The following is a 125773-nucleotide window of genomic DNA, read 5'->3' on the forward strand; positions in this document are numbered from 1 at the left end:
CGACATCTTTCATCTTTTGTTTTACATTTGTATTTCTTCAGATATATTTCACATGAGTGAATTTTTACCTTTACGTGTTCAAACTTGAAAGACATTAATAAATTGTATATTATTTTGATATCTACAAAACGTGAACACAATTGTACTCAAAGTTACGCTTTTTCGGGTCGTTGTTTAAAAAAAGTCTCTACATAATGTGTTTGGTTGATTGATGGTTATTCAAGTCACTTTCAGCACTATCTTTTTTATTTTGTGGCTGTCAACCATTGACATTCGGTTGAGAAACTGATAATCCTAGTCAATTAAAATCAGAGACGAGTGCAGATGTCACGTGAGGGATTAAACTTCACAACGTTATGGTCAGTGTTGAAAGGTCAGCGATGCAGTAGTTGCAACACCTAGATCATTTAGCAAACAGTGACTCAACCATTGTTAGATAAAATTAGTTTATACATGTATGTAGGTCTAACCTAGTTCTGACACCTTATACACCAATGCAATGGTACATTATTTCAGTGGAGTCAATTGTAAAAAAATATGAACATTTTATGGTGCATCGCAGTGTTGGTTTTTTGGTATTTTTGTTGAACTTCAGTATTATATTGTTTCGTTGTTTTTCCCTCATAGTTAACGTTTTCCCCTAGTTTTTTTATTTTGTAACCTGGACTTTTTTTCTCAATCAATTTATGACTTTTTTTTTAACAGCGGAATACTACTGTTGCCTTCACTTGTGTATGATACACTGGTATTTCTTTAAACTCACATTCATAAGGATATGGTTTGAGGAAGGTGATGATAACAATATGTGTAATGAAAGCAAGTGTTTAATTAGTTAAAAATCAGGATTATTTCAAGTCTAATTTGATGCATAACGCACAAAAAAAAACCCAATTCCTGTTTACCAATTCATACCTTGATCATCAATTATGAGATGACAAAAAGATGTGTTAGTGACTTAAATTAATGACTTGGGAATTAAAATTTAATGAATAAAATTTTTCCATAGCAGTGAACATAATTCAGTTATGTTCAGTTGCACCTGAATCATGCAGCTTGGTCAATTAATTCCTAAACAAAAGATTTGCATATTTTTTCTAGTTCTATAAAAAACAAGGCTTCACTTGTATGTTTTGTTGTTCCTAGAATACTTTAAGTATTTACAAATTCAACTGATGCAGTTATAACGTAAAACGTGCCCTTTTGTAAATTTCATGCCATAAATTGAAAAATAAAAACACATTTAGACTGGTCTTGTTTATGTAAGAGGTGAAAGCAGGGAATTCAAGTATCCAACATTTTCTGACTTGTGCCCAACCGGTTCGAAGTCGAAGACAAAATAGATTGATTTCAAAGCACGATTCAGACCATTTTTACTCAAAGATTTTATCCTTTAAACAGGAACAGAGGTAAAAGACAAAGCCAATCAAGGTGCACTCAGTGGGTTGAAAGATGCTTCAGATTTTTTTGTTTTCAAATATCACCCTTGCACACAACACAAATCGTGTAGCAAGGTAGTTTGTTTTCCTTGATTCCGAATCATATACTAGACGCTTCAATGCAAAAATGTCTTGATTTAAAACGCTTGTTGATTACAGCATCGGAAAGGTATTACAAAAAACCAACACACGTTTACTACAGCATCGGAAAGATATCACCAAAAACCAACATAGCAAAAAAAAAATTTTTTGGCAAGAATGGCCAATAAAATTTTTCGAGTCGCGGCGATTCTACCGGGTCGGTGGTGGGAGGGGAAACAAACAATATTTTATTTTTGGCCCAAGATAGTCGAAGAGATTTACAACAGACATTCGCAGCTGTGTGTCATCATACTGCATTGACAGTTACATATGTATAAAAGGCCCTGACATGAGAAAGTGTAAAACATGCAAACGATAAATCTATGGACCTTATTAATGTACAAACTAACAAACACAAAACACATATATCTTATACATGTACCTGTAATTTATGAGCGGCTGCCCTGAATTTAGGGAATTTCAAATATAAAATCAAACATTTCTGAGAGTACTGCATGGCAACTATGCAAATACATTGTCCCCTACGTATACTAGTTAAGAATTCATTGTTCTGAAACAAAATTCTGACTTGACCTATAACTTGTCATGGTGTAAACTATATATCAAATATAAAGTTCATATACTCCAGCATGGCGAAGATAAATGTGGAAAAATGATTATTTAATTTTATAAGTCCAAGGACTATAACTCTGCTCACAACCATCAGACTGGAATATATATCAAACTGATTCTTTTACTTGCCATGATTAAATTATATACCAAATATTAAATCAATATTTTCAAGCATGAAGAAAAAAGTGTAGAAAACTGATTTGCCTGACTGACGGAAGGACAGACAGACAGACAGGCTGAGTGCAAACCTAAGTCCCCTTCAATTTCCTTGGAAGGGAACTAATTATTCTACTCTATACAGCAACAAAAAAAAACTCAGTAAGTTCTATGATACTCTTGACTTAATCATACACACAGATAATAAAGTAGGGTGGTTGATTTGATATGCTGTACTGGCATGTTTTTGTGGCCATTTCTGTTACAAATGTATTAAACGTACTCAGCTTACAACTTTGATGACTGAATACTGAATGTGTTCATCTTATAATGTTGCAAGAGTTGCCTGTACTTGACATATTGTCCTTTGTTGTTGGGATGTACAAGTTCTCGACCATGTCCACTAGTATTTTTGTCCATCTGGTGAGTTGGGCCTTTTTCAACTGATTTTTATATTTTGTTCTATGTTGTACTGGTATACCACTAACTGTCCTAGGTTAGGGAGGATCCCGCTTACAAGTTTAACCCCGCCACATTATGTATGTATGTGCCTGTCCCAAGTCAGGAGTAGTTCAGTGGTTGTCGTTTGTTTATGTGTTACATATTTTTTTCTTTTCGTTTTTGTAATTTGTACTAATTAGGCCGTTAGCTTTCTCTTTGAAATGTTTAACATTGTCATTTCGGGGCCTTTTATGGCCGACCATGCTGTATGGGCTTTGCTCATTGTTAAAGGCTGTGCAGTGACCTACTGTTGTTAATTTCTGTGTCATGTTGGTCTCTTGTGAAGAATTGTCTCATTGGGAATCATACCACGTCTTCTTTTTATATATATTGTTACGCCATCTATCTATTTTTATATTGTTAAAGACTGAATGTTGACTTTTTAATGCAGCCTTGAGAGTAAAGCTAAAACCAATCAATTTTTGATAATCTTTATGCTGAGTTTCTGTTTCATTCATATACATATCACATCAACTTTTTCATGTTTAAACATAACAAATTATAATACCAGCTTAAAAAATGAGACAATGTTTAAGTGTGAAATAGATTTTCCATTGTGAAAATTTTGAACATTGACAGCTTTCTATGCACTTCTAATACGTTCTATTATGTTTTTTTTTCATTTTCAGATTAAGTCCCTTAATGCATCAATGATCATAAATTATAAGTTAAAACTGATCCCCATCTTAACCCTTCTTTTCTTTTAACTTACAAAATTCTTATTTATAGTTAAACTTCTACATATTTTTCTAGCTATACATGCATCTCATAATCTATAGCCATATAGATGTACATGTACATTAAAAAGCGCATTTTCAATAAAACAATACAACAGTGTATTTAAACAAAAATTATGATTTAATTACTTAAGATACATGATATAATGTGCATGTGCTTTTTCATATATATATAAACTATATATATTGGCGTAACAACATGAACAACAAGTTAAAATTAAAAACTTAACCAACATTAAACATTAAAATTCAATAACATTTTATAAACACAGTTAAAAATAGATATCTTTAACATAAACATGATAAATGAACTGCATGTATTTACAAAATGTACAATCAGAATAAATATATATCACAGTTGTTGGAACTAAATATCACAGTTGTTGGAATTAACGGTATATCACAGTTGTTGAAAATAAGGTATACCACATGTTGAAACTTTATCACAGATGTTGATTTAATGTATACAGGATGGATTAATAGCAATCACTCAACTAACTGTCCAGAAACTGTTATCAAAGAATCAGTAACTGAAGATTAAACAAAGGTATGTTAATAAAGGCATCCTAATCTGTAAAGAAATGTAGACAGTTCCCATGTATAAAGCTGTATCATTTCTGAAACTGCCGTAAAATAGTTGCATGTACATGTACCAACACTTTCTTTAAAATAAATGCTTGGAAATAACTTTTTGACATTAAATAAGTTTTAAAGTGCAAGTGTAGGGAGGAAACATTTTTTTGTGGTAATTCAAATTGAAAATATTCTATTTTCCCACTGTCCACCACTAATTACAGATCAACTAAGCCAGTTATAGCAATCCATTTTTAACTTTTTTTAATTTAAATAGATGGCATTTTTAAAAAGTTTCCAGTATTATAGATAGGAAATCACTTTTATAGAAAAGATGGGAGTTTTTCTGTTTATCATATTTCTTACGATACTTTGAATATTTTTTTATTATTTTTACATTGCTAAAAGAACAATGTATGTTTGATTAACCTACATTTAAAAATATCTTTAATAAATAAAAATTATGGTGTTCATGTTACTATTTTACTGGCATGAAAGAAAGACATCACTGTTCCATTTCTTCCAGTGGAGAATTTAGTCGTTCACTGAGGTTCCGGTGGTTAAAAATGGAGAAGCAGCGAAGGCAGACATTCTTCGCAAGAGGAGGTTTTGTGCAACACCTGTTGTGTACCTACTGATCACAAGCATCACACTGAAACCAGGATATATACTTGTCCTTTTGAATAGGCTTGGGTGGTTCAATGTTACCACAGGTATTGCACAAAATCTCATCAGCATCATTGATGGTATCAGAGACGGTGTCCTCAAAGTCATTGTCATTTTCAACGTCATTCCCCTCCTCCTCCCTCTCTGAAAACATGTAAGAAATTGTCCTTTGGCTGTCTTGGCTGTCATCGTCCGTCATGTCAATCACCACTGGATCGACGTCTTCGTCTCTGATGCCATCAAGTTTCCTGAGCTTTTCCTCAAACTCCATTTCCACGTGAGTCTCAAATGTAGCCCACCACTCCGCATCGATATGGGACTTGGCCTCCTCAAAAAGCTTGATAATGTCTTTTTTCTTGCAACTAGAATTAAATCTAGCTAGTAAGACCAAACCATTTCGATTGGATTGAGCTCACAATGATAAGGAGGTGTGCGTAAAATCTCATGGCCATTAGCTGATGCAAGGTCATTTATTATATACCTATGTTTTGGTTTGTTTGCTTCACTAAATCAAGCAGCTCGGCCTTTTTCATTTTCTTATCATACTGTACAATGCTCTTCTCCAGCCATGCCGAGATCTCTGACTTGTTGCTGCTAGTGTTTGGTACCCTTGAGTCAGGATCTAAGTGGCTGTGATACGGAGAATTATCCATTATGATTACAGACCGAGGAGGCAGTTTAGGGAGAAGTGATTCTCTAAACCACTCTGTAAAGTGCTCCTTATTCATCTCGTCATGATAATCAGAGCTGTTGGTTTTCGACTCAAATATAAGACGACATCCGGGGATTAGGCCTTGTTGAAAGGAGCCAACATCTAAGATTATCAATCTAGTACCCTTGTCAGAAGGTACTTTCCGATGGGTACCTTTACAGTGGGGCTCAAAGACAGACATGGACGTGCTGGACACATCCAGCCAGTCACCCTTTACTACATGATTAGTGTTCAACCAAGTCTCATCTATATATACAATATGACGACCCTGTTGCCTAAACTTACGTATCTTAAGAAGATATGCCATCCTCAAGAGAACGATGTCCTCCCTCTCCGACACAAATCTTCGGCTTGACGTATTCTTGTAGAACCTGAAAAAAAATAATCATATAAATATAAACATTCACAATTCCATAACACTTAAGGGTTACACTAAAACATACATGTAAGATGGGGCGCAGAGAACATACTTTTAAATCTCAAGTACAGATGGGTGTCAATAACATTCTATATTTGTCAGTTTCAGAGGTTACCACATTTTGATAGAGACTTCTGCAGGTTTATATTTAAATGGAACATATTACAAAGTGGATAGAAAGGTTATCCAACTCATCGGAGAAATATTTTGATATGATTGCATATAAACATCGTTGTTGACGTTGCTTCGTTCCCCGTTTTTAACAGTCTCTTCCTAAAAATAACTGCATTTAATTCGTAATTTACTTGTTTGCCTTGGATTTACATTCATGATTTAAGATTCTGTTTTGACAAATGTTCAAACGAAAATTGTACAATGGATGAATTATTGGATATTAATGAAAAAAGTGTGGTTTAACGTAAAAAAAACTATGTACATTTGCACGGCCATCTTATCAATAAGTTATTAAGGATTATAAATGATATCTGGGAGTCTGGAACCGTTACGTCAGAAAAATATACTCGATCTGAATATGAATGAAACATTTGCCCCTGGACGTTAGGCTACAGACAAAATCAATCAATTTTCTTTGCCTTCTTCAAATGATATTAACATTGGTATACATTTACTATTCCAAGAAGAAAACTTATCATACATGTACATGATGTACTTTTCAAATAAAGTATATGAATCAGTCATGTGAGTGTTGGATGATGCTGTTGAATAGTTTTGTTTAAAAAAAAAAAACCGTCACGAACTACTGACTTAAAAAGTCATTTTAGTGACGGTTCATTATTATTGATACAGAGAGGAAATAATGGCACGCTAAATTGATGTGGACAAAACTTTTAGATATGGTATACATTGTGTCCAAAGTTGGTGTCATCTTTATCATACGATCCGTCCTGACCATTGGCGGATCCAGGGGGAGGGTTCCGGGGGTTGGAACCCCCACTTTTTGGACGATCAATGCATTTGAATGGGAGCATATAGTTGGAACCCCCACTTTATTCTAGCTGGGTTGGGAACCCCCCTTTTTTAAATGGCTGTATCCGCCCCTAATGACATAGAAATATGGCGCCTAGAAATATTATTGGTTTACAATGAGGCTATATATATTTACATGATAAAGTGTAATGTTCAGTTTTGCATGGTTGATGCGTAAAATCAGTTACAATTGTGTCCAGATTTTATAGATATTGAATATATAATTTATAATTGCTTTTTTTTCTGGTTTGAAAGACTACACGTCAAGGCAATAATTAGCTGAATGTGAAATATATTTTAGAAGCACAAATGTTTAACTTAAGATGAAAGATGTTGCACGCCTTAACAATGTTTGCATCATTAGTAAAATCGAACAAAGCAAAACAACATATGTCGCTAATGATTTGTTCACACCTACAGCATGTACAGCACTCCTCGATTGAATACATTATTTTCCCGTGTTATTTAAGTAGCCACTTCGTTTAAAAAGTTATCTTATTATCATTAGGTCTGCTATCACAGAGTGTGGTAAGTGTATTTATTTTCTTAATAATAAAAATCCGGCTGACCTGAAAATGTCAGCTTTTGTTGTTTGTCAATGAAATTAAGTTGTTTGACACAATTGATACTTTTTGATGGTATACATCTGTATCTTTGTTTTTATCTCAATCTATTTATGCATTTCCAAAAGCGGTATACTACTGTTGCCTTTATTTACACCCTTTCGACATTTAACACAGAGGAAATCCTGGATAATCATAGGTTTGTTCTATGTTCTTTTGGAATTTCAACCAAAGACGAAGAACTGGATCTTCCATCACTGTATTGAAACCTTAACAACTTAAATGTCCTTACAAACAATGGAATATTTCTGGTCTTCCAAGTCCTCCACGAAACCTTTTTCTAAATTGATAACATCTGTTTTATCAGTAATCAAAACCGGGCTTCAAAGTTATTGTGAAACTGCCTATTCTAGAGGTGGCGTTAAGCAGATACTTAAAGATCTGGTACATACAATCTACGACCCTTTCATTTTGCAGTAGTAATAAACGATTTGACTTTTGTTCTTACCAATTCCAAACTAAAGGACAAGCTGAAAGAGTTGGTTTTGCTTGTGTGACCAATGTAGATACAAGTATCTATTCTTAAGGAAGGATACATCCTACTTAGTACAGGATCACTCTGATTCAACAAAACATTTACTTAAACTGAAATTATCAAGACGCTTGATTTCTTGATAAACAACATATTTGTTACGTTTGGTGGACATGTTTTTGATCAGACTGTCAGCATTCCCATTGGAACAAATTGTTCTCCTCTTCCATTTGTCTTCTTGACGACTTGTTTCTTTACTAATATACATAGGGAGAAAGATAAGAAGTAAGCAATATCCCTTGACTTTACTTTCCACAGTAAAGATAATGATCTCTCACTAATTGATTTTAAAATTTGTGACTATGTTGAACGCATCTATCCCATCGAACTAGAGATAAAGGATACAACAGATACAGTTAAATCGACCTCATATCTTGACTTACAAAATGTTACGACAAACGAGAGGATTTCAGTTCCCCAATTGTGAATTATTCATTTCTAGATAGCAACATTCCTGCAGTCGCTGCATACGGAGTATATATCTCCCAATTGATATAATATACCCGTGTTTGTATTTGCTATCATGATTTCATTAATAGAGGGTTGATGCTCACAAGAAAGCTATTAACCCAAGAGTTCAAAATGGTGAAGATGAATTTATCCCTTCGTAAACTTTACGGACGCCATCATGAATAGGTTGACCATTATGGAATAACCGTTTCCCAGATAAGATCGGAAATGTTTCTCACGTCGGAACTACAATCCCCTTCCCTTTTCATAAATGTGACCTACCGAAGTAGATTATTTACCGGTATTGTAATAACATAAGCAACACGACATGTGCCACATGAAAAGCAGGATCTGCTTACCCTCCCGGAGCACCTGAAAACACCCTGAGTTTATGGTGGAGTTCGTGTTGCTTAGTCTATCGTTTTCTTTGTTTTTTTGTCATGTGTACTATTATTTGTGTTTGTCTGTTTCAATTTTGGCAATGGCAATTTTCGATCTATGTGTTTCGCCTCTCTTTTACTTCACCGTATTATTCACTGTTGTTGTCAAATCTAAAGTTTCTTTATTTTATTTGATTTCATTGTATTTTGGTTTATGTACTGATGTTATCTGGTTTCATTGGATTGTATAGAAAGCTGATTTGGTATTTTTTCTCTTTCCTTTTTACACCTTGGTAGACGATGCATTGTTTTCTGAACGTTCCATGATTTATTTGATTGTTTACAAGTATTTATATTGAAATAAGAAGATATGGTGCGATTGTCAATGATTCTATCCACCAACATTATCCACCACAAAAAAAATCCATACCGTATAGTCAGCTATTAAAGAATCCGAAATGAACATAAGTCAAATTTGATGTCATTTGATTTTCCCATGTGATTATGGACTTTTCGATTAGATATTCCTCTGAGTTGAGTAATTTTGTGATTATACTTTTTACATTAGAATTCTTAAACGTATATCAAACATATAAATAAGAATAAAATACTCTATGACTGACATACATGAACAAAAGTAGGTACATTGAAGAGAACGCAGGAAAAAGTGATTTTGAAATACTCCTAAAAAATTACATCAGAACTTTTTTTTTTAATAATAAAGCGGACAGAAAAAAAAATTTCAATGCATTTGTTTTAAGTATTGAGTAATATTTAGTTGAACGAAAAGTCAAATTCAAATTTCAGCAACAACATATAGAACTGTTCTTGAGATCCCTGTAAACAGTTCAAAATCTAAATCAACTCCATCTTCAAGCATAAGCTGTCTTTTTGAAAAACTAAACATGTCTGTTTGGCTCTTTATGGTTACTTCGAACTTATATATTAGCATATTTTAGAAACCTGAAGCTAACAGTCAATATTTATCTTTTAGTGCATTCAAGTAAAAAAGCACATGTTACTGAGTGACAATTCCCCTCTTAATAACCTTGAAAATATCATCAATGTTTACAAATTTCCGTTTTAGTATTACAGTATCATGATGAAATTTTGTTGCTTGATGGTAATAATCCTCTGCACAATTCATGTTTCTACTGGCGCAAGTAAGTATTCTTAATGTTTCATGTATGAAAATCCTTGTATCAAGTGGAATATGACAGTTGTTGTCCTTCATTTGATGCGTTTTTTTCATTGATTTTGCCATTAATTTTGAAATTCGAATTTTCCGTTTTGAATTTACCTCAGATTTCAGTATTTTTATGATTTTACTTTATACTACTGTTGCCTTTATTTAGTTACCGGTATCTCGATATGGGTCAGACTGAATCTAGGACAATGAATGCTTCCTTAATTTAAATTCGAGTAAAAAATATAAATAACTTTATTTAATGTTTCTTTGAATTAAATCTATTATATGAAACATTCACCTCACGTTTAAAAATAAAATTATGTTATTATAAGAGGTTTGGTTTCCAATTGATATGAACCTATTTTACTTTCCATAAACTCATTACTGCAATGAAGAATTTAACTTTAAGAGTATGAATAAATCAGGTTATTTTCCTAATAAATGCTTTTTTTCTTATTGTATAATGCACAGATTGGAGTTCATAATGTCACATTGTATTTAAGAACTTTACTCTTTAGGACTTACTCGAAATTGTCTTGCTTCAAATGGGAGATGTGGACGGAAAGGTGTGACTTGCGATAATGCGTTTGGTAAAGAGTGGATCAAAAAAGGAAGATGTTGCAATGGAGGACCATGTTGTAAATGTAAGAAAACAAATAAAGCATGATCGATAGTGCTTGTCCCTTCTATTCAAAAATGAAACATAGGCACAAGAGCATGTTGTTAAATAAAATTAAAAAATATAAAAAGTAGCATATTAATCTGGTATAATAAAAAATCATAATATCTAATAAAATTTGTAGATTTAGCTAACAAAGTCCTTATATTTGTATAAAGTAACATTCGTTTATAGTGGAAAACTGTTTAACCGTTAAATAAGCCACAACTACAATTTGCTTGCTAGTCCATCTTTGGGATTAATATTAGATAACTCTGGCTAATTTCCCACTCAATCTATCATGAAGGGAAGATAGATAATTCGACTTTCATCTACATGTATAGTATTTTCAAAAATGATAAACTGTTCTTTTTATTGGTATGTTATCATTTTAAACGTTTCAAATTTATGAAATTATATTCGTACATCAATGTTTTTGATACACCAATACCAAAAACTGAAATATACTGAATTTATACATTTTGTAATTATTCAAAATCATATCAGAAACCTATACTTAATTATAAAATAATGAACTTGTTAAAGGGAGACAATACTCGCATAACGTTTTTTTAATTGGCACATGATACTAAGGAATGTCACTTTTGCATACGAATGACACATCAGTATTATTAATTAACTGTGCATTCGTGCTCTACCTTTAATGAAGATTCTAAATTATAAATATAACCGAAAGTTGTTAAGCTAAAGGATAGTAAAGACTAATGAAAGCTAACCCACTGTAAAAAATATTTCTTTGAAATTTTTTGAAACTTCTGCAGAAAAATGCTCGAGTCATTTGACCCTCAAACCTATTAATTAACGTTTTTACATAATATTTTAATAAAGTAGTTACAGATTATTTTCTTCTCAAAGTGTAAGACGCAATAAAAATCGTATGCTAACCCAAAAACAGATTTAAAAGTCCTGAACATTTCGACATGTGTTTGTTTATTTTTATCAATACCGGTTTGTAAACAAATCACAAGTACATGTTGAAATCCGACTAAATACCCATATCCCGATATCGTCAGGTAAATATGCTATCAAAAGCAATATATTATTGTCTTTGAATTAAACGTATATATTTGACACCATTTATCAAATTATGTTAACAACAGACTATAATAAAATTATTAAGGTGCTCAAACAATGGCGATATTATACACTAGGTTTTACTTTTTTTATGGAAAAACATGGCCGATAATGTATACACTTGCTTGAAAATTAAATTTGAGTCATCATGAAGGATACACCAAAAGAATATAATTAAATTGTAGAACGTTAATTTCTAATTTCTGCAGTTTTGCCTGCATGACAGATTTTTTATGTGATTCTTATGACCAATCTCATGGTTCGAGACCACAGCTGACCTTCTCTTTCTCAATAATATGTTTACAGTATGTTGTACAAGTTATGGGATAAATTATATCAAAATGATTGAAAATTTCATCTGCTCTAATTCAAAATATGGACAATTTTAACAGTTATGTTAAGGGGATCTAGAAAACTTTTGACAGCTTCTGAAATGTTAATTTTTGACCATTTTCAGCTGGACCAAATCACTACTCTTGAACAAATAATGAGATAAATAAACTTACGTCACTTCATTTTTATTAATTAAGTCTAAAAAAATATATATATTACTTAATACACATATCGATAACGCTGATATAAATACATTTAGTATCAAAGCATGTCCAATTGACATAGTTATTTTGTTTTGAACATATGTATTCGCAATCTGACATTTAAATGCCCAATTAATTAGGGATGAGAACTTTTTTCTTAATACCAATATGAGGCAAAGTGATATATAGGGTAGAAAAATCTAAAGTTTGAACAGATACAAAATCACCAATATATGCATGCAATTTCTCAAGTACTTTCAACGATTTTTTTATACTCCCAAAGTAATTAATTCCACTATTTACAAAGGCCTTATTTGAACTATTTATTATCAGGTTTTTGATTGTACTAAGTGTACTAATAAGGAGAATAGACAATTTAGTACTGAAACAATGGCTTGTGAAGATGAAATAAATTTATATTTGTAAGGTGTTTTGTGAAGCGCCAGAAGCCAGTCCATAGTTTGGACTTTCATTGAACTGGGTTCTGCTTGTAAAGAAGTAGCTAGAAGTTTGTGTTTGTTACAGATATCTGTTTCTGAAAATAAAGTCATTTGGAATGTTTACTTACATATATTCTGAATGGAAAGGCTACGTTCTGCAATAACAAAACCATAGATACAAGAGGTAAAACTCAAAGTTGCAACACCTGCGGCATTCTCTAAATTAGCCAATCCCGTTGCTGCATTTGAAATTGCACGAAATATGATGACGTTTGTGGATAAAAAATTTCACCGCGGTCCAATAGTCCGACGCTTAAAATTTAAAACAAATAATTAAAATGTTGTGTACTTATTTTATATATACTAATACCATGTGTTCCAACTAATCATCAACTTATATTGTGTCATATTTTAATAGTTTCATGTGTTCCAACTAATCATCAACTTATATTGTGTCCTATTAAAAGTTTCATGTGTTCCAGCTAATAATGAACTCATATTGTGTCATATTGATAGTGTCATGTGTTCCAACTAATAGTGTCGTATTAATAGTACCATGTGTTCCAATTAATGATTAACTCATATTGTGTCATAGCACCAGTACCACCATGTGTATCAAATAATAATCAACTCACATTGTGTCGTATTAATAGTACCACCATGTGTTCCAACTAGTTGCCCTGAAGGATACATCATGTCAAATGACTTAACAGCTAGTACTAACTGTTACTTCTTCGGTGGAGACGATAAGCAGAACTGGATTAATGCTTTGGTGAGTATATTTTATCTGACATCAAATTAGATAAAAATGAAATCACCAAAAAACTGAACTTCAAGGAAAATTCAACCCAGAATGTCTGTCGTAAAACACAACAAAAGAAAAGACATCAACACCTTATCAGAGTAGGTTCAATCTAAGATTATTCAAGATGGTTCAAAAAAAATTTACAATCTATTGCAAAACAGTGAATACTAATTGAAGCATATTTGCATTCGTTTCAACGACTTTCATTTGTTATTGCGTTGTGTTTGTACCATCGTTAAAACATGTATATATTATAGATAGCAAAAATGATGAATCCAAAGTAAAACAAAACAAGATAGAGGAGATAACCTTTACACTAGTATTAGCCTTGTTATATTTAAAAAATCATAAAATCTAATCCCACACTTATTTACACGACGAGAATTGATGGATGTACTAACAAATTCTAAAACACTTCCATGTCTAAGGGACAAAATTTTTTAAATAATTTGAAAATACAATGGCTAAAATAGAAAAAAAAATACAAGCAGACGAATAGCAAACAAAAGCTTATAAAACTTAATATATGAAAAATAAAAACAATGCTACCTAAACCCCATAAAATACTGGAGGTAATCTCATATACTCCGAAAGGGTTGACAAAAACTGCTCGATATGTTGCACCCGTCGTGCTGCATTATTATTGATTGTGTTTTCTATTTTGAAGGCATCAAGTAAATGAAATCAAAAGTTATTAACGGTTGCCATTAGTGCTATATTGATTAAGAGAAAACAAAACACAACAACTATAAGAGGGATACACCGGAACAACAGAAATACTGAACTGCTACAAAAAACATAATGTTTAATGGTGTGTTAACTATAATAATGATATCCATGTAGATATTGAAACTGTGTCTTGTTTTGCAATTTTAGAATATATGTAAGACGAAAGGTGCCTACCTATGGGCGCCAAATACCGAAGCAGAAGCTATTGCAGTTAAGAGTACGACGGGTTTCGGTAAGTAATGAGTTATTAAGTAGTTTGTTATTGTGCAATGTTAAGTGCTTCGTTGTAATTAAACAGAAAACGAATATCCATTGACAAACACATTCATTATTTCTTGTTATAAGTAAGCGTGTAGATGGTTCTGTATCCGTTTTAAATGGTTATCTTTTAAATAACATGTATCGAGACAATTATTGTTTTATTGGCAGTGGGCAATAGTTCTTTAATATAGCAGATGGATATTTAGATAACCTTTTCTTTAAAATAGTAGGACAACTGTAAGAACTTCAAAGGAGCTTAAATAATTAATGGAAGATGCAATTATACTACTATAAATGTTTCAGTTCATATCGTCGAATGTATGGTATCCTACTTCCAACTCAGAGCAACAAGGCATTTCAAAAATCTTGATTTGAAACTGGAAGTTGAATCTCTAGGCTAATGACAATGTTAATGTTGCAGTATGATGAAAAAACTCAAGAATCTGGAAAAAACAGTATTGGACGCGCAATTACTTAATATGTTTGAAATTAAATTAATCTTCGCGGAAAAGGGTGGGTTTTTTTTTTTGTAACAATTGGATCTACCATAACAACGTCCGACCAACTTTCCACCCTCTAAGTTCAGACAACTTATACACTTATTTCAATCTGTATAATAATTCACCGAAGGATCTTTTATCCATTTACATTTCTAACTGTTTTGTCTGTTTGTTTTGATCACGCATCGTTGTTAATATAAAGGAATTTGATGCGACTGTGATACAAGTGAGAGGTTAAGCTAGCTATCAAACCAGATGCAATCCACCTTTTTCACATAAGAACATGCCTGTACCAAGTCAGAAATATGACAATTGTTGTCCATTCGTCTGATGTGTTTGAGCTTTTGATTTCAGCATTTTATAATGGACTTTCCTTTTGAATTTTCCAAGCAGTTCAGTTTTTTTGGTGATTTTACTTTTTACTGTTGTATTAAAATAAATTACCTCGAGCAGTTTAAAATTATCACTCATAATCAAACATTTAAAGACACAAACAAAATGACAGTGTTAACAATCCGATTCTTTTTTTAGAAAACCATAAGGATATATGGACAGGTCTTTATAGTCGTACAAGTGACGAGAATTTTGAATTTGTTGATGCTGGTGGTGCTTTTACATTGGATACTCTCCCATTTGGAAACCGTAAGTGTTTCCTTTTTAGATAGTTATTAGGTAGTAAATTATGACTGTAATGGTCTCTTTTGTGGGGTTGTTGTCTCTTTGAAACATTCCCCATTTGGATTCACAATTTTATGATTATTTATGAATATCTACCGAGTTTGTAATAACATGAGCAACACGAAATATATAGGAATCAAACAAACACTGAGAGAATCGAAAAGTCAACAAGGAACAGGCCGGTTGCGTGTACTACCATACATGCATCATCCATCGTGCAAATTCACACTCAGTTCAAAATTCCCAGCGGGAAAATGACATAACAGCTATAAAACAGATTGGACGAATATTTTGTTATTTAAAGATCAAAGATTACAAAAAGAAGAGGTCCTCTACTGAAACACTGATGCAGATAATATGTAAGTAGAACACTCCTGCTCGTGCCTATACTGATACACTGGTTCAGTTTATGTGTAAGTAGAATACTCCTGCACGTCCCTCTACTGAAACAATGGTTCACTTTATATGCAAGTAGAACACTCCTGCTCGTCCCTCTACTGAAACACTGGTGAAGTTTATATGCAATAAGAACACTCCTGCTAGTCATTCTACTGAAACACTGGTGCTGTTGATATGCAAGTAGAACACTCCTGCTCCTCCCTCTACTGAAACACTGGTGCAGTTTGTATGCAATTAGAACACTCCTGCTCGTCCCTCTACTGAAACACTGGTGCAGTTTGTATGTAATTAAAACACTTCTGCTCGTCCCTCTACTGAAACACTGGTGCTGTTTATATGTAATTAGAACACTCCTGCTCGTCCCTCTACTGATACACTGGTTCAGTATATATACACTGGTGCAGTTTATATGCAATTAGAACACTCCTGCTAGTCCTTCTACTGAAACACTGGTGCTGTTTATATATGGTCCAGACCATATGAGTATTTGGACTGTACGCGTACGGTCCGACCATACGCGTACGGTCGGACCGTATGAGTATACGCGTACGGTCCAGCTGATGTTTTGGGATCATATTTGTTAAATTTAAACAAATTTTTATCAAAATCATTATTTTTAGTTATACAAATTGATTTTATTACATGTATATGGATGAAATGATTAAGCGAACAATTGAAATTAAATATGTGTTTATTTTTATATCCGTGATTCCTATTTTGGTACTCAAGGTGACACTGACTTCCACAAAGAACGTCATATTTTTTTTACAGTAACATAATTTGTTCATGCACGTTGCTTTGCATTTTTTTTTTTTGTAAAGTTCCTTAATATTCTAAAACGATTGTCCTCCCACTCTAAGTTTACTTCCGATAACTTCAATTTTAATTAGCATACTTGGCTTCAATATATGAATTACTGACATGCTAAATACAGGAGATTAACAGATTAAATAAACGTGATTTTTTAAAATAGTTATAACATTATTTTGTATTATTTCAATTACTATTGAACTTTCTACATTAATTTGAGATGTAAGCTATGTTGATCTGTTATATACATTTGTATCTGATAAACGTGACCAACTTCTTAATATTAGTCAGACCGTACGCGTACGGTTCGACCGTATGCGTATTTTGAAAATATACGCATACGGTCCAGACCGTACGCGTACGGTCCAAATACTCATACGGTCTGGAACATATACAAGTAGAACACTCCTGCTCCTCCCTCTACTGAAACACTGGTGCAGTATATATGCAATTAGAACACTCCTGCTCGTCCCTCTACTGAAACACTGGTGCAGTTTGTATGTAATTAGAACACTCTTGCTCGTTCCTCTACTGAAAAACTGGTGCAGTTTGTATGTAATTAAAACACTTCTGCTCGTCCCTCTACTGAAACACTGGTGCAGTTTATATGTAATTAGAACACTCCTGCTCGTCACTCTACTGAAACACTGGTGCAGTTTGTATGTAATTAAAACACTTCTGCTCGTCCCTCTACTGAATCACTGGTGCAGTTTGTGTGTAATTAGAACACTCCGGTTCGTACCTCTACTGAAATAGTGGTGCAGTTTGTATGTAGTTAGAACACTCCCGCACGTGAACTATGTAAAATGAGTCGAGTTTTTAGAAAGAGGCTTAAGATACCAAAAGGAGGCTTCAAACTCATAACTAATATAAACTGACAATACCATGAAAACGAAGACAAAAAACTATTTTCAAAACAAACACAACATAATAGACTAAGACGAAAAAACACGAACTCTACCAAAAATCCTTAGGTGCCCTCGCCACATTCTGTATGTAGGTAACTGTTCAATGGCAGGAGCCTGTAATTCAGTTGTCGTTTGCTTATGTGTTATATATTTGTTTGTCGTTCATTTTTGTACTTAAATCAACCGTTAGTTTTCTAGTTTGAACTATTTTACATTGTCATTTCGGAGCCTTTTATATCTGACTATGCGGTAATGGCTTTGCTCATTGTTGATGGCCGTACGTCGACCTATAATTTCTGTGTCATTTGGTCTCATGTGGAGCGTTGTCTCATTGACAATCATACCACATCTTTTTTTTTATATTGATACTTTTTATGAGTTTCCATGCAGTCGTTATTTATCAAATATTTGTTTCTGTTAAGTTGTTTTTATCTTGACTTTCTATTCAGTCTTTATTTATCATTATTTTCTATTATGCCTGAACCAGACAGGAATAATACAAATTGTCTCTCATTCGTTTGATGTGTTTGAACTTTTTATTTTGTTATTTGACAAAATGCCTTCTGTATTTTTGTTTGTTTGTGTTATTATGTTATTTCGCATTGATTTTCACATTGTTTCAGGTGATCAAATAGATAACGAGGACTGTGTGGAAATTGAATCATACAGTCTTAAGTGGAACTGGGATGACGATTCGTGTTATGACGATCATCAATATATGTGCGAATTTCCAATGGTTAGTATGAACAACCTTTTAGGAATGTTGTTTTTAGAAAACTGTAAACCTTTTGTAAATATCACACCGAATCAATCAGAATCAAGTACGCGCATTAAAATTTATTTCAATTTAATTTTAATTTCAAGATGGCCGCCGTGAAGAAATACTGAATGTGATGTCTAGTCTCTGATCTGCTTTATGACACCATAACATGCATAAAGAACGGTTGTGCCTAATCCTATGCGTGTATCTCCATTTGCGCGATAATATCAAACCCCGGTACCAAGCATCCACACTACATAACGAAAAGCATAAGCAAAAATACATTAATTTCTGAAGAGTCTTTGCTCACTCATAAAAATTTTTAAAAAAAGAGGTATTAGAAACATCACGGTACTTCATTTATAATAAAAGACTTGTTTTGAATATAGGTGTTATACAACCACTCATTATTCCTATAAGTCCTTGTTAAATTTGCACTTTTCTAAACCATGTGCACATTTTATCTTTGTTTCAAATAATGAAATACTTGACATTATCAAAGTGTTATCCTGTCTAGTACTTAAGACAAAATTTTATATAAAACATCATTGCATAATTGAAAATAACCTTCACTGGAAGTTTTCTAATCAAACATTCGCCTTTATTTTCCCTTGTGTACTAGCTTGATTAATCATGTAACCTCAACTTTCATAAATATTCTACAGAAACACCATATAAAAAAATGATGATGCTTTTAGCAAATTTTCCTGCAATGAAATGGGTCAACATTTACAATTAATTCTCCATAGGCGGTAATGGTAACATTTTCATTCGTTGCTCAGTCCATATCGTTTACTTGAACATGTATGATGGCTCATATCGAAGCTAATACATTTATACATGTCTGGTTAAAATTTCGGGGTGGCAAGTGAGATTACTTTTTTCGCAAATTGCTGGATCCCGGGAGATGGTTAAAAATGTCACTCTCCCCTGATCATAAAGTTCAATAAAAAAATTGTCCTTTCTTATCATTTATTTTAGGTCAAATCTACGTATTTTGTTTTCTCATCACATCAGCTCTATAAAACAGTTCTTATTGTTCATGTATGTCCATTTTTAAAACCACAGCATCCACAATTGTATGGCGGGCTAATATTTTTTTCAATTACGTCATCTGAGTTCCTCATCTCAAGGTCCATTAGGGATCCTGACCCAAATGTAAGATTTTTTCTACAACTGTCAAATTCAAGGGAACATTGTTTTCAACCCTTTTTCATTTGTAACCAGATGTGACGTTCTGTGATTTGTTGGTATGTTATCTATGACATTTATTATATAACTTATTTTAAGGATAACTGACAATTACAAAAACGAATCCTTTCATGTAATATTTTTGTGAGCAGTTGCATTTTGCGTCTGTAAAAAAAGAAACTGTGTCGAAAGGCAATTTTACGAATTTCAAACATATTGATACCACTGCTGGTGGACGTTTCGTCCCGGAGGTAATCACCAGCCCAGGAGTCAGCACTTCGGTGTTGACAGAAATATCAATTATTTGGTCATTTTTTATAAATTTCCTGTTACAAAACTTTTCAAAAGACTAAGGATGTTCTTATTCCAGTAATATATTACCTTAGTCGTATTTGGCACCACTTTTGAAATTTTGGGTCCTCAATGCTCTTCAACTTTATACTTGCTTGGCTTTATGACTATTTTGATCTGGCGTCACTGATGAGTCTTATGTAGACGAAACACGAGGATGTCATATCAAATTATAATCCTGGTACCTTTGATAACTATTTTGGTTATAAGATTCGGGGGGAGAAACTCCATAACAGCAAAAGACAAGGAACAGTATACAACACGTAAAAGAAAATTAATTTCGATACAATATACAATATGCTATATTTTAAAAACACTCCGTCACATTGATATCTGAAACAAAAGGTAAAAAGAGGTAATTAACATAAAAAGGAACGATGTATGATGTCTCTTAAGAGTAAGCAGATCCTGCTCAACGTGTGCCATCCATCATTTTAACTATATTTGATTGATTCAGATGTAGCGGCGGTATATGCCATTAATTGGAATAAGTTTTCTAGTAAATTTTAGATTGATTTAGTTGACCAAGCATTTAATTTCAATTTAATCATATGATCTTATGATATGTATGTTACTATATATAGACTTATCTTTATTATGTCATTTTTTTTTTTAGAAAACTTGTCCGTAGAAAGATATGTGGTATATATGGTTGCCATTATGTTCTAATGGATGGAGATTTCTTCTTCTTGGCGCCAAAAAAAAAATTATAATCGTTTTTTTTTGTATTGTTTATTATTTATTTATTTTGGCCTTGATGGATCAAAAGCAGATATTCCTAGGCTCTCTTAAAAATAAGGAGATGTTGTATGATTGTCAATGCGACAACTGTCTACCAAAGTTCAAACAAAAGTGGATTTTAGCCATTATAGACAACTGTAGCGCTTTCAACGATGTGACAATATCCGTACCGTATATTTAGATATTATAGGTCTCGATGTTGAATATAAAACAATTCAGATGAGAAAACCAATGGCTATTTTGAGCATATTTTAAAAATGTGATAAGATTGTAAACACCATCGATAATAAATTACTAGTAGTTTTATGGTTTCGTGAGGCGGATTTACTGCACACATGGCACGCTAAATGTGGTTTCTAATCGATAACAAGCAGTGAAATAACACAAAAACCTAACACCAAAAAAGAAACACAACGGAATTAGGTGGCAAAATCAAAAAGCTTGAACACATGAAATGAATAGAAAATAAATGTCATATTCCTGACTTGTAACAGACATTTCATGATGTAGAAATGGTGGATTAAATCTGGTTTAATAGCTGACTAAACTGCTCACTTGAAAGACAGTCCCATTGAACGCCATTTTATTGACGACATTGAGTGGGTGCTTTACTTAAGTCATACGCATACACACATTTATGTTTTTATATCTATCTGCATTTGTATGCCCTGCAATCAGAGCATAGGGACATTTTATTTTCGTCGATCTATTAGCCTTTCTGTCCTTCTCAGTTCTTGCTACATTTGTTTGGTTAGGATGGGTCACCAGAAGGTTACAATAAAATCAACTTAAATATGATAGTAAGCATATGTCTATCGTCATGATAATTCAAACGAAAGCAAATTGAGTAAATATTTTTGATATTTAAACAATATTTATATTCAATATCACATTGGGTGTTTCTTTACGTAAGCATGGCCATTTCATTTCATCTTTCATTTATATAAAGATATTTGACATGGAATAATGTTGCCAAACTTTGGTAAATTAAGCTGGCCAAAAAAAAATACCAATTCACTATGCTGAGTGACAAACTCGTACGGTTCTAGGACATGCGTGTAATATGACATTTTATACGCCGGAATCGATGCTTCGTGGAGAATCTCTTAGTTTGGCAATTGTAAAGTTGGACTAGGTGAAATATCAGGTACCCTACTGTATGCTTATAACTCGTACAGGTCCAGGGCATTAGTGAAAATGGCCATTTAAGAAATTTGTTATAATTTTCTATAAATTGAGAAAAGAAATTTAATTTAATGAAATTAGCTTGTTTTTTATTCAAATCATTCACAAATATTTTATAGATTCATGTGTAACACAGTTTGACCTGCAAAATATTGTCTCATATTTTTCCTATTGTTACAGTATTTCATTTTCTTATAAACGTTCAATGACGTTTGCAACCTCAATTCATAAGAGATCACTAAATGTAATTGGGTATGATATTTGTTCAATTGATAATTTGGGATATCTGAGACACCCTTTGGAAGATAACTGGTCAAGGAACAACATGTGTGATATCAGGCATATAGGGGCACCCATATTGGAGCTAAATTCATTTAAAACTTCATTATCATGACAAAAATGAATGTGACAGAGTTCATCAATAAATTTCTAAAAGACAAAAAGAAAACACCTTGCGAAATTCTTTAATTTTTTTCTTTTATATATTTTGATGATGTCCTTGTACTGAATAATCAATATTCCAGCCAATAATTGCATCTCATATATCCCAGTAAACTTTAAATTAATAAGGAATAAAACTAATACTAGAATGACTGTTTCATCTTGTTCATACCTTCATCTTTTCTTCAATATTGACACAGGTGGACGACTTCACAGTCAAATTTATGACAAACAGGACGATTTCAACTTCCCAATTATCACGTTCCCATTTGTCAGTAGTAGCATAACCGTCATGTGGTGTTAACATATCTGAGTTGATAAGTTATGCTCGAAAATGTTCGCACTATACGGACCACATATACAGGAATATACTCCTTTAGCAGAAACTGCTCCAACAAAGTTATAAAGAGAAAAGATTATAAATGATACACCGTAACTTTTATGGACGCTGCACGCATTAGTTGATCCATACTATGTGGCTTTCTCTAAATTAACTAAGGACATTTTACAACGTCTCATATAAAGGTATGTTACCGAACATGATCTATTCTCGAAATATAAGTGTTTTCCTGAGTGTGAATTCGCATTGATATAAGACGTGTCACGGTTTTTGATATCCAGCATGCATGTAATTGGTTATGATGTTGTATTTGTAATTCTGATCTAATATTGTTAAATGTTTCATTGTTTGAAGTTGTAGCTCCAATCTTTTTTATTCGTATGTTGAATGTATTTTATTTCGTTTGAAATAGGGTTTTTCCCGTTTGCTATTTGTAGTATTATTTATAGATGGGAACTAGTATAACTAGTTCGGATACTGGTTTTGTAACAGCATGTATTATTTATAAGTTTGATGTAAGGTGCAGGAGGCACGAGGAAAGTTTTGGCGGTTTTTATGGGTGGGGTTTAAAGGTACTATACAAAGTTTGGGATTTAAATGTATTAGTATCGAAGGTGCTCGCAGTTACGTCGAATTGAAGTTGGTCACATAGGTATATGTGCAGTTGCTGCTATGTTTATTGTACGTACAGGCATTGGAGGTATTAGCTGGGGAAAAAAGAAACGATGCGAAAGAGGAACAATGTTATATTTCATATGTTTTTATATTGTTTCAATCGAAGAAATATGTACAATAAAGTAAAATAAAATATTGTATCGCAAGAGAAAATAATATGTTACTGCGAGCAACTAATCCTATATCTGTGTTTGTCTTGTTTATAGCCTATTGAATTTAGAGATTAAATGCTTTAAATTCGGACGAGCAGGGCGAGGGAGAATTTAAAGTAAATTATTCAATCTATAATTAATCACCAAGTTCAATTGTAGGATTTTAGTTTAAAGCAATAAAACGTACAGGATTTTTTGTTTGTTTCACAGTTAAATTCAGAAGCATACCTAGATAGCTAGATAATACAATTAATCATAAAATTACATTGTAATTGTTATAAGATACATCACATACTTTATCTTGATATACATTTTATATATAAATTATTTGGAAATTTGCATGTGACGGCACTTTTGTTGCGTCGATCTAGTGGTGTGATAGACAATGAGTGGTTCTGTTTTGCTGTTTTATGTGCTGCCCTAGGTTGTTTAACGTGTTATTTTTTTATTCTGTGGTTATACTTCGCTGTTGATATGAATATCAATGGTCTGGTCATTTTTTTTTTATAAATTTGCTGTTTGCAAGGTTATGAATTGTTCTAAATACCAGGGATGTTCTTAACCCAGGCATATTTAACCTAAGCCGTGTTTTGCACAAAAGAGGGACGAAAGATACCAAAGGGACAGTCAAACTCATAAATCGAAAACAAACTGACAACGCCATGGCTAAAATTGAAAAAAGACAAACAGACAAACAAAAGCACACATGACACAACATAGAAAACTAAAGAATAAACAACACGAACTCCACCAAAAACTAGGAGTATCCGTGTTTAGCACAACCTTTTTGAATTTTGGGTTATTAATGATATTTAACTTTTTATTAGTTTGGCTTTCTGACTGTTTTGATCTGGGTGTAACTGTTGGGTCTTAAAATGTAGATGAAATGCGCGTTTAGTGTATTAAATAATTATTCCTGGTACGTTTGATCACTACTATAATGTTGAAATGTATTCTTGTATTGATTATTTGTGTCTTTCTCTGTCCTGTATGTTCTTGTATTTATTTGCACTGTAGTTCTGTCATGTAATGTTGTCGTTTTAGGGTTATATAAAACATTGCTATAAAAGATAGAGAATTGACTAGCCACAAAACCAGGTTCAATCCCCATGTTTTCGCAAAATGTCCGGTACCAAATTAGTTACAGTAAATTACAGTCAGGAAAATGGCAGTTATATTTTAGTTCAATTCTATGTGTTTAACATTGTCGTTTGTTAATGACTTATAACTTAAAATGTCTAGTTTGGATAATTCTAAATTAATACACACAACGTGAAAAATATTATAATTCAGTTACACGTCAGATCAGATATTCAGGGTTTTACCTGTTTAATGAGCACAACTAGAGCACAATATGATCAAATAGTAGGGAATTTCAGTACAGACTCGATCGCTTCAGAAATTTACAATATATACTCAAGGGCGGTCGAATATGCATTGGTCCCACATTCATATATTGACGCCGGATAAGCCACGGATACTATCTTGCATAATTAAAGTTCATCTGTATTGGTCTACGGATTTCTGTATTGTAGCTGTAGTCATACGTAGTAGTACGTACTTGTACATCGATCCGTGACATTTGACTTACGTAACGGATTAAACAACTGTAGTATATTCTACTAAACTGTTTAACGTACTGATACGTTTAATCCCTAATGACCCCTGTCCTACATTATCCTTCATTTTGAATATACGATTGTGTTTATGTTGTGTCATTAATCAAATTCATTTGTTCAGTGTATGTTTACTTGTTTTTCTTGATATTTCTTTTTGATCGAGTTAAGCCATTGCAATTGATAGTTAGTTTATAATATAATGTATATTTCTATGTTGAAATGTTATGATATTATTTCAAGAAAAGGTGACACCGATTGGATTGGTGTTTATAGTTTCTCGTTTTTATATTAGATTACACCATTGGTATACCTGTTTGCATTGTTTAACACTAGTCATTTTGAGGCTTTCTATAGCTGCTGTTTGCTGTGAACAAAAGCAACGTGTTGAAGGCTGTACGACCTATAATGGTATATTTTGCACACATTATGACTTGGATGGAGAGTTGTCTCGTTGTCACTCATACCAAAAACCACTCACCTTTAAAATGACATGCTATGTAAGAAAGGAGACTACTCCGACAAATCAGCAGATTAAAGACAAATGACAAATGGATGAATTGCCCTAGTTCAAAGACATGTTGGCTAAAAATTGATATGAATAAACAGTTCTACTGTTTACACAAAACAACATAACGCAAGATGTCTATAAATCATGTGCACATGGAAACAAGTGGTTAAAACTATCTTGTCTTCTAAAAACAATAAGCAAAGGATTGGGAATGAAAACGGGTGATGTTTCAAAGAGACAACAACCCTTCCAAAGTCCAGAGTCACCAAGAGATCTATAACTCATGAAAATTCAGCACTTAAGGGCGGGCTAAAAGTAGACGAAACGCGGGCTTAAAGTAGACGAAACGCGCGTCTGACGTACTAAATTATAATCCTGGTACCTTTGATAACTAATTAAACTGCCTCCTAAAAAATAATGATCACTGACCGACTTTAGAAACTCAACGTTAGATTATTCTTTTAAATTCCCATTTTCAATACTGCATTTTTCCTGAAAAAAATCATGATTAACATAATTCATTCATCACTTCATTGTCTAAAAAAATATTACAGTTCGAAAATTGAATTAAATACTTAATTTTTCATGTTCAAATCATGTGCATGTGGTATGCACTGAAACCCTGTTCTCCCCCTTATAAAAAAATGTGTCACCGTCGAATGTAATGACTGTCTGTAACTAACGCGAATTGTTGAAATGTCAACCAATACTTTTGAGTTCTGTTAGTACCTTCTGATTTTGCCTTTATCCCACCAATTTCAATAACTGTTTGCAATTATGCAATTTAAACTTTAAGGCATTAAATGATTTTTCTGAAGTCAATTCTTTGGCATTTTAGTTAGAATAGAAAAGCATTGGTTGTCAACCAAAAAAGAGGGTTCCAACCACTGGGCCCCCTTTTTTCGCAATCTCAACTGTGACATAACTTTGTTTTGATTTTTGTAGATGTGCTTTATCCTTTTGAGGTTTGGTGTATGGATTCACATATGATAATACCATATATATCCGCTTTAATTAAACATATTGAATTATCAATTACAATTATGCAGGAATGTTTCAGAAGAGCTTTTTGAAAACATAAATGTAAAGTAAATGTACTTGTGTAGCTATGCAACCAGTGACAGAAAAAGACACAAGAAATTATGATAATAAAAAAAGATCTAAAGCTTTTTGAAATTGTGCACATGCTGCTTACTGCTGGACACGAGAATATAAACATACTTTCAAAAGAAATGTAATTTTTTTATAAGGGAGGATACTTGTAGCTGGTTTTATGTAGACTTTTAATTAAGTGATATAAAATTAAAAGACTTATAGATAAATGGTCAGCTAATTTTTGAAATGTGGATAGATGATACATGTACATATAATAAAATATTAGTATTCATATCGTTTTGGATTCTTATACAAACACAGATAAAATAATTACATGTATGTATATAATTAGGTATCAGTTGTTTTGGACCCCTTGACAGTAGAATCACTCGTTGTCGTTAAGCTTCCCAATTGGTGTCACTGCGGACTTCAGAAATGTAATATTGACAGCTTGCTTAGATGGAGTTTGAGACTTTCGGTTGAATCTTGTGTGCTCTGGTCATTACCTGACATAAATGAGTTACTAGCTTTTGAGTTTGACTTGGATCACTATTTTATTTTACTGTTGTTTTTTTTTTCGTTCTTGTGGATACGCTACGGGATTAATAATAGATTGCGACTGTCCGTTGTCATCTTCACATCCAATAGTTGATACACCTTCACGCTCAGCATCTGATGAACCTTCGCGTCCGGTAGGTGATGCACTTGCACATGTTGTAGCATTGTTTGTTTGAACGGATATTTGTGTTGTGTCGGTGCCAGTTTCAGATTCGGAAGTTTCATCATCTGCATCACATGTTTCATTGCTTTGTTTATTGTTTTTATTATCTGATTGTTCAGGTACGTTTGAGAAAGTATCTTTGTTACATGCATTTTGTTTGTGTCCTTTTTTTCCGAATGACCTACATACCCAATAATTTGTACAATCTTTTGTTAGATGATCTTCCTGCAGACATTTCGAACATTCCTTATTTCGAGAGTTGTTCATATGCTGATCACGATAGATGATGATAGCTCTATATTTGCCAATGTGAATGAATCGTAGGATGTGATCTGTTAGCGGTCAATCAAAAATGATGATCCTGTCCCCTGTTAGGCAGTTTGCACTAGTAACCCGAATTTAGCTTGAACGGACAAAAACGTGTTATTGATATTTAAATGAGATTAATCGTCATTTGATAAAGCTTGACAAAAATTAAAAATTATTTTTAATTCATTTCAATTCATTTCAATTCATTTTAACGTCAGTCAAATAGATTTCTTTGCAGTCAATCAATTGAAATCAAGTTGATGGTAATGTACGTCAAACTAATAGGCCACGCCCCCGTTAAACTATTTCAAACTGGCATTAATTCGTTTTAAACATTGTTGAGACCCGAGCTTTGTACAGGTAAATCACTCAAGCAAAACAACCTTGATTTATGTATCGTTTATTTTTTTTCAAATTTTATCGAATTTAGTTAAATGCGTGTATTCTTAGTAAAGTCGCACGCTTAACAATTTTTAACAAATGAATGAACAATACACGTGACATTTAAAAAATTTAAATATTGATGCACGGTTTTAAAAATGTGAATCTGTTGAAAAAAATATAGTAAGATGTATAACATAATTTGAATTTGCCAAAATGCAGTAGATCTTTATCTCACATATTCGTTTCAAAAATTGCTAAGTGCTATGAAAACTCGTGAAAAATAAGTAACGTGTGGTCCCTTGCAATTACTTACGAAACTTTAGGTATTCCTGTATATTTACCGTTTCTGTTTTTCTGTTTTACTATATTGTACTCGTAAATTAAATATGTCACGGAAATAAAAGTAACTTCACAGAAATTATTCATTGCGTATATAATTCAAATCTTATATTTTCGGTAAACAACAAATATTCACTAGCTGTATATTAATATATGAAATATCTTGTAATGAAAAACAATGTTTTATTAAATAATAAAATTGATGAAGATAATGTTGACATTTTTTGAATTTAATAAACAGTCAGTCTTGCTCAAAAATGTAAATGAAGTAACAGATTAATGAACTTTTAAAACAGTGTTAAATTGTAATACTGGTCGCTGGAGCAAAACAGGCGTAAATTTTGGAAGAGCAGCAAAATCAAACGAGCATATTGAAGCGTTGTTGCGATTCTGGAAAGGTATATTATCGTGCTATCATGCACCGTGACGTTTGATTGGCTATTAGTCGGCACTTTCTTACGCCTTTTAATACATTAAAAAAAATGGATATTAAGTTCGTTTGGGGCATCTAATTCTACCTTATAAATTGAAATGACCATACACATTGTAAAAAAACAAGAACGGAAAAGAAACAATTCTGCAATGTTGCTCTCATATTATTTTATTAGCTATATTTTAGCGGAAATTTCTAAAAACTAATATTTCATCTAGGTGCTCTGGTTGAAGTTCGCGTTACATATTAAAATGAATTTCATTGGTCGGAAAGTTTGTAAACTTTCAATCGGGCCAGGTGTTGTCATCGAAAGTCCAATATGGTACAAATGTTTAGACTCTACGATGTCCGAGTTAACAAATAGAATTTAGAAAAATACACTTCATTCCTCGAGAAAATAAATTCTATCTATTCACTAAATTAAATATCAATAATTGATTAACTTGAACTTTGAAACAGTTACATTAATATATCTTTTCGCACCCTTTAAGCTAAGGTCATTAAATCTAAATAACTTAATAAAATTAGTTGCTTCAATATTTTTTCAATCAATAAATTGCAGGACTAAATTGAATAAAGCATAAATAAAAAACATTTTTTTAACACCAGGAGACTGTCCAGTGGTTGTTCCGTAGATAAGAACTCCGATTTGTTTGACGAGACATGCTTTTTAATTGGGACATATGGTTTGAATCCCCCTTTTGCTGTAATCAGTGGTTGTCGTTGTTGTATATTATCTTTTAAGTATTGTACATCAATCAGGCCGTTAGTTGTTTGAATTTATATTTGTAATTTTGGGAACTTTTATAAATGATTATGCGGTTTGGGTTTTGCTCTTTGTTAAACGCTGCAGGGTGATCTAATTATATAAATGTCTGAGAATACACGCTAAATAATAGATTATAACTGTGGTTAAAGAGTTTTAAACTTTAATAACTCTTTTAAACTATCCTGGATTTCTACCAAACAAGGAGAGAAGCTTGTTTTTGATCATAAGACATTCTCGTTATTGAAGGTCGTATTGTTTCATATAATTGCCTACGCCCACTTCATTTTTGGAGGTTGAGCGTACACACACATGTTTATCACGTCACCTTTTTTATGTGCCTGTCCCAAGTCAGTGGCTTGTCGTTCAGTAGTTGCCGTTGGTTCATGTCTGTCATATTGTTTTTTCTTTCTTTATAAGTTAGGCCGTTAGTTTTCGAATTCAATTGTTCCCTATTTGTTCATGTCGTCACCTTTTAAATATAGCCTTCTATAAGATATGGTCGCCTAACATAGCTTACATCCATTTAATTTGATGGATAGTTGTCCAATTGCAAATCTTATCACATCTCCTTATTTTTCTGTTGAAAATGAACTTTGATAAGTTGGCCAAGCGGTTGTACAGGAAAGGCCCAAGTGATTGTACAGTAAAATCGCAAGCGATTGTACAATCAATTAATTTATGCGATATTGAAATAATGACTATTTTTTAATCTCTACTGGGGCAATGGCTTTTTAACTTTCGGAAAGGAAATAACAGAAATGGTACTTTGAAATTTTGAGATGCAACGATTTGTATTTCAATGGTTATTGACATTTTATCGCTGTTGTGTGACAGTTCTGATCGATTTATTAATCATAATACATAGTTTTGTATTTTATATAACTTCCCAGATACGTTGTATTCGTTCCCTCACGCTCACATCAATAAGCTGTGATTTCTGTTTGAATTCAATTTTATGAATAGAATGAAATTCATAACAGTGTAGCTATGGCCATTCATTGACTGGGGAAAATTAGGTGAACGTTCGTCTGTAATGCCCACTGCTCACGACGTACTCACTGGTATTAAAGAGATAATAGTAACTGCAATTACGATTATCCCAATATGGCGACGGTAGATATAGGTAAAATCTTTACACTCATTTTTCTTAAATGTAGCATGCTTTTGTCAATAGTTACTCAGCTGCAAGGTTTATCTATACCAGTACATCATATTTGAATCGTAAAGGTGCACTGGATTAGTCTAAGCGCTTTGAAAATTGCCGTCGAAAAATTCGGGATGATAATCGTAACTCGGAAAAAAAGATAATCGTAATTATGGTATTTAAAAATGGAAAGATAATCGTAACTGGAAAGTGTTTTATTGATATTGACACTTAAAACATATATCTAATAGCATATAATGAAGTTATGTCGATGAATTATTTACGAAACGTTCCAACATCTTATGACATTTCTTTTATGCATATATTATTAACAGTTCTTAGGAAAACAGCTACATATGTGTATTAATTTATGTTTTTTGATTGAGTTAAGTCTGCCAATTGATATTTTAACGTGTGTTTTTTGTATGTTGTGATGTTATGCTATTGTTTTTTTACACTAGTAATTTTGGGGCCCTTTATAGCTTGTTGTTCGGTGTGAGCCAAGGCTCCGTGTTGAAGGCCGTACATTGATCTATAATGGTTTACCTTTTTATAAATTGTTATTTGGATAGAGAGTTGCATGTCTCATTGGCACTCACACCACATCTTCCTATATCTACATACTAGTATATCATAAAATATAGTTTTTTTAATAAATAATGCCGTTAGTTTTCTCGTCTAAGATGTTTTACATTGTCATTTCGGAGCCTTTTATAGCTGTCTATGCCGTATGGTCTTTGCTCATTGTTGAAGGCCGTACGGTGACCTATTTTGTTAATATCTGAGTCATGTTGGTCTCTTGTGGAAAGTTGTCTCGTTGTTAATCATACCATATTTTTTTGGCATTTTAGCTACTTCATGACTGTCACTGAAATTTCGATATCTCAGAAAATAACTATAAACAACACAAATTTAATTTTGAATTATAACAATATGACATCCTTTAAACAGTTAATGCTATATAAGAATAGAGAAAGGTTGGGATTTTTTGTGTATTATGAAATTAAGTAACGTGGAGTTCTTTGACAAACATGGATTTGTGTTCTCTTATAGTTTGGCCAAAAGCCCGAAAATGAAGAATTGAAGTTGATGTGGCTTTAAATTGTTTTACAAGGAATACTTATTCAAAGAATGACTGCAAAGTGGAGAATAAAATAACGCATATTCCGCAATATTAGAAACAAACTAATTCAAAAATTCATAAATACTCGGTATATGAAAAGTATGATGCATACATATGCATGGAAGATATTGTAGAGACAAATATTGAAGGTACTAAACAAGGAACATTTTTGTATTTGCATACTTGCCATACAATAAGTTATTTTCTATTAAATGAAAACAAAAATTAGCCTAACCTAATTGTCATGTGTATTTTTCTGAAGCACAAAATATTTGTTGTAAAATCTATAAAAATCTTTGTAATTAAACAAGTTCCGACTGTGATGATGTACATGTTATGCCTTCTGATGTAATTTATCAATATACATATGTGTGTGTGTTTTTTTTTCAGTCCGTCAAGTGCTCCGTATTAAGACTATAGGTAAGGCTAAAAAAACCAAAAAACAAAAGTAACTATAAACAAAAGTAACAATAAACAAAAGTAACAATAAACAATAGTAACAATAAACTGTAACTATTTTAGATCCTTTACCATACACACTGTTTAAAGAAACGTCCTAAAATACATGGGTATTTGATCAAAACATTTGAAGCAAATTTTTAAAATCATATATTATATCAGTATAAAATAGAAAAAAGGGAATCAAAGGGGAAAAAATGGACGGCTATATTTATTGAATTATAAGGGAAAGGGAAATATGAACACTCATATCTACCGATAAAGGTATCAACTGTTAAATCCGATAATGCAGTTATAAAGTTATTGACGGAAACTTTTGTTCATTTCGCGCAGAGTTTTAATATAAATGTGATATTGGAGGCAAAACATATATATGACATATGAAAATGTGGTATACGTGACTTTCATTTTGAGCAATGAATTGAAAGGATTGCACTTTTGGGATATGGGATATAGCTAATCCCCCCTCCCCCTCCCCCCTAAAAAATACCAAACAAAAACGGACTTAAACGCGCACACAACATTGAAACTTTGAAAAAAATCAAAATATCTACTTACCACAATAGCTGTCTCGACAGCTGCTTCATTTGCCGTATCTTTAACAGGTACATGTATATATCAAAAGGTTCACCAGCTAATAGAAATTTATTATAGGATATGCATGTCACTTGATGATCGCTGTATAACATCTCTTATATTATGTGATACCTCGAAAGCTTTTGATAGGGTATGGCATAGTGGCCTCTTAATAAAACTAAAAGCGTTTGGTATTGATGGAAATCTGTATAAATGGTTTGAAAGTTATATTTCAAATAGAAAACAAAGCGTTTTCGTTTCAAATGCCTATTCGCCTTTTGATAATACTAATGCAGGAGTTCCGCAAGGCTCTGTATTAGGTCCCCTACTATTTCTTATTTATGTAAATGACATAGCTGATAATTTGACAAGTCTAACTCGATTGTTTGCTGATGATACATCTCTTTCTTATTCCAGCAATAACCCTTACACTATAGAGGATGTCTTAAACAGCGATTTAGAACAAATTTCAGTATGGTCTAAAGATTGGCTTATTAACTTAAACCCTAATAAGACAAAGGCTATGATATTCTCCTGCCATACTTCCCCAGATGATATTGAAATAGAATTTCAAAACCAATTAGTAGAATTTGTCTCCTGTCATAAACACTTAGGGATTACTTTTGATTCCAATGATAAATTCCATACACATATATAGAAAATATTTTAAAGTGTGCAAGCACGAGATTAAATGTTCTTAAAAAATTGAAATATGTATTGAATAGAAATTATCTTGCTCGTATATATTTAACTTTTATAAGACCCGTTATGGAATATGCATGTGAGTTATGGGATGGTTGTACTCAACAAGAAGCCGACAATTTAGAACATGTTCAGTTAGAAGCAGGGAGGTTAGTAACTGGGTTGCCCGTGTTTGCTAGTCGGGAAGCTATATATTTTGAAACTGGCTGGCAATTGCTTGTGAACAGAAGAAAATCCAGAATGCTCAATATGTTCTATTCTATACATAATGAGACTGCCCCTGATTATCTCTGTGATTTAATGCCCCCGCTTGTTGGTCAAGTATCTAACTACGATTTGCGAAACAGTAATAATTATGTAGTACCCGGTTATCATAGACTAGACATAACTAGAAAATCCTTTTTCCCATCCACTACTTTTGAATGGAATAGCCTTTCCCCCGACATACGTACGTCCAAAACATAAATATTTTTAAACGAAAGATGAAGTCCAAATTGATACAGCCACCTTCCTATTTTAGTTGTGGGGATAGAAAAAATTAATATCATTCATACACGTTTGAGAAATATGTGCAGTTCTTTAAATTCAGATTTACATCATGTTAATATTAAACCCAGTCCCGCATGCAGCTGTGGCCACCCTGTTGAGGATAGTATACACTATTTTTTACAGTGCGCTCTTCACAACGAAGCCAGAGAAATACTGTTTTCAAAATTAGAAAGTTATGCTATATCCATTGAGCTTCTTTTAGCTGGTGACGGTGACCTTTCTTTTCAGCAAAACAAAGACATTTTGAGTCCGTACAATCTTATATCAGAATAACACAAAGATTTAAAGCAGTCAATTAACATTCTAAATTTCTACTTTACAACCTTTCACTTCAGTCTAGTTGTTTCATTATTATTCCTTATTATATTGTATTTTATTTTCTTTTTTCTTTTTATTTCTAATTTTTGTTTGAAGTATGTATTACATGCATTACTACTATGTTGTGTTTTTTTTCGCCATTATCTAATGTACTTTGTGTTTATATTTATATTGGGAGAGGACGTCTCTAATGTTGTTATAACTTGTGTCAAATCCCTTTTGCTACTTTTGCAAGTAAAATATGTTTAAACTAAAAAGTTATGCGTATTGTTGTCAGTTATAAATAGATATACAAGTTGAAATGATAGGACTTTTTTTTACTGGGAACTCACTTTAGTCCCATGACTGTATATATATATATATATATATATATATATATGAAGAAACTTACAGGTTAATATCTAGGACAAATTTACTTATATATATATATATATATATAAGTAAATTTGTCCTAGATATTAAACTTACAGGTTAATATATATATATATATATATAAGTAAATTTGTCCTATATATTAACCTGTAAGTTTCTTCATTTATTTTTATATGCGTTTATGACATCGTTAAACTTGACATTTGCATTTTTAACACACAAAATACCATTGAAATGCTGAAAGACACATTTATTATGTTTCAGTTACTATTATCCGATAAAGAAAATTACGATTATCAAAGAAGAAAAATACCATAGAGTTACGATTATCATACCGAATTTTTCAACGGCAATTTACAAAGCGCTCAGACGATTCCAGTGCACCGTTACGATTCAAATATGATGTAATGGTATAGATAAACCTTGCAGCTGAGTAACTATTGACAAAAGCATGCTACATTTAAGAAAAATGAGTGTAAAGATTTTACCTATATCTACCGTCGCCATATTGGGATAATCGTAATTGCAGTTACTATTATCTCTTTAATACCAGTGAATGATATCAGTAAGTAAACTGATGCATTTTTATATTAGATATTTATTTAACAACCAATTTGAAGTAGGCAAGAGAGCTCATCCAGTATATCAGCAAATAAGACTTGGAGCTAGCAGGGTTCAGGTCATAAGTTGGAAACGAGCTGTTTCGGTTAAAAAAAGCAATTTCACAGTCTTGTAATTGGGGACCAGTTGATTTAGATTTATGGCTATTACTCATGTACCATGATCACAACAAATCATTCATACCCTGTCCGTATTATGTATAAATAATGTGATCAAACTAAGGTCTTGCACTAGGATAAACCGTCATTACTCACACAGCTTTTTTGCGCACGTTTTAATCGTGCCCAGAAAAATAAAATGCTACATGTAATGGACAAGTTAATCAAATGTTGATTTTCTAGATTGCCATAACTATCAAATATTTACATAAGCTGAAAATATTATTGCCATCCATTTGCCGTTCAAGTAACGAATCTTTGTTGTTTTTATTGGATTTTTCATATGAGTGGAACTAGTAGCTATCAATCCACTTGCGCATTATCAACTTTAAAGTTCAAATGATATTAGTTTTACAGAAAACAATGTTTCCATTAGTCCCTAATTTAGAAAATTGACCAGCAAGGCAAGATTGTTTTACTACTATACATGGAAAAAGGCATCGTTGGTTTATGTCTGTCATATTTGTTTTTCGTAAACTGTTTTGTTATAAATTAGGCCGTTAGTTTTCTCAATTGAATTGTTTTATATTTTTCATGTCGGGGCCTCTAATAGCAGACTATACGGTATGGGTTTTTCTCATTGTTGAAAGCCGTACGGTTGCATATATTTGCTTACATTTACTTCATTTGTACTTTAGTGGATAGTTGTCTCACTGGCAATTATAATCTTTTAATTACCATTATTAACGAATAGAGAAGAAATAGTATACACTTCTGCAAGTTACGTTTACAAACTTTATTGCCAGATGTGTAGATCTTTGATAAAATTATCGTCTGAAAATTGCTGATATAAATTTACAACTTAAGCGAGTTATTGTCTGTGTTAATGGTTTTCTTAAATCTTATTTATATCATTACAGAGGTCAAGAAAAGTTCAAATAAGTTAGGTGATGAATTGATTTTATTGCTTTTGTGGTTTAGATTTAAAAGTAGCGTATATCTCAGACTATAAAACTGCTAATTCACTGGTATTAAAGAGATAATAGTAACTGCAATTACGATTATTCCAATATGGCGACGGTAGATATAGGTAAAATCTTTACACTCATTTTTCTTAAATGTAGCATGCTTTTGTCAATAGTTACTCAGCTGCAAGGTTTATCTATACCATTACATCATATTTGAATCGTAACGGTGCACTGGAATCGTCTGAGCGCTTTGGAAATTGCCAGGGGCGGATGCAGGAATTTTCGAAAGGGGGGTGCTAACCCAGGGCAAAAGGGGGGGGGTGCAGGGGGGGGTGCAAAACATATGTCCCGATACAAATGCATTGATCGGCAAAAATAAAGGGGGGTGCGCACCCCCGGAACCCCCCCCCCCCCCCTGGATCCGCCACTGATTGCCGTTGAAAAATTCGGTATGATAATCGTAACTCTATGGTATTTTTCTTCTTTGATAATTGTAATTTTCTTTATCGGATAATAGTAACTGAAACATGTGTCTTTCAGCATTTCAATGGTATTTTGTGTGTTAAAAATGCAAATGTCAAGTTTAACGATGACATAAACGCATATAAAAATAAATGAAGAAACTTACAGGTTAATATCTAGGACAAATTTACCTATATATATATATATATATATATATATATATACAACTCGTCTAAACATCAACCCAACAATGTTAGATCTGTAAATTTGCTTTCGCAAATGAATATATATATATATATACAGTCATGGGACTAAAGTGAGTTCCCAGTAAAAAAAAGTCCTATCATTTCAACTTGTATATCTATTTATAACTGACAACAATATGCATAACCTTTTAGTTTAAACATATTTTACTTGCAAAAGTAGCAAAAGGAATTGGACACAAGTTATAACAACATTAGAGACGTCCTCTCCCAATATAAAAATAAACACAAAGTACATTAGATAATGGCGAAAAAAAAACACAACATAGTAGTAATGCATGTAATACATACTTCAAACAAAAATTAGAAATAAAAAGAAAAAAGAAAAAAAAAATACAATATAATAAGGAATAATAATGAAACAACTAGACTGAAGTGAAAGGTTGTAAAGTAGAAATTTAGAATGTTAATTGACTGCTTTAAATCTTTGTGTTATTCTGATATAAGATTGTACGGACTCAAAATGTCTTTGTTTTGCTGAAAAGAAAGGTCACCGTCACCAGCTAAAAGAAGCTCAATGGATATAGCATAACTTTCTAATTTTGAAAACAGTATTTCTCTGGCTTCGTTGTGAAGAGCGCACTGTAAAAAATAGTGTATACTATCCTCAACAGGGTGGCCACAGCTGCATGCGGGACTGGGTTTAATATTAACATGATGTAAATCTGAATTTAAAGAACTGCACATATTTCTCAAACGTGTATGAATGATATTAATTTTCTATCCCCACAACTAAAATAGGAAGGTGGCTGTATCAATTTGGACTTCATCTTTCGTTTAAAAATATTTATGTTTTGGACGTACGTATGTCGGGGGGAAGGCTATTCCATTCAAAAGTAGTGGATGGGAAAAAGGATTTTCTAGTTATGTCTAGTCTATAACCGGGTACTACATAATTATTACTGTTTCGCAAATCGTAGTTAGATACTTGACCAACAAGCGGGGGCATTAAATCACAGAGATAATCAGGGGCAGTCTCATTATGTATAGAATAGAACATATTGAGCATTCTGGATTTTCTTCTGTTCACAAGCAATTGCCAGCCAGTTTCAAAATATATAGCTTCCCGACTAGCAAACACGGGCAACCCAGTTACTAACCTCCCTGCTTCTAACTGAACATGTTCTAAATTGTCGGCTTCTTGTTGAGTACAACCATCCCATAACTCACATGCATATTCCATAACGGGTCTTATAAAAGTTAAATATATACGAGCAAGATAATTTCTATTCAATACATATTTCAATTTTTTAAGAACATTTAATCTCGTGCTTGCACACTTTAAAATATTTTCTATATGTGTATGGAATTTATCATTGGAATCAAAAGTAATCCCTAAGTGTTTATGACAGGAGACAAATTCTACTAATTGGTTTTGAAATTCTATTTCAATATCATCTGGGGAAGTATGGCAGGAGAATATCATAGCCTTTGTCTTATTAGGGTTAAAGTTATTAGCCAATCTTTAGACCATACTGAAATTTGTTCTAAATCGCTGTTTAAGACATCCTCTATAGTGTAAGGGTTATTGCTGGAATAAGAAAGAGATGTATCATCAGCAAACAATCGAGTTAGACTTGTCAAATTATCAGCTATGTCATTTACATAAATAAGAAATAGTAGGGGACCTAATACAGAGCCTTGCGGAACTCCTGCATTAGTATTATCAAAAGGCGAATAGGCATTTGAAACGAAAACGCTTTGTTTTCTATTTGAAATATAACTTTCAAACCATTTATACAGATTTCCATCAATATCATACGCTTTTAGTTTTATTAAGAGGCCACTATGCCATACCCTATCAAAAGCTTTCGAGGTATCACATAATATAAGAGATGTTATACAGCGATCATCAAGTGACATGCATATCCTATAATAAATTTCTATTAGCTGGTGAACCTTTTGATATATACATGTACCTGTTAAAGATACGGAAAATGAAGCAGCTGTCGAGACAGCTATTGTGGTAAGTAGATATTTTGATTTTTTTCAAAGTTTCAATGTTGTGTGCGCGTTTAAGTCCGTTTTTGTTTGTTTTTTTTTAGGGGGGAGGGGGAGGGGGGATTAGCTATATCCCATATCCCAAAAGTGCAATCCTTTCAATTCATTGCTCAAAATGAAAGTCACGTATATCACATTCTCATATGTCATATATATGTTTTGCCTCCAATATCACGTTTATATTAAAATTCTGCGCGAAATGAACAAAAGTTTCCGTCAATAACTTTATAACTGCATTATCGGATTTAACAGTTGATACCTTTATCGGTAGATATGAGTGTTCATATTTCCCTTTTCCTTATAATTCAATAAATATAGCCGTCCATTTTTTCCCCTTTGATTCCCTTTTTTTCTATTTTATACTGATATAATATATGATTTTAAAAATTTACTTCAAATGTTTTGATCAAATACCCATGTATTTTAGGACGTTTCTTTAAACAGTGTGTATGGTAAAGGATCTAAAATAGTTACAGTTTATTGTTACTATTGTTTATTGTTACTTTTGTTTATTGTTACTTTTGTTTATAGTTACTTTTGTTTTTTGGTTTTTTTAGCCTTACCTATAGTCTTAATACGAAGCACTTGACGGACTGAAAAAAACACACACAAATATGTATATTGATAAATTACATCAAAAGGCATAACATGTACATCATCCCAGTCGGAACTTGTTTAATTACAAAGATTTTTATAGATTTTACAACAAATATTTTGTGCTTCAGAAAAATACATGACAATTAGGTTAGGCTAATTTTTGTTTTCATTTAATAGAAAATAACTTATTGTATGGCAAGTATGCAAATACAAAAATGTTCCTTGTTTAGTACCTTCAATATTTGTCTCTACAATATCTTCCATGCATATGTATGCATCATACTTTTCATATACCGAGTATTTATGAATTTTTGAATTAGTTTGTTTCTAATATTGCGGAATATGCGTTATTTTATTCTCCACTTTGCAGTCATTCTTTGAATAAGTATTCCTTGTAAGACAATTTAAAGCCACATCAACTTCAATTCTTCATTTTCGGGCTTTTGGCCAAACTATAAGAGAACACAAATCCATGTTTGTCAAAGAACTCCACGTTACTTAATTTCATAATACACAAAAAATCCCAACCTTTCTCTATTCTTATATAGCATTAACTGTTTAAAGGATGTCATATTGTTACAATTCAAAATTAAATTTGTGTTGTTTATAGTTATTTTCTGAGATATCGAAATTTCAGTGACAGTCATGAAGTAGCTAAAATGCCAAAAAAATATGGTATGATTAACAACGAGACAACTTTCCACAAGAGACCAACATGACTCAGATATTAACAAAAATAGGTCACCGTACGGCCTTCAACAATGAGCAAAGACCATACGGCATAGACAGCTATAAAAGGCTCCGAAATGACAATGTAAAACACTTTAGACGAGAAAACTAACGGCATTATTTATTAAAAAAAACTAAATTTTATGATATACTAGTATGTAGATATAGGAAGATGTGGTGTGAGTGCCAATGAGACATGCAACTCTCTATCCAAATAACAATTTATAAAAAGGTAAACCATTATAGGTCAATGTACGGCCTTCAACACGGAGCCTTGGCTCACACCGAACAACAAGCTATAAAGGGCCCCAAAATTACTAGTGTAAAAAAACAATAGCATAACATCACAACATAGAAAAACACACGTTAAAATATCAATTGGCAGACTTAACTCAATCAAAAAACATAAATTAATACACATATGTAGCTGTTTTCCTAAGAACTGTTAATAATATATGCATAAAAAGAAATGTCATAAGATGTTGGAACGTTTCGTAAATTTTTCATCGACATAACTTCATTATATGCTATTAGATATATGTTTTAAGTGTCAATATCAATAAAACACTTTCCAGTTACGATTATCTTTCCATTTTTAAATACCATAATTACGATTATCTTTTTTTCCGAGTTACGATTATCATCCCGAATTTTTCGACGGCAATTTTCAAAGCGCTTAGACTAATCCAGTGCACCTTTACGATTCAAATGTGATGTACTGGTATAGATAAACCTTGCAGCTGAGTAACTATTGACAAAAGCATGCTACATTTAAGAAAAATGAGTGTAAAGATTTTACCTATATCTACCGTCGCCATATTGGGATAATCGTAATTGCAGTTACTATTATCTCTTTAATACCAGTGTCATTACCGTTGATGAATTTTTATATAGCTGCGAAATACCATTTATTTTTTTATATTATATATATACTTCGCACAAATAGTGCAGAACTAGTTTCTGAAATTACTGAAATGGTTCTCTCTTTTATAGAGATGACATATGAAAATAAATCAAATTTAGGTAATCTTGTGGTTAGAATGATATAATTAGAATAATTGTAAAAATTCCTTCGTGATATGTACACATACTAAAAATGCTCTGAATATAAAATTACTTGTGGGACTATACCTTCTCAGTGTAATTGTAAAATAAATCAGTGTTGAAATGTTTTCTAATCGGGATGAGATAAATAGATAAGAAACCAATTATAAATAAATCAATCTTATTCTTATTCTTGATCGTGGTATAGTCTTTCATAGTAAAAGCAATCCGGATCAATATAGACGAAGTATTCGCCATTTAAAATCGTTTTCCTTATTACGCTCGAAATGCTACTACTGAAATCATTGTTAAAACTGAAAATGTCATGTACTGAATTAGCTACATTAAAATTAAAGAATAAAAGATGTACCTGTTTTATTACTGTATTTAGATAAGGCATAGCTGCCACTTCTCTGACTAACATACATATAGATGATCCTGCTGATGAATGAAATAATCCTGCATAACAAATTTTTAGTTTCTATTTCAGATGCGTAGCTATTTTGGCATCATAGGTGGCTAAAGCAGTTTTCTTTACACCAATTATAACACCTCTTTCAACGCCTTTTCGACTCAGGCATCATAAACCTTCCAATAAATGTCATTATGAACAAATATAATTAAAATAATATATATGTTATACACTAAATAAATATCAAAATGTGTGTAATGCAATTTGGATAACCGAAAAAACAATCGGTTATAAAGACATTACTTCAAAATATGAATGAATATTATTTGAAATAAATATTATAATATATATCAGAGACATATTGTATTATATGTCTCTGTATATATGCAACGAAATTTGGTTGACCGAAAAACAATCGGTTATAAAGACATCACTGTAGCTGCCATATCAAAAATTTTATCAACTAATTTCTTTTAACGGAGGCTCAACTTTGAAATATAATTTACGATTTACTGCTGTCCTAAACACGCTAAAGAACAATAAATGGTACCATAAATTAATTAATTGCATTTGATGGTGTTAATGTCTCACAAGGCAACCCCATTATTAAATAATAGTTAACATACCTGATAATGGAACAATACCATTTTAATCTGCCTTACGAAATGTAAATTGAATAGGAATACCTGGAATCTAGTTTTCAATTTTAATAAATAAAAAGATACAAAAATATTAATGTAACTGGAATTAAAAACTATGTGAATCAAACATTTATTATACAATCCAACATAAATAAAATAAATTCGCTCGTATTATAATAACTTTAGTCAAAGATTTGTATACTATATATAAATCCTTGCTTTAGTAAATTGTCCACTAATGTATAAATTACTCGATAAATTATCTAGTTGAATGTGACCGATTTTAAATTAATTAATCAATAATCTGTTGAAATTGAAAAATTAATAAGATAAGTATTTACATTAATTATGCGTACAATAAACTCAACAATCTGACCTTAGATAAATTCAGTTACTTCCTAGCAGACCGTGCATTCAAAATATTGTGAGGAGTGCTTTAGCTGTTAAAATTGATATGCCGTGTAATCGAACTAAGACATGCGCGGTACATTGACCTGTGCATGAACTGTCGCAAGTCTTGCCTTCCTCTGATAACGCGATTTAACGGTCAAGCCCTTTAAATCGAATTATATTAGAAAAGTATCGCATTCATAAATTTTTGATATTAAAAAATCATCACTATGATATAAGACAAATATCGCATTGATATAATAAAATATAGCAGTATCTTTGACTTATAGGTGATTTTGGCTTAGCAAACAACTGAATTCATCTCAATTGCATTTATTCAACAATTCAATTTTCTCGTTTAAATACACCTTGCTTGTTATTACATAAAATAATTCATGGAAATTATACACGTATGTCGTGTTAAATGTCACCCTTTTTTAAGAAAGAGTCATTACTTTATACCGAGAAATCTGCCTTTCTTCGTACAAATGCTAACATTCGTCTGAAATTTCCCGCAATGCAACTCGTTGATATAAGACAATATCGCACGTTGATATAAGAAAAGTTTTTATCGAATCGCTTCTTTCATAGACTGAGTTATATCTCACCTGTCGTAGTCGTTCTCAACTGTAGGTATAGACAATTGCTGAAAAGGTCTATTAAGGAGATCTTGTAATGTTTTGTTGATCATCATTGCTTTTTTAGGTTTCTATATATCTATATATTGAATTTTGAAGATATAAGGTAAAACGCAAAAAAATAAAATTGGTAAGACTCGGCATTAAAAGACAACAACTCGAATAAAGAGTTGTATGACGATTTCAGCAGTTTCACTTGAAGGTACATATTGTCTTGCCGATCGATCCTTTTTTCGGTTTAAATATTTTCTCTATCTATTGCGTTTTCAAGGAAAAAATCGTCATTTAAGGGCGATAACTTCTATGTGAAGTCGTCTGACATTTTTCATGAAAATAGACATTAGGTAGATCTCATGGCGGCGATGTTGATTTGCAAGTGGAGTCAATGGACAAATTAAAAAAAATATATATACTCAAATTATGATTGTGACCAAGTTTGATTTAATTTAATTTTACCTAGTACTTTCAGAGGAGGAAATGTTTCTAAAGGTTAACGGATGACGACGACGATTGACGTAAGGACTCACTTTGTCCTTTGGGTCTGATGAGCAAAAAATATAGTTTTTTTTTCTGAGAACATTGTTTTGAAAACGAGCACTGCAATGACCTGGAAAATGGCAACACAAATGTATTACTTATTTTTAGTCACTTCATGTAAATGAACTCTTGATTCCTTGATTCTAAAAAAGATGATTTGACATAAACTTGAAATTATACAAACTATTTCTATATTTAAGAAATAACTACAGCAGGAAGCCTTCCAGATCAAATATCATAAATAAATTTTGAACTATTTAAAAAATATTCATTGTGATCGTTTGCACATTTAACAATTGATCAAATGATTTTGACCTTTTTTAAACGGATCAATTTGTCGATATTACAAATATTCAGTAATATGATCGTTTATTTTTATTTTTGTATAACATTGATTTCAATTATAGTATTGGGTTTATCAAGCAAGCTAGAGAACTTCTGAAAAATATTATATTGTTTCAAATCATATCCAAAAATTAAATAGTTGGTTTAATTTAAGATTTAAATTATTTAATTAGCAAAACAGTGAAATTTATATTTTACACCTCAGTTATCACACTGGTTCAAACTAGATTTTCGTTAGTATAAACTCTTGCATTAAATTTACTCACTATATTATTTTTCGCTCTTTTTATTGGATATAAACTTTTCCTTTGTTGTTAATTGTTTATTTATACTATTGCAAAGTGTTTTCTTTACATTTTTGAATTTGATATTACGTTGAAATTCAATTGTACGGAGATTGGAAAAGCGATGCTTACAAGAGATATTTAAAATTTTCATTAGATGATAAGATTTCAGTAGCAGAAAAGATGACGGCACATATTTTAGATGTTTTATTATAAATTTTTACAGGGAATTTCTTTGAAAAAAGGGCGACCATTGTGTCATTTGTATAGGAGTTTCTTACTCGACAATATTCCAGGGGCCGTGTCAACGAAGCTGTCCTAGGACTAAGACATGTCTTAGGATGGTCTTAGGACACGTCTTAGTCCTAAGTCGGGTTAACGAAAGTCTCCTAAAATAAGATGTGTCCTAAATTTGGTCCTAAAGTTAGGATATACAATTAGGTGTCTTAGGATAGTCCTAAAACGTAATATGGCATATTAAAACTCAATACTAAAAATACCCATACAATATTAAATTAGCATTAGATAAAATTAATAAAAAAAAATAAAAATTGTTTAATGTTTGTTAAAAATTAATTGTATTATATGAAATTATTTCGTGCTGTCTTTTTTGAAGCCTAAATAATACTATCCTAAGCAACACATTTTAAATAATTCAAATATGGGAAAAAGTTTACATCTTTTTTACCTAATCCTGATACATGTAATGAAATCGAGTGGACCTAAGGACAAAACTAGTTTATGTACTAAAATTGCAGCACAAATATCACAAAGTTTTGTGACCATTTACTTTTGTTTCGTATTAAATTCATTTATATCTTTTATCATATTTAATAACGTATTTATTAGTATTCCGTGAAAACTTTAACTTTTATTTTGCGTTAATTGTTTTCTATATAAGAGTCATCTTCCCTCTCTTTACATATAGGTTCTAAAATACAATTCAATCTATGTCATACAAATCTCTACATATATTTTCAATTAGATAAATGTGTTAGGATGGTCCTAGGACCATCGTAGTTATATAGGACTGTCCTAAGACAGCTTTGTTTTACATCCTAAGACATGTCTCAGACACGTCCTAAGACCATCCTAAATAATATCCTAAGACCTATCTTAGGACATATCCTAGGATACCTTCATTGACACGGCCCCAGATTCTTCCTTATTTGCTCCGAGAGATGGGCTTCATTTAAATTTTGCTGGTACAGAACTTTTCAGAAAAAAGATAATCAATATTATTAAGCATCAGAGTATATAAATTGTAATGTGCTACAATTGTGTTTTTTATTTACTTTATAAATGTATATTGTTTACTATAATTATTCTTTTTTCTCTTTTCAGAGAACTTGCATCCTGAATATGATGCTGGTTTTCCTTTAACTACTCAAGATCTACATATATTTTGAGTTGGTTTGCTGTTTTGTCCTTTCGTTATCTATACACATTTTGAAAGGATGGAGCTTATTTGAAGTGAGAAAAAAGAGTGATGATAGTATATCTTTAATTTTTTTTAGCGGCCTTGCAGGCTTGGCGGATGTTTGCCAAAAAATTTGGTTATATATCTGTGTTTATGTATTTTCATTTGTGTATTTAATTATTTATGATATATTGAATTTTGTAATATATTGAAAAAATATTTATATCAGGCAATACAAATTATACCTATTAACTTCCTTTTATTTCACCCACTTGATAATTGGTTTAATTTAAGATTTAAATTATTTAATTAGCAAAACAGTGAAAATTATATTTTACACCACAGTTATCACACTGGTTCAAACTAGATTTTCGTTAGTATAAACTCTTGCATTAAATTTACTCACTATATTAATTTTCGCTCTTTTTATTGGATATAAACTTTTCCTTTGTTGTTAATTGTTTATTTATACTATTGCAAAGTGTTCTCTTTACATTTTTGAATTTGATATTACGCTGAAATTACCCACCCTCCCTCCCTCTTAGATTTTTTTTCCTTTTATAAATTTATAGCGGCGGATGTTTGCCAAAAAATTTGGTTATATATCTATGTTTATGTATTTTCATTTGTGTATTAAATTATTTATGATATATTGTATTTTGTAATATATTGAAAAAATATTTATATCAGGCAATACAAATTATACCTATTGACTTCCTTTTATTTCACCCACTTGATAATTGATTTAGTATTTTGACAAAAATGTACCTGTACCAGAACTGTCAATTCCAAAACACAGTTTGATTTTAACATATTTTTGTTTTCATCCTGAATTCCGCATGTTTATTTCAGTGGTAAACTTAATTTAACAGACACTTTTAATTACTGTTTTTAAGCATTAAATATACACCCAAGGGCGTTAGTCCGATGATGAATGTTCAACATGCATCATAATACTACGGTCACGCCAAAAAAAAATGATAAAGCTTTTCAATAATCAATAGGAGAGGGGTCTTTCGGAAATTGAACTGGGATGTATGGTAAAGCCTACTGAATTCAGGATTCAATATTATCCAAGGGCATCATGGTCCAAATGTGGTTGAACAATTGTCTTCGCAATGTGCCGTATGGTTTTAATAATACTTTACATGTTTAGCTATTCCCGATTGTGACATTTTGACTGTGTTTGTATTCGCATGGCGGGTGCTGCATGCATACATTATAGCGCGAGACGCTAACGCTGTCGATACATCTAGTCTCGGTCGAAGTCCCCTATTACAGTAGAAAATTCAATAAAATTTTTTTTTAAAAAAATCGGGAAAATTTCCCGAATTTTTCATTGTACTAATGAACTTAGTCTGTTTCCCGGCCGTTATTGAAATCGGACACATTTTTTTAACTAGATACCCCAATGATGATTATGGCTAAGTTTGGTTAAATTTGGCCCAGTAGTTTCAGAGGAGAAGATTTTTCTAAAAGATTACTAAGATTTACGAAAAATGGTTAAACATTGACTACAAAGGGCAATAACTCCTAAAGTGGTCAACTGACTATTTTGGTCATGTTGACTTATTTGTAGATCTTACTTTGCTGAACATTATTGCTGAATACAGTTTATCTCTATCTATAATAATATTCAAGATAATAACCAAAAACAGCAAAATTTCCTTAAAATTACCATTTCAGGGGCAGCAACCCAACAACCGATTATCCGATTCATCTGAAAATTCCAGGGCAGATAGAATGTGACCTGATGAACAATATTACCCCTATGTCAGATTTGCTCTAAGTGCTTTGGTTTTTGAGTTATAAGCCAAAAACTGCATTTTACCCCTATATTCTATTTTTAGCCATGTCGGCCATCTTGGTTGGTTGGGCGGGTCACCGGACACATTTTTTAAACTAGATACCCCAATGATGATTGTGGCCAAGTTTGGTTAAATTTGGCCCAGTAGTTTTAGAGGAGAAGATTTTTGTAAAAGTTAATGCAGGACGACGACGACGGACGCCGGACGCCAAGTGATGAGAAAAGCTCACTTGGCCTTTCGGCCAGGTGAGCTAAAAAATGAAAATGGAAAAGGGGGGGGGGCTTGGAATGTGTCGTTGCTTAAAGGGAGAGAGTTTTAAAATAACAGCGATTTAGCCCCCCACTCATGTATACATATCAAACAACAGCCTGATGGTGTACCACCAATAAAGTTTTTATTCATCATTTATGAGATTTATGAGGAAGGGATAGGAGGCCTTATTGATCGTATTTTTTAAGCTCAGGATTTCGGGATCCCCGGGAATTTCTTTCTCCGAAGTTCTGGATGTCGGCATTTTAATTTATTTAAATTCGGGACCTCGGGATTTCGTGTTTTTAAGCCCGGGTTTCGGGATCAGGACCCTTCTAAGTTAAGGTAGCAATACACAGTTAGGAGTTTAGTTTCGCATTTTGGCCCCTGTGGATTTTTCAAATAGGAAAGTTATTGTGTAATAAAATTAATTTTTAAACAGCTGAGTGCTTATTTAGCCTTCAAAGATGGTTTATAAGAGCATCAAGATTATTTTTTACATGTTTTATGGGCTGTTTTCTGTTTGACAATCCGTATTTTCATAGCTAGACCGGCCATCGGTCCAGAAATTAATGTAATGTTTACAAACACTTTTTTTCTACACGAAGTTTTTGACGCAATTTTACAAAAAAATGAGATGAAAGACATATGATTTTCATTGGATTTGCTGAATGATATATGTACACAGTTTCAGAAAAGGTATTACTTCAAGCGATTGAAATTCTACTTTTAGCCAAATTTTGGGGAATTATGTGACATCTTTTCCCCCCTTTTTGCAATATTTTATAACAAATAAATGCAGATTGTTGCCATAGATACACCCAAAAGAAATTATATTTTACAATTTTATATACTGGATATAAAATCTATGGAAGATTCTGATTACATACATATGCCCATATATGACACAAATAGTAAGCTTGATATTGCCAGAAAGCAATGAAAAGGGGATGGTAAAATTTATAAGGGCAAATTTTAATATTTTTTCCTAACTGTTTATTGCTACCTAACCCCCCTCATTTGTTGACCTATAAATTATATCATCGCTCTATCGGCTATCTATGATAAGCTCGTACATTTCACGAGAATTGTTGAATGAGGAAAGCAGTCGACATGTAATCTATATTTCTTTGTTGTAAAATAAAAGGCAGTTACTATATTGCCGGCACTGTGTCATTGTGGGAAATATCTTAATTCAAACTGGCAAAATAGCCTATTTCTATAGAAATGGATATTTTACCGGCGCTGGAAAAATAGAATATAAGTTAGCAGATGAACATTTTATGTATACATGATAATAATAATATTAATTAAAAATAATAGAGACAAGTCCCGTTAGAATAGCAAGTCTCTGGTAAGCGGAAGCCAAGTTGAAACCTATTTTATTTAAAGATATGGTATGCAATTCAAATAACTAGCTATTATTTCAAAAGTAATCAGGGTTTTTTTTTTAGCTATGCGATCGTCTATGTCATATTGTGTATATCTTTTTTATCAAATTTATGATGATGCAATAGATTTCTATAGAAATAGCTGAATTATATTAATCAGAGCTGATCAAATATCATATTTGCTATTTTGCCGATGCCCGATTAAAAGCCTTTGCTTTAATGATCTTGAATATAATTACGTTTCCCCCTATTATAAAATCAAGAATTAATGAGTTTGGGATGTTTCCACGAAATGGATCAAGAAATTACTTCAGTCTGACGTTTAACGCCATTTCAACTGGTACTGTATGTGGACGTCGTCAAACCGGGAACCGAAACGTTCAAGTTCAAGGCCATCATTAGCTCATACCGACTGTTAATATTTGTATATTCCGAAGGCATACTGAATGTTTTACGGAGGGGACCAACCTATAATAAACTCAAAATCGTTCAACTTTTTTTGTCGTGTTTTTTAATTTCCGGATCTGCGCAGAACACATAACTCTACTTCCTTCTTCCGGTCTTGTTGTCGTGAGACTTTGATTAGTCTAGTAAAATATAGGAACTCAAGGAACACAATACCAATATTTCATTTTTAATCATTCTTTGTCTTTGGTATGAATAAACGTTAGGCCTACCTGATGCATTGCGTTTCTTTGTTAACATTGAACATGACGTCATAACTTAAATAACGTCACAAGTAAAATCCCTAACAACAGAACCAAAATCGGAAACGTTACGGTATTTCCGTATCTTTCTTTTAACAAATATTTAAAATACAAAAAAAATAATTTAAACAAACTTCGTCCCCATTCACAGGTAATGCCTGCCTCATATTATGGGGACGAAGTCCCCTATTACAGTAGAAAATTCAATAAAAAATAAAAAAAAAAAAATCGGGAAAATTTCCCGAATTTTTCATTGTACTAATGAACAAAAAATCGTTCAATTTTTTTTGTCGCGTTTTTTAATTGCCGGATCTGCGCAGAACACATAACTCTACTTCCTTCTTCAGGTCTTGTTGTCGTGAGACTTTGATTATTGTAGTAAAATATAGGAACTCAAGGAACACAATACCAATATTTCATTTTTAATCATTCTTTGTCTTTGGTATGAATAAACGTTACCTGATGCATTGCGTTTCTTTGTTTACATTGAACATGACGTCATAACTTGAATAGCGTCACAAGTAAAATCCCTAACAACAGAACCAAAATCGGAAACGTTACGGTATTTCCGTTTCTTTTTTTTAACAAATATTTAAGTTACAAAAATATAATTTAAACAAACTTCGTCCCCATTCACAGGTAATGCCTGCCTCATATACTTGTATCAACACATGGAACGTAAGCGGCCCGGTCAAAGCATTCGTCTCAACTCGGCCGATTCCGTACCCTCATCTTAATGTAGGTTTTCTCTGACAAAGGTCCTTCACAATATGTTGCTTCATAGTTTCTGGATAGTCAGAGTGATATTGAGCAAACAGTCTATTTTCAGGAATATTTTCTCCATTGTACCCATTTTCCTTAAGATCATACTCTAAATAACGAAAATAGTATCCAAGACTCTCCAAATTTTCAACATATACAACAGTAAGAGGAAAATCACTTTGCTGCTCATATAGTTGTTCAGCTATTGGTTTTATCAGTTCATCCAATTTGTCCATTTTCCTGATATTTGGGAGTCTTCTTCTTACCTCTAGAAATATGTTGGGACGATCTGGGTTGCTGATGATAAAAGTTGTTTCCCTATAGTTCAATATTCCTTCTAATTCCTTGAGTGCCTTTGGTGTAGCGGTTGCTGTAAGAGCAAGATGTCCTGCTGTTTCAAAAAGGCAGGTTAATTCACCCAACTTCATAAATTCTGGTCTAAAGCTTTCACCCCTACAAAGAAATAAGGAAAAATTTACAGGGCAATGAATTCACTACCAGGGATTGACATGTTCTCTTATGGAATGATATATATGTGTAAATTGAAGATGAAGATTTACATGGACAAAGCTGTATCAATAAATATGTATTTCAACCTAATATTCATGCATTTGTTAATTTTTCTTTGTGTGGAAAGAAATTGTTTGTTATTGATTATTTATCAATTGATATGATTGCTTACTTTCATTTTCTTTTTCAATTGAAATTAAAAGAATTGACTTTTTTATTTTTTATACATGTACAATATGGTTTCCTTATGGTTCAGGTGTGCTATGTCATGTAAGTGAAGATTCAGTTTTTTCTTCTTGTTTTTGTATATTGCCACTATTTGTTAAATTGTATATTAATTCAAAGACAAAAAAAATGCCAACAGCCTCATTGATAAAAATGTTAACATTGTAGCTGAGAATTTCCATGAAGTATCTGGAAATAAAACTCATATCTTTGTTATGAATGATTTTGATTTTTTTTTACTTATATACATGTACTTTAGAGCCGAATTGTTAACAAAACAGAGCAGAAAACTCAACACATATGTAACTAACTACAATAATTACAGAATTTAGAAAATGTCAAATATCATCATGATCATACATGTTATGTCTTTGGTTTCAATTATTTGTTATTATAAATTCAGATATTATATTGCCAACAAACTGATCAAGACTCAACGCGGGGCCACTAGGCTTACTACCCACTTTGCAACCAGCTGAAATGTTTATGTACATGTATGTACATATGTTACCTAGGGAGGGAATCGAACCCTCATACGTTGAATAACCCTGATCAGTTTTGTTAACAATATTATTCATGAATATAATAATGCAACTGTATTTTAAAAGAAATAAGACTGGGCCAGTCTGGGGCTGTTAAGTACAATTTCAGTGGTTTTCTACAAATTGTCTTCAATATAAAATATAACTGATGTAAGCATAGGAGATCAATAATTGAAATTGACAAAGTTTGTTTTTCTAAATTATTCATACCACTCTGAAATCATGTGTACTTCATCAATTACTATGCAGCAAACATCTGTCTGATAGACTTCTGATCTCATTAACTTCCCAAATTTCTTATTAGAAAAAGTTTCTGGATGCACATATAGGATTTGGTACTCTCCTTTTTGTAGTTGTTCAAATGGCACATCTGTTTCCAAATCATTTTCAGTGTCATCATCTTCCTCAAAGGTTATTCCTTTGGTGCCTATTTTGTAGGATAAAAAATGTGGATTTTATTTTTGTATCAGATGAATTTCACGAAGGCATTAAACACTTTTGAAATCTAAAAATTGTAAGTTAAATTGAAACTGCAAATCAAACATCATACCTGTGTATATTTGATACATGTACAAATATGTACCTGTCCAAATTTCAAAGTCACAAAGTTATTACCTGTTTTTATTTGTTGCTGTATTGGATATTTGTTAGGGTTTATAGTCTAGTATTTTGAATATACATGTAAAGTGGTCAAATATAGAGGTTTATGTGTTATTCAAGTGCTCACTACAGGTGAATTTACACTGTAGACATTGTTAAACATCATTTGAACATGTACTGCTCTTTATTTTAATATTTGTAAAATAAACACAATTGCACAAATATTTTTTTTTTATCTATAAGATGTGGTGTGAGTGCCCATGAGACATCTCTTCATCCAAATAACAATTTAAAAGATTAAACCATTATAAGTCAATGTACGGCCTTCAACATGGAGCCTTGGCTCACACCGACCAGCAAGCTATAAAGGGCCCCATAAATACTAGTGTACATAAAACCATTGATACGGGAAAACCAGCGGCAGGGATGGGGTCGATTACTTTAAAATGTAATCGATTAAATTACAATTACTTTGCTAATAAAATGTAATCGATTACATTACAATTACACCCTATTTCATATGTAATCGATTACATTAGATTACCTTTCTTTATTGTAATCATGATTACTTTAGATTACTTATGATTACATTGTATATTGCTATATCAAAGTTTTTTTTATAACTTTTTATCCTCACAATAAAGCTTATTTTGGCGATTTTTTTAAAAGCCTTAATTTATTCATCTTTTTAAAAGAATGTAAAGACAAGTACAATGTAACATGTGTAATTTGATAAAATAGCTATAGGCAAGTGTCCTTTCTCTATGTAAAAGATATAACTTCATTTTATACTACAAATTTTAACCCAACTGCCTAATTAACAAAAACTGAAAATAAGGAAAAATTAATTAATTATAGTTTTATTGTCTGTTGGGACATAATTGACACATCCATTAATGTTTTTACAGGTGTTAATAACTACTTCCATTTTTTTAACAAACAATAGGTGAGCTTGGGTATTATAATTTTATTGTCTTTATAACAATATCAATAAAGTTGAAAGTGGTTGATTGTCATTATTTGTTTGAAAATTTTTAATACTGGATCTAATTAGTAATTAATAGAATTATTGTCAGGTGAAAACACAAAACAGTTTTGTAACTTAGGAAAGGTTATACATTTCTCTTTAAATTAAGAAACAGTTTATTGTAATAAAAGATATTTTGTATTGATGAAACTTCTGACGTCACCTATTGTTTACTATGCATATTGTTTATAATATTATGCCATATGTATACACTGTACATGTACTTGTTTATACTGATGAGCCGTAAGGCTCAAAGTTAATAAAGAATAACAATTAGGAAGCACATAGTATACACGAATTTGTGGAAAATAAAATTTATTCAATTTGTCAATAAATGAAATCTGGGTCTAACTTCAATTTTGAATTAAGTCATTAAGTGGGCTTATATATTTATGCCGACCATCAAAGTCAAATAGGAACTAAATGTTTTCTGCATTTGAATTGCAATGTATAGTTATGTAAAAATTATTGGGTAAACTTATATGAAATTGGAGTTAATATCAGAAGTTTTTAATCAAGGAAAAAAAATGCTTTCAAGGCATATTCTTGTATCATAAGAGCTCAACCTCACAACGAAATATTGGAGAGTAAATTTCCTTTTGTAAACTGTTAACAAAATAATACACTTGGTTATACAGATTTGTTATATAGATGATCACATTAAACAAGGTCCCATCATTGGGAATACTAGTTTCATGATTTTTCATTCAAGCTTTACATTTTCTTATTTTCATCTTGTCTATCAAAAACTATTTTCGTATATATACAAGATTTGTAATCAGCAAGTAATCATATGAATGTAATCTTAAAGTAATCTAAAAGTAATCATGATTACACCTGTTTTTTGCCATGTAATCAATTACATTACGATTACTTGTAATCAGAAATGGCATGATTACTGATTACATAGGATTACACTGCAAAATGTAATCGATTACAGCTGATTACGATTACTGATTACGATTACCCCATGCCTGACCAGCGGTCTTATCTTTATAAAAAAAAAAGAGAAAATATATCCATCCATTATCATGACAATGTAACACAATACAGCTAATAAATCATTCATCTAGAATTTTAATTATGAAATCTTAAAAAAAGAAAGAATTACGAACGTAGTGAATCTGTGAGCAGCAATGTATTGTCATCTACACACCTGACCTTGATCATACATGTAAAATGTTAATCATTGAACGAATGTTATTTTAATTTTCAGAACACTTAATTATACTTCAAGTATTCATATTCATATTCTTGCGGCGTTTAAGACCTATTGGTGGCCTTTGGTTGTTATTTGGTCAGATTGACTTCAATTGTCAATGGTTCTTTAATATATGTTATATTCATTTTGGCTTTTCTCTAGACTATATTTTTTAAAAACACATGAATTGGTATCCTAAGAAATTGTATATGAGGGTAGTAATGAGAGTATGTGACCTTTAACAGTAAAACTTCTTACCAAATGACGTTAAAGGTACACAAATGTATTTGTTGGTGCATGATGATGAATCGTCCACTTTCTATGAGACATTAAAAAAATCTACTGATTTTGATGTGCCACTTTAACTTTTTACAAAAAATGACAGCAAAAATGACTATTTCAGACCTCTGAAAAATCATGATGAGGATATACATGTAGATCTAAGTAAAATTTCAACCAATTTAACGCTAACAGTAGCTGAAAATGACCGTTTGACGTCAGACAGTAAAGGGTATTACTACCCTCATATATGTATCCATAAGTCAGTTAGGGTACTACATATTCATGTAATTTTTATTTACTTGAAGAATTAAAAAAAAATATACACATATAAGTAAATTTGTAGGATACTTATACAAGTGAATTTTTTTACTTATATCTATGTAAAAAAATATATTGCCTGAGTTATGTCCCTTAGACATTCAGATTTTTTTAATTGTAGAAGTAATAAAGTCATCCTATCTTCTCTTATTGAATTCTTGGGATTTCTTTGCTCTAATAGAATTTTTAATTATCTGCTCTTTGCAGATGTCTTTACAAATCATTTCAGTGCAATTTCATGGACAATGAAAATCCCATTAGTCTGTTATCTTCAGAACACTGCTCATTTACAAGCCCCCAATGAGCAATTTTTGAAGGCCTTGTGCAAATACTTAAGATCTTTGTGCAATCAGTTGGAAGCAGGACAATTTGCCCCACTGGCAAGTCGCCCCACACCTAATCGCCCCACTTTAAAAAAAAAACCCGCCCAAACCTGGATTACCAAATCGCCCCACTTTTTAAAAAATCGCCTGATTTTGCATCTCAAAACTTGAGGATTTTTGTGGGATTGTAAGAAAAAATTATACAAGTAAATTTTTAAGGAAATTAAGGGCAGCTTATTTATTCACTTATATATGTATATTTTTTTACTCTATCAAGTAAATAAAGTACACTTGTCAGTGTTCCAGCTAGGATTTCAGATTGGCAGGGTGCCAATCCTGAAAAAGGGCATTTAACACGTGATATGATAATATGAAAAGGGCATGATTTAATAAAAAAAATTATCAAAAATTGTGTTTATTCGTTGAATCACAGGTTATACAAGAACAACATCATTAGCCCATCTAGAACTCTATCTTTCTTATTATGGTTTTCAACTTTCTGTCATTACGTTTCCTCCATGAAACTACGGTTAACATTGCAAATTGTGCCCAAGTTGTTGTATGCACATTTTTTCAAAGATAATTGCCTTCTGACCGATTCTATTTGAATGAATTAATGTTGATGATCATATATGACCAATCCGATAAACGGATTACCTATAACAACAGATTATGACACCAGTTGTAACCGTTGATTAGCTTGGGGTCGTAAACAAAGTCATAAACTTTTCCCCAGGTAAAATTCAGTAATTAGCGTATCATTTCAATACGAACATGTTAATATACAATCGATCTTCAAAAAAGACTGGAATTTGGAAACTGTAAAAAGGGCACAGGGCGACACTTGGGAAAGGGCGGGCGCTGCGCCCTCTGAAAACGGCCTAGCTGGAACACTGCAGTTTTACAAGTAGTACCCCTGACTGTAAGTGGGTTGGTAGTAGTTCTATTGATAAACATTACAAAAATACAAATTTAAAATTTATGTTTTATTCTACATTTCATGTACATGCTTAATACGGCTATTTTTCTGTCGAAAATGTGGAACAAAAGGCACATAAAGCAATTAGCCTACTTAGAATGATCAAAGGAGTTGCAAAAGTTTCTACAAAAATTCTACTTCAAATTTACCAAAGTATTGTCCTTTCCACCTTAGAATATGCAAGTAGTGTTTGGCAGACCTGTGAAACCAATATAACAGACAAACTGAACAAAATTCAACGAAAGGGATTAGCTATATGTCTTAATGTTACTCCAACATCAAGTGTAGAGACTTTGGAAGTAGTTTCTGGAATCCTACCAATACATCTGCGTAGAGAAGAAATTGCAACTCGTACACTTGCAAAAATTAATTCGTATGATATCTCCATTCCAATAAAACAAATCCTGGATGAGTGGAAAACAATTGACATCCCTGAAAAATATGTATCTCCAGTGGGAAAAATGATTCTTCAGGCAGAAGACATGAAGGTATGTACAGGTGTTGATGTAAATGGTATAGAAGCAGAATTTGAGTTTAATGGGATACGAAGATATAAATCTCCTCCAGATTATTGGAAAAACCTTGGAAATTCCAAATCAAGATCAACAGACCAAAAAAATGTTGGAAAACTCATTATAATGGAAAAACTAAGTCATCTTCCTGCAAATTCATGTATAGCATTTACTGATGGGTCCTGTCTTGGTAGTCCTGGCCCTGTTAGGAGCAGGTGCTGTCATCTTTCCATCAAATAATCAACCACAAATTGAAATTAGTAAAGCTGTATCCAAGAAAGGATCAATACTACTCGGAGAACTGATCGCCATTAAACTTGTTGTTGAACACTTTTTAATATCAGAAAACAGACAAAACACAGACTCAATTACACTTTTTTCAGATAGTCAGACCTCAATTGGAATTTTAACTTTAAACTGGAAATCAGAGAATTACATCAAAGTCATAAGAGAAATTAAGAAAAACATGAAAGTATTAAAGATGAATGGAATTCCATTAAATTTTGAATGGACACCTGGTCATGCTGATATCCAAGGAAATGACATTGCTGATTCATTGGCCAAAAAGGAGCTAAAGAAGCTGAAAAAATAGAAGAACCATCAGAAGTAACCAGGCAGGATATAAAACGTGCAGCAAGAGAAAGTGTTTTAAGAAAATGGCAGAACCAATGGGAATCAAGTCAACGTGGCAGAAATTATTACAATTATCATCAAAATGTCTGTCAGAAAATACCAAAAGATTTACCATCCAAATGGTCGTTTTCAATTACTACTAGTTTGAGAACAGGTTATTGTGATCTAAATGATTATAAATCCAAAATTATACCATCATCAGACAAAAACTGTTCCTGTGGAGAGCCAGAAACTGTAGAACACTATCTTTTACATTGTTCTAACTATGAGGAGGCTAGAGAGAGAATGTGAACATCTATTTACTTTATTACAGGAAATATACACATGGATTTAGACACCTTATTAGGAATCGATGAAGAAGACATTAATAGAGACAATCGAAATGAGATATTGTGCCATCTGGAAAATTATTTAACGGAGTCTGGTAGATTCAAAAACACTATACAGCAAAAAACACTATAAATCTATATCAAAATTAAGTCAAAATTTTTTAAGCAGCAGCCACAATTTCAATTAAGTACATGAGTGAACATTACATATGTGAAGAAACTACAAAAGAGGAAACGTACACAAGTGTTTACAGTGTCATTTGGGACACTTACTAAAGACTAAAGACTCATTACTGGATATCACACAAGTTCCTGTAAAATTTTGACCTCATTATACACAATATCTGACACTACAATGGAATAGTGATTGTTGTTACCGTAAAAAATTTAAGCGGATAGAGTTAGCCATGTAAAAGCTATACATTGTACATATAGAGACTAATATTATTTGTATGTGCGCTGTACTACACAAACTACACTATACCTGAAATGTTTAAGCTACATGCTTTTATTCCTTTTTTTCGAAGACTGAGTACTTGATCTTGCATTAAAGAATTCAGAGGAGAAGCAACCAGAACGGTCATTGGTTGTTTTCTATCAAGTTTCTTTTGAAAAAACCAAGGTAAAATCTGGAAGATCAGGCTTTTACCATAGCCAGTCGGCAACACTGAAATGCAGTCTTTGTTGAAATACAACGCCTTTAATGTTTCCAATTGCTTCTCTTTTAAAATTATATCTGACGATGAGCATGATGAGAATAATCCACTTTCAAGTTTACAAAATTCGATACAATCTTCAAAGGAAGCCATTTTGAAAATATAACCTTCCACTAGAGGTAAACCGTCCATCTTCCGGCGAAGAAATGTAAGGCGTAGACACATATCACTTACCGTATTACAGCCGAGGGATAGAAGGAGAGTAGCGGATTCTACCGAGGATTGCCGAATGCCGGTCAAAGGTCGTAGGGGAAAAACCGCTTACATCATCGAGAACATAATAATAAACAATGGTCGTCGATATCACTACTTGAGTTGAAAATTATGTCTTAAATGATTAATCAAGCAAATTATACCATTTTCATTAGTTATATATTCCATTAGGTTAGTAAAAATACAAAACCTTTGTCAGTATTTATTTTTTGAGAGGTGGAAAACCATATTCTTGTCGTACACAAGCCGTGACAAGGTACTTGGAGGTCACGGTCTCCATGATTTACTTTGTTTACCGAAAATATTTTAACTTTTGTGACTTATTTCCGTATTTATAACACTAGCACTAGGAGTGATGTTCTTATGCATTATTCAATTTTAAAGCATACAAATATATAGGGATCGCTATAATGGTTTAGAGGGTCCACCAGCAGAGTATTTTCGGGTAAAAATTACTGTTCCAAATGGTCCAGATCAGTCAAAATTAAACTTTCAAAAAACATAAAGAAAGGCCGGATTTTTAAAAACTTACAAATATACTTGATATTTCTTTTTTTTCTATAAAATAACTTTCTGCTGTGACTACAATGTACATCCATGACATCAGACACAAGTGAGGTAGACCCCCTTTTATTATTTTTCTGTGTGTGTGTTTTTTTTGTTTTTTTTTAATTATTGCTTTTATAAAATGTTTAATTTTCAACGTTGATACTGTGCTTATTTGAGGCTATTTTGCATGTCTCATCTTGTTTCAAGTCAATATACTAACTCTGATACACCCCTTATTTTAGCATCCACCTTTAACAATATTGTCAGTAATAATAAAATATCAATAAGGGTCTACCTTACAAGCACCTGTGAATACTACAAGAGACTGTACCCAAGCATATAAAACCTTGATCATGTGAACTTGATATTTTTGCATGGTTATTGGTTGTTCTTTGTCAAGTTTAAACATGTTAAATGATCAAAGTTTTTATTGTAACAAATGTACATGTACTTGTGGGGCAACAACAAGGTTGCTACATTTTTTGTTATAAGATCAGATATCTTATTCCAATTAAAATGTCCATGAACATGATGAAGAGCTAAAAAAAAATATAACAAACTTTTGATAATTGACACAATACTTTAATAATCATACATGTATACAATAATGAACAATATTAAATCAACAAATTTTAAGATAAAACCACACTCAAGCCATGGTCAACGCCCTAGCATTTAAATAAAACTCTGCACGTGTAAGCCAACAACATGCAGAGTTGCATTATTTCATCTTTTATCGTCAGTGTATTTTGATTCATATTCTGGTATTTCAATTGCAGATTTCTCGTGAAATAAATGGTATAGTAATCTTTTTTGGTTATCTGTTTACAATGTTTGGTTAAATTATTGAAAGTGTTTAAAGTTTCAAGGAGAAGTTGTTCAGTTATATCCTGCTCTAACAGTTGGTACAAAATAGAAAAATGGATGCAAGAACAATGTGAAATACATAATTGTAACAAGGGAACTAGATCATGTGACTGTTCGCCTCCATTTCTACTTATACCTTTTCCTACTGAGAGAAAAGATCCTGCTGGTCGCAAAAAATGGACAGCAATTGTAAATCGGAAACAGGGAAACAATAATTGGCAACCTAATTCTGAATCTCGAATTTGCTCCAAACACTTTGTAGATGGTGAACCTACTCCAAGTAACCCATTTCCAACAATTGACTTGGTTTACACACCTATACAACTATCAAAATTTAGGCCCCCTCCACGTGAAAGACATGACAGTCCTCCTCCAAAAAAAAACAAAGCGAAAACTTGAAAATGACCTTTCAGTTCATGATATGAACCAACATATAACTTCTGATCATGACTACATGTATATACAAGACACAGACTGTAATAACAACCGTGAAGTAACTTTATTGAGAGAACAAGTAAAGAAACTGCAAAAAGAGGTCAACATGTATAAATCTGCTTATATAAGATCCATCAATTCTAAACGCAAAACAACATTTGACATAAATGTTATATTACAAAACGACAAAAAATGCAAATTCTATACAGGCATCCTAAAGGTTGATACATTCAATGACCTTTTCGTTGAATTGGAACAAAAAGTGAGGCAAATTAGACATTGGAAAGGTCCAAAAAGGACATGCAACCCACTTAAAAACAGGAAATATACACAATCAAAAACAAAAAGAAAATTATCTCTTAAATTTGAGTTTGCATTGACCCTTATGAAATTAAGGTTAGGCCTGTTGTTCGAAGATTTAGCTGACCGATTTGGAATTTCTACCACCCATGCTACAAACATTTTCACCACATGGATTAAAGTTTTGTCCAGTACTATCGGAGCTTTGGTGTTTAACCCATCTAAAGAGGCTGTAAAAACAAATTTACCACCCTCTTTCAAAGGAACAAAATATATTGATGTCCGTCACATCATTGACTGTACTGAAGTATTTTTGGAGAGACCTAATAACTTAGAGGTTGCAGCATGGAGTGATTATAAACACCATAACACAGCAAAATACTTAGGGAGCATAAATCCTTCTGGCTTAATTAATTATGTATCAGAGGGTTTTGGTGGTAGATGTAGTGATAAATATATTACTAACAATTGAAGTATGAAGTGCCGCTTACTCTTGTTCATCATTTGGATAGTATTTTTAAAACAATCGCAGGAATATGTAACATGTACCCCCCTCTTCCAAAGTATGAGACATAATCTTGGTCGTGATCCAGAAATTGTGAAAAATTATCACAAAATTTAGGTTTTGTTGTTTTAGTTTTCATCATATGTTTCACATTTTTTATGTCATTGCTTTTTATCACTGACTAAATGGTAAGAGGTTTTCTCATTGTTGAAGGCCATACAGTTGTCTTTTGCTGCTTAAATATTCATTTTATTTGAACTATGGTGGAAAATTGCCTCGTTTGCAATATATTGGAGCTAAACAATACCACATCTCCTTTCTTATATTATGTATATCATGATAATTTGAAATTTAATCTTGCTATTGTGATTTACATATTAAAGTATAATTATTTAAAAATGTATATATATGGTAGTTGGATTATGAAACAACATATTTTTGTCCATCATGGAATTTATTAAAAATTTAAAGCACAAGAAATTGAGCAAATTCCATTTTTAAAAAATAATTCAAAGTTAAAAAAATAACATATTACATGTACATTCTGTATCACAAATTATATTTAATTACTTTGGGTGCATTTTTTGCAAACCCATTGCTTTAACTTTGATGCTACCTTTTTTGTTATATTTACACATCTAAAATGGTACCACAAGTCACAAATATCACAGCAAATACTGTGATCAATAAAATTTTCAACATTTTCTGAGTTTTTCACAATGTGATTACATGATGGACAAAAATATGTTGTTTCAAACTCCATTTGGTCATCAATAGTAATGGTGTTGTTACTTGTACACAACTCCTGTACATTTGAAGTAGTTAGCATTTTAAGTTCACCAGAAAATAGTTCAGGAACAAAATGTTTTTCAAAAAATAATTTTAAACTATCAACAATTTCATCATAATAAGGTTTGTCAAATACAATTCTCTGACAAAATGTTCCATTACATGTATATATAAAAAAGTCACAATATTTCCTTCCAGTTATTGCTAACTGGCCTTGAATTTGGCCATAATATTTGTGTTTTTTTTTTTAAACTGTACCTAGTTTCATCAACATACAAATAGTCGGGAACACAACAACTGCAAATTGTTGTACGTTTTCCACATTTCTGAACAAGAGGACATTTAATTTCTACAACACCTGAGCCACAACAAGCACAATCAACAAGTACATCAGGGCTTGCCCCAAGATAAGTAATGTCCTTATCAAGAAATATTCCACATTCTGTGATATTAACATTTGTGTGGCCTGCTTTCTTCATACCAGCAAGGTAACACAATTTGGCTTCTGGTTCCATTTCTCGCCCATGCTTAAGAGACCTTATGTTAGGATTTAACTTTTTGTATCCCATGAGACGTGAAATTAATAGATCAAAAGTAACACCCTCTTTTTTCTTATAACTCTGCACTTTTGTATGTATTTCATAGAAATTTGATGATGTCAGACGACCTGATCTTATTTCATGCCATTTTTCTTTGCTTGACTGACCAATCGTAGAAAGCATTACTTTTTGAATTTCACTCTCATTATACTTTGGCATGTTGCTTAAAAAGTTTGTTTGCTCGTTACATTTTGTTTTAATGTCCTGTATTGTGTAGGCTGTGATGTCTTCACTAACTGGTTTTGTTACTGTTTGTTCTACATTTTCTGTGACAAAACCTGAAAAAATATTTTCAATTACATATTTTAGTGCATTGATCTTGACTTTGGGATGGTACTTTTTGTGGGGAGAGTTTTTAAATTTCCTTATGTTTAGAATTATAAGCAATGTCTGCCACAAAAATAAAAACAGAAAAAGCCCCAAACTAAACATATCACACCATCTGTGTTTAGAATTAAGTTATAGTTATTGACCAAGCAAGTCAGTATATATGCCATTTAATCTGCACAGCACGAGATGACCCAATAACCCGAACGACGTACACCTTTGCTGTGCATTATCCAGATTATAACACAGTAAGAACAAAGAGATTTTACTCTTGCCATGTGTTAAAGGTATATTCATCATTTAAGATCTTCAAGAAAAAACAATGAAAAAAGTTTTTAAACTAGATAGGACATGTATATTGTGACTTTATTTTCAACTGTTCTTGTTAAAAAAAAAAATGTGGTCTAAGTTATTTATCACAAATGACTTATTCTTGTAAATTTAGATTTATTGAAACCTGCATGCATACAACAAAAGAACAAACAAATTAAAAAAAATCAAACAGAAAGACTTGAAAGAAAATTAATACTTAAAACAGTATTAAGATTCTTCAGGAAGTTTATTTTATTATTACATTGTAAATGTACCTTTAAAAATACAAGCATTTGGAATAGACTTCTTGAGTACTGCAGAAAAAATGTCCAAGTTGTCTTTACTTTCAGGTATGGGCTGGTACTGTGACTTGGACTGGGAAACTAAAGGTCTTTTACTATCTGAAATAAAACCAAAACAATTAATTACTTATCTCCCTTTGATCAATAGACATGAATTAAGAATATTTTCAATCATATGCTGATGTTGTTTTCAATACTGAAATATGGATAAAAGAGTGTATATCAAAACACAAAGTAAAACGCATGACATATATTGGCTTATACATGTTGCAGTTATCAATTATGTGATTGACTTATTAATTTACATGTTAATGTTTGTGTCATTTGGTTTCTTGTTGAGTTGTCTGATTGCCAATCTTACCTTATCTTATTTTTATAATAAATCTCGTTACATGCCTTATTAGTTTGAAGATAGTTTCCATGGTAAAATCAATGACATAAGAAAAGGATTGGTATAGCAGTATGGAAATAAAAACATAGTGTGGCTAATAAAATATTAAAAATTATAAATGATATTTAATGACTTTTTTATACTAAATTCTATTTAAAGTCATATAAAATGTACACAACCTTTAAAATACTTGATCAGATGTACATGTATAGTAGTTATTACAGAAACTGTAGCCAAATTATATAGCACTTTTCTCATGCTTGGTAATAAAAAAACATACCTGATTGTCCATGTCTTGACTTGATAATTCTTAAGTCTTTAATTTTGGTTGGCTTCACTCCCTTTATTTCTATGCCCCACCTACGATAGTAGAGCATTATGTTTTCTGGTCTGTGCGTCCGTTCGTCCGTCCGTCTGTTCGTTCGTCCGTCCGTTCGTTCGTCCGTCTGTCCCGCTTCAGGTTAAAGGTTTTGGTTAAGGTAGTTTTTGATGAAGTTGAAGTCCAATCAACTTGAAACTTAGTATACATGTTCCCTATGATATGATTTTTTTAATTTAAATGCCAAATTAGAGTTTTGACCCCAATTTTACTGTTCACTGAACCAGGGACGTATATTATATGTTAGTTATACGTCCTTGACTGAACATAGAAAATGATAGTGCAAATTTCAGGTTAAAGTTTTTGGTCAAGGTAGTTTTTGATAAAGTAGAAGTCCAATCAACTTGAAACTTAGTATACATGTTCCCTTTGATAAGATCATTCTAATTTTAATGCCAAATTAGAGAATTTATTCCAATTTCACGGTCCACTAAACATAGAAAATAATAGTGCGAGTGGGGCATCCGTGTACTGTGGACACATTCTTGTTGATGGTACTTTCCATGTGCAGGGAAGGGAAGTACATGCAGATGCGCCTAGTTTGTTTGCAGCCTCAACTCGGAAAAGGAGTCCAGCCACATGATTACATGTTCCACCCAAACTGAAAAAAACCACTAATAAATGATCTTGTTCAATACCCAGTATACTATAGCAAATTATGCAAGTCAATCATGTCAATCAACAAGATAACTGTTATTGACAAAACAGTAATTAGTTTTAAATTTATAAAAAAAAATGAAAGATACAGGTTGAATTTAGTAATATTTTTTTAAATATTTTCCCAACCCTTTTGTCTTCATCTTTAATTTATAAATAATGGTTATTCTGTATTATTACATTTATTACATGTGTTACTTGATAACTGTTTTTTGGACTTAATTTTTTTGTAAGCGTTATATTTTTTTTTTGTAATGAATAAATCATTATTTTCTCCTTTATATTTTGTACTAATATGTTAAACCCTTCCACACCGTTTTCTATGCATTTAATTCAAGGAACTTGACTGTGCATTATATATAGTGATTAACATGAGTATGCCAAGTCTTACCCTGCTGTGCATGTGCAGTATGAGGATCCAATTTCTCCTGTTGCTTTCTCAACACACACCCAGACATCATGTTCTTCATCTTTTATTTTTTGTGAAGGCACACATTTGGCTCTAAGAAAACAGTACTTGGATCTTGCATCAATGTCATGGTAGAATATTTCTTGCAAGAATCCATTCTTAAAATATTCATAAGCCTTGCCAATTTTATAGTCTTGGAGAATCTCTTTCATTTTACCAGATGTATTTTTTTCACTCAAGTACTTGATAATGTCAGATATATAGACTGGTGGGAATTTCTTCATGCCATTTTTCTCATCTAACCAGTTATCATGGATCTGAAGTGGATCTGATAAAATTTGACCGTTTATTTTTAGCAAGTTCTGATAATCTAGTTTGTTGTTTTTTATAATTTCAAAAGAAGATGGAACGACTTCAATTTTTAAAACGGAGGCCGAATAGCAAAGAGCTGCCAATTCACTTTTTGTACCGTCTTTCGTCATACCTCTCTTGGTCAGGTATTCGCGCAAAGCACTCACTTTCCAGGTTAAAAAATCATCTAAAGAAGTGTTTTGATCAGTAGTATCCATTATAAAAGGTAAAATTGTATCAAAGGTCAAATATATAAAAGGTAAAGTATAATAAAATCGTGTAAAACTGTATCAAAATAAGTTCAGAACTTCACATCTTTCTTCGACGTTATGACGGCGGCCATATTGTTTACACTGGATACGGAACTCGGACGTTTTCCCCTACGACCTTTTGACCTGCACCGCCATTTTGAAAATGACGTTACGTGTTGATACAAGTATTATTTTCAAAGGTACACCAAAGCGTCGTGATTGGTTAAAAACATCATTAACAATTGAAATTCAACCAAGGACTTGATGTTATTTTCGATTTTGGGTACGAAATATAAAATTACCCATAGTCCTTTAGATTCTGAAACGGCATATTTCAACTATGATATTGAACGTTTGTCGTTAAGGCGAAGTGTACGTAATTGTACGCCTCTAGCGGAATACAGGATTACAAACGTTTAGCGTTAGTTACGCAAGTTATCTCCCTTACTCCAAGAAAGGACACATGAAAGAGAAACTACTTTCTGCGGTCTATAATGAATCCAACAAGCACACCTTTGCTGTCTTAAACCTCATAGAAATTATCTAAATAACTCCAATTAGAAATCACAGCATTATGTACGTTGTTCTGTGTGCAGCCTGACTTAAAAACATTGTTTTTTTGTTTTTTTTTTGTTTTAGACGCGTAGGAGAAGGCATTTCGTGTTTATGATATCATCAGAAAGAAAAAACGCCTCACAACAAAATTATAAACAAATAAACATGTAACAATTTTTTTTTCTATTGATATGAAATTAATTAAAATGAAACCTGAATTGACTCAACAATATCGTTTTAAAAAGCCGTAGTCTTGAACGAAAAACACAGTATTCAACGTAAAGTTTTATAATAGGTTACAAATAATTGATGAAATACGTGTGAATTTAATTGTTTAATTAAAAAGACGTTGAAATGTTCGTATTTTGTGCAATTGAAAAATTTAAGGACATGATTTATATTAATATAAGAAATCAGACGATACCGAGAGAATAATTTGACACACACTGACTAGTGCAAAACTTACAGGTTAGAAGAACAAAGACGGAAAACAAACAAAAAATAAACAAATTATGCCCCACAAATTACTCAGTAACTTAAAAATTGTCTCACTCTAACATTTATCTTAAAATAAGTAAAAACTATGTCATTCAACTCCCAGTTTTCAACTTTTTCTACATGTGCAGAAAATAAACATGTGTCTTCTATTCCGTCCGCAATTTATGGGAAAACTAAATCTAAATTTAGAACCATATTGAAATTGAAAGTACACATGTAAGATAAAATATAACATGTCATTTCTTCTTTCACAAATTTCAATTTCGAAGAGATATATAGCGAAATCTGTTTTCTTTTATTGTGCCTGTCTGCATCATTCAAAATTAGAGAATGTAATTTTGAAGTATCAAGTCTCAATTCAAGATTATGAATGAATAGAATATAGAATTACGGGGGAGGGGGGTAGGACCTTTATCGGAACTCCGTGATCGGGTGTTTTTAAATTCGGGATTTCGGGATTGACCCTTTCGGGATCCGGGAATTCTATTTCCGAATTTCGGGTAGTCGGGATTTAATTTTTTTTTTAATTCGGGACCTCGCCGGATTTCGTTGTTTTTAAGCCCGGGATTTCGGGATCTGGATCCCTCCTTCCCTCCTCCCTCTATTATGGTTAAAGAAAAGAGGTCAGGGAAGTTTTGTGATACTTGTAACTGCAATTTAATATTTAGTGGAATGAGAGGTGAAATGTGTTCAGACTATTTCATTTCGATTTTTTTTTAAATTTAACCAAAGTTTACTGCAAGGGGTGTTTAACGTCCTCGATGATTATCCATGAGGATCTCTCGCTCGGTCAGCTCTAGGTTTTGACCTAGTTCATGATCATACAAGAATTGAGAAGCCTGTGGTTTACTAGGAATATAATATGAGACTTTGGAGTTCATATAATTTACATTCATCGTTTTTTTATCGAATATTTCAAGGCTTTTTGACTATCAATGTTGGCCCCCCTTCCAATTGATTGGATAAAATGAATGGACTGCCGCCTCTATTTCAAACTGAAGTCCTATAAACTGACTGGTATTCGAATTTGTTAAAAGAAATAATTGGTATCTCTATTGATTCAATACCGTAATGCCGAAAAACAATCATTTGTTTCCGCGAATTCCGAACAGCTAGAAATATATTCCCGAGTTTCAATTTGAATAACTCGAATAATTTTAGCCCTTTCCATGTCCGATTTTCTCCCACACGAGAAATGTAGCATTCGTACATCAGCTGAATAATACGACTGAATTATTCGGGTTACAATTAGTGTAAATCTCGAATGCACATAAAAGTAAAGGTCCAGCCCGACTTTCGGAAATGGACTGTGGTAGATTTCAGATTGATTTCCAGAAATAAAATCATACAAAAAATTTTTCACGCAAATATTCGTCTTCAGACGTGTAAAGTTATACAACGGTTACTAGCCGGTCTGGGGTCTGTTGTTCAACTTGTCGTTAAATTAAACGAGTCGTTAAATTTTACTAATCACTGCGTTAAGCAAGGTCATTTAAAATTTTTTGATTCATGTATCACTTATTATTTTTTGAATGATGGAGGTGCAATATGTGGCTTAATTGTAATTACTGGTCTATTTTCTTTTACATAGGAGTGTGCACACGAAATTAAATGAATGTGTTGGCCTCATAGTAATTTCTGAAATACAAATCAACAATATAACAATGAATTTAATACATTTAATACATAGAGGCAAGTGCCTGAGAGAGTGTAACCGGTTCAGAATTGCCACCCACTAACTTCTGCAACAGCTCAATTTGTAGTTCCAGTTTGTTCCTCTCCAAGTCCATATGCACTTTCTGCTTCTCTTGGATTTCTAGTTTACCTTGCAGTGCACGATACTGCATGTCGTGAATATCCTGAACTGTTACCTTTTTCAAAGGTGTTCTCACTGTCCTACAAATAATAAAAACATAATGAATTCTGTAAAAGATCGATTAATTTTACATCTCTTTTTATTGATCGATTCAACGTCATAGTTCCATCAAATAACCAGTCAGAATATGTCACGTTTTCCGGCTTGAAATATGTGAATAGGTGGGGGGAAACTGTCAGAAAAATATATGAAAATGTAAAAAAAGAAAACTTGAAGTATTGACCAAATAATCTAGCGGAACCTGTTTCCACAACACATTTTCAAAGAGCTCTTGTATACATCCCCATAGTACGGTAGAAAAATAATTTTTTTTAAATCTAAAATTTCGGGAAAATATTCATTCTACTTATGAACTAAAAATCGTTTTTGTTGAAGGTGGCTTACGGTGACCTTCAGTTGTTAATTTCTGGTCTCTTGTGGGGAGCTGTCTCATTGGCAATTATACCACATCTTCTTTTTTTACATTTACAACTTACTTCTGCTTATCTGTCCTATCTGTTTGTTCTTGAATATGTGGAACGACTGTTTGTGTCAGGATGGGGTCATATCCTGAAAGCAGAGACGGACTTGGTGGACTGGAGGGGGGTGGACTGTCCCTTATCAGAGATGCTGCAGATTCATACAAATCCTGGCTGGCATCTTCTTCCGGCAAAGTGGCATTGATAGATGGTTGATCTGTAATAAATGAGAACAAAATTATTCGTTGATACTGTGTTTGGGTATATTTTATTAATTCTAAAAGGGGGGGGGGGGCAATTGAAAAGGCATACTATCATCATTCAATTAAATTCAGATACAATTACTTTAAATTTCAAGATAAAAATATTGCACAAGACTAATTAAGACCCTATTTCAACCCTTTTCAGATTATCAAGTGTCTCAGCTATAAACTAATATGTGTTCCTGTCTAGGTTCAGTCTGCAACAACAAATTGATCAACTTTATTCCGGATTTATGACAACCAGTCCGTATCTGTTTTAATATTATAAATCATGACTGGTTTTCGGTCGAAATTAGCTATTGCGGTTCCCTTTAACCAATCAACAGATACCAGTTTAAAGACGACTTGGCGGGCACCAGTCCTGCAGCCACTTGTGAACTAATGTTGAAAATAATACTTTAAAACTGTTATCAGTTTAAGCAAATGCAATCTTTCAATAGTATATCAAGTGGAAAACCTTCAAACCAACAAGAAACACGTTGGCAATCATTTAATGATCGAAAATATTGGTTAAAATAAATTGTTATCAGTCAGGTGATATCAGTTGGTAGGGAGGTCGCCAATGCGATTATCGTAACGTAATAATTTCCTTGCGACGGCAAAAATGTCGGATTTTACCCAACTTCAGTTGCTTTGAAAAAGGTGAAATATATATTGTATGGGTAAACAATTGATATGGAAATAAAGTTCAGACATTTATCTTTCTAAATATATAAGTTTTAAAGGTATTGCAGTGAGTTCGTTCGATAAAAAAAAAGTTTGAAGTGGAGAGGTTTTGAAAAAAATGGCCGCCGTGAAAACTATGTGTCAAAAGTACTACTGATTTTGAAATTAATTCCGCAAGCTGTTACTAGTCCGATTTTTTTCATTAATGGCTTAAAATTTTGGAAATATATTCAAGTTTTATGATCCGGTTGTCAGTCATACCTAGGTATTGATTTTCAGAATAGAAAAAAAAAATCTTTAAAAAAGATGTAAAAAAAAAAATGTTTTCGCCTTTGTAAACACCACTGACACTCGGATTCGTAAATTCCAGAACTTTCTCCTTCCACACGTATCCATGGTTTGACATGAAAAACAATAGCGGCTTGCGGAATTGATTGGATATTTCTATGATCAGGGCGTGGTTTTGACAAAAAATTTAGCGCCAAGAGTTATCTGTTCTTGCCTACCGGAAATTACAAATCCGCCACATTGGTTGTACGTAGTTTTTTACCTTGAGAAAAAATGCCTTTTACCGACTCGTTTTTGGACGGACTGCTGACAGAGGGTGTAGACAACGATGGACATAAGCCACGGAGGCCAATCACGTATGGTAAGTACATTTATTATATCATAAATAATTAAATTGAACCGATTTCATCGAGGGGAATTTCTTATTTCATAAAATTCCAAAGAAAAATCTTTAAACTGTTTCCAAATTGGTTTTTTTTGTTTGCGTAATTGTTAATCTATAAAATGAAAGGGACTTTCTACCAGCAATTTTTTTTAAATGCTCCCAATTGTCCATTATAAAAAATATGAATATGTAATGAGGTAAATTCTCCTAACGTTTTAATTTCATCCGTTCGGAATATCTCGGGTTTTATACATTCATAATTTTCGGAATTTTCGGTGCTCTTCATCGCACAGTCCACAGTAAATTACTATTTTTTATTTAAGACAAAAATATGTTGTTCCACCCACAGAATAATAAGTAACTGAGTATATATTTGTTCCTTACTTGTGGACCAGGCATAATGAACAATATTTTTATTTTTTCAAAGCAGTTTGCAGTCAAAACTGGCTATGATAGTTTTGGAGAATTTGCACACTTTACATTTATTGTTTTGATCAAACTACAGTAGCCTGAGTAGGGTAAAATTGTTATTAAAACTATATCATAATATCATACAAATGTTTTATTTTTATAACTTGTGTACAATTCATAATACACACAGTTATTTTCTTTAAATATGATCACGGTTTGAAATGTGTGACACATTTCAGTGGCGGATCCAGAATATTTTATAAGTGGGGGCCCACTGACTGACCTAAGAGGGGGCCCGCTCCAGTCACGCTTCAGTGACTCCCTATACAAGCAACCATGTTTTTTCCCAAAAAGGGGGGGGGGGGGGGGGGTGCTGGCCCCTCCTAAATCTGCCTCTGCATTTTAGACAAGCACTGAATCTTGTTTAATTTCAAATTGTGACTTATACATTGGCAAACATATTGTTATCTCATTTTCATTTCAGTTTATTTTGTTGTGATTTTTTTGTTTTATCTTTATTTCATTTATTGTTTATTTACTTAAAACTTTTAGTTGATGTTTACAGGTTTTATTTTTTGCTTTCAGCTTGGGGTTTTATATGTCACTTTGATTTTTTAATTTATATTGTAATTTGATATTTTTGCCTTTTCACTGATACATTAATGTTTAAACAGGATAACAGATGCTGTTTTTGCTCATAACTTATGTACTATTACTACTTAAAGTTAAATATATGATTATGATTAAATATCATATTTTTCCTTACACAAATTCTGTAATAAAAAATCAGATCATTGGGGGTGGTCCTGATCCTGAAATCCCAAGCTTAAAAAATTTAATACCAAATCTTACAAAAAGTTATAAACACTAACATCCCGGAAGTATCATTGCTAAAGATCCCCCCTCATATCATTGGAATAACCATAAAGGTTTAAAGTTTATCCATATGATCACCCATATCTATCTTTCTGTAGTATGTACATTTCTCATGAAACCCTATTTGCATTTTAATTTCAGAACTGTTTTCTATCATTGTAAGATTTATTTCAGAATAAAGTAAATTAATATGCAGACTGACAAGAACCAGAAATTTATTTAAAGTACTAATGTGCATGCATTTTGTAATCTTTAGTTTTATTAAACTTACTTTATTTTTGCATTTATTTTGTTTTGTTTTTCATCATTTTAGTTTGATTTTATTGAGTTCTGGAGATACATGGTATGTAATTTTTGTTTTTTGTATGCTTTTATAAAATTTATAAAAATGAAGAAAAAAATGCTGTATGATTGTCAATGAGTCAACTCTCACAAGAGACCCAATAGCACAGAAATTAAGAACTATAAGATACATAATATGTACTGAAAAGGATATGGTTAATATGAAAAAGAAGATGTGGTATGAACGCAAATAAGACAACTCTCCACACGAGACCAACTGACACAGAAATTATCAACTACAGGTCACTATGCTGCCTTCATAGTACATGTATTTGAGTAACAAAATAAAAGAATAAATTCCGACTCTTCTAATAATTAACGAGCCAACACCGGTACCATTTAGCAGTTTATGGTAAAATTTTTGTATGTCTTTGTGAATGGTTTGTACATTATTTTTTTTTTTTCAGATGACATGAGAAGCATAGCTGACTATGCCAGTAGACGTTTTGGGACTGAGTATGAGGTAGGGCCATCTGGGGATGGTATGGTGAGTGGTACTCAGTCCACAGTAAGTATGGCGGATATTGTCTGGAGTGATATTGGTAAGATACAGCCCAGGATGAGTAAGTTGGTAGGTATGATAGATGGGGAAGCCTGCTTTCCCATCTATCATTTTCTGAGAAATCACCTGGATAGAGTAGATCCAACTACAACAACACAGGTATGTATGCCACTCTATCCAGATGCCAGGACCAGAGATGAATTGGAGTACTTACCAGAGTGCAGACGAAATGGACTGACGGAAGCAGACTTACTGAACACAGGTGCCTCTAGGAAGCTTTCTTCTGGACAGATGTCTCTAGGACTATTGATGGAGGTCCACAGGTATTTAGATAAGTATGGCAGTATTAATAAAGTAGAGAGATTTCATGGTATTGTTTGCTCTTTATTTGAAGTTACCAAGATGACGGACACTGAGAAGAACACCATGCATGTCAGGGTAAAGAGGGAAGTTGATAGAATGAAAAAGATGAAGAAAGCAAAGCAGACTAGCCAGATAGAGGTGCTGAAAAGAGAGTTGTTTGACATGCCTGGTAGCAGTGATGTCTTGGTTGACAGAATTCCCCTACTTATTGTGACGGCGGAGCAGACGAAACTTTTACCAAAATTTAAGAAAGGAAACTATGTATCCCGGTATTAAAAAGGATACAAATATTTGTGTTAATTTCATTGAAAATTAACAATAACAATAAAAAGAAGGGTACTTATAAAGTGAGAAACGGAATCGAAACGAAACGAAACGAAATACAACGAAACGCAACGAAATGAAAAAAATGAAGAAACGAAACGAAACGAAATGGAAAATGAAGAAACGAAATACAACGAAATGAATCTGACCCTTATGTTATGCAATTGTGTGGTGCTGTTGATGTAGTTAATGTAGTTATCATTGTTACAACCACGTTAAAACAGTATCTATACTATTAAACGAGAAGACCTCATTTTGGGTGTCGCTTCTCTTCTTTCCACAATTATAATAAATTAATCATCATGCCTCTCTGTGATAAATTCAGAACCTCGGGATTTCATGTTTTTAAGCCCGGGATATTGGGATCAGGGCCCCTCCGAAGTGGCGGATCCAGAAATGTTCATACGCAGGGGCCTGTTGACTGCCTAAGAAGGGGTCCGCTCCGGTCATGCTTCAGTGATTCCCTATATAAGCAACCAATTATTTTTCAGAAAAGGGGGGGGGGGGGGGGGCGGGCTCCCTAAATCCGCCTCTGCCCCGATCCCCCCTTTAATGAATGTTCATAATATACAGATAAGCGCTAAAATTATTCATGTGTCATTAAAATTAATAGAGAACAAAAAAAAACATTTGTGGAAGAAGGAGGAGCCGGGCTACAATTATCCTGTCCCAAATTACCTATGACTTTTGATACCTTTTCTGAAATTCTCAAGTCGCTAAATGTTTTACAAAAAAAGAAGAAGTGGTATTATGAATGCCAATAAGACAGCTCTCCACAAGAGACCAAAATGACACAAATTAACATTTAAAGGTCACCTTACGGCCTTCAACAATAAGCAAAAGCCGATACTGCATAGTCTGATATAAAAGGCCCCGAAATGACAATGTAAATAAAGGCAACAGTAGTATACCGCTGTTCAAAACTCATAAATCCATGGACAAAAAACAAAATCGGGATAACAAACTAAAACCGAGGGAAACGCATTAAATATAAGAGGAGAACAACGACATAACACTAAAATGTAACACACATAGACAAAATCCCACGAGAATAACAAATATAACATATATATATAACATCAAAACCAAATACATGAATTTGGGATAGACAAGTACCGTGACACGTCTTATCTTAATGTGAATTTACACTCAAAAATAAGAGAAAACAAACGACACAACGTTATAATGTAATACACACAGAAACGAACTATAATATAACAATGACCATATTCCTGACTTGGTACAGGGCATTTTTAAAGGAAAAAATGGTGGGTTGAACCTGGTTTTGTGGCATGCCAAACCTCGCACTTTTATGGCCATGTGAAATATAACATCAAAATGACAACACAGGACTACAATATAAATAAATTGGAGAACACAATTGACAAAGAATCACATGAACGACAGCCAACAAGTTCAAAATTTTAATACGCCAGAAGTGTATTTTGTCCACACAAGACCTATGTGTGACGCACAGATACAAAAGTTTGAAAGCCGAAACGAGTACAAAGTTGAACAGCATCGAGGACCAAAAGATCAAAAAGGTTGTGCCAAAAACGGCAAGGGTTTTCTGTTAAGTTACCAGAAAATCCCTATAATTTAGAGTAATTTATACTTTTGCAAACAGTAAATTTAATAAAATGAATATACAAAAGATGTACATGATAAAGCTGAAGTATTAACTAATTACAGGAAACAACTGAAATACATTTACATAACCAGACATTTGAAACACAAAAGTAGACACATCCGAATACGTTTAAACCTCTACGCCAAGTGACGTCCTATTTGAAACTGAAAAATGACGAAAAATTGACGTCATTTGAATTAGTAAAACAGAGCATCAAAAAATGAAAAATGACGTCACATAAGAATGAATAAGATAGAATTAGGATTAATTTAAGATTATATATTTGAACCAAATACTGATATTGCATTTAATAACAAAGCACATTTTAATTCTTATTAATATAAAACTGAGGTAGCAATTAACTATATTATAAAACTATGTCAGGTTTGTTATGAATCCAACCTCAACCTACAACCTAAAACAGTTCAAATGAGAAAATTAACAGCCTTATTTATGTACAAAAAATGAACGAAAAACAAATATCACTGAACCACTGAATTACAGGCTCCTGACTGGAATTTTCATAATACATGTACACTAAATGTATGTTAATAATTACATTAATAGAAAACAAAAAATAGGAATTTTGGAAATAAAGGAGGACGGTTAATAAAAAAAAAATTTCCTGTCCCCAAGTACCTATGACTTTTGATACTTTTCCTGAAATTCTGAAGTCATTATAAATCTTTTACAAAATTCTGCCTACAACACTTTACATCCTCTCAAATACGCTCTGAACACTGAAAAAAATACCTAGTAAATATTACTAGTTTGGCTAGTACTTCATTAAAAGTCCCTAGTAGATTATCAAACAACTAATTAGACTAGTATGTTTACTATCGTGGATGCATCGTTTTACCAGGAACCAGCTGTGCAACTGATAACAGGATTTCCCGCCGGACAAGTATCATATTCGCGTGGCCAAGTTCTGTTGTACATGAAGTGATGGCCGCAATCAAACGAATAAAGAACCTGAGTAATGTTTGGCCTGATTCATTGAAAAGCTGTAAGTATTTTAAATAGTTTGTGTTTTATTTTATCGTCTTTACTTGTTTACACAAAAAAAAACCACATCATCTCGCCTTTCACGTAAAATAAAATGTACAGAAGATGGTCAAGATAACCTTGTGACACGTGGAACAAACTTTATCTATTTAAGTTAAGATTTACAAGATGCAGATTTCGTTATTCTAATATTAACATCTTTTCTTCTTTTTTAATACGAAAACTAAATTAATTAATAGGGTATCCTTCTAGGTGTCAAATTTTAATTTAGTATTATTCTCAACCATTGTTTGTACAACTTGGGTTCCAGCTTGGAACGCAGTGACATCACTATTATATATTGGGTTATTGTATCGCCCATCCGTTTCAACATTTACTAAGACAGGGTTAGCATAACCGACCATTTCATTTTCAGCGACAAGACTTTCCCTTATATCTTTCATGTCTTGTCGGTTAAAATTTACAATAACTGATCCAACTTTATTGGCCAGCTTTTGCATACCTGATAAATTTGCGGGAATAACATTACATGTGAGAGTGATATCTCGAAAACTCTTGTTCGAAATAGTTGTAGTCATTAAGCCTGCCTGTATGCCCATATTAATGGTTGCAGCCTTTCTACCAGGTGCAGGGGAATTTACTTCATAAAAAAGTTTGTGAAATTGACCAACAAAACCACATTTTACACATTTTAATCTCTCTTTCCATGCAAATCCCCATTTTTGGGCTGCATGGGAGTCAAAATCTAGGTCACCATCACAACCATTATACTCAAATGCATGTTTTTTAATTGCAGAATTCCACATAACACTCACTAGAGATGGAACATAGTGTTTATATGTATGATTATCAGGATCAGGGACTGTTGGATCCAAATATTCATCAATCTGTTCAGGAAATTTGGGACGCGGCCGCAGCAGCATAGGAGGACAGGCAGATTGTTCAACATCAGGAACTTCAAAGACTTTAGAATTTTTATGTGAAACTCTAGACTGAAAAACAGTATATGGGAGCCGAATAAAAGGTTCAGGTTCAATTTTAGGTTCAAACTTTAATTTCTTACCCTTGGCAGGTGGGATGTGTCCTTTCTGAAAGCCAAATTTTTTAGATAGAGCCTTCCTCTTTCGAGCCATTTTCTTGCAATAGATTTGCCTAAACTACACTTAAAGCTTATATTTTTAGCTATGAAAGCTATAAAAATACATGATTATAATTTGATATGCATTTGGAAACAGGAAATTGGATACATTTTACTATTTATAGCTATTTTTGACACCCCCTGTGAAAGTTGTAAATCCAAAGATATTATACCTGCTGATAAAAATGTGACCTGGGGACATAGATTAATCAGATTTTTACAATATGTTTGAATAAAATTACTGCTAAGATGTTGAATTTTGTTTTTTGTTGCCTTTTACCAAAGTTTAAAGTCTGAAAACCTATTTATTTCTTTAAAAAAAGACAAATTTCAATTTTTTTTCTCCAAAAATTCAAATTTAAATTGAAATAAAATTTAATTGATATTTTTTTTGGCTTAAGTAATTAGAGATTTAAGTACTCCAACAAATACTAAGAGACTTTGTGTGAAGACATTTTAGATTTAAAGTGTTTCATTACTTCAAAAAAGGGTTTTCCTTAGCACTACACAAGCCAAGAATTAGATGAAAATTTACTGTTGTGGCTAAGGGAGGATACTATGACTATTTTTCAAAAATTTCAAAAACCGCTCATCGAAATTAAAAAAAATCTTGGAATTTTTCTCATAACTCCTATATAAAGATAAAAACAGAGTTTAATCAATTTTGAAGGGAAAAAAATGTCTCTTTAGGTGTCATACCACCAATTACTCCCTCAAATTTAGAACGTATGTGAAAGTAGGCCTACTCGGACAAAAAATAGTGCATTTGATGTCATTGTTCACCTTAACTAACGAACAAATTTGCAGAAATGAAACTTTTGTTGAAAGAGAAATATATTAAGACCATTTTGAGCCAAAATTTACCTGTCTATGAGTTTGCATTAAAAATTGAGGATTAATGCGCTCCATAGTATACTAATTTAAGATTTCCAGAAAACCAGGGGTTATTTTTAGGGGTACCTCCTTTCGGAAGCTCTCTGCTTTCTTATATGATTTTGAATGTATGTTGAAAATTGGCATGCAGAAAGGTGACACCTGTACGATTCAGGATATACCTAGTTTCTATGAAGTTAAACTTAAGGTAAAATATTTAGAAAGCTGTGAAAATTGCAAAATTTGGTTGAACAGATAGGGACTTTTAATTGGTGGTATGACACCTTTAAGCGAAATCGCACGTGCAGCCTTGACATTGAAAAGTATATTTTCCTGCCTTTACTTTGAATTTAAATCAAATATGAATACCAATGAATGGATTGAAAAGCAAAAACAAAGACTATCCTTGAATTCTGAGGCCTATGGGGCACTCGGCTGTTTTTTGTGCAAATTGGGGGGAGGGAAGGCACCATATTCTAAACTGACCGTGACTTTTCCTTGGAATAAACAGAAAAAGACTATGTACAGCCATAGATTTGCTTTAATGCTTCACACAAACAATTTTGAAATGCCTTCAAACATGCAGGTGTCACACATTTGTCATAATAATCGGTGTGTCAATGCTGAACATCTATCGCTTGAACCCGAGCATGTCAACAAAGACCGACAAATATGCCGTGGACTTTATCCTGTCCACTGTAAAACACATCTGCCATACCCTGATTGCATGCTTTAAAAAGGTACAACAGTTAAAATAAACAATCCTTATGCACACACTTTATATATACACAATATTTACACTTTAGAAAGTACATCAACAATCAAAGGGAGATAATCACTATGAAAACCACACAGATGTAAATTATGTTTTTTTACTATTTTCATTATATCTTCTCAGATTGAACCTTTGGATCTGCAATACCACTGCGATAATGAATTTTGTAATGTTTTGCAGCATGCAGGTCAAATTTTCTCTGACGTGTTAAAGTCCTGAGACATTTTGTTTCTTTTAACATTTTTCTTTTGCTGCAATAAACATCAATATGTTGGTTTTGTTTTAGGTGCTTTATGACAGATGAGCCAGGAGTAAGCTCTGCACCCAGTACCTTTGTACGGAGTATGGTAGAGTTACCAAATTTGTGATTTCTCATGTGGACCGCTGTGTGAACACGACCTGAGAAATTTCTACTGTGAGTAACCATTTTGGGATTGCACCTTTGCAATGTACGATTAAATGCTTCACATTTTTGAGTCGAAGTTAAAAAGCGTACAAGATCCAAACTTTTTGGACCTAACAGCACATTGATACAGTTCTCAACAAGAACCTCATCATCACTTGTCATTTTTAGAGGCTCTTTATTTGGAAGAAAACCCTTTTGCCATTGATCAGATGACATACCGGCACAAACATATGAATTGATTTGGCACGACATACCACAACTACCTCTGTAGCACAACACAATTGCCTTTATTACTGCTGGCATATGACTTTTCACAGCAAATAATTCACCTTTATGTGCTTTAAATGCGTAGGTTAGTTCTGCAGTACACCGTGCCTTAAGGTCCAACCCAAATCGGTGTTTCAGATTTCTTTTATTTTTACCAGAGAACATAGACAAACTAAAAGTACTGTTTTGTACGGCCCTTTTCATGCTATTTCCAAGATGTCTTATATCTCGAAGGACTTTAACATTTGAACATTGGGCATTTGTAATACCATTCACAGCTTTGCTGTCCCCATCAGTAGTAACATGAGCAATTTTAAGGTTATCATTTAGTTCAATTGTGCATACTTTTTATTCACGCCGCGGCCATTAAAAATCTAAAACGAGGCTAGGGATACAAACAATGGCGGCCTCCGATGGTTCGTCAGGAGTGTGGACACTAAGTTTACGCCATGTTCCTCCCTTCACCCAAGCAGAGGTCGACAAATGGGCTAACGATAGCGCCAAAGTCCCCCGGGCCAAAATGCAAAAGGCATATAGTAATTTCATCGAAGGATATGTTCATGATATTGAAGGTTAGGGTCGAAAATCAAAATGCTTGTCAACTTGTCAGACAACGGTCACCCCTGTTCGGTTTCACACTCGTCGGCTTCGCCATACCATAGGACACGTGTCCAGACACGAACTCCCTTCTAAACGATTATTGAATACTATGATTTAACAACATTTCCTGCAAAATTTCTTTAAGATTCGTCCAGTTTGAAGTGCACCCCCCTTTTCAACGAATGTCATTTCTGGTCCAGAGTTGCAGGGGTCTTCACTGACAGAACTCTGAAAAGCCCATAGTAAATTCATTCAGTAACAACATTTTTAAGAATGACTGAATGTAACTTGTAAGCTTTCTTATCTGGGGGTGTAACCCCCACCTTCCCCCTGAATCCGGGTCCGTTCGCCCTGATTCATGTTCGCCCTAGTACCTGTTTGCCCTGATACCTGTTCGCTCAGGGTCCATTCGCCCTGATATTATTTTTTTGTTGTCTAGTCGCATTTTTTTTAAGTATTTGAACAAAATATGTTAAAGTTTGTTGAAAAATTGACAGCATATTTATATTGCAGCAATCAATTTATCATTTTCCCTTTGATTAGCAGAGTAGAATACTGGAATACAATAATATTTATCTTTATTGATATTTGTTAACAAAATAAGTGTATTCAGTCAATCACGAATGTATGCAGTATGACTAGTCTTAGAGTATATTAAATGAACTTGTAAGTCCGTTTCATGATTTACAATTTGTACGTCATTGTTTTTATTGATTTCAAGCTGAATATTTTATCTAAACAAAACGTGTTGTTTTTTTTTTATTATTAATCCATCAAAAGACAAGTATCACAATAATCAGTGATCCGAATTATTTTGTCATTGAACAATTATTGATCCTAAACAAGCCATAAACTTTTAAATATTTCAATGTTTCCATAAATTTCAAGAATATACATGATATATATACCATAGAAATATCTGAATAAGTTTATTCAACTTCAATGCCCTGAATATTAATATTTTTATAGTAGGGCGAACGAACTCAGAGCGAACGGACCTAGGGCGAACATGTTATTAGGGCGAACAGTCCCGATACCCTTCCCCCTAAATACTGTGTACCATTTAAAAATTACTTGAATAGGTTGGGATCAAACCCTCTATATGGTGATTATACCTGTATAGAGGGATAATCCTTCTATAGAGGGGTAAAATTATCCCTCTATAGAGGGGTATTTTTGCTTAGACTGGATTTAAATCAAAATAGGGCAGAATGGCATTCTCTACTTATTATGGCAGTAACGTGGAATAGTTGATGCACCAATTGATGTACTTAATTTAATATGCACATGCCCAGTTTGATGCTTATCTGACTAAATATAAAAGCTATTGTTCACCATGATTGAAAGCTGTGATGATCAGGTAAATTCTACTCACTTATGCCTCACTGAACAGAATTTCTATTGTTAGATTTAACATGAAATTTAAAGGTCAACTATTCCTTTTGTTGTTGATCAGGTGTTCAGATAGGTTTACAATAGATTGCAAGTTTTGTCACTTTAGCAGAAAACTGGTTATCCAAATTTTTAGTAAAGTGCATATGTTGATGCATATAATGCTAGAGATTATAGCCAATATAACTAGAAAATGCCATTCTGCCCTAATTTGCTTTAAATCCAGTGCAAAGAAAAATACCCCTCTATAGAGGGATAATTTTATCCCTCTAAAGAAGGATTATTCCTCTATAGAGGTAAAATCACCATACAGGGGGTTTGTTCCCAACCTGTTGAATACTGCCTACCAGGCCTGAATACCGAATACTTTTTAACACATGCAGTATGAATACAATTTTTCATTGTCTTTTTAAGTCCTGAATACTGCGTACTAAGGTCTGAATACCCTTTAAAATTGCCCCGAATACTGTGTACCTAAAGGGTGGTTACACCCTGTTATCTGTTATCTGTACATGTTATGAACTTTTGACACTTGGTTTTCTCTCATGTAATGTTATCCTCGACTGTATAGTTATTTATCTCTAGGTATTTTCTCTCATGTATACTGATGGGGTGTAACCCCCCTCCCCCCTGAATGCCTTTTGAAAATTACTTGAAAACCATAATACTATTTAACACAGAAAGTTTTAATACGATTTGCCGTTGTCTTTCCAGGTCCTGAATACTCTTATATTAAAAACTGCACCTGATTACTGCATACCAAAAGGTGGTTAAATTTAAAACTGTTAGTTTTGGTAATGTAATGTAATCAACATTACAGATAAACGGGCCTTTTCTCACAGCATATCTTGATACCTTTCAGTAGTATTTGTTGACATTGGCTGTTACTGGTGTAGCAATTTTGTCATTTATGTGCCTAAACGATTGGTATTGTATATTCCACAGCTACATGTGCATGTAGTCAAATGATGTTTTCTAATTTCTATTCAGTCCAGGCAAGTGAAAGTGCAGTTTTTGTTAGAGCATATGCTTATCCATCAATGAGGAAGAATAACCCTCCATATAGATTAACGGTTAGACTATGTTGATGTTCTTGTGTTCTTTTTATTGTTACCTGTTCATGAATTGTTTGAATGCCTAATGATGATTACATAAACAATACACAAAGGTGTAACCCCATCCACTCCCCCTGAGTACAAAAAGGGGGGTTACACCCTCATGCTGATGCATATGTAGCACAGTACTGCACCTACAGTCCATGTGCAATAAGTGTTAACTCTATGGTTCCCTATATCATGTAAAGAACTTGGAAGCGTTCACTTTGGATCTAAAATGATTGAGAAATAGAGAAAATCAGATCTGTTCATTGTGTTTTTTGTGTCGGGAAGTATAAGTACCCGGCCACGTCCACTTGTATTTTTTGTTTATCTGATGAGTTAAGCCTTTTTCAACTGATTATTTATAGTAGTTCTTATGTTGTACTGTTATACCAATGTCCCAGGTTAGGGGGAGGGTTGGGATCCTGCTAACATGTTTAACCCCGCCACATTATTTATGTATGTGCCTGTCCCAAGTCAGGAGCCTGTAATTCAGTGGTTGTCGTTTGTTTATGTGTTACATATTTGTGTTTCGTTCATTTTTTTACATAAATAAGGCCGTTAGTTTTCTCGTTTGAATTGTTTTACATTGTCTTATTGGGGCCTTTTATAGCTGACTATGCAGTATGGGCTTTGCTCATTGTTGAAGGCCGTACGGTGACCTATAGTTGTTAATGTTTGTGTCATTTTGGTCTTTTGTGGATAGTTGTCTCATTGGCAATCATACCACATCTTCTTTTTTATAGCTCCCAGATGCCCGATTCACTAATGACGATAAACACTTGTGTGGTACATACATGTATGCATGTTGACGTCAAATCAGGGACTGCAAGAATTTAGAATTATTGTTTCAGAGATTTAAAAAAATTCTAAACAGAATAAAACAAAAAGTTTGTCCACAATGTTTTCCATCAGACTGGAACAAAATAAGTATCCTTTAATAAAACCTTGCTCTGACCATTCCTGCAAAGGTTCGATGAAATCTGCCAAGAACTTTCAGAGAAGATTAGTATAATATAACAGACAGAAGCAAAGTGATAGCAAACGCTCACAAGTGGGCTAGCAGTGATACATTCAGTTCATTGTTAAAATTATTTAATAAATAGATCAATTTTCATATGTATACAAATAGTTTCAACACAAATATAAATTAGCTTTCTCATCATCATGGAACAATATTTTGGTTCGTTTTAAAAATTTCATGGTTGCTTTTTTCGAGGACGTAGGTTCGACTCCTACCCAGGGCTTATCAAAAGCAGAAAGTACTTGTACCAAATGAGCATACTGCATGTTGTTCTTTTCAGTTTCGAATATGTTTGCATGTAAACTTACATTATTTTTTTTTGCAATTTTAACTTTAAAATTCAATTTGAATCATTGTTTTAATAAAAATAAAGAATGTGCATAAATATTCTTTAACGTTTTTGTATTGATCTAATGAAAAGAACAAAATTATATGATTTGATAAACGATTAATTATCTGAAATAAATTTTGATCTTCTACCATTTCATATGGTATAAATAAAATATTATGTGTAAATTTGGTATATTAGTACTTTATGTTATGCCGGTGCAAAGAGAGGAAACTTGTCCTGTGCCTCCCCCCGATCAAAGCAACCATATGAAAAGAACATTCAATTAAAAAAAAAGATACAAAATTTCTGTGTAATTATGTTTTTAGAATATTCCTGTTTTGAAGATGATGACGTTTTTTTTTAATTATCTAAAAAAAAATCCCATATATATAACTTGTTAATACATCATGTTCATATATACATGTAGTTAAATGACAAGAAATCTAATCTACACACCCGTGAGAACAGACTGGTATTTTTTTTTTTATTAAAACCTATACTTTATATATACAAACTAATATTAATACAGGCATCAATTTAATGCAGGGGTGGCAAAAAACTACATATTGGATTTTGCTGAAAATAGACTTTTGACACATACTGCCTATTTAACGGTTTTACACAATTTCAGAAAAAAAAGAGTTATCAAGTTTTACACAATACCATGAATACATGGCTAACGGGTGTGGCACTGTATAAAAAATAATTATTGCAATTAATAGGTAAAGCTGTCAAAAAGTTCACCAGTGGAGTTTAAGTCAACCCAATGTGAATGCAAAGCAGGAAATGGAAATTGTAGCCACTGCATTGGTCTTCTGTATGTTCTAAGCCATTTCCAGAAGCTTGGTTTGAAAGCTGTGCCACCATTTCAAAGCAAAACATCTATGCCGCAGGTGTGGCATCTTCCATCCCGTACTGAAGGATTGACACCAAAGACAGTTGACAGTCTAGAGATTTCTAAGGTTGATTAAACAGTTGAGATCTAATCAAACCATTTTTATATAAAGGTCAAAATAAAAAATGTGTGTGTTAATGTACCCCTACCTACATTGTACCATAAAGTTTTGACCACTATTCAAGTCATTATGTTGTTCGTTAAATATTATTTATTTCATAAATTAAAGAAAAAAATCTCTATCCACCTTTTTCAGCTTGGTACAGTAAACACACATACTTTTTTGGTTGTCCTAAGGCCATCCAAAATTAAAGATTTGTTTAAGTTGCTAGCTCTCCTGAAGTTTCCTTACACTTTTCCTGGTTTTCCAAGATAATTAAACAGACTGCATAAGACACACAACTTAAAATATACTAAGACACACAGCAATAAAAGAACACCATGCACCTTTAAACTGTCAGAAAATAATGTTACAATTCATTTTAGGCAGACCATTTTATTTTTGGAGGGGGAGGCTGGGATATTTGAATCCAGGTATATTCGCCCTAAAACTTGTTCGCCCTAATGTACATTTTAGAAAGAATATTCTGAACAGCACCTGGGTTGAAAAAAATAATCTGGCCCCTGTCTGGCTATTTGAAAATGAAATTTCGCCAACATTTTTTTTTAGCTTTAAATGTATAATAAATATTCTGGCTCGCAAGTGAATCCCAGGCCCCCCTCAGAAAATTAAATGGTCTGTGCCTTAGTTGATACATTTTCTACATATACTAAATGCTTCACCATTGTCATCAAGGGCAAACTTATGATATCAAAATCTTAAGAAGTCTCATTGAACCTAACACATCTTAACGCAAAGATAAGATTTTAAGCCAAACACTGATTTAGTGACATACATTGTATATAAAACGTGACATCCAAAACATCTCTATATAAATGGGGTTTCTTATAATTTTTCCTAGGTTAAAGCAGAAGCACAAAAACCAAAGAAAAGAAAAAGAGTTGTAGAAGGTATTTTACCTAATGTATACTGCCCAGTGAAACAGCCTATCCCTAGTGTGGAGTTTACTTCTACACTAGTTCAACACTTGGCCTCATTTCAGAGTGATGCACAAATTCTAAAGTCTGTAAGAAATCCGACTGATATAACTATGATAGATTCCAGTTTTGGGCCAGTTCCTTTTGGGTCTGTCTTGTCATATCAACAGAGGCCATCGACAATAGAGACAAACATAATTAACCATCAAAATATGCCAAGTTTTCCAGAATTTATATTGCCCCATCATGATAATGACTTCACCACAGTTCTTAATCAGTCAGAGAATGAAGTATACCTTGGTCTTCAATTTAACCATGCCTCAGCTTTGGAACTAGAGCGGGAAACAATTCATCAAGGCCAAACCAAACTATGGCATAAAGTTCGACAACACCGCTTAACCTCTTCTATTTTCAAAGACGTCTGTGGTAGGAAAGCAGATTTTGAAAAATTGGCTGAGCGTTTCCTTAACAAGAAAAACATCCAAACAGCTGCAATGAAGTTTGGTATTGAGCATGAATCAGCTGCTGCAAAGTTATACTCGGATATAACTGGTAACAACGTTTACTTGTGTGGGTTTGTTATGAATCCCTCAGTTCCCCATCTTGGATCTTCCCCAGATAGGAAAGTGTACGACCCAAATACCGTCCCAATGTATGGGTTATTGGAAATCAAGTGTCCTGACAAAGACTCTTTTCAAGATTGTCCGTATCTGAAAAAAAATAATGATAACACTTACAAATTGAAACATGTTCACAAGTACTACTACCAAATAATTGGTCAATTAGCCTTAACTGGGATGCAGTGGTGTGACTTTCTTGTCAAATGCAGAGAGGACTATCACAAAGAGCGAATTTACATGGATGAGGACAAGTGGGTAGATATTAAATCCTCGCTCAACAAGTTTTATTTTGAAATCCTACTGCCAGAGATTGTGAAGCAGTCATCAAAATAAATAAAATCATTGTTCAACAAAGAACTACTTTCTTCTGATCACAAAAACATTCTAAAAATCAGAGTTCGGCCGTTATAAAAAAATCCTAGATCTTGTCAAACCTTGTTCAAATTTTGTTATAGTCAGGAATTATTTAATTTTTTTTTATCAATTTTAGTGAAAAAAGTTTGTAAACCTTAAAGAAATTGACATTCGGCAAAAAAACAAATTAATTTTTGGCAAGGGTGCCAAATCTGGTTGGGATGGGATTAGAATCTAGGTTTTTTTTATTTTGGCCTTAAGTTAAAAAGTTTTATACATTAAAATTTTGACTCCTGATAAGAATACATACAAGTTAAACAGAGTAAAATGAGTTTTGTTTTTTTCTCCCTATGAATTCTACGATTTGACTTAAAATAATGGGCCTCTGAAATTTGTCAGTATAGCACAAACTGTCCATATCTGATTGATTGAAGAGGCCATATTCAAGGGTATAACCTTATCAAATAGATGGTATTCTTTGATTCTCCGTATTGCTCTTTCAACATGTATCCTCAATCGTGCAATTTCATGAGTCTTCTCAACTTCATCTTTTGAGAATTTACCCTTTTGCCCTAAAAAAGGGGGTATTACCAAACTTGCTTGTTTGGTCTTAAGCAGGTCATTTATCAAAAAACCCTTGTCAGCCATAACTTCGTCACCTGGCTCTAACAAGTATAATATCCCTGACTTTTCAGTAATGGCCTTATCAGAAATTGAACCTGTGTACAGAGAGCTTACAAAAGATATGGCTCCATTGGGAGTTATTCCAACCAAAGATTTAAAAGTCGTATGACTTTTGTAACTTGAGTACGTTTCAGAGTTCAAAACCTTGGAACTTGGAGTCTGTACCCTTATCTCTGTACAGTCCAGAATAACTCTAGTTTTCGGATATGTGTCTTTAAATGACTGTGGCATGCTTTCATCTATGGCAGCTCTGGAGGACCACAATGGTAAACTACCAAGCATGCAATACAGATAGTTTGCCCAAGTTATTAAAATCCTGCTAACAGAACTTTGTGAAATGTTAAATCTTACTGCAAGGTCTTGTTCTGATAAACCTTGTCTCACTCTACACAAGAACAAGAAAAACTGATCAATTAAAAGCAGTGTTTCACAGTGGAATGCATTTTCATTGACATTTTCCTTATTCACATGTCTCTGCATTTGAGACCATCTAACCATTGTTGTTGCAGTGGGCTGTAAGGCAGTAAAGACACTCTTTAGTGTTTCATAGTTAATAAAGCCAGTGTAAAAGTTGATCAGTGAATTGTCAGTTGAAAATCTGTTCAAGCAGAATGTATTTGAAGATAAAGTAGTGACCTGGTTTTGTAAAAGTTCCACTTCCTTCAGAGCTGCCTGTAATTTTTCCTCTGTAGACAGAGTCTGAACAACATAGTCATGATCATTCGAGACGAATGGGGTAACAATCTTTTCTCCAAGAATCTGATTTTCAGCATCGGGACTGGTGCTTGTACATGACAGCTTCGGTGCTTTAGCAATACTGAAAATATAAACAAGAAATCAAAATTGAAAACCAGATACAGGCAAATGAATATTATGATATTCTTATATGACATATGTAAAAAAGAAGATGTGGTATGATTGCCAATGAGACAACTATCCACAAAAGACCAAAATAACACAAACATTAACAACTAAAGGTCACCGTACGGCCTTCAACAATGAGCGAAGCGTATGTGACTCAAAATTATTCCACATCTACATGTTTATTGTTGAATTGCAGTGTATATATATTTTAAACTCGCAGTTTTGTTGCTCTCTACTAACACCTTTGAGTTTTATTCTTGTTCGGACATCACTTCAAACCATTGACAGGCATATTGCAAAGTACATGTATCATCAAGATCCAACAAGGATTTGGAATTGCACCTATTTAGTCTGTTGTTTCTCAGGCCACACCTTCAAACAAGGAAAACAATATTGCAAAATATCCGACATTATTAAAGAGCAATCAAAGTATTCAAAAGTGATACATCCTGTTTTCTGCAATTAATAGAGAATAAGGAGTCTAAAATGACTTTAAGACTAACAGCTTGTCAAACATGGACATAAAATATTGTTTACATTGCTAATAAAAATTTTTAATAAACAGCTACTTACCTGTACACCCATTCATCACTGATCCAAAAAACAGAAATTTTGGAGGAAGACCAAAAATTAATTTAACTTTGTACACAAATAAAATTGCACTTTTTTTGTTGGAGGCCAGAACAATCTCCTCCATTCCGATATATACTGTTTCATAATCAAAATGCATGTAATATTTCAAATCATATGCTTTTATTTACATTTTTTAGTGCCATAAAGTTTATTGGAAAATTAATGATGGATTTAAATGGAATGAATAACATGCACAACAGGAAAGTTAAACATTTTAACAAAAACATTGGTGAAGAAATCTAAATTTGAACTTTACATGCATACAAAGATCACGACACAGTACATTGATATGAACGTCCTGGGTGGGAGTCGAACCCACTGGCCAAAAAAAATGCAATTAAACCTTTGTGTTTAAAAAATGTCAATTCTAAGGGGCATTGAATGGAATCAGCAATGTTAAATCTTTCTTCTTCCACTTTAATAGGTGATCTGAAGATGTGCTGTGGTGTCTATGTACATGTATACAATTCAAAACAAAAGAATGCTGAAAAAAATTACATTTATGAAAATTAGTTAGTAGATTAATTAGAAGTCTGTATTCAATCAATACATTTAAATATTCTTATCAATAATAAAATAGACAAAAAAAGTGTGATCCGACATATATCATATTTATTTATAAACATTTTAAACAAAAAAGATTTTGATCATTATATTTTTATGATGAGTTACATTTTATCATGTCACATACCTGAGTTTTCTCATTATAAATCTGTCAATCAAAAGAACAAAAGTTGAAAAGTCTTTTATTTTATTGTTATTCATTCTTTATATGTAAACATGTGTAAATATAATTATGAAACAACATGAACAACTTACTTGTCATCAAAATTCTCTACTAATCTCCGTCTTGGCCCCGGTCTTTTGGGTGTGGCACTTATAGACCATGCAAATAAGGAAGGAACTGCACCTTGGGTCAATTTTCTCTTTCCAGTCAATGTTTTCTGTATTTCTGTAGTAAGAAAATGTGAAGAACACACTCTTGTAGCATCTGAGATCTAAAATGTATTACATATATATATATAACATATATACGGGAGATATTCTTACAAATTTCAACGTTTTTCATTACCATTCCCTGATTATGACAAATAACACAGAATTTAAAACCACTTTTCATCATGTCACACAATGACAATTTATAATAAAATAGGGCAACCAATGTTGTATTATACACTACAACATGGAAGTACAGCTGCGGTAGTATCAATGCTATACCATGTCTTGTTTATATATTTGTACCTGTCCCAACCTGACTAAACATTTTGATGGTCAAAGGGACATAGCTCCCCCAAAAAATAATTGGACTGTCCTGATATTCAAAATTGTCTATGGTCTTCACAGTACTGAGTAGTACACTACATTAGTAATACCCTTTGGTAAAATTTCATTGGAATCCATTGAGAATTGCAAACACACGCTGGGAATCTGTCGAATGAGGGATTGATTTGGAGTGGCCTAATATTGAAAATGTATGTCTAAAATTACTGCATGCTGGACTGTTTATGGCTTCAAAAATGTCACACTGATCTAATTACTAGCTTCTCTGTTATGTCTGTTGTACTACTACATGTATAACCAATATCAGGTGTTTTGACTGACTTTTTTTGGTAAATCTATGTGCCCCTTTTATAGTATGTTTAGTGATCAGGTCATAAAAATATTTAAGAAAAAAAATTGAAATCGACCCAGCAACTTATGATCTGTTAATTTCAATAGCCAAATTATTTTCTTCACGGTTCATTACAATTTTCTGAATTTTAAACAATGGACAAATAGAAATGTGATGTGAAAATTTGCTTGTTTGTCCAGGGAATTTAATATTCAAATTTCTCTGAATAACCTGCTAGCGACACAAACAATATTGTCACTCGCATGTAATTAGTAATTAGGCCTTTATTTAGTTTCCTTATTCTGATTAAACTTTTACAAGTATTTATATAAATCTTTTAAAGCAAAAAGTGTTTTAAATTGTGCTTTAAACTTGATTTCAAACCACCATGATCATGATGATTGGCATATTAAAATAAGAAATTTTCAACATAAATTCTTTTCAACTGAGAGACAGAAAAATATGGTAGGTAGGAGACTATGAGCCGAGGAGTATGAGAATTTAAGTGTTTTCATTAGGCCTAAAACAGTCTGACATGATAGAAAAAGAATGAATATGGTTAAACGTAACAAACACACCCAGTTACATGTTGTATTACCACAAGTGATTTCAAAAACTTTCGGAGATTACCACAAGATCTTCAATAAGTGGGACTCCACACCAAGTAGGGAACTATGAAAGGTCCTAAGTTGACAAGTAATGAATCAATGAGAAAAGAAAAGTGGCAATTCAACAAAGACACCTTATTTAGGGGTATGAATCTTTGTTCAACTCTTTACCGTTGAACCCCCTCCCCCCACAGGAATAAAAGCCGTTAATTCTAGGAGGAACCCCATTTCTAACTTTTTAACTATTAATTTCCTTTGGGTCAGTGGGCATGAATCCTTCCGTACACACTCCTCTGTTTAAATTGAGATCGTTCTTAATATAATACGACGTTTATCGACATCTAACGAGTTAATTTTTTCTTGACAGGAAATACTTCTGAAAGGGAGACAAGGCAATTAAATTTTGTAAAGGGCCACTTTTTTAAATTTGTATCTTAGTACTACATGTACTAGGTGGCCTGTCTGGCAAGTAATTCGTGCAATATACTAATTCTAATTTGGGTTACACGTAGTCCAAATAATTATAACCTCTTGGAAGGCTATTTTATTTTTCAGATACGCCTTCCTGCGAGTCTCAAGGGAAAAAGTCCAAATAATAAAAAACCTAAGAGATACCAGTATAAATAGATCCAAATGCAGGCCTATCAAGTTTTGGAAATGGCGTCGTGCGAGATTTCTAAAAAGCTTTAACAAATCAACAGAAATTAGCAAAAAATCAGACCTAACAGGGACTGTCGTTACCCTTTAAAAGAGCCTTGTCATATTGGGCAGGTACATGCATGTAGAAGAAAATTTTGCTTGCCCAAAGTAAAAATACAGTTGAAAATTCAGAGAGAATTAGCTGTCCTTTGGGCAGGTATTATTAAATTTTTACCTGTCTAAATGTCAATTTTACTTGTCCAAGGCAATAGGACAGCCCTAAATGGCATTCCCTGCGAAACAGGCATGAGGTTCATGAAGTATGCAAATGGATATTCATTTCATGTCACACTGGTTGGTAGTGCCCATATCATGTATATATTGCATAACTGCTAGACTATTTTGTGAGTTTATGTGCTATCATTGTTTCTTATTATAATTTCATTTTATATTTATTGTTGGAGCTTCAAATTGTCTTTGAATATCAAGGGCAGAGCTGAAAGCAAAGCAAAAAGGGGGGCACAGGGTTATGTAAGGCGTCAAAGAAAAAAAATATAATAGCCTTTCAAGACGTCATAATTATTTGGACTAGGCACAGGGTTGATCAAACTGCTGACAGCTTGGACATGTTCAAAATATCCCATTTGTGAGACATTCAGGTCTGGAAAGCCTCAAAGGCCCCTCATGTAACACTTGGCCATACATTATTTTAAGAAACTGTATTGTGCCAAAACTGGGTGATTTAATGTTGATCTGATGCATTTTGACCTAGGTGTGGGTCCGTGAAGACTGAAGCCAGTGAAAGTTTGCAAGGTCACTGTTATAATCACCCTGAAATTTGCTCCTAGGTCGCGTTTGATCTTAACGATCCAAGTCTTCCTCACAGAGGCATCTTTAGGGAACTTATGAAACGAAATTTTCCTCTCGGGATCGTATCGGGAGTCGTTGGTGCACTTTGGTACGCAGCAATGATACGTTCCGCCTATGGAGGTATCCATTTTGTTTGTATCCCTAGCCTCGTTTTCGATTTTGATTACGTAATGGCGATCGATCCGTGACTAAGGAGTATTGTCTAGCATGTTCAGTTTCATTTCCAATTACTGAATCTTCTGCTAAATTTGCCGAACAATGTCCCGCATGATTTGGACACAATACCTCAATGCCTTTATTTCTTAACTTTGATGCAACTTGGCAAAGCTTATTACCAGTATATACACTAACAATTTGTTTTAATTTAGTATTATTCTCAACCATTGTTTGTACAACTTGGGTTCCAGCTTGGAACGCAGTGACATCACTATTATATATTGGGTTATTGTATCGCCCATCCGTTTCAACATTTACTAAGACAGGGTTAGCATAACCGACCATTTCATTTTCAGCGACAAGACTTTCCCTTATATCTTTCATGTCTTGTCGGTTAAAATTTACAATAACTGATCCAACTTTATTGGCCAGCTTTTGCATACCTGATAAATTTGCGGGAATAACATTACATGTGAGAGTGATATCTCGAAAACTCTTGTTCGAAATAGTTGTAGTCATTAAGCCTGCCTGTATGCCCATATTAATGGTTGCAGCCTTTCTACCAGGTGCAGGGGAATTTACTTCATAAAAAAGTTTGTGAAATTGACCAACAAAACCACATTTTACACATTTTAATCTCTCTTTCCATGCAAATCCCCATTTTTGGGCTGCATGGGAGTCAAAATCTAGGTCACCATCACAACCATTATACTCAAATGCATGTTTTTTAATTGCAGAATTCCACATAACACTCACTAGAGATGGAACATAGTGTTTATATGTATGATTATCAGGATCAGGGACTGTTGGATCCAAATATTCATCAATCTGTTCAGGAAATTTGGGACGCGGCCGCAGCAGCATAGGAGGACAGGCAGATTGTTCAACATCAGGAACTTCAAAGACTTTAGAATTTTTATGTGAAACTCTAGACTGAAAAACAGTATATGGGAGCCGAATAAAAGGTTCAGGTTCAATTTTAGGTTCAAACTTTAATTTCTTACCCTTGGCAGGTGGGATGTGTCCTTTCTGAAAGCCAAATTTTTTAGATAGAGCCTTCCTCTTTCGAGCCATTTTCTTGCAATAGATTTGCCTAAACTACACTTAAAGCTTATATTTTTAGCTATGAAAGCTATAAAAATACATGATTATAATTTGATATGCATTTGGAAACAGGAAATTGGATACATTTTACTATTTATAGCTATTTTTGACACCCCCTGTGAAAGTTGTAAATCCAAAGATATTATACCTGCTGATAAAAATGTGACCTGGGGACATAGATTAATCAGATTTTTACAATATGTTTGAATAAAATTACTGCTAAGATGTTGAATTTTGTTTTTTGTTGCCTTTTACCAAAGTTTAAAGTCTGAAAACCTATTTATTTCTTTAAAAAAAGACAAATTTCAATTTTTTTTCTCCAAAAATTCAAATTTAAATTGAAATAAAATTTAATTGATATTTTTTTTGGCTTAAGTAATTAGAGATTTAAGTACTCCAACAAATACTAAGAGACTTTGTGTGAAGACATTTTAGATTTAAAGTGTTTCATTACTTCAAAAAAGGGTTTTCCTTAGCACTACACAAGCCAAGAATTAGATGAAAATTTACTGTTGTGGCTAAGGGAGGATACTATGACTATTTTTCAAAAATTTCAAAAACCGCTCATCGAAATTAAAAAAAATCTTGGAATTTTTCTCATAACTCCTATATAAAGATAAAAACAGAGTTTAATCAATTTTGAAGGGAAAAAAATGTCTCTTTAGGTGTCATACCACCAATTACTCCCTCAAATTTAGAACGTATGTGAAAGTAGGCCTACTCGGACAAAAAATAGTGCATTTGATGTCATTGTTCACCTTAACTAACGAACAAATTTGCAGAAATGAAACTTTTGTTGAAAGAGAAATATATTAAGACCATTTTGAGCCAAAATTTACCTGTCTATGAGTTTGCATTAAAAATTGAGGATTAATGCGCTCCATAGTATACTAATTTAAGATTTCCAGAAAACCAGGGGTTATTTTTAGGGGTACCTCCTTTCGGAAGCTCTCTGCTTTCTTATATGATTTTGAATGTATGTTGAAAATTGGCATGCAGAAAGGTGACACCTGTACGATTCAGGATATACCTAGTTTCTATGAAGTTAAACTTAAGGTAAAATATTTAGAAAGCTGTGAAAATTGCAAAATTTGGTTGAACAGATAGGGACTTTTAATTGGTGGTATGACACCTTTAAGCGAAATCGCACGTGCAGCCTTGACATTGAAAAGTATATTTTCCTGCCTTTACTTTGAATTTAAATCAAATATGAATACCAATGAATGGATTGAAAAGCAAAAACAAAGACTATCCTTGAATTCTGAGGCCTATGGGGCACTCGGCTGTTTTTTGTGCAAATTGGGGGGAGGGAAGGCACCATATTCTAAACTGACCGTGACTTTTCCTTGGAATAAACAGAAAAAGACTATGTACAGCCATAGATTTGCTTTAATGCTTCACACAAACAATTTTGAAATGCCTTCAAACATGCAGGTGTCACACATTTGTCATAATAATCGGTGTGTCAATGCTGAACATCTATCGCTTGAACCCGAGCATGTCAACAAAGACCGACAAATATGCCGTGGACTTTATCCTGTCCACTGTAAAACACATCTGCCATACCCTGATTGCATGCTTTAAAAAGGTACAACAGTTAAAATAAACAATCCTTATGCACACACTTTATATATACACAATATTTACACTTTAGAAAGTACATCAACAATCAAAGGGAGATAATCACTATGAAAACCACACAGATGTAAATTATGTTTTTTTACTATTTTCATTATATCTTCTCAGATTGAACCTTTGGATCTGCAATACCACTGCGATAATGAATTTTGTAATGTTTTGCAGCATGCAGGTCAAATTTTCTCTGACGTGTTAAAGTCCTGAGACATTTTGTTTCTTTTAACATTTTTCTTTTGCTGCAATAAACATCAATATGTTGGTTTTGTTTTAGGTGCTTTATGACAGATGAGCCAGGAGTAAGCTCTGCACCCAGTACCTTTGTACGGAGTATGGTAGAGTTACCAAATTTGTGATTTCTCATGTGGACCGCTGTGTGAACACGACCTGAGAAATTTCTACTGTGAGTAACCATTTTGGGATTGCACCTTTGCAATGTACGATTAAATGCTTCACATTTTTGAGTCGAAGTTAAAAAGCGTACAAGATCCAAACTTTTTGGACCTAACAGCACATTGATACAGTTCTCAACAAGAACCTCATCATCACTTGTCATTTTTAGAGGCTCTTTATTTGGAAGAAAACCCTTTTGCCATTGATCAGATGACATACCGGCACAAACATATGAATTGATTTGGCACGACATACCACAACTACCTCTGTAGCACAACACAATTGCCTTTATTACTGCTGGCATATGACTTTTCACAGCAAATAATTCACCTTTATGTGCTTTAAATGCGTAGGTTAGTTCTGCAGTACACCGTGCCTTAAGGTCCAACCCAAATCGGTGTTTCAGATTTCTTTTATTTTTACCAGAGAACATAGACAAACTAAAAGTACTGTTTTGTACGGCCCTTTTCATGCTATTTCCAAGATGTCTTATATCTCGAAGGACTTTAACATTTGAACATTGGGCATTTGTAATACCATTCACAGCTTTGCTGTCCCCATCAGTAGTAACATGAGCAATTTTAAGGTTATCATTTAGTTCAATTGTGCATTGTCTAGCATATTCAGTTTCATTTCCAATTACTGAATCTTCTGCTAAATTTGCCGAACAATGTCCCGCATGATTTGGACACAATACCTCAATGCCTTTATTTCTTAACTTTGATGCAACTTGGCAAAGCTTATTACCAGTATATACACTAACAATTTGTTTTAATTTAGTATTATTCTCAACCATTGTTTGTACAACTTGGGTTCCAGCTTGGAACGCAGTGACATCACTATTATATATTGGGTTATTGTATCGCCCATCCGTTTCAACATTTACTAAGACAGGGTTAGCATAACCGACCATTTCATTTTCAGCGACAAGACTTTCCCTTATATCTTTCATGTCTTGTCGGTTAAAATTTACAATAACTGATCCAACTTTATTGGCCAGCTTTTGCATACCTGATAAATTTGCGGGAATAACATTACATGTGAGAGTGATATCTCGAAAACTCTTGTTCGAAATAGTTGTAGTCATTAAGCCTGCCTGTATGCCCATATTAATGGTTGCAGCCTTTCTACCAGGTGCAGGGGAATTTACTTCATAAAAAAGTTTGTGAAATTGACCAACAAAACCACATTTTACACATTTTAATCTCTCTTTCCATGCAAATCCCCATTTTTGGGCTGCATGGGAGTCAAAATCTAGGTCACCATCACAACCATTATACTCAAATGCATGTTTTTTAATTGCAGAATTCCACATAACACTCACTAGAGATGGAACATAGTGTTTATATGTATGATTATCAGGATCAGGGACTGTTGGATCCAAATATTCATCAATCTGTTCAGGAAATTTGGGACGCGGCCGCAGCAGCATAGGAGGACAGGCAGATTGTTCAACATCAGGAACTTCAAAGACTTTAGAATTTTTATGTGGAACTCTAGACTGAAAAACAGTATATGGGAGCCGAATAAAAGGTTCAGGTTCAATTTTAGGTTCAAACTTTAATTTCTTACCCTTGGCAGGTGGGATGTGTCCTTTCTGAAAGCCAAATTTTTTAGATAGAGCCTTCCTCTTTCGAGCCATTTTCTTGCAATAGATTTGCCTAAACTACACTTAAAGCTTATATTTTTAGCTATGAAAGCTATAAAAATACATGATTATAATTTGATATGCATTTGGAAACAGGAAATTGGATACATTTTACTATTTATAGCTATTTTTGACACCCCCTGTGAAAGTTGTAAATCCAAAGATATTATACCTGCTGATAAAAATGTGACCTGGGGACATAGATTAATCAGATTTTTACAATATGTTTGAATAAAATTACTGCTAAGATGTTGAATTTTGTTTTTTGTTGCCTTTTACCAAAGTTTAAAGTCTGAAAACCTATTTATTTCTTTAAAAAAAGACAAATTTCAATTTTTTTTCTCCAAAAATTCAAATTTAAATTGAAATAAAATTTAATTGATATTTTTTTTGGCTTAAGTAATTAGAGATTTAAGTACTCCAACAAATACTAAGAGACTTTGTGTGAAGACATTTTAGATTTAAAGTGTTTCATTACTTCAAAAAAGGGTTTTCCTTAGCACTACACAAGCCAAGAATTAGATGAAAATTTACTGTTGTGGCTAAGGGAGGATACTATGACTATTTTTCAAAAATTTCAAAAACCGCTCATCGAAATTAAAAAAAATCTTGGAATTTTTCTCATAACTCCTATATAAAGATAAAAACAGAGTTTAATCAATTTTGAAGGGAAAAAAATGTCTCTTTAAGCGAAATCGCACGTGCAGCCTTGACATTGAAAAGTATATTTTCCTGCCTTTACTTTGAATTTAAATCAAATATGAATACCAATGAATGGATTGAAAAGCAAAAACAAAGACTATCCTTGAATTCTGAGGCCTATGGGGCACTCGGCTGTTTTTTGTGCAAATTGGGGGGAGGGAAGGCACCATATTCTAAACTGACCGTGACTTTTCCTTGGAATAAACAGAAAAAGACTATGTACAGCCATAGATTTGCTTTAATGCTTCACACAAACAATTTTGAAATGCCTTCAAACATGCAGGTGTCACACATTTGTCATAATAATCGGTGTGTCAATGCTGAACATCTATCGCTTGAACCCGAGCATGTCAACAAAGACCGACAAATATGCCGTGGACTTTATCCTGTCCACTGTAAAACACATCTGCCATACCCTGATTGCATGCTTTAAAAAGGTACAACAGTTAAAATAAACAATCCTTATGCACACACTTTATATATACACAATATTTACACTTTAGAAAGTACATCAACAATCAAAGGGAGATAATCACTATAAAAACCACACAGATGTAAATTATGTTTTTTTACTATTTTCATTATATCTTCTCAGATTGAACCTTTGGATCTGCAATACCACTGCGATAATGAATTTTGTAATGTTTTGCAGCATGCAGGTCAAATTTTCTCTGACGTGTTAAAGTCCTGAGACATTTTGTTTCTTTTAACATTTTTCTTTTGCTGCAATAAACATCAATATGTTGGTTTTGTTTTAGGTGCTTTATGACAGATGAGCCAGGAGTAAGCTCTGCACCCAGTACCTTTGTACGGAGTATGGTAGAGTTACCAAATTTGTGATTTCTCATGTGGACCGCTGTGTGAACACGACCTGAGAAATTTCTACTGTGAGTAACCATTTTGGGATTGCACCTTTGCAATGTACGATTAAATGCTTCACATTTTTGAGTCGAAGTTAAAAAGCGTACAAGATCCAAACTTTTTGGACCTAACAGCACATTGATACAGTTCTCAACAAGAACCTCATCATCACTTGTCATTTTTAGAGGCTCTTTATTTGGAAGAAAACCCTTTTGCCATTGATCAGATGACATACCGGCACAAACATATGAATTGATTTGGCACGACATACCACAACTACCTCTGTAGCACAACACAATTGCCTTTATTACTGCTGGCATATGACTTTTCACAGCAAATAATTCACCTTTATGTGCTTTAAATGCGTAGGTTAGTTCTGCAGTACACCGTGCCTTAAGGTCCAACCCAAATCGGTGTTTCAGATTTCTTTTATTCTTACCAGAGAACATAGACAAACTAAAAGTACTGTTTTGTACGGCCCTTTTCATGCTATTTCCAAGATTTTTTATATCTCGAAGGACTTTAACATTTGAACATTGGGCATTTGTAATACCATTCACAGCTTTGCTGTCCCCATCAGTAGTAACATGAGCAATTTTAAGGTTATCATTTAGTTCAATTGTGCATTGTCTAGCATATTCAGTTTCATTTCCAATTACTGAATCTTCTGCTAAATTTGCCGAACAATGTCCCGCATGATTTGGACACAATACCTCAATGCCTTTATTTCTTAACTTTGATGCAACTTGGCAAAGCTTATTACCAGTATATACACTAACAATTTGTTTTAATTTAGTATTATTCTCAACCATTGTTTGTACAACTTGGGTTCCAGCTTGGAACGCAGTGACATCACTATTATATATTGGGTTATTGTATCGCCCATCCGTTTCAACATTTACTAAGACAGGGTTAGCATAACCGACCATTTCATTTTCAGCGACAAGACTTTCCCTTATATCTTTCATGTCTTGTCGGTTAAAATTTACAATAACTGATCCAACTTTATTGGCCAGCTTTTGCATACCTGATAAATTTGCGGGAATAACATTACATGTGAGAGTGATATCTCGAAAACTCTTGTTCGAAATAGTTGTATTTCTAAGTAGCAACATTCCAGCAGCACCTACATACGGGGTATATATCTCCCAATTGATACGATATTCCCGTGCTTGCATTTCCTATCATAATTTTCTTGATAGAGGTTTGCTGCTAACAAGGAAGCTATTAAACCAAGAGTTCCAAATGGTGAAGTTGAAATCATCCCTTCGTAAATTTTACGGACGCCATCACGAGTTGGTTGACCGTTATGGAATAACCGTTTCACAAATGATATCGGATATGTTCCTTACGTCGTAACTACAATCCCCTTCCCTTTCATGAATATGACCTACCGAATTAGACAATTTACCGGATTTGTAATCACATAAGCAACACGACGGGTGCCACATGTGGAGCAGGATCTGCTTACCCTTCCGGAGCACCTGAGATCACCCCTAGTTTTTGGTGGGGTTCGTGTTGTTTATTCTTTAGTTTTCTATGTTGTGTCGTGTGTACTATTGTTTTTCTGTTTGTCTTTTTCATTTTTAGCCATGGCGTTGTCAGTTTGTTTTGGATTTATGAGTTTGACTGTCCCTTTGGTATCTTTCGTCCCTCTTTTGTAGTCATTAAGCCTGCCTGTATGCCCATATTAATGGTTGCAGCCTTTCTACCAGGTGCAGGGGAATTTACTTCATAAAAAAGTTTGTGAAATTGACCAACAAAACCACATTTTACACATTTTAATCTCTCTTTCCATGCAAATCCCCATTTTTGGGCTGCATGGGAGTCAAAATCTAGGTCACCATCACAACCATTATACTCAAATGCATGTTTTTTAATTGCAGAATTCCACATAACACTCACTAGAGATGGAACATAGTGTTTATATGTATGATTATCAGGATCAGGGACTGTTGGATCCAAATATTCATCAATCTGTTCAGGAAATTTGGGACGCGGCCGCAGCAGCATAGGAGGACAGGCAGATTGTTCAACATCAGGAACTTCAAAGACTTTAGAATTTTTATGTGAAACTCTAGACTGAAAAACAGTATATGGGAGCCGAATAAAAGGTTCAGGTTCAATTTTAGGTTCAAACTTTAATTTCTTACCCTTGGCAGGTGGGATGTGTCCTTTCTGAAAGCCAAATTTTTTAGATAGAGCCTTCCTCTTTCGAGCCATTTTCTTGCAATAGATTTGCCTAAACTACACTTAAAGCTTATATTTTTAGCTATGAAAGCTATAAAAATACATGATTATAATTTGATATGCATTTGGAAACAGGAAATTGGATACATTTTACTATTTATAGCTATTTTTGACACCCCCTGTGAAAGTTGTAAATCCAAAGATATTATACCTGCTGATAAAAATGTGACCTGGGGACATAGATTAATCAGATTTTTACAATATGTTTGAATAAAATTACTGCTAAGATGTTGAATTTTGTTTTTTGTTGCCTTTTACCAAAGTTTAAAGTCTGAAAACCTATTTATTTCTTTAAAAAAAGACAAATTTCAATTTTTTTTCTCCAAAAATTCAAATTTAAATTGAAATAAAATTTAATTGATATTTTTTTTGGCTTAAGTAATTAGAGATTTAAGTACTCCAACAAATACTAAGAGACTTTGTGTGAAGACATTTTAGATTTAAAGTGTTTCATTACTTCAAAAAAGGGTTTTCCTTAGCACTACACAAGCCAAGAATTAGATGAAAATTTACTGTTGTGGCTAAGGGAGGATACTATGACTATTTTTCAAAAATTTCAAAAACCGCTCATCGAAATTAAAAAAAATCTTGGAATTTTTCTCATAACTCCTATATAAAGATAAAAACAGAGTTTAATCAATTTTGAAGGGAAAAAAATGTCTCTTTAAGCGAAATCGCACGTGCAGCCTTGACATTGAAAAGTATATTTTCCTGCCTTTACTTTGAATTTAAATCAAATATGAATACCAATGAATGGATTGAAAAGCAAAAACAAAGACTATCCTTGAATTCTGAGGCCTATGGGGCACTCGGCTGTTTTTTGTGCAAATTGGGGGGAGGGAAGGCACCATATTCTAAACTGACCGTGACTTTTCCTTGGAATAAACAGAAAAAGACTATGTACAGCCATAGATTTGCTTTAATGCTTCACACAAACAATTTTGAAATGCCTTCAAACATGCAGGTGTCACACATTTGTCATAATAATCGGTGTGTCAATGCTGAACATCTATCGCTTGAACCCGAGCATGTCAACAAAGACCGACAAATATGCCGTGGACTTTATCCTGTCCACTGTAAAACACATCTGCCATACCCTGATTGCATGCTTTAAAAAGGTACAACAGTTAAAATAAACAATCCTTATGCACACACTTTATATATACACAATATTTACACTTTAGAAAGTACATCAACAATCAAAGGGAGATAATCACTATGAAAACCACACAGATGTAAATTATGTTTTTTTACTATTTTCATTATATCTTCTCAGATTGAACCTTTGGATCTGCAATACCACTGCGATAATGAATTTTGTAATGTTTTGCAGCATGCAGGTCAAATTTTCTCTGACGTGTTAAAGTCCTGAGACATTTTGTTTCTTTTAACATTTTTCTTTTGCTGCAATAAACATCAATATGTTGGTTTTGTTTTAGGTGCTTTATGACAGATGAGCCAGGAGTAAGCTCTGCACCCAGTACCTTTGTACGGAGTATGGTAGAGTTACCAAATTTGTGATTTCTCATGTGGACCGCTGTGTGAACACGACCTGAGAAATTTCTACTGTGAGTAACCATTTTGGGATTGCACCTTTGCAATGTACGATTAAATGCTTCACATTTTTGAGTCGAAGTTAAAAAGCGTACAAGATCCAAACTTTTTGGACCTAACAGCACATTGATACAGTTCTCAACAAGAACCTCATCATCACTTGTCATTTTTAGAGGCTCTTTATTTGGAAGAAAACCCTTTTGCCATTGATCAGATGACATACCGGCACAAACATATGAATTGATTTGGCACGACATACCACAACTACCTCTGTAGCACAACACAATTGCCTTTATTACTGCTGGCATATGACTTTTCACAGCAAATAATTCACCTTTATGTGCTTTAAATGCGTAGGTTAGTTCTGCAGTACACCGTGCCTTAAGATCCAACCCAAATCGGTGTTTCAGATTTCTTTTATTTTTACCAGAGAACATAGACAAACTAAAAGTACTGTTTTGTACGGCCCTTTTCATGCTATTTCCAAGATGTCTTATATCTCGAAGGACTTTAACATTTGAACATTGGGCATTTGTAATACCATTCACAGCTTTGCTGTCCCCATCAGTAGTAACATGAGCAATTTTAAGGTTATCATTTAGTTCAATTGTGCATTGTCTAGCATATTCAGTTTCATTTCCAATTACTGAATCTTCTGCTAAATTTGCCGAACAATGTCCCGCATGATTTGGACACAATACCTCAATGCCTTTATTTCTTAACTTTGATGCAACTTGGCAAAGCTTATTACCAGTATATACACTAACAATTTGTTTTAATTTAGTATTATTCTCAACCATTGTTTGTACAACTTGGGTTCCAGCTTGGAACGCAGTGACATCACTATTATATATTGGGTTATTGTATCGCCCATCCGTTTCAACATTTACTAAGACAGGGTTAGCATAACCGACCATTTCATTTTCAGCGACAAGACTTTCCCTTATATCTTTCATGTCTTGTCGGTTAAAATTTACAATAACTGATCCAACTTTATTGGCCAGCTTTTGCATACCTGATAAATTTGCGGGAATAACATTACATGTGAGAGTGATATCTCGAAAACTCTTGTTCGAAATAGTTGTATTTCTAAGTAGCAACATTCCAGCAGCACCTACATACGGGGTATATATCTCCCAATTGATACGATATTCCCGTGCTTGCATTTCCTATCATGATTTTCTTGATAGAGGTTTGCTGCTAACAAGGAAGCTATTAAACCAAGAGTTCCAAATGGTGAAGTTGAAATCATCCCTTCGTAAATTTTACGGACGCCATCACGAGTTGGTTGACCGTTATGGAATAACCGTTTCACAAATGATATCGGATATGTTCCTTACGTCGTAACTACAATCCCCTTCCCTTTCATGAATATGACCTACCGAATTAGACAATTTACCGGATTTGTAATCACATAAGCAACACGACGGGTGCCACATGTGGAGCAGGATCTGCTTACCCTTCCGGAGCACCTGAGATCACCCCTAGTTTTTGGTGGGGTTCGTGTTGTTTATTCTTTAGTTTTCTATGTTGTGTCGTGTGTACTATTGTTTTTCTGTTTGTCTTTTTCATTTTTAGCCATGGCGTTGTCAGTTTGTTTTGGATTTATGAGTTTGACTGTCCCTTTGGTATCTTTCGTCCCTCTTTTGTAGTCATTAAGCCTGCCTGTATGCCCATATTAATGGTTGCAGCCTTTCTACCAGGTGCAGGGGAATTTACTTCATAAAAAAGTTTGTGAAATTGACCAACAAAACCACATTTTACACATTTTAATCTCTCTTTCCATGCAAATCCCCATTTTTGGGCTGCATGGGAGTCAAAATCTAGGTCACCATCACAACCATTATACTCAAATGCATGTTTTTTAATTGCAGAATTCCACATAACACTCACTAGAGATGGAACATAGTGTTTATATGTATGATTATCAGGATCAGGGACTGTTGGATCCAAATATTCATCAATCTGTTCAGGAAATTTGGGACGCGGCCGCAGCAGCATAGGAGGACAGGCAGATTGTTCAACATCAGGAACTTCAAAGACTTTAGAATTTTTATGTGAAACTCTAGACTGAAAAACAGTATATGGGAGCCGAATAAAAGGTTCAGGTTCAATTTTAGGTTCAAACTTTAATTTCTTACCCTTGGCAGGTGGGATGTGTCCTTTCTGAAAGCCAAATTTTTTAGATAGAGCCTTCCTCTTTCGAGCCATTTTCTTGCAATAGATTTGCCTAAACTACACTTAAAGCTTATATTTTTAGCTATGAAAGCTATAAAAATACATGATTATAATTTGATATGCATTTGGAAACAGGAAATTGGATACATTTTACTATTTATAGCTATTTTTGACACCCCCTGTGAAAGTTGTAAATCCAAAGATATTATACCTGCTGATAAAAATGTGACCTGGGGACATAGATTAATCAGATTTTTACAATATGTTTGAATAAAATTACTGCTAAGATGTTGAATTTTGTTTTTTGTTGCCTTTTACCAAAGTTTAAAGTCTGAAAACCTATTTATTTCTTTAAAAAAAGACAAATTTCAATTTTTTTTCTCCAAAAATTCAAATTTAAATTGAAATAAAATTTAATTGATATTTTTTTTGGCTTATGGTGACTTGAATAAGACCGGTATCACTCAGATTACAATTCTACATTGACAGGTAAGTTTGTATTTAGCCTATGAAATACTTATTTAGCCTTGAGAATTGAAAGGTCAGTTTCCCTTTCATACAATAGAAGTTGATTAATTTGGCTTCATGCCATTTACCTTGTCCAAAATTAAAGTCACTTTATTGTTATTGTGATATTGTTAAAGTACAAAAGAACCCTATATTCTGACCAATACTTAAAACGTTGTGCATCTTGATTTAATTGTTAAAAGTCTGTTAATGTTGATTTTTAGGGGTTATTTAAGGCCTTTAAATTGCATATTTCTTTACATGGTAGTTTTTTTTTCAGATATAAAAAAAACTATCTGCTTGACTGTTATAGAAATAGACTATGCGTTTACACCAAATCTGACAAATTATTATTTAGTTGCAAAATATTTTAAATGAGACCTGAAATTTTTCTATCTTTAAATGTGCATTGAACAATGTTGAAGGTTAGAATAATCATATAAACTAGAATGAAGAAAACATCTTGGTCCCAAAAAAAACATCATCAACCAGGATATAAAATTCCAAATATAAATTTATCATTGTTTATTATACTAATATCAGTTGAAATCTCAAGCCAATGTTTTTTATGTTAACAAAATGTAGGTCATGTCCCAACAGAAAATCAATAAATATGACATTACAATGTACTCTTAGCACAAACACATAAGGTCACTGTGAAATATACAACTAGGGCAAGAAACTATCAGTTATATCAAACCAGTTTGACCAGATGTTTAGTTTAAAACCAGTTTGACTAGATGTGTCCTATATTTTGACAATGTAAATGACATGAGGACCTGCATGGGTTTTTAAATATCTGTATTCTTTAAATTTTTATGGCATTTTCCTTTTAACATGTTTAATAGCCTTAAAAATAACTCATTCTGTAAAATGTTTTTATATATAAAATATATATAGTCTTTCTGTTACAAGATTATTTATCAATTATGTACATTGATCATTATATTATCAGTATTGCATTACAGTTACTAAAGTTACCTTTTCAAGTTATTTTGCACATTTATTCTTTATACTGTTTACCGCAGTATTCTCTATATTTTATTTTATTGTTCATTTTCTCTTTTCTCTATTTTTTTGTTGCTATTACATGTATTCTCTATTCTGTAAACCCCATTCTGACCCTCATAGGTAAACTTCTATTGTATGAATGGGATAAACTGACCTTTCAATTCTCAAGGCTAAATAAGTATTTTATAGGTTAAATACAAACTTACCTGTCAAGGTAGAAATGTAATCTGAGTGGTACCGGTCTTATTCAAGTCACCATAAGTAATTAGAGATTTAAGTACTCCAACAAATACTAAGAGACTTTGTGTGAAGACATTTTAGATTTAAAGTGTTTCATTACTTCAAAAAAGGGTTTTCCTTAGCACTACACAAGCCAAGAATTAGATGAAAATTTACTGTTGTGGCTAAGGGAGGATACTATGACTATTTTTCAAAAATTTCAAAAACCGCTCATCGAAATTAAAAAAAATCTTGGAATTTTTCTCATAACTCCTATATAAAGATAAAAACAGAGTTTAATCAATTTTGAAGGGAAAAAAATGTCTCTTTAGGTGTCATACCACCAATTACTCCCTCAAATTTAGAACGTATGTGAAAGTAGGCCTACTCGGACAAAAAATAGTGCATTTGATGTCATTGTTCACCTTAACTAACGAACAAATTTGCAGAAATGAAACTTTTGTTGAAAGAGAAATATATTAAGACCATTTTGAGCCAAAATTTACCTGTCTATGAGTTTGCATTAAAAATTGAGGATTAATGCGCTCCATAGTATACTAATTTAAGATTTCCAGAAAACCAGGGGTTATTTTTAGGGGTACCTCCTTTCGGAAGCTCTCTGCTTTCTTATATGATTTTGAATGTATGTTGAAAATTGGCATGCAGAAAGGTGACACCTGTACGATTCAGGATATACCTAGTTTCTATGAAGTTAAACTTAAGGTAAAATATTTAGAAAGCTGTGAAAATTGCAAAATTTGGTTGAACAGATAGGGACTTTTAATTGGTGGTATGACACCTTTAAGCGAAATCGCACGTGCAGCCTTGACATTGAAAAGTATATTTTCCTGCCTTTACTTTGAATTTAAATCAAATATGAATACCAATGAATGGATTGAAAAGCAAAAACAAAGACTATCCTTGAATTCTGAGGCCTATGGGGCACTCGGCTGTTTTTTGTGCAAATTGGGGGGAGGGAAGGCACCATATTCTAAACTGACCGTGACTTTTCCTTGGAATAAACAGAAAAAGACTATGTACAGCCATAGATTTGCTTTAATGCTTCACACAAACAATTTTGAAATGCCTTCAAACATGCAGGTGTCACACATTTGTCATAATAATCGGTGTGTCAATGCTGAACATCTATCGCTTGAACCCGAGCATGTCAACAAAGACCGACAAATATGCCGTGGACTTTATCCTGTCCACTGTAAAACACATCTGCCATACCCTGATTGCATGCTTTAAAAAGGTACAACAGTTAAAATAAACAATCCTTATGCACACACTTTATATATACACAATATTTACACTTTAGAAAGTACATCAACAATCAAAGGGAGATAATCACTATGAAAACCACACAGATGTAAATTATGTTTTTTTACTATTTTCATTATATCTTCTCAGATTGAACCTTTGGATCTGCAATACCACTGCGATAATGAATTTTGTAATGTTTTGCAGCATGCAGGTCAAATTTTCTCTGACGTGTTAAAGTCCTGAGACATTTTGTTTCTTTTAACATTTTTCTTTTGCTGCAATAAACATCAATATGTTGGTTTTGTTTTAGGTGCTTTATGACAGATGAGCCAGGAGTAAGCTCTGCACCCAGTACCTTTGTACGGAGTATGGTAGAGTTACCAAATTTGTGATTTCTCATGTGGACCGCTGTGTGAACACGACCTGAGAAATTTCTACTGTGAGTAACCATTTTGGGATTGCACCTTTGCAATGTACGATTAAATGCTTCACATTTTTGAGTCGAAGTTAAAAAGCGTACAAGATCCAAACTTTTTGGACCTAACAGCACATTGATACAGTTCTCAACAAGAACCTCATCATCACTTGTCATTTTTAGAGGCTCTTTATTTGGAAGAAAACCCTTTTGCCATTGATCAGATGACATACCGGCACAAACATATGAATTGATTTGGCACGACATACCACAACTACCTCTGTAGCACAACACAATTGCCTTTATTACTGCTGGCATATGACTTTTCACAGCAAATAATTCACCTTTATGTGCTTTAAATGCGTAGGTTAGTTCTGCAGTACACCGTGCCTTAAGGTCCAACCCAAATCGGTGTTTCAGATTTCTTTTATTTTTACCAGAGAACATAGACAAACTAAAAGTACTGTTTTGTACGGCCCTTTTCATGCTATTTCCAAGATGTCTTATATCTCGAAGGACTTTAACATTTGAACATTGGGCATTTGTAATACCATTCACAGCTTTGCTGTCCCCATCAGTAGTAACATGAGCAATTTTAAGGTTATCATTTAGTTCAATTGTGCATTGTCTAGCATATTCAGTTTCATTTCCAATTACTGAATCTTCTGCTAAATTTGCCGAACAATGTCCCGCATGATTTGGACACAATACCTCAATGCCTTTATTTCTTAACTTTGATGCAACTTGGCAAAGCTTATTACCAGTATATACACTAACAATTTGTTTTAATTTAGTATTATTCTCAACCATTGTTTGTACAACTTGGGTTCCAGCTTGGAACGCAGTGACATCACTATTATATATTGGGTTATTGTATCGCCCATCCGTTTCAACATTTACTAAGACAGGGTTAGCATAACCGACCATTTCATTTTCAGCGACAAGACTTTCCCTTATATCTTTCATGTCTTGTCGGTTAAAATTTACAATAACTGATCCAACTTTATTGGCCAGCTTTTGCATACCTGATAAATTTGCGGGAATAACATTACATGTGAGAGTGATATCTCGAAAACTCTTGTTCGAAATAGTTGTAGTCATTCAGCCTGCCTGTATGCCCATATTAATGGTTGCAGCCTTTCTACCAGGTGCAGGGGAATTTACTTCATAAAAAAGTTTGTGAAATTGACCAACAAAACCACATTTTACACATTTTAATCTCTCTTTCCATGCAAATCCCCATTTTTGGGCTGCATGGGAGTCAAAATCTAGGTCACCATCACAACCATTATACTCAAATGCATGTTTTTTAATTGCAGAATTCCACATAACACTCACTAGAGATGGAACATAGTGTTTATATGTATGATTATCAGGATCAGGGACTGTTGGATCCAAATATTCATCAATCTGTTCAGGAAATTTGGGACGCGGCCGCAGCAGCATAGGAGGACAGGCAGATTGTTCAACATCAGGAACTTCAAAGACTTTAGAATTTTTATGTGAAACTCTAGACTGAAAAACAGTATATGGGAGCCGAATAAAAGGTTCAGGTTCAATTTTAGGTTCAAACTTTAATTTCTTACCCTTGGCAGGTGGGATGTGTCCTTTCTGAAAGCCAAATTTTTTAGATAGAGCCTTCCTCTTTCGAGCCATTTTCTTGCAATAGATTTGCCTAAACTACACTTAAAGCTTATATTTTTAGCTATGAAAGCTATAAAAATACATGATTATAATTTGATATGCATTTGGAAACAGGAAATTGGATACATTTTACTATTTATAGCTATTTTTGACACCCCCTGTGAAAGTTGTAAATCCAAAGATATTATACCTGCTGATAAAAATGTGACCTGGGGACATAGATTAATCAGATTTTTACAATATGTTTGAATAAAATTACTGCTAAGATGTTGAATTTTGTTTTTTGTTGCCTTTTACCAAAGTTTAAAGTCTGAAAACCTATTTATTTCTTTAAAAAAAGACAAATTTCAATTTTTTTTCTCCAAAAATTCAAATTTAAATTGAAATAAAATTTAATTGATATTTTTTTTGGCTTAAGTAATTAGAGATTTAAGTACTCCAACAAATACTAAGAGACTTTGTGTGAAGACATTTTAGATTTAAAGTGTTTCATTACTTCAAAAAAGGGTTTTCCTTAGCACTACACAAGCCAAGAATTAGATGAAAATTTACTGTTGTGGCTAAGGGAGGATACTATGACTATTTTTCAAAAATTTCAAAAACCGCTCATCGAAATTAAAAAAAATCTTGGAATTTTTCTCATAACTCCTATATAAAGATAAAAACAGAGTTTAATCAATTTTGAAGGGAAAAAAATGTCTCTTTAAGCGAAATCGCACGTGCAGCCTTGACATTGAAAAGTATATTTTCCTGCCTTTACTTTGAATTTAAATCAAATATGAATACCAATGAATGGATTGAAAAGCAAAAACAAAGACTATCCTTGAATTCTGAGGCCTATGGGGCACTCGGCTGTTTTTTGTGCAAATTGGGGGGAGGGAAGGCACCATATTCTAAACTGACCGTGACTTTTCCTTGGAATAAACAGAAAAAGACTATGTACAGCCATAGATTTGCTTTAATGCTTCACACAAACAATTTTGAAATGCCTTCAAACATGCAGGTGTCACACATTTGTCATAATAATCGGTGTGTCAATGCTGAACATCTATCGCTTGAACCCGAGCATGTCAACAAAGACCGACAAATATGCCGTGGACTTTATCCTGTCCACTGTAAAACACATCTGCCATACCCTGATTGCATGCTTTAAAAAGGTACAACAGTTAAAATAAACAATCCTTATGCACACACTTTATATATACACAATATTTACACTTTAGAAAGTACATCAACAATCAAAGGGAGATAATCACTATGAAAACCACACAGATGTAAATTATGTTTTTTTACTATTTTCATTATATCTTCTCAGATTGAACCTTTGGATCTGCAATACCACTGCGATAATGAATTTTGTAATGTTTTGCAGCATGCAGGTCAAATTTTCTCTGACGTGTTAAAGTCCTGAGACATTTTGTTTCTTTTAACATTTTTCTTTTGCTGCAATAAACATCAATATGTTGGTTTTGTTTTAGGTGCTTTATGACAGATGAGCCAGGAGTAAGCTCTGCACCCAGTACCTTTGTACGGAGTATGGTAGAGTTACCAAATTTGTGATTTCTCATGTGGACCGCTGTGTGAACACGACCTGAGAAATTTCTACTGTGAGTAACCATTTTGGGATTGCACCTTTGCAATGTACGATTAAATGCTTCACATTTTTGAGTCGAAGTTAAAAAGCGTACAAGATCCAAACTTTTTGGACCTAACAGCACATTGATACAGTTCTCAACAAGAACCTCATCATCACTTGTCATTTTTAGAGGCTCTTTATTTGGAAGAAAACCCTTTTGCCATTGATCAGATGACATACCGGCACAAACATATGAATTGATTTGGCACGACATACCACAACTACCTCTGTAGCACAACACAATTGCCTTTATTACTGCTGGCATATGACTTTTCACAGCAAATAATTCACCTTTATGTGCTTTAAATGCGTAGGTTAGTTCTGCAGTACACCGTGCCTTAAGGTCCAACCCAAATCGGTGTTTCAGATTTCTTTTATTTTTACCAGAGAACATAGACAAACTAAAAGTACTGTTTTGTACGGCCCTTTTCATGCTATTTCCAAGATGTCTTATATCTCGAAGGACTTTAACATTTGAACATTGGGCATTTGTAATACCATTCACAGCTTTGCTGTCCCCATCAGTAGTAACATGAGCAATTTTAAGGTTATCATTTAGTTCAATTGTGCATTGTCTAGCATATTCAGTTTCATTTCCAATTACTGAATCTTCTGCTAAATTTGCCGAACAATGTCCCGCATGATTTGGACACAATACCTCAATGCCTTTATTTCTTAACTTTGATGCAACTTGGCAAAGCTTATTACCAGTATATACACTAACAATTTGTTTTAATTTAGTATTATTCTCAACCATTGTTTGTACAACTTGGGTTCCAGCTTGGAACGCAGTGACATCACTATTATATATTGGGTTATTGTATCGCCCATCCGTTTCAACATTTACTAAGACAGGGTTAGCATAACCGACCATTTCATTTTCAGCGACAAGACTTTCCCTTATATCTTTCATGTCTTGTCGGTTAAAATTTACAATAACTGATCCAACTTTATTGGCCAGCTTTTGCATACCTGATAAATTTGCGGGAATAACATTACATGTGAGAGTGATATCTCGAAAACTCTTGTTCGAAATAGTTGTAGTCATTAAGCCTGCCTGTATGCCCATATTAATGGTTGCAGCCTTTCTACCAGGTGCAGGGGAATTTACTTCATAAAAAAGTTTGTGAAATTGACCAACAAAACCACATTTTACACATTTTAATCTCTCTTTCCATGCAAATCCCCATTTTTGGGCTGCATGGGAGTCAAAATCTAGGTCACCATCACAACCATTATACTCAAATGCATGTTTTTTAATTGCAGAATTCCACATAACACTCACTAGAGATGGAACATAGTGTTTATATGTATGATTATCAGGATCAGGGACTGTTGGATCCAAATATTCATCAATCTGTTCAGGAAATTTGGGACGCGGCCGCAGCAGCATAGGAGGACAGGCAGATTGTTCAACATCAGGAACTTCAAAGACTTTAGAATTTTTATGTGAAACTCTAGACTGAAAAACAGTATATGGGAGCCGAATAAAAGGTTCAGGTTCAATTTTAGGTTCAAACTTTAATTTCTTACCCTTGGCAGGTGGGATGTGTCCTTTCTGAAAGCCAAATTTTTTAGATAGAGCCTTCCTCTTTCGAGCCATTTTCTTGCAATAGATTTGCCTAAACTACACTTAAAGCTTATATTTTTAGCTATGAAAGCTATAAAAATACATGATTATAATTTGATATGCATTTGGAAACAGGAAATTGGATACATTTTACTATTTATAGCTATTTTTGACACCCCCTGTGAAAGTTGTAAATCCAAAGATATTATACCTGCTGATAAAAATGTGACCTGGGGACATAGATTAATCAGATTTTTACAATATGTTTGAATAAAATTACTGCTAAGATGTTGAATTTTGTTTTTTGTTGCCTTTTACCAAAGTTTAAAGTCTGAAAACCTATTTATTTCTTTAAAAAAAGACAAATTTCAATTTTTTTTCTCCAAAAATTCAAATTTAAATTGAAATAAAATTTAATTGATATTTTTTTTGGCTTAAGTAATTAGAGATTTAAGTACTCCAACAAATACTAAGAGACTTTGTGTGAAGACATTTTAGATTTAAAGTGTTTCATTACTTCAAAAAAGGGTTTTCCTTAGCACTACACAAGCCAAGAATTAGATGAAAATTTACTGTTGTGGCTAAGGGAGGATACTATGACTATTTTTCAAAAATTTCAAAAACCGCTCATCGAAATTAAAAAAAATCTTGGAATTTTTCTCATAACTCCTATATAAAGATAAAAACAGAGTTTAATCAATTTTGAAGGGAAAAAAATGTCTCTTTAAGCGAAATCGCACGTGCAGCCTTGACATTGAAAAGTATATTTTCCTGCCTTTACTTTGAATTTAAATCAAATATGAATACCAATGAATGGATTGAAAAGCAAAAACAAAGACTATCCTTGAATTCTGAGGCCTATGGGGCACTCGGCTGTTTTTTGTGCAAATTGGGGGGAGGGAAGGCACCATATTCTAAACTGACCGTGACTTTTCCTTGGAATAAACAGAAAAAGACTATGTACAGCCATAGATTTGCTTTAATGCTTCACACAAACAATTTTGAAATGCCTTCAAACATGCAGGTGTCACACATTTGTCATAATAATCGGTGTGTCAATGCTGAACATCTATCGCTTGAACCCGAGCATGTCAACAAAGACCGACAAATATGCCGTGGACTTTATCCTGTCCACTGTAAAACACATCTGCCATACCCTGATTGCATGCTTTAAAAAGGTACAACAGTTAAAATAAACAATCCTTATGCACACACTTTATATATACACAATATTTACACTTTAGAAAGTACATCAACAATCAAAGGGAGATAATCACTATGAAAACCACACAGATGTAAATTATGTTTTTTTACTATTTTCATTATATCTTCTCAGATTGAACCTTTGGATCTGCAATACCACTGCGATAATGAATTTTGTAATGTTTTGCAGCATGCAGGTCAAATTTTCTCTGACGTGTTAAAGTCCTGAGACATTTTGTTTCTTTTAACATTTTTCTTTTGCTGCAATAAACATCAATATGTTGGTTTTGTTTTAGGTGCTTTATGACAGATGAGCCAGGAGTAAGCTCTGCACCCAGTACCTTTGTACGGAGTATGGTAGAGTTACCAAATTTGTGATTTCTCATGTGGACCGCTGTGTGAACACGACCTGAGAAATTTCTACTGTGAGTAACCATTTTGGGATTGCACCTTTGCAATGTACGATTAAATGCTTCACATTTTGAGTCGAAGTTAAAAAGCGTACAAGATCCAAACTTTTTGGACCTAACAGCACATTGATACAGTTCTCGACAAGAACCTCATCATCACTTGTCATTTTTAGAGGCTCTTTATTTGGAAGAAAACCCTTTTGCCATTGATCAGATGACATACCGGCACAAACATATGAATTGATTTGGCACGACATACCACAACTACCTCTGTAGCACAACACAATTGCATTTATTACTGCTGGCATATGACTTTTCACAGCAAATAATTCACCTTTATGTGCTTTAAATGCGTAGGTTAGTTCTGCAGTACACCGTGCCTTAAGGTCCAACCCAAATCGGTGTTTCAGATTTCTTTTATTTTTACCAGAGAACATAGACAAACTAAAAGTACTGTTTTGTACGGCCCTTTTCATGCTATTTCCAAGATGTCTTATATCTCGAAGGACTTTAACATTTGAACATTGGGCATTTGTAATACCATTCACAGCTTTGCTGTCCCCATCAGTAGTAACATGAGCAATTTTAAGGTTATCATTTAGTTCAATTGTGCATTGTCTAGCATATTCAGTTTCATTTCCAATTACTGAATCTTCTGCTAAATTTGCCGAACAATGTCCCGCATGATTTGGACACAATACCTCAATGCCTTTATTTCTTAACTTTGATGCAACTTGGCAAAGCTTATTACCAGTATATACACTAACAATTTGTTTTAATTTAGTATTATTCTCAACCATTGTTTGTACAACTTGGGTTCCAGCTTGGAACGCAGTGACATCACTATTATATATTGGGTTATTGTATCGCCCATCCGTTTCAACATTTACTAAGACAGGGTTAGCATAACCGACCATTTCATTTTCAGCGACAAGACTTTCCCTTATATCTTTCATGTCTTGTCGGTTAAAATTTACAATAACTGATCCAACTTTATTGGCCAGCTTTTGCATACCTGATAAATTTGCGGGAATAACATTACATGTGAGAGTGATATCTCGAAAACTCTTGTTCGAAATAGTTGTAGTCATTAAGCCTGCCTGTATGCCCATATTAATGGTTGCAGCCTTTCTACCAGGTGCAGGGGAATTTACTTCATAAAAAAGTTTGTGAAATTTACCAACAAAACCACATTTTACACATTTTAATCTCTCTTTCCATGCAAATCCTCATTTTTGGGCTGCATGGGAGTCAAAATCTAGGTCACCATCACAACCATTATACTCAAATGCATGTTTTTTAATTGCAGAATTCCACATAACACTCACTAGAGATGGAACATAGTGTTTATATGTATGATTATCAGGATCAGGGACTGTTGGATCCAAATATTCATCAATCTGTTCAGGAAATTTGGGACGCGGCCGCAGCAGCATAGGAGGACAGGCAGATTGTTCAACATCAGGAACTTCAAAGACTTTAGAATTTTTATGTGAAACTCTAGACTGAAAAACAGTATATGGGAACCGAATAAAAGGTTCAGGTTCAATTTTAGGTTCAAACTTTAATTTCTTACCCTTGGCAGGTGGGATGTGTCCTTTCTGAAAGCCAAATTTTTTAGATAGAGCCTTCCTCTTTCGAGCCATTTTCTTGCAATAGATTTGCCTAAACTACACTTAAAGCTTATATTTTTAGCTATGAAAGCTATAAAAATACATGATTATAATTTGATATGCATTTGGAAACAGGAAATTGGATACATTTTACTATTTATAGCTATTTTTGACACCCCCTGTGAAAGTTGTAAATCCAAAGATATTATACCTGCTGATAAAAATGTGACCTGGGGACATAGATTAATCAGATTTTTACAATATGTTTGAATAAAATTACTGCTAAGATGTTGAATTTTGTTTTTTGTTGCCTTTTACCAAAGTTTAAAGTCTGAAAACCTATTTATTTCTTTAAAAAAAGACAAATTTCAATTTTTTTTCTCCAAAAATTCAAATTTAAATTGAAATAAAATTTAATTGATATTTTTTTTGGCTTAAGTAATTAGAGATTTAAGTACTCCAACAAATACTAAGAGACTTTGTGTGAAGACATTTTAGATTTAAAGTGTTTCATTACTTCAAAAAAGGGTTTTCCTTAGCACTACACAAGCCAAGAATTAGATGAAAATTTACTGTTGTGGCTAAGGGAGGATACTATGACTATTTTTCAAAAATTTCAAAAACCGCTCATCGAAATTAAAAAAAATCTTGGAATTTTTCTCATAACTCCTATATAAAGATAAAAACAGAGTTTAATCAATTTTGAAGGGAAAAAAATGTCTCTTTAATTTCACCACAGAAAACCGTAACTTAAATCCGAAACGTTTTATGATTATATAATTAAATGTGCGCCTCGTTATGAAATTAATATGGCTGCGCCCATGTAGTGAAAAAATATGAACCTGCCAAAACTAACACAGTCAATACATGGTATTTCTTCAATATTTTCACATCAAATATGAAATTGAGAAACATTTGAAAGCACCACAGAATGTACTTGATGACATACATGCACCATGTAGGTGTACACTTGCATCTTGACTCTGAGTGCACAAATGCATTCAAACAAGTAATAGCTTTTCTAAAAAGCTAGCCGTCTCTTAGCTTCAGGATGAAAGTAGAAAGTGTTAAAATTCATAAAGGCTAATACAATTTTTCCTAATTTACTAAATTAAATGTTTTTTTGGGATTATTTACCAACACTGGATTAGAAAGGGTGATGCCTTAAAACTGTTTTTTTTTTTTAATTAAATATGAAAATATTTATAAAAGTATATTTTAAACATGGCTCTGGGATAATTATTGTTTTTGCCAGTATTTTAACTCTCTGTATAGCAGTATAATTGTAGATTTAATATTAATGCATACACATTACACTCGTTAATGTCTTACTTTAAATACTTGTATGCAATTGCACTAAAAAGCTATAAAAAAGGACATACATGTAAATGTTCAGTGTGTATCTATATATGTCTGACATGACGACTCACCTATCACACTTAAGAAACAAAGTGAAATGTAGTTTTTTAAATACAATGTATTAGTAGAAATTGAAAGTAGAGTTCTAGTTAATCTATATTAATTAATATTGACAACACTACATGTAGTTTTATTATGGATTTTTGTATAATTTCAGGTTCTGAAAAAAATCACAGGGGATGATAAATTTGGATAAGAAGGATTGACCACCAACATGCTACACTTACTGGAACTTGATAAACCTGCAATTCACAAGAACAAGCCAAAGACTAGTATTACCGTACAAAGTGGTTGAGGGTATGGTCCCAGCTATCCAAACCTGACAAATTATTGGTAACAAGCAATCTTTACTAAAAAGGAACATCAAGCCGACACGCTTTGCAGACTTTGAAAATTATAATTTATAAATTTGGTTAAGGCTATTGAAACAACAAACTGTGAAAAGGAGCAATTTAAAAACACATTCTTTGTCAAAACTGTGATTCATTGAAAGAAGACGTAGTGTGCGCCAAGTCAGTTGAGAGCTTCAAAACAGCTCACCAAGGCTGTCAATAGGAGTCCGCTCTCCCGTCAAGTTCAAGCCAGAATTGGGACCTTCGATGTAACAATGCAGATACATATAGCATGAAAAGTTTTATATAATGAACATTTATATTTATATCTATTGATGTTTCAGTACAAGTATGATTATTTGTTTTTATTGTGATCTATGACATACATGTATAGTATAAACAATTTTGAGAAACTCAGAGAAAGTGTTATCTGTATACATGACAGTTCCGTGAAAATGTTAACCAACTTTTGTGTCAACTTATTCATTCGTCTAAAAATTGATACAAGCCAATATTAGAATTCAATAGATTAAGACTATAAAATCAGTTTTGACCTAGGCCTGTTCAAGTTTATTAAGGTCAAAATAAGTTTAAACAAAGTTTCATAATATAAAATATCAATGTACATGTAGGAGCAAACGGTGAAAATGATTTAGATCCTAGTGCAATATGAGATGGGTGACATGTATTTAGATCCTGGTGCTCTAGAGGGGTGACATTGAGTTGGATCTGTTTGCTCAAACTAAAATTTACAGTGCTTTAAAAAATGATAAGTGATCATGCTTTATAAAGTTATAAACTGTTAGGTACAATCTGTATACTTACTTCCTGACAATTTTATTTTTACTTCTAAGTGTTTTAAAATGTAAAATTTGAAGCAGTAAGACATAAAATAACTGATGATAAGTCTTACTTTGTTCTTTTTTTTTAAATAAATATTTGAGGGAGTGTTTATTCATTTTGGTTTTGCAAGGAGAGCTGATTGATTTAAACAGGGGCCGTGCAATAACTAGATGGGTATTTTATTAAACTGACGTTTAAAATTTTTTTCATCGAAATAACTTTAGAATTGTAAACTGAATATTCTAAATACATGTATGAAATATTGTTAATATTATTAGGGTACAGCTTATTAATAGTTTTGAAACATGAATTTAATTGGTTACTTTGAAGTAAATTGAGAACATGTTACCTATTTGTTTGTTGTTGGTTGGACACCTTTTTCTATACTTGAAATTAACTACTTTGTATTGTCTACTAAAATGTATTTTACATTTCTGATGTTATGCATCTTATGTAAATAAAATAGGTATAATTTATCTTTAAAATTATTTTGCTGAACCTGACACACTGACAAATTTAGTTAGGTAACTGTAAAGCTTTCAGGCCTAACATGGCGAAATTTAAGTGAGAATGTGTGAAAGAGAAAACAACAAGAACAAGGAGTGAAAAGAAATAGTTTTGTCTTTATTGACATTGAAGGTTAATTATCACTACAGATGCAACAAATTTTTATCTGCATTCATTGGCAACCAAAGTATACATTGTAAGTCAATTCATATTGAGGATATTGTGACCTATTGCTGATGGTTTTGCTAGTCTTTTCATGTCATTGTTGTATATTTATCTTTCACAATTATTGCTATTGTCATTGTGTTTCCTGAATTGAAAGATCACAAACACATATAACTACCTAGAAGCTTCCTGTTGATTTTACTGAGTGATGGATTTAGGGGCCCTGAGGCCCCTTTTATGGGGAAAAATTTAATTGATTATACCGTTAAAAATTTAACTATGACTTGAGTGAGCCCCCTTTTATGGCAGTCCCTCTTATTAAAAAAATTGGATTTATCATTTTTAACTTTGTACCAGTACAATAGAGAAATAGTTATAAGAAATTGCACTGCTATGAAACTATGCATACAAATCAAAATAAAAAAGAATCCTTAATCCAGTAACATTGCTACATCTAGGTACGAAAAAGTACCACACGAGGGTGACCTGGTACAAGTACTTATAGCTAGTAAAGTTACTAGCTGAAGGAGGTATTCCTACTAGGAAATGTTTGTAGAGTTACTTGAAGCTAGTAGAATCACTAGTCTTACCATGGATTTGCCACTAGGAGGACCTAGTTATGTTACTAAAAGGTAGTAAAATTACTTATTCAGACTAGTAAAGTCACCAAGCAGTCTAGCAAAATTACTAGGGACTCCTAGTGTAATTACTAAGTAGCCTAGTAAATTTACTTTGATGGCCTAGTATAGTTACTAAGTAGGCTAGTAAATATACTTCTGGCCTAGTAATCTCATGGACAGTAAGTTTACTAGTTTACCTAGTAGAGATTACTAGGTATTTTTTTCAGTGAATGCCCGCGATTTCGCGGGTGTGTTCTGGTATAAGATAGAAAAGAAAAAGTCCTTGAGGATTGTAAATTAATTTATTGTTTATTGAAAGACTGCATACTTTTCTACAACCCCGTGTGGACGTGCTACCCGTTCTGACGTACAATATAACACTTTGATGTTCCAAAAATACTTTTTAAGGGCATTGTCTTTCATCCTGTCGGCTCCCTTTATCATGTTTGTATATGTGTAAGTTGTGAGCGTGAAAAAACTAATGAAAACAGATGTGGCCGTATTTTTTGTGTTCGTGTTCAATATTCTGTTTCTGTATTTTTGAGTCCTTAGAATGTAAAGTTTTCAATAAGACATCCACATAGATCAGTACTCAGATGGGTTAGGCTTTATCTTTTGTGGTAATTTTGTCATTTTTGACTATCCTCTTCAAAGTTTGGGATTATAGTTTTATTTTTCAACATTGTAGACCTTGAGCACAACTGACGAGTCGCAAATCGACGCAATTTTCACATCTTGTACATCAAAATTTGTCATCGCAAAATTTAATTGATAACAGGTTAAAATCTATCATAGTTTTTGTCTTGCATGCGATTTGTTTAATTTTTCAAAAGTAAAAAGACATAGATGCTTCATACTTTGTATATAGATGCCTCGTGTTACGAACTTTCCGTCTGTCGCCTGAAAAATGTCTTGGGCCTCATTTTCATGAAAAAAGGTTCACATTTTTGTAGTATAAATAAGAAAATGTTGTATGAGTGCGAATGAGACAACTCCATACAAGCCACAGTGTAGTTTAACTTAGCAATTATAGGTTAGAGTACGGCCTTTCAATACGAACTCATGAACAATCACCGAACAAGATATAAAGGGTAAAAAATGACCAATGTAAAACTATTTAAACGTTTAAGGAAACCAACGCTATAATTAAGATGTGGTTTAAGTGCCAATGAGACAACTCTCCATCCAAGTCGCAATGCATTTCAAGTTAACAGTTCAATGAGTATCGACTTGAACACAGAGTCTTTGCTATAACACTAAACAGCAAGCTATATATAAAGTCCCCAAAATTGCCATTGAATACAAACTTTAAACAAGTAAATCAAAATATAGAAAACGAGAAACACCTATGAACCACACCAACCACTGAACAACAGGTTCCTGACAGTAGTATTGAATATGCATCTGGTTTAAACAGTTTAACAGGCTCACCAACCTTCAACCTAACCTGAGACAGCAGTTAAACATTATAACATAAAAAGACGCTATAAAATATTAACTCTATGAAAAAGACGCGATTTAAACAATAACAACACTCCAGAATATGTATGATACGCGACACAATATAATATATACAAAACGAGAAACAGAAAACACATATGAACTACAACAACCACATGAACAACAGGCTCCTGAATAATCCAGGACAGGTGCATACAAAATATACACAATTAAGTATCTTGTAAAATCTGCATGCACGTCGGACAGTGTTAAGTTTTCGTGGTCAAATCCATATCGCCTATATTTTAAGCAGTAGGTGCACTATATTTGGTGTATTCAACTTACAGGTATCATCTGACTTGGACCCCATTTCTATAGTTCATTATAAGGGGCGTACTTTATCAATAATTTGGTTTATATGATGCTAATAAGATGAAAATTGCCGTTTAAAAAATGTCATCTGACCTTGACCATATTTTCATGGTTCATTGGTCAAAGTCCAATTTTTGTCATGTCACTGAGTTTGTTTCAGAGATACTTTAAGCAATTGTTCTACTAGATTTCAGGGAAAGGAATGATTTTGTACATACAAAAAAGATGTGGTGAGATTGCCAATGAGAGACCAAATGACACAGTTATTAACAACTATAGGTCACCGTACGGCCTTCAACAATGAGAAAAGACCATACCGCATAGTCAGCTATAAAAAGCCCGAAATGATATATGTAAAACAATTCAAACGAATCCACCCGCCCTTTAGAGTAGTCTAGTCTGATGAACAGAACGTTGTCTATATGTCGGACTAAACTACTTTCAAAAGTAACTACACTCAAAAGTAATGATTTCATGGTTCAGTTTGAAAGCAACTTAACCAAAGATATTGGTTTAACCTACACACAAGTCCGAATTGCTGTCAGTAAGATGTTTCAATATATCTATATTGAGATAATCAGCTTGCAACATGATGTAGATATTTGTTAATCACTTAAAACATGGTGGACTCTTTCTGACCATCTAGGTATGTTGATTTTCTTTCTCATCGACGTCAGCAGCGTCATTTTCAAAAGATTGAAGGGGTCTCCAACCCAGGAGAAAAACATTCCAAATTTATATCTTCATTCAAATTCATGTTTGGTAAAAAGGGAGGTTCAAACACAGGACGTTCACCTCAGATCTCTTTTTCAGTTCAATTTAGTTTTCGTTATGGCTACTCGTCAGCCGTTAGCATTTCACATTTTTAAATTTCTTGTCAAATACAACTTGGCCAATTAAAACTTAGGGAGATACCATTTGATTTTTATGGGCTAGGATGAAATTTTTTGTCCTGCATATTATACATCACCTTCTCTGCATGATGTCTCTATTAATGACTTGCTGCCATTCATACAAAAGCCGTTAGGTATTCATCACATTCGCACGAAACTTTATTCATTACCCCTTTCGAAACTTCATTCTCTGTTCAATTTATGTTTGGAATCCACTGTTACCAACCCTCATTCAAACCAATACAAACTTGAAGCTATAATTTCGGATATTGCAAGTCACAGACTTTTCAAGCCAGTTCGCATTGGAAAAGATGAAAAAGAGAAAAGATCTTTTCTTAATCTTTCCTTTGCCAACAAAGGTCTCGATGGCGTCAACCTAGGCAATATCCTTCATCATAAATTAGTGCAATCGAAAATACCTCCTTATTTCAAAGACCAGTCTGTACCAATAATTTCTTATACCTATACCAAACCTATTGCAACTAAAATTTTCAATTACAAACGCGTTTTGCAGGATCTCGATATTGACGACTTCAAGTCTAAACCTCCTGATTGCACTTGTGCTAGTTCCAAATTCACATATAATCCTGCTGGCCACGTTATTACCGGTGACCTTAACATTGTTAATAACACTTCTCTACGAAATGTGTTATCGAAAGGTCCCAAATATCGTGAGCCTAAATCCATCAATTGGAA

At 33.1% G+C, this 125773-nt stretch overlaps 5 protein-coding genes and 2 pseudogenes across 8 annotated transcripts; 3 read left to right on the forward strand and 4 right to left on the reverse strand.

Annotated features, from left to right (window-relative positions):
• Nucleotides 1–4588: 4588 nt before the first annotated feature.
• Nucleotides 4589–6902, reverse strand: LOC139483423 (uncharacterized; annotated as a pseudogene).
• A 420-nt stretch (nt 6903–7322) lies between these two features.
• LOC139483634 (C-type lectin galactose-binding isoform-like) lies at nt 7323–20921 on the forward strand. The gene is made up of 8 exons (XM_071267619.1): nt 7323–7428; nt 9973–10048; nt 10593–10718; nt 13457–13575; nt 14485–14569; nt 15630–15740; nt 18517–18629; nt 20812–20921. Exons 2-8 carry the CDS (start codon nt 9985–9987, stop codon nt 20824–20826), a joined length of 633 nt encoding a protein of 210 aa, XP_071123720.1. The 5' UTR covers nt 7323–7428; nt 9973–9984; the 3' UTR covers nt 20827–20921.
• A 30561-nt stretch (nt 20922–51482) lies between these two features.
• Nucleotides 51483–59877, reverse strand: LOC139483424 (uncharacterized). Its single transcript, XM_071267444.1, has 3 exons — nt 59482–59877; nt 53004–53220; nt 51483–51969 (listed from the first exon to the last, which is right to left on the reverse strand). Exons 1-3 carry the CDS (start codon nt 59843–59845, stop codon nt 51483–51485), a joined length of 1068 nt encoding a protein of 355 aa, XP_071123545.1. The 5' UTR covers nt 59846–59877.
• A 1091-nt stretch (nt 59878–60968) lies between these two features.
• Nucleotides 60969–62549, forward strand: LOC139482173 (uncharacterized; annotated as a pseudogene).
• On the reverse strand, nt 62074–67538 carry LOC139482172 (uncharacterized). The gene is made up of 5 exons (XM_071265873.1): nt 66730–67538; nt 66170–66282; nt 65583–65651; nt 64885–65010; nt 62074–64248 (listed from the first exon to the last, which is right to left on the reverse strand). The coding sequence occupies exons 1-5, from the start codon at nt 67314–67316 to the stop codon at nt 63551–63553; spliced, it is 1593 nt and encodes a 530-aa protein (XP_071121974.1). The 5' UTR covers nt 67317–67538; the 3' UTR covers nt 62074–63550.
• A 3790-nt stretch (nt 67539–71328) lies between these two features.
• LOC139482184 (uncharacterized) lies at nt 71329–121565 on the forward strand. Of its 4 annotated transcripts, XM_071265885.1 has the most exons (19): nt 71329–72314; nt 74375–74792; nt 77649–77792; nt 78588–78815; nt 80864–80992; nt 95405–95632; nt 97681–97809; nt 99105–99332; nt 100908–101036; nt 102897–103124; nt 104700–104828; nt 106689–106916; nt 110306–110434; nt 111730–111957; nt 113533–113661; nt 114957–115184; nt 116760–116888; nt 118183–118410; nt 120063–121565. In XM_071265885.1, exons 1-3 carry the CDS (start codon nt 72227–72229, stop codon nt 77665–77667), a joined length of 525 nt encoding a protein of 174 aa, XP_071121986.1. In that variant the 5' UTR covers nt 71329–72226; the 3' UTR covers nt 77668–77792; nt 78588–78815; nt 80864–80992; nt 95405–95632; nt 97681–97809; nt 99105–99332; nt 100908–101036; nt 102897–103124; nt 104700–104828; nt 106689–106916; nt 110306–110434; nt 111730–111957; nt 113533–113661; nt 114957–115184; nt 116760–116888; nt 118183–118410; nt 120063–121565. The 4 variants fall into 4 exon arrangements, with proteins under 4 accessions (XP_071121986.1, XP_071121982.1, XP_071121983.1 ...); XM_071265881.1 differs by having other exon boundaries at nt 71342–72314; nt 74375–77792; XM_071265883.1 differs by lacking the exon at nt 71329–72314 and adding an exon at nt 73002–73968 and having other exon boundaries at nt 74375–77792.
• LOC139482183 (uncharacterized) lies at nt 85418–94666 on the reverse strand. Its single transcript, XM_071265880.1, has 3 exons — nt 94472–94666; nt 91602–91780; nt 85418–90102 (listed from the first exon to the last, which is right to left on the reverse strand). The coding sequence occupies exons 1-3, from the start codon at nt 94637–94639 to the stop codon at nt 88971–88973; spliced, it is 1479 nt and encodes a 492-aa protein (XP_071121981.1). The 5' UTR covers nt 94640–94666; the 3' UTR covers nt 85418–88970.
• Nucleotides 121566–125773: the final 4208 nt, after the last annotated feature.

The sequence above is a fragment of the Mytilus edulis genome, chromosome 7, assembly GCF_963676685.1.
Source record: "Mytilus edulis chromosome 7, xbMytEdul2.2, whole genome shotgun sequence".
Lineage (NCBI taxonomy): Eukaryota > Metazoa > Mollusca > Bivalvia > Mytilida > Mytilidae > Mytilus > Mytilus edulis.

What these genes read in the sequence shown, in the direction of transcription:
- LOC139483634 (XM_071267619.1), top strand. Translation starts at nt 9,985, where the DNA reads ATGATGAAATTTTGTTGCTTGATGGTAATAATCCTCTGCACAATTCAT. An exon ending in TCATGTTTCTACTGGCGCAA is followed by an intron (nt 10,049 to 10,592) that starts GTAAGTATTCTT and finishes TTTACTCTTTAG; the next exon opens with GACTTACTCGAAATTGTCTT. An exon ending in TGGAGGACCATGTTGTAAAT is followed by an intron (nt 10,719 to 13,456) that starts GTAAGAAAACAA and finishes TCGTATTAATAG; the next exon opens with TACCACCATGTGTTCCAACT.
- LOC139483424 (XM_071267444.1), bottom strand. Translation starts at nt 59,845, where the DNA reads ATGGACGGTTTACCTCTAGTGGAAGGTTATATTTTCAAAATGGCTTCC. An exon ending in ATGTAGCTTAAACATTTCAG is followed by an intron (nt 53,221 to 59,481) that starts GTATAGTGTAGT and finishes CCTACAAAATAG; the next exon opens with GCACCAAAGGAATAACCTTT. An exon ending in GTACACATGATTTCAGAGTG is followed by an intron (nt 51,970 to 53,003) that starts GTATGAATAATT and finishes ATTTCTTTGTAG; the next exon opens with GGGTGAAAGCTTTAGACCAG.
- LOC139482172 (XM_071265873.1), bottom strand. Translation starts at nt 67,316, where the DNA reads ATGGATACTACTGATCAAAACACTTCTTTAGATGATTTTTTAACCTGG. An exon ending in TACTGCACATGCACAGCAGG is followed by an intron (nt 66,283 to 66,729) that starts GTAAGACTTGGC and finishes GGTTTTTTTCAG; the next exon opens with TTTGGGTGGAACATGTAATC. An exon ending in GTCAAGACATGGACAATCAG is followed by an intron (nt 65,011 to 65,582) that starts GTATGTTTTTTT and finishes GTTTTATTTCAG; the next exon opens with ATAGTAAAAGACCTTTAGTT.
- LOC139482184 (XM_071265881.1), top strand. Translation starts at nt 72,227, where the DNA reads ATGCCTTTTACCGACTCGTTTTTGGACGGACTGCTGACAGAGGGTGTA. An exon ending in ACGGAGGCCAATCACGTATG is followed by an intron (nt 72,315 to 74,374) that starts GTAAGTACATTT and finishes TTTTTTTTTCAG; the next exon opens with ATGACATGAGAAGCATAGCT.
- LOC139482183 (XM_071265880.1), bottom strand. Translation starts at nt 94,639, where the DNA reads ATGGATACCTCCATAGGCGGAACGTATCATTGCTGCGTACCAAAGTGC. An exon ending in ACCTAGGAGCAAATTTCAGG is followed by an intron (nt 91,781 to 94,471) that starts GTGATTATAACA and finishes AATACATTTTAG; the next exon opens with ATCTCAGATGCTACAAGAGT. An exon ending in GTAGAGAATTTTGATGACAA is followed by an intron (nt 90,103 to 91,601) that starts GTAAGTTGTTCA and finishes TTATATTTTCAG; the next exon opens with TATTGCTAAAGCACCGAAGC.